The sequence below is a fragment of the Cryptomeria japonica genome, chromosome 5 (assembly GCF_030272615.1).
Source record: "Cryptomeria japonica chromosome 5, Sugi_1.0, whole genome shotgun sequence".
Lineage (NCBI taxonomy): Eukaryota > Viridiplantae > Streptophyta > Pinopsida > Cupressales > Cupressaceae > Cryptomeria > Cryptomeria japonica.
Window position 1 is genome coordinate 498,394,326 of NC_081409.1, and position 144,179 is coordinate 498,538,504.

Below are 144,179 nucleotides of genomic sequence, written 5' to 3' on the forward strand. Positions count from 1 at the left end.
AAAGACACAGAAGATTATTGTTGAAGATACTTAAATCCAGTTGCAAATATATGTTTAAATTTGTTATAGAAGTATGCCTCTTTCATAGAAAAGAGAAGCAAGTTGTAATTCTTGAAAATAGACTTGAGATTTAATGTCGTAGCTAAGCAAAGAAACATCCTGTAAATATGCAGAATATCTTAGAGTTGTAAAAGTTTATTTTATTTCTACTTCTATTTGTTTTTCAGAAAAAGAAAAGCTTCTTTGAGTTGCATGTAAAAGCTTCTTTTGTATTATGGAAAAATTAGTTTCAAATGAATTTTATCTATATTCTACTTGTTGAAAAGTATGGGTTATTTTGCTGAAGAATTCTAAGTATAAAAAAAAAATAAGAGGGTTTTAAGTAATTGTTTTATTAGTGGAAAAATCAATGAATGTGTTTTATTCATAATAGAATGATGTATTTTAAGAAAAAGAAAAAAGTGTTAGAATAAAAGTTTAGCAAAAGATCTACTTCTATTTCTTTTATCAGCAATTAGAATAAATAACTAAAAGAGCCTAAGTTATATATCAATTATATATATATATATATATATATATATATATATATATATATATATATATATATATATATACATATATATACTTAAATGTTTATTTGTGCACATGTAATTTTGGATTTACATAATGTGTTTCCCATTGTTATTTTGTTTAAAATTTGTATGTAAATCTTATTTTAAAAAAATATATATATTTTTATATATTTTCACCCTTAAAACTTTTATATATATAAATTTATATAAATATTAATATATATATATATATATATAAATATATATACATATATATATATATATTTATATATAATATATTTTAAAAAATAAAAATAAATTAAAAAAAAGGGGAAATTGGGTTCCACGCGGGCCCCACTGTGTGTACGCACAGTGAGGGCCATGCGGCGCCCACTGTGTGCACACACAGTGCGGGCCGCTCGGCTCCCACTGTGTGGAAACATAGTGGACGGCCGTGGCCGCGACTGTGTAGCCACACAGTGGTGTGAGCTGCTAGCAGCGCCCACTGTGTGGACACACAGTGGTGCCGCGGCACCCACTGTGTGCCCACACAGTGGCGCCTCGGCCCTTCCTGTCGCCTACTTCGAACCTACAATTAAAAATGGCCGCCGCCTTGGGGTTTCGGCCCTGTTAAAAAAATTCAGTGGTAAACAAAAAAAAAGAGATTAAACCCTAGCCCGGGTAGGGTTAGGGTTAAAGGAAATAAAATAATATGATAGTTTAAGAGTTGATAATATATTATAAAAAAAAGAACCCTAATTAGGGTTGGGAAAATATTGTTTATTATTTTGGAAATTTATTTTTGAAGAATTAAAGTTTATAAATATATGTAAATATATATATATCTATATATGGATATATGGATATATATATATATATAACTAACTCTGGTATATTTTGAAATAAGTATTTAATTATAAATATATATAATTCCGGTTATAATTTGGAGTAAGTAATTAACAGAAATTTAAATATGGTTGTTTAGACTTTATAGTCATTTTGGAGATTGAATTAATTTTCCTCTCCTATTCCTTTATCATGATGGATTTAATAAACTTAATGACTAGATATCTCGTGGAGATAAATTTTAAACCAGTTAGTTTTCCGCAAATAGAATTAAACAAATTATTGATGCTTGGTTCGTTTCAGAATTAGCTCGAATATAATTATGGGAATTTCATTAACGCTTGTCGTGTGAGCAAACTTGTCAATTAAATTAGTATTTTAAAAAAAAAAAAATCGTTCTATTTTTGCCCTAAATTTTGGGCATGACAAGAGACTTGGCACTCCCTTGATTGCACATATCATTATTTTGTTCACTGGTAGATGTTAGATACTTGATCAGTCCCAAAGACACTAAGGAGGGGGGGGGGGGGGTGAATCAGTGTCTAATTGGTAAATGAAATATTTAAACTTGTTTGCAACTTTACAACCCAACTTAATGTATCGATAAACAAGCAATAAAGAAATAAAGAGAAATAAGAGAGACATCATCAATGCACACCATAACTAGTTGCTTAAGCATAGTATCTCTATATATGTCACATCTTCCTAATGAAAATAATGCATACTAGGGGGAAAAATGACACGAATTATGCGATATGCCGTATTAATTCACTAATTAATTAAGAATTGTAGTTGATTGTTGTGGTTGGGCCCCTCCGGTCTTGTTTGCAACTTTACAACACAATTTAATGTACCGATAAACAAGCAATAAATCAATAAAGAGAAATAAGAGAGACATCATCAATGCACACCATAACACAAGATATTTTGGCAAGGAAACCCAGTAGGAGAAAAATCTTGATGGGATTTGTGATCCACAATATTTACTCACTAGCCAATATGAATAAATATTACTTATACAATAGGGGCCTGCACATTTAGAAAGGCCAATAGCCTAGATCTCACTACTCAATCACAAAAAGGAGTCACACTAACTACAAAATTAGATGATTAAATCCAATGACAATGTACTACTCAAAATAGCATCCGCAATGCTGGATTCAGTACCGGTTTAAGCTCTGTCAAATACCTTTATCATAAACCTTTCTTCACTCTTCTCTTCTCTTATTCACTCATCAAAATTATTACATTAAAATGCATTTACAGATATTTTCTCTCACATTCATTACCTAATTACATAATCTTCCTTCGCTTACATAACATACATATTTTCCATATTTTTTTCTCTTACAAAATGACCTATAAGATCTCATACATATATGAGTCTTTACAATACATCATGTCGGCTATACAATATAATTCCAATACAAAACAATATAATTTCAATGTCGGTTGGGGTCTCGGTATCTCGGTAAAATCTTTTGTTGGTTTATACTGGGTGTCGATGAGAATAATCTGGTTCTGCATGCAGGTGTTGATAGATGATGTTTGTTGTCGGTGTAAGCTGTGAACCATGTTACCAGTTGGTTGCCATCAATGACAACATCAACAATTCTCACCTGAGTGTGTAATGCCAACAATCTCCCCCTTTGGCATTGATGGCAACACTCATGAGAAAAATCCAAAAACTGCTATCCAAAAATGAAGTCCAAAACTAATCCAAAAATAGGAGTGCTCCCCCTGAGCAAATGATCTCTTTTGTACATTTTTCTCCATACTACTACTCCCTCTTTGATATCAATGAAAAATGATGTCAAAAAGAATCAAATAATTCAAAATTCTACCTCATAGCCTGTATCCGATTATGTACAATTTTAAAGATATCCGCCAAAATCAGATTAAGACTCTGCATGAATTTGGTGCTGTCAGAGATAATGGTTTCAGTCTACTGGATCATACTAGTCAGATAATGCATTTGTTGCTCCGGTGATCTTTCTCCTTGAATTGTTTCCTTAGACAGCTCAATCCACAGAGTTTTAAGGTTGTCCATTCTAGGACCAAGTTTGTTTTTTAGCTCACGTGCCTTGATTCTTATCCTTGCTTTTTCTTTTTCTAGTTTCTCAATCTTTTCCTCAAACACTGCCATTTCTTGATAAAAAACTGAGGTAAGTTCCAAAGAACCTATCATGTTGTCTGCTATATCATCAATCTCTTTTTGTGTTTTATTTATCTCTTCCTCAATGTCTTCTATCAAGTTGTGAGGCTTGCATGCTTCCGTATACAATTCTTTATATTCCAAAATAGTAGAATTAAGTACCGGTAATAAAGAATCAATATGCTCAGTACAATCCTTGATAGTCTTATCAAAGAATTCACTTTTCTCCTTGTTCATCCTTTCCTTAATAGTCTCTTCATTTATTTTATCTATAGTTAGCATATTTGAAGCAATGAATTTGGACAATGTGTCCAATTTACCTAAAGATCCATGATCTATCTTACAAGTCGATGCAATCATTTTCAATATAGGTAATGTATCATCAATGGCCTTAAATGATAAGGCATTGCAATCTGTGATCCTCTTTATTGAATCCAATAGTACCTTAGTTACATTTGTAGGCCTATAATCCATGGTGGAAGTGCTAGGCTCACCAATAACTTTCTTTTCTTCAGATACTTGTCCAATTGCCTTAACCGCTTCTTCCTTGTTTCCATCATTGACCTCTTCTTTATTCACTATTTCTGCCTTTTGCTCAATCTATGTTTCAACTTTGTTTTCAACCTTACTGTCATCCTTACTCTCTGTCTTGTTGACTGTCAGTTTAGCTATACTCCGTTCAGGTTCTTTCTCTTCCAGTTTCTCTACCTTCTGTTGAGTGTCAACATTTATAGGTTCACTTTGTATTTTTACCTCTGCTTCTTCTTGTGCTTCTGTCGGTTCATCAATGTTAGGCTGAGTAGCATCTGGGATGGTATCAGGTTTCTCAACTTTTGCTGGTATCTCAATGTTCTGAGAGTCAACAATGTTGACCGGTGACTTAGAGATTTCAATATTTATAGCATCAATTGCCTTAACCTCTGTAGTCTCTTTGTCCATGACAATGTTGAAGTCCTGTGTGTCCACATTCATGGTAAAAATAACTTTAGATTCCAAATTAGTGTCATCTCTTTTTATTTCCTCTGCCTTCTCTTTTGGTTGACTGTTAGTTTGTATCGATACCTCTACAATTATTGGTGGGGTGTCCTATGCCAGTGGATGAAGGTTATCCTTGACCGTTATATTAGGTACACTACCAATTTTACCTTTAAAATTTATCCTTCTGATATACCTTTGCAAAATACTTATCCATTTTCTATCTATCCTTTACTTCTTTCTTTTCTCTTTCCACAAAAAATATGTCCCACTTGTTTGCTATCTCATTTGCAATTTCTTTAACAAGGCCTTCTAGTGACCACTTACAAAAATTGTTCTATTTTCCTTTGAAATCAAGTCATCAATTTCCTGTTTGGATTTAACAGGATGCACAACAAGTAGAGCCTCTACTTTCAATTTCTTATCTAATTCCATTACCGACATCCTTTTAGCCTCTAACCTCAAATATAAATTATTAGGTAGATCATCTACAACCTCAATGAGAACTTTTTTGTAGATATCTAGGTGCAAAATAATGCTTTCCTATATAGTGTTTTTATCTAAATCTTTGAAAGAATGATAAAGTTTATTTACATTGCTAAGGTTACCTTCTTGTGTGATTTCATTTATCAACTCTTCCATTGTAAGAGTATCTGGTGCCTTAGGTTCTTGTTTCTTCTTAGGAGTTAGTTTCTTCTTCAGACCACTAGGCTCTGTTATAGCCTGTTGCTTCTTTCTTTGTGTCCTTGACTTCTTTGGAGATGGAGCAGGTGTCGGTGAAGTTTTTATTTTCTTCCTTTCAACTCTTTTAAATTTAGCTGCTTTATCACTTTCTATCTCAAAAGAAGTAATAATCGGGGAAATATGAGCTACCAGTGTCTACTCTGATTGACTAGCAGCAATACTGCCAAGACTCATCAACCCTTCTGTAACTTCTTTTACAATTTTAGAAGCATCTTTCATGAATTTGTCTCTTTTCTTTCTCTACGTCAACATGGCTACAACACTTTCAATTGTTTTAGCACTACCAAATATTTTCTCTGATGGTTTCGATGGAGCATCTAGGAGTTTTTTTGCATATGATTCCAAAATGTGAGAGTCCACCTCATATTCCATTTTAGTAATCCATACTATTCTAGGTCTAACTGCTTCCATCCAGATTTCATCTCTCTTTACTAAAAAGCATATTTGTTTATCATATTCATCTATGATGCTTTGGGAAATACTTTCTCTCTGTTTCATTCTGGTTTGAAAATTCTTAAAGTAATCTTTAACCAACTCATTACTGTTAGCTCTCATACTGGCAATTGCCTCCTTTATCTGTTTTCCAACAGAAATATCATAGGCAAAATCCTTATAACCTGTTACCTTGTCATTCATCCCTCATAACAAGAGTGAGTTGCCTTGCAAAAATTTTAGTTGAGTCTTTGTCTTGTTAAAAATTCGTTGGTTCAATCCCTAATCCCCCTGTAAATCGTTTCTAGATCCTTAACATTAATGTTCAATGGTCTGTTGAACCTCTTGAACCCCTTGAACCATCTTGAACAGAGTTTGTAGTGTTCATTTAGGTACCACAAGTTCTAAGTTGTGTCTAAGACATTTTGGGGCTAACATTCACTTAAGTGTCGTGCAAGTGATATGTCATATACTGTTCAAACAGTTCAGGGAAGTTCAAACAGTTCATTCAGTTCAAGCAGGTTCATTAAGTTCAAACAGTTCAGGGAAGTTCAAATAGTTCATTCAGTTCAAGCAGGTTCATTAAGTTCAAATAGTTCAGGGAAGTTCAAACACTTCACTCAGTTCAAGCAGGTTCATTAAGTTCAAACAGTTCAGGGAAGTTCAAATAGTTCATTTAGTTCAAGCAGGTTCATTAAGTTCAAATAGTTCAGGGAAGTTCAAACACTTCACTCAGTTCAAGCAGGTTCATTAAGTTCAAACAGTTCAGGGATGTTCAACATGTTCAATGAAGTTCAAAGGTTCAATGCAAAACCAAAATGGAGAGACAAAGCAATCAGTGGACAAATTTGGTCAACCAACAAAGGTTTGGAAGAGGAATTTGATTGACCATTTACTTAGGCAGTGATTGATTATTTTTCCTAGACGACTGTGAAATAATTAGCACGAAGAATGTTTATAAATTTCAATGCCGCCTGTAAATACAAATTTTCTGAGATAGCAAAATTAGTCTCTGTGCAGGGAGTATATCTCTCACTTGAATCATTGGATCAAGCTGGATTTTGGATATGTTTTATGAAACCTATTTTTATAAATTCTCACCAAAGGAATTGTGGAAATTCAATATCGTCTGCAAGATACATTTGACAGAATACAAGTGTAGAACAAAGATCATGTTCTGATTTTTGTGACAAAAAAACCGTCATGTTGCGAGGGGAATATCTTTTGATTCCACTATTGGATTTTTCTCATTTTTTGATATGTTGTGCATAGACAAGTTGCACACATTTTCACTAGAGTTATTAACATAACTATGTCTCCTTCAAAATATATGGTTGACTAAGTGCAGGTCTGTCCAAAGTGACCAACAACAACCGAGTTTGTTGTTTTTAAAATTTTTAACAAACTGCACGACTTATATTTGCAATGATGGAGCCCATAACTAATTCATAAAGCTTATGTATTTTAAGTTATAATATTTTCACATTAAAACATTATGATAAAATATTACATTGAAGCCAATAAATTATTGAAATAATGAAGACAGTTATTTGTATCCAGCTGTCAGCATATGATATGCCAAGATTCAGTTTTTTGAACTGAAAGTGTCTCACCGAGAGGAAAAGAAGGATAAATATGCAAAAGAAAGGGTAAAGTGGGGATTTTGGTGACTAATTCGGGGATTTTTTTGCTCCATTTTTGGTATTTTCTATTTTATCAAAGGGAGAATCAGACTGTTAAAACCTGGAATGGAAGAAGATTAGTAGATGTATTTTTGTGTCTTTGTCGCATAAGGATATATATATATGAAATCTAATCATATTGTTTTTGGGAGAAGGAAAATCTGTGTATTTTGAATCTGAATAGACACATGTCTTTGCATATGTTTATCTGATCAAATAACAGTAATGATCTTTCCATTATAGAAAATTATTATTCTTCTGACGTTCTTTCCTTTGAATGTTTGTTTACTTCTAACGAAGATTCATGTTCAGAGACAAATTTAGTTTCTTAAATCTGTTCATTCTTTATTGAACCTGTGGAAATAGTATACTGAACTTTGTTTCAGTTTCTGTCATCTCATATATTGAAAAGATAGGAAAAATTGCTTTCTTCTTTGTGAAACATGTGTCAGATATCGGCCTCTCATCCAAGAGTGAAGTAGGCGGCCTTACACGCTTTCGGGTTAAAAGCTTCTATCCAGAAATAAATAGTTTAGCACATTCCTTGTAAATCTGCTAAGAGGGAGCTGTACCTCTCAATTTAGAGGAAGATTATCAATCTCATGATAATCAATCCAACTGTTAGTGCTTTTTGTTTTTCATTATGGGCATTGGGAGTTAATTTGCATATTCATTTTTGAAGGACAAATCTGTTCACTAACATGACCTATGTCGGGGATCTCCTTTGAAAAGTAAAGCATTAAACATACTAGCAGATTTCCAAATTTGAATGTTCCTTTCTTCTCACCTTTTATCTTATCTGAATTTTCTAGCAATTCATCCTTCAACCATTCACAAACATCAATCTTTGCATTGTTTACAATCATCTCATGTGCACTATAAAAGCATGAACTTGACACGGAATTCTACCTGTTTGTGTGACCAACTTTATATCCAATTATCATACTAGCAAATTTAACATTTTTATCCTTTATGTCATTAACCCTAAGTGATCGATTGTCATATGTAGCTCTAGTTAAGCTCATAACTTCCTTGTTAGGGATTTTCTTCTTCTTGTCAAGTCTAGAACCAGTGGAGGGTAAACCAGTAACAACTTTTATAGCTTCCTTGGTAATCTTGAATACTGAGTCCAAGCACATAAATTCTCCATGAACCCTGCTAAGGACATAGCAGATGGCTTCATCTGAGAATTTTGGCATATGGAGGATGTTAATGAAACCTATATCCTCAACTACGTTATGTTCGGGTTTCACTATCCCATCCTTGTCAATAATTTCATTCATGTACATGTTCATCAAATCTTCAGATCCTAAACTTTGTATGTTGCAATGTATATATGCCCTAGGGTCTTTAGTGAACGTGACTCCCTTTGAGATTTTAGAAAATGCACTAGTAGAATCATCTTGTTTTTCTATCTTAGGAATGATCTTAAAAATGGGTCTAAGTCACTTAATGTTTTCCCCAATGGTAGGGTTTTCTATGAATTTAGGATTAGAAGGTGAAGATGCCATTGCGAAAGATAAATACCTTTTAACTGTGAAATCCTTGAATGATCTGAAAAGACCTTTTCTGCTTCACCTTTAGAATGCCTTTGCTCAATTTTTCTTTCTTTGAATTCTTGGATGCTTGGTGAATTGAAATGAGAGGTTACAATGCCTTTATAACCAAAATTTTGACTTACAACCGCAATAAATGCACGTCGGTGAAGTGAAAAACCCCACATATCTATCGGTAAAGAAGAAATATAACTTTTTACCATCAACCGAGGGTAAATGCATGATTTGAAATTTGTTGCCTTACCCCTAAGGATTATTCCTTAGTTCGATGAAGAATCTCCTACCAGTGCAGGATTACCCTATTCTACTAGTACAGTGATAGATTCATCACCTCTCTGATCTCTCTTCCTAATCCATTGTTTTGAAAATTCTTTCTTGATTTTAGTCACCTTTTCTTTGCCTTTATTATTGGATCCTTTACTGTTCGTCATTATAGTCTTGCTTCTACCAAATTTTGCAATATGCCCAATCTTGTTACATGCATAACAAGTTACATTATTTCTCTGAATAGCCTTTCCATAACCTTGATCTGTTTGAGTTCTACATTGATTAGATAAATGTCCAAATCTACCACAAACATAGCATTTCACATTCATTCTACAATTGTTAGAGTTATGACCATTTTTATTGCATTTGAAACATTGACCGATGGGTAAGTTTGTATTCTGATTATTCCTAAATCTGCACTAATTTGCTCTATGACCAAATTTGTTGCAATTAAAACATTTCCCATTAAATTTATAAGAATTAGGTTGCTTTACCACTTTGTTGTGTTCATAGTTATTTGCAGTCCCAAAACTTTCTCCATGTTCAAATCCAAGTCCAACTGTTTCTCCATCAGGTTTGTGACTTTTTAGCATATCATCAATATTATCTAAACTCTTCTTGAATTTTTCTTTGTATTCATTTGCAGTGACCAACTCACTTTCCAAAGTGCTAACTTGTCTTAAAAGTTCCTCTTTGTCATGTTGCATGTGAATCAAATCAGTTTTGAGCATATCATTTTCATAACTAAGCCTTTGAGATTCATCTGATCTTTCATTTACTCTTCTGGCCAAATCTTCTTCATTCCTCTTTCTATCTTCAATATCCTTGCATAGTCTCATGGTCAAATCTTGCATCTCATTCTTCATGTTACTGTTCTCTTGTCTTAATTTGTCTACAATATCTCTAAGAGTTTCTTTTTCTTCATCATCTTGATTTTGCAATTGCACATGTAATTCTTTTCTCTTATTCTTTGCTATAACCAGGTTATCTTGAAGTGCTTTGATAAATTCCCAAGCAGTTTTGAGTTCATCTTCCTGTTTGATATTCTTGAATTTTTCTGCATCAAAATCTTCAAGAGCTCCTTCCAACTATTGTCTCAAGCTTTTGATTGATACTAGTTTCAAAATCTTCCTCAAGTTGTTAGGCTTCTGTCAATAGTGGAATAGGCTCTGATACTAATTGTGAGATACTTGATCAGTCCCAAACACACTGAGAGGGGGGGGTGAATTAGTGTCTAACCGGTAATGAAATATTTAAACTTGTTTGCAACTTTACAACCCAATTTAATGTACTGGTAAAAAAGTAATAAAACAATAGAGAGAAATAAGAGAGACAACATCAATGCACACCATAACACAAGATATTTTGGTGAGGAAACCTCAGTGGGATTTGTGACCGATGATATTTACTCACTAGCCAGTATGATTAAATATTACTTATACAATAGGGGCCTGCACATGCAGGAAGGCCAATAGCCTAGAGCTCACTGCTCAATCACAAAAAGGAGTCACATTGACTACAAAATTGGATGATTAAATCCAATGACAATGTACTGCTCAAAATAGCATCTGCAATGCTGGATTCAGTACCAGTTTAAGCTCTATCAAATACCTTTGTCATAAACCTTTCTTCGCTCTGTTCTACTCTTATTCACTCATCAAAATTATTACATCAAAATGCATATACAGATATTCACTCTCATATTCATTACCTAATTACATATTCTTCCTTCGCTTACATACCATACATATTTTCCACATTTTTTTTCCCTTACAAAATTACCTATAAGGTCTCATACATATATGAGTCTTTACAATACATCATGTCGGCTATAGAATATAATTACAATACAAAACAATATAATTTTCATGTCGGTTGGTGTAGACTGGGTGCCGGTGAGAATAATCTGGTTGTGCTTGCCGGTGCCAGTAGATGATGTTTTTTGCCGATGTAAGTTGTGAACCATGTTACTAGTTGGTTGCCATCAATGACAACATCAACAATTCTCATCTGAGTGTGTAATGCCAATAGTAGAGCATGTTTCTAGGCTGACTGAACATAGATATTGGACAATGGATTCATTTTCTAGGAATATTGGTATATCATGATGTTCAAGTTCTTCCCAATCTATGAGATTGGGATATATGAGCGGTAAGGAGTCATTTGGTGGGTTAAGATTAGTCATAGTAAGTGTCATGATAGATTAATTGTTATAGTTGTTTGGTATATTGGTTAGGTCTATGATATTGTCAAGGTCTTTGATGGTATTATCTTCAATGTTGCCTTGTTCATATTTTTGCTGCTCATTCTCACTAGCCTCATTGATATGTCATGGTCCAAATTCAAGTAGTCGATATTCTGAACCTTGTCTCTCCTGAGAAAGGGATGTGTATGAGTGGATGGTATCTACCTCAATGTCCCCAGTAACATATGAATATCTACCCCACTCATATTCATTAGAATCGGTTTTAGAATTACTGTCCCAAGTTATCTCGCTGCTTCTGGCAGGTATGCTGTATGGTGAGAAAAGATCTCTAACAATTGACACTAGTTTTGTATCTTTTTTTGATTCAGAATCAGAGCTTTCTCGTACTCTTTGTACTTTTTCATACACTATTTCCCTTCGGTGAGTAGTAATTTCTTCAGGTGGTGGCTCCACCTTGGTTTGATCAGGTTCTTGCACATGATGCACTTTTTTATAAGAAGCTTCCTCCCTTTGAATGGCCAGTTCTTCTTGTCATTTCTCATTTTCTTGATGCTTTTTCTCTTTCCTTATTTATGCTACTTGGTGTAGTTCTTCTTGCCATGAGTCTTGATTATATTTTTTCTTTGCTCTCCATTGAGGTTTTTGATGGTTATTTTGTTTTTGCATAGGCGTAACATGTTGCCCATACCCAATTCTGGTTTTGTCTCTTGCAAATTATGATGGAGGTTGTAAGGGTTCTATAATGCCTTCTTGGTGCTTGCCAATAGGTCCTTTTCCATTGTATCCCATCTGTTGCATGATCTGGAACCCATTTCCATACTATTTTGTTGGTACGACCACTTCTATGGTAGCAGCTCTGACTTCTTCATCCTTGTTTAGCCAACTAAGGATGTCTTTCTCTTCTGATTCATCTACCAGTGTGCCCAGCTGGATAAATTTACCATCAAACTTGGTGATGGGTTGTGTTTCCTGATGTCTTGATGCAAAAGGTTATCCATAAAATTTTGGTGACGTTGGAAATTTTGATAGACATAGGGGTTCAAAAGAGTACTCCCCCATGCCTTGGTCCTTCATTTTCATTTTTTTCTTAAAGTATATGGATAGAGACTTGAGTTCTTCTTGATGATGATTGGATGTTGAGGAAGCTTGGGCCTCCCTATTGTGTCAAACTGGGCTACCTTGAGCTGCCCCCATAGCATTGAAATACTGAAAAAGGTTATTATCCACAAATATGGAAATTTATTGTCCATTGTAAGGGAACTTGATACATTGATGGTATGTGGAAGGCACCACTTGCATTTCATGGATCCATAAATGACCCAATAGTATATTTCATATCAAGTCTATGTCCAAGACTTGGCACATGGTGTCTTTTTGTACAAGACCTACCTGAATAGGAAGTATTACCATTCCTTCGGATGACCTCTCTTCATATCATCATAGGCTTTGATGGTGATCTTCTTTTTCAGATCAATAGACTGCTCAGAGAATCCCAATGCACAGATAAGCTTTAAAGTATAGATATAGAGACCAACTCCTCCATCTATTAACACTCTTTTTACTCGTTGTTTATAGACTAAGACTTTGATATGGCGTGGGGTGTTATGTAGATGATTCAAGGAGACATCATCATGTTCAGAAAAGGATATGTTATGTGGCCCTATCATATGAGCCACCATAGCTTGGAATCGATCAATGTCCAGATCATTTGGAACATTTGTTTCGATAAGTGCTTGTTCCAAAATATCTTTGTGTTTTGGTGAGATTTTGAGTAACTCAAGTATGGATATTTGAGCGGGATTTTTCCACAGTTGATCGACTAAATTATATTGAGTTTTGGGGAGAGTTGTGGATGCTAATGTGTTCCCCTTCAAGACATATTTTTTTGTTCTGGTTATCATGTATGTTCTTATTTTTCCTTGATTTTTATGATATTTACTTGATTGTCATATGTCGATATGTGATTGATGGTGTTCTCGTATAGATGATTAATATGAAATCCTTTGGTATTGTTTGATGTATAAGCTCCTCCCTTGTTGTAATTGGGAAGAGGGTTTTTTAAGGATTCATGGTCACCATTCATTTTGTGACCATCAACTGTTAAATCACCCTTGTCGATCATGTCCTGAACTATGTTCTTTAGCCCCATGTAATCATTTGTGCTATGTCCTTTGTTTCGATGAAACTCAAAAAAAATGTGAGTCATTCCACCAAGATGGTTTGACTTGGGGTTGAAAGTTTCTTGTGGCTGGCAATGTGATGATCTTATTGATCAAGACTTCTAAAAACATTGTTTCTAAGGTTTGTCCTAATGGTGTGTAGATGTGTTGATATGGGAAAGTATTGGTGTTGCCTCTCTAGTTTGTGTTGTTCCCTTGATTAATGTTGTTGCCTTGGTTAGTGTTGTTGCCTTGGTTAGTGGTGTTGCCTTGATGATTTTTGTTGGTATTTGAAGTTTAAGCTCCTTGATTGGTACTTCGTGGATAAGTGTTAGTGCCTTGATTAGCACTTTTTTTATCATTATGGGATGGTGGGTTGCCTTATAAAGTCAACACTAGTTGTTTAGACTTCACATTGTTAGCATCAACTACCCCATCATTAACAATGTTTTTGTTCCTGTCCAAAATCTGGATTTGTCCAAAGTATTGTTATTGTTTTGATTGTTAAAGGTGTTAGTATTTGACGGATTAACACCCTCTTTAAAGAACTTCAATGTTCCTTTCTTGATGCACACTTCCTCTACTTGGATTCTGTTTTCTATCAATTTGGCAAAAGATGGTATGAATTGGAGTTTGAGTTGATAACTCATCTCACTATTTAGATTATTGATGAATATTTTGATCTTTTCCTTTTCAGGCACGTCTCAAGGATATCTCAAAACCATGCATCTCTACCATTGTAGAAACACCATGAATATTTCACTCCTCTTTTGTTTTGTGTTACATACATCTAGCATGGTGATCTCATGTTGAATGTTATAGGATTATCATGTTATGAATTTGTTTACCAAATCATCAAATGATCTAATGGGAGGTGTAAGTTTAGACAACCACTCCATTGTTTGCCCTCCCAAACTTCTTGGGAATAATCTCATTAGGTAAGTGTCATCATGAGCAAACTCTAGGCTCATGGTACAAAATTCCCAAACATGATCATGGGGATCACTTTTACCATCGTATTTGTCATACTTTGGTATCTCTGAATTTGGGGAAAAAGGTACTGTGTTCAATATCCTATCAAAAGGATAAGGACAGATTTCATCCAAGGAGTATTGTACTGTAGTTCCTTGTTGCATGCCCTACATTTGTCTTTGCAGTATTTGAATTTGTTGTGCAAGAGCAGCCATGGGTGCATTTTTCCTCTAAGGGAGAGCTTCCCCTCATTCATTAAGATTATCCCGATTACAGGCATGGTCTTGTTCATGGGTGTTGTCATGTTCGCTGGTGTGATCTTGGTTGTGTATGTTTTCTGGATCATGTGTCTCTTCTTCTCTTCATTGTTCTTTACAGGCATAGTTTCTTGGCCTTGTTCTTGAAATTCTCTCATCTATATTCCTCAAGTTTTCTATATCAAAATCTTCAAGAATGTTGACTCCTTTGCTAGTTAGCATGAGTAGATATTTTTACTTGTCTTCTTCTATAAGTCTTTCTACAAGTTTTTGGAAAGCTGCGTTTTCTTGACATTCTTGGAGAAGTTCTTCAGTGATCTTTGTTTCTCCCATATTTGCATACTCATCAAAATAATTGGACAATCTATGATGCATACTCAATTCTAGTTGTGATTCCTTCTGTTTTCTTCTTTGAGATTGAGTGACAATGGGCATTAATATATTTCTACTGTGATGAATTCTTCTTCTTCTATTGGAGTTCTTGGTGGAGTTGGTGGTTCAGGTCGAGCTTCATTATAAGTGATAAGGAACTTTGGGAACAAAGTGGGGTTAATCCTTCCTCCATGATTTAGGCGTTGGTTGGATGCCACTTTTTGAATGTAAGCCCTACTTCTCAAAGGCTCTTTGTCAAATTCATTTGTTTTTCCTTTGATATACAATCACATATGACATAAGAATGCACAATGTGATGCAAAGAGTTGACGATTGATATAGAGAAATTTATTCCTTTTAACAAGTGTCTTAGAACTAGGTTGTCTCTTCTTCAACTTATTATTTTGATGAAGACTTGTTCTTCTCAAAATATGAGGAGTGGTCATACACAAATGATCAAAGGTTGATGTTGATGTTGATGTTTGATGTTGGATACTTTGTTTGAAAACTCAAGTTTACTTTATCAAGTAGAGGTTTAGTTCAATTCACCTCCATGACAAGGTGTGTCAAATGATATGGATAAAGGCTCCTGATATGGAAACTTGATTTGACAACTTAAGAACCAAACTAGGTATTGGCTTTGATAGGATCCACTGGATGGTGAAACTTTTATCACTATTCTGATACTCCTTAATTTTGTTGGATGAAGTTTGATCTCAAGCTAGTTAATGTTTTGAAAAACTCATTCTAAAAGTGCTTTGTTGGATTTGGAAATTTTCTCACTGATGATCTCTTTTGATGTTTTGTTGCTGGATTTGCTAGAGGACATGAAATGGTATTTGGAACTGTTGGTAAATTTTTTTCAAAGTGACTGGTTTTCTTTTTTTTTTTCACTAATAGATTGATCATGCGCTAAGACAGAGACTTGATGCACTAAAGGAAGTTCTCTAAGCACTATAGAATGTTCACTATGTACTATGCTGCCCTTCCCACATGCTACTTCAGACTATTTGATAATGAATTGGGTGGATAGGTTATGCACTACTATGTCCTGGTTACGTGCTAATTTTTTATATGAAAGTGCTATAATATGTCTTGAATGTGCTATAATGATGTTGATAAGTGCTACCTGAAATTTTACGAGTATAATACTGATTATGCGCTAGGTTGAGTGATGAAAGCACTAAGTTTTGGTGAAAATGCGCTATTGAATGTTCGTGACACACTAGGTTGTTGCTCCCATGTGCTAACTATCCTAATTTATTTGTTTGATGCTTTTGCTATGATGTTGAAATATAACACTTTGATTTGATGGATGATTTTTTGAAAATGACTTGAAAACATGGCATATAGAAGAGATAACACTTTTGTCTATGCCAAACAAGTAGTGTATGTTCTATTGAGGATGCTTTCAAATTCTCGATGTTTTCACTGCTTTGGATTACAAAAAGATAGATCAAGGAGACTCTTTATTCGAAGGTCATCAACAATATCATAGCCCAGTAGTCTCGATACTCCATCAGCTCAAACAACCTTGTCACCCCTAGTGGTACCCATTTTTTTGCCTTTTGATAGAAATTAACCCAAACTAAATTGCTTCATAGTTGATTATTTATTTTGGGAGATATATGGTGAGTGATCTTGGGGGTAGATTCTTCCCCACCCTTGCACTATGATATTGCCAATGTTTGGTGAATAACTCGGTTAAAAGTTTCTAATGCTAAGGTTTTTAATCAGGATTTCATTCGGTCTTCAGTGATAAACTCCCTCGAGAGGCTTCCCAACCTTTAGAACAAAGGCTTTACATATCTTAAAGATACCGAGGGAAGACTAATCACTGAGAAAAATAGTTAAAAGGGGACTTTTGTCAGCCTCCACATTTGATTACAGTGGGTTGGAACACATGCTGATAAAGTCATTTCCCACTTAGGTCCTTCCCCTCTAATTGGCCATTAATGGTGCCCTAAGGGAAACTCAGGAGGGTAGACCTTCTAAATGATTTAATTGCTTGAAGTAAAATAAAGCATAAGAGTGGTTTGGCTTTTTGGTCACCCAATTAAGGGGAGAGAATATACCTTCCACTTTTGAGACAAGGCAAATAATTTTATTTTTAACTTCCAAGGCAATGATTTTCTAAGCTCTATTTGGAGGTTTTGCTCCGACAAACATGGTGTTCTTTTTAGCCTTTCATAGAAAAAATGTGTGTTTCAAAACTTTGGAAAATAAACCTGGTCAACAAAATAAAATCGTGTATTGATCAACAAAATGAAAATTATGCACACAATCATCAATGAAGTTCCTTTTTTTTTGTATCAAAATGAAAGTGAGGTCCTTTTTAACTTTGCAAAAATAAAGGTTTGTTTCTAGTTCTTTTTAACCTTTTGCAAAAATAAAAAAGTAAGGTCTTGTTTTAAGAACTAAAGAAATGATGAGGTTCCTTTTAACTTTGCACCAAAAAAAAGTGAGATCCTTTTTAACTTTGCAAAAATAAAGGTTTGTTTGTAGTTATTTTTAACCTTTTGCAAAAATAAAAAGTAACGTCTTGTTTTAAGCACTAAAGAAATGTTGAGGTTCTTTTTAACCAATGGGAAATGAATTCTTTTAAACTAACTTGAAAAATATAGGAAAAAAGAACAATCAACTTCCTAAATCTAACTCCTCCAATCTGCAAGAAATGATTAGTAACCTGTAATAAAAGAAAGTTAGTGAAAAAAATTAAGATCTTAGGCAAGCTTATACAAGCCTAATTTTCTAACTCTGTTACAAATTATCCCTTCTTTCTGCTAGAGTCACGCACTGAACTTCTACATAGATGTGCTACAGAAAGGTACCAAAGCGCTAAATTATGACTCCTACATGCTACTCTAATTTCCTACTGTGCTATGTCGATACCTTGATGCATAAGAAAGAAAAAAGAAAGTGTTATGCACTAAAAGTAAGCTCCAAAGCACTACAAGGAGGCTCCTATGCAAAATTGTGATGAATGCGCTAAAGTATACTCTAGATGTGCTAAAAGGGTATTCTAGCATGCTTGTAATCCTTGTCCTACACAAAAAACAATGTTATTTATGGGGATGTGCCCCAAAGTGGGCACCAGAAATGTATGCGGGAAAATGTGGTGATGAAAATGAATGACTCAAATCCAAAATACCCACACACCAATGAGACTCTTGGTGCAAGTATATGAATTGATTCAATCAATTCAACTTCCCAAGGGGTGTTCCATTGTTCTCTATCTCATAGGATCCCTAAAGTAAATGTTTTTCTCTCACATCACCGAGAAAAGTGACTTAGGAATGACAACTCCAAGAACGAGTGATGTTTGATTTATATGCATGAATGCATTCTTAGATGTATGATATTGAAACTATTATGATTAAGCTAGCATAAATATGATGATATGATAAAATATTAGCAAATTTATTCTAGCAAATGATATACTATCCTAGCATGAATATTCTATGATATATTTAAAATGCTTCTAAATGCTATTATGATGATTTAAGAAAGAGAGACTAAATGTTTACTAATTTAGGCTATAATGTAGATGCATGAAAACTTGGAGATTATTAAAAATGAGGAATGAGAGATCTATTTATAGGGAAAATAGGGCAATGGATGGTCAAGATTGAATAATCTTAACAAAGGCCAAGATCAAAAGTTAATCATTAATCCATGTTTAAAATTCTCACCAATGAAATGGTGACAATTGTCAACAAGAGGTTTCTTGAGAGGAGATGTAAGAAGCATTAAATTTTTGAGAAGACATGAAGGTTACCCTAGGAGGTAAGGGTTAATATTAGGTTAGAGTTATACAATGGATAAAGATTTTACCCAAGGGGTAAACTCTTGTGCAAGGGTTAATAGGATAACCAAGGTTAAAGCCATGAATCCTTGATGAGACCCTTGGGTAAGATGAAGGTTAAGCTAGAGAAAAATTCTCTAACCATGCAAGAAGGTTGAGTTAACCATTAATGGTTAGAAATACTTCGAATTTTAACTTGTTAAAGACATAAAACCTTTAATGCATTTCAAAGACTTTGGAGGCTTTGAGAAGTGACCTCTTTTCTTAGGATTGTGAAAATAATTGTTAGATACTTGATCAGTCCCAAAGATATTGAGAGGGGGGGGTGAATCAGCCTCTAACTGATAAACAAAAGATTTAAACTTGTTTGCAACTTTGTAAACCAGATTAATATATCGGTAAACAAGTAATAATGCAATAAAGAGAAACAAAAGTATAACCATTAATGCACACCATAACACAAATATTTTTGGCGAGGAAACCCGGTAGGGGAAAAACCTCATGGAATTTGTGACCCACAATATTTACTCACTAACCAATATGAATAAATATTACTTATGCAATAGGGTCCTGCACATGCAGGAAGGCCAACAACCTAGAGCTCACTGCTCAACAACCAAAATGGAGTCCCACTGACTACAAAATTGAATGATTAAATTCAATGACAATGTACTGCTCAAAATAGCATCTGCAATGCTGGATTTAGTACAGGTTTAAGCTCTATCAGATACCTCTGCCATAAACCTTGCTTTTCTTTGCTTTGTTCTTATTTGCTCAAAAAATAATTACATCATAATGCATATACAATTATTCCCTCTCATCTACCGCTTGCATTCATTACCTAATTACATTTTCTTGCTTATAAAATGATCTACAAGATCTCATACATATATGAGTTTGTACAATACATCATGTTGGCTATACAAATAATATTACAATACAAAACAATATAATTTCCATGTCGGCTAGGAGTGCCGGTAAGATCTTCCATTTGTGTAGACTGGATGTCAGTGTGAAAAACCTTGTAGTGTCTGTCAGTGCCGGTAGATGATGTCTGATGCCAATGTAACCTGTAAAGCATGTTACCAGTTGGTTGCCATCAATGACAACAACAACTATTCTCATCTGAGTGTATAATGCCAATACTCTCCCCCTTTTGTATTGATGGAAACACTCATGAGAAAAATCAAAAAGCTGATATCCAAAAATGAAGTCCAAAATTGATCCAAAAATAAGTGTGCTCCCCCTGAGTAAATGATTCGTTCTATACATTTTTCTCCCACACTACTCCCCATTTGACATCAATGACAAAGGATGTCAAAAAGAATCAAATAAATCAAAATTGTATCTCAAATCCTGTAACCATTTATGTACAATTTGAAAGATATCCGCTAAAAATAGATTAAGACTTTGCATAAATTTAGTGTTGTCATAAATAATGATTTCAGTCAGTCCGATCATCCTAGTCAGATAATGCATCTGTTTCTCTGGTGATCTTTCTCCTTGAATGGTTTCTTTAGACAACTCAATCCATTGTGTTAGAAGGTTGTCCAATCTAGGACCAAGTTTATTTTTCAGCTCTTGGGCCTTCATTCTTATCCTTGCTTTTTCCTTTTCTAATTTTTCAATCTTTTCTTAAAAAACTACGATTTCTTGATCCAAAACTGAAGTAAGTTCCGAAGAACCTATCATGTTATTTTCTATATCATCAATCTCCTTTTGTGTTTTCCTTATCTCCTCATCAATATCCTTTGTAAGGTGGTGAGGCTTGCATGCTTCCTTATACAATTCTTTATATTCCAAAATAGTGGAATTAAGTACCGATAACAAAGAATCAATATGCTCTGTACAGTCCTTAATAGTCTTATCAAAGAATTCACCTTTCTCCTTATTCACCCTTTCCTTAATAGTCTCTTCATTAATTTTATCTATAGTTAAAATATTTGAAGCAATGAATTTGGACAATGTGTCCAATTTACCTAAAGATCCAGAAATATGATCTATCTTACAATCAGGTGCAATTAATTTCAAAATAGGTAAAGTATCATCAATGGCCTTAAATGCTAAGGCATTGCATTCAATAATCTTCTTTATGGAATCTAAAAGTACATCTGTCACATTAGTAGGTCTGTAATCCATGGTGGAGGTGCTAGGTGGAGTGTGAGGTTCTATAGTTGGTTTCTTCTTATCTCTGGATTCCTTAACCACTTCTGCTATCTTATTTCCATCATTAACCTCTTCTTTATTCACTGTTTCTTTCTTCTATGGTTTCCTTATTTGAATCCTTGAAAAAATGATAAAATTTATCCACATTACCAAGGTTACCATCTTGGGTGATTTCATTTATCAACTCTTTCGGAGTAAGAGTATCCGGTGCCTTAGGTTTTGGTTTCTTCTTTGGAGTCACTTTCTTCTTCGGACCACTAGGCTCTCTTACAACCTGTTGTTTCGTTATCTGTGTCCTTGACTTCTTGGGAGATGGAGTAGGTGTTAGTGAGGGTTTTCTTTTCTTCCTATCCACTCTCTTGAATTCAGCTCCCCTGTCACTATCATAATCAGATGAATTAGCCACATGGGAAATGTGAGCTACCTATTTCTGCTCTGATTGACTTACATTCACACTAGCTACAATACCACCAAGATTCATCAATCCTTTTCTAACATCCTTTACCATCTTAGAAGCATCTTTCATAAATTTATCTCTTTTCTTCCTCTTCTTCATCATAGCAACACCACTTTCAATGGTTTCAGCATTACCAAATATCTCCTTTGTTGGTTCAGGTGGAGCATCTAGGAGTATTTTAGCATATGAGTCTAAGATGTGAGAATCCACCTCATATCCCATTTCAGTAATCCAGACAGTTTTGGGTCTAAATGCCTCCATCCAAATTTCATCTCTTTTCACTACAAAGCATATCTGTTTATCAAATTTATCCATAATGCTTTGGGGAATCCTTTCCCTTTGTCTCATTTTATCTTGGAAATTCTTTCCCTTTGTCTTTCATCAACTTATCACTATCAGATCCCATACCAGTAATTGCCTCCTTTATCTATTTTCGAACAGAAATATTATAGGCAAAATCCTTGTGTCCTATACCAGGAATCTCTTTTGAAAAGTAAAGAATTAAACACACTATCAGACTTCCAAATTTGAAGGTTCCTTTCTTATCACCTTTGATTTTTTGCAAATTCTCTAACAGTTCATCCTTTAACCATTCACAAATATCAATTTTAGCATTGTTTAATATCATCTCATGTGCACTATGAATGCATGAACTAGATACAAAATTCAACCTATTAGTATGACCAACTTTATAGCCAATGACCATGCTAGCAAATTTTACATTTTTATCCTTTATATCATTGACCCTAAGTGATCGGTTACCAAATGTAGCTCTGGTTAAGCTCATAACCTCTTTGTTAGGGATTTTCTTCTTATTGTCAAGTCTAGAACTGATGGAGGGTAAACCAGTAATAGCCCTAATAGCTTCATTGGTAATCTTAAATACTATGTCCAACCACATGAATTCACTGTGAACCCTGCTAAGGACATAGCAGATGACTTCATCTAAGAATTTTGACATATGGAGGATATCTATGAAACCTAAATCCTCAACTACCTTGTGTTTCGGTTTCACTACCCCATTCTTATTAGTGATTACATTCATGTACATGTTCATCAAATCTTCAGATCCTAAACTTTCTATGTAACAATGTATGTATGCCCTACGGCCTTCAACAAATGCAACTCCCTTTGGGATTCTAGAAAATGCACCAATGGAGTCATCCAGTTTTTCTATCTTAGGAATGATCTTGAAAATGGGTCTAGGTCATTTTATGTTCTCCACAATGGTAGGGTTTGCTAGGAATTCGGGAATAGAAGATGAAGATGCCATTGTGAAAGATAAATACCTTTTAACTGAGAAATCCTTGAATGCTCTGAAAGACCTTTGCTGCTTCACCTTTAGAATGCCTTTGCTCAATTTCACTCTCTTTGAATGCTTGGATGCTTGGTGAATTAAAATGAGAAGTTACCAAACCTTTATAACCAAAAATTAACTTAAAACTGCAATAAATGCTTCGTCGGTGAAGTGAAAACTCCACATATCCACCAGTAAAGAAGAAATATAACTTCTTACCACCAACCGAGGGTAAATGCATGATTTTCAATTAGTTCCCTTACCCCTAAGGATTATTCCTCAGTTAGATGAAGAATCTCCTTCTAGTGCAGGATTAACCTATTCTGCCGATGTAGAGACAGATTTATCACCTCTCTAATCTCTCTTCCTAATCCATTGTTTTGAAAATTCTTGCTTGATTTCAGTTACCTTCTATTTGCCTTTGTTATTGGATCCTTTATTGTTTGTTGGTACAGTCTTACTTCTACAAAATTTTGCAATATGCCCAATCTTGTTACATGCATAACAAGTTACATTGTTTCTCTGAATAGCTTTTCCATAACCTTGACCAGTTTGAGTTCTGCATTGATTAGATAAATGTCCAAATCTACCACAAACATAGCATTTCACATTCATTCTGCAATTGTCTGGGTTATGACCATTTTGATTGCATTTGAAACATTGACCAGTGGGTAAGTTTATATTATGATTGAATTTATAAGCATTAGGTTGCCTTACCAGTTTGTTTTGATCATGGTTGTTTGTAGTCCCGAAACTTTCTCCATGTTCAAATCCAAGTCCAATTGTTTCTCCATCAAGTTTTTGACTTTTGAGCATATCATCAAGATTATATGAACTCTTCTTGAATTTGTCTTTGTATTCATTTGCAGTGACCAACTCACTTTCCAAAGTGCTAACTTGTCTTAAAAGTTCCTCTTTGTCATGTTGCATGTGAATCAAATTAGTTTTGAGAATATCATTTTCATAACTAAGCCTTTGAGATTCATTTGATCTTTCATTTAGTCTTCTGGCCAAATCTTCTTTATTCCTCTTTCTATCTTCAATATCCTTGCATAGTCTCATGGTCAAATCTTGCATCTCATTCTTCATGTTTATGTTCTCTTGTCTCAATTTCTTTGCAATATATGGAAGAGTTTCTTTTTCTTCATCATCTTGATTTTGCAATTTCACATTTAATTATTTTCTCTTATTCTTTTCTATAACCAGGTTATCTTGAAGTTCTTTGATGAATTCTCGAGTAGTTCTGAGTTTATCTTCCAATTTGATATTCTTCAATTTTTTTGCATCATGTTGGGACGTATAAAATTTTTGAGATTTTGAGTGGCTCATTTTAAAATTCTGCTCTAGACTTTCTAATGGCACTTGATGTATCTATTGTCACTATTTCAAATATATTGAAAATCTTGCCTTTTTGCTGTTGGAGTCTATCAAAATTCAGAATTTGACCTTTGCCTGCAAATTTGTGGTTCTAAGGGTTTAGGGTTTTTACTTTTTCATGAAAACATTTAGAAAATTAAACCTTTGTAGCGCTTTGTTGTAATTCATATTGAACTTGAACCTTTTTGGTTCAAAGTTCAAGGTTCAATTGTTTCTCTTGCGTGGGTCGTGGCTTTGTAATGTGAAGGTGTAAGAAATTAAAACCTGCAGGCAAATTCTTTTGGCAAGTGTATCGCCAAATCCCCTACATCACACATGGGAAGCAAAGAAACTTCAATGCAGATGCAACCAGCCTGTGTAAGGCATTTCTACTTGGGTGCCAAACTAGGTTTACAAAAGAAATGAACTTTCAGGCATAAAAATTTATCCCACATTGGCCGCACGGAGGAAATTTGTTGTATTTAAATACTTGGTCGTGCACATCTTTAGTGTCAAAGCTTTTAGGATTTTGGCAAGTGGCCTATCAAGCAGGTGGTGGGCCCCCCACGTGGTCAGGTGTCTCAAGGTGACCTAATTTTATAGCAAAAGGGGAAGTTAAAAAATGAGTAGGTTGAATACAGATCCATGCCTATCGCTATACCACCATGCGAAGGTGATCGACTGTTAATGGTCACGACTTGGTGACTGTTGAGGTGGTAGACACATGGTAACACCATGGCTTAGGATGTAGCCACTCAGAGGGGCTAAAGGTCAAGCAGATCAAGGCTGATCAATGGTGATCAAGATGGGTCCAAGGGCTGTTGCTATGTCGCGATGTAAAAATGCTCGCCAGACATTGCCTGCGACTTAGTGACAAACCACTAGCAGTGAACCATGGCCAACAGTTAGTGCATGCGGTTAAGGTAGGCAGTTCATTTTGGTGGCTAGTGGAGGCCGTGCTAAGGTGTCAAAGTGGAGAGCCCAAAATGAATACCCTCGTGATAGGTGGCGCCCAATTGTAAACTCCAGAGCCAATCAAAGGGTGTCACGTGGCATATCATCAAGGCGTACATCGAGTAGACCATGGTTTCGATGGATCATTGAAGGGACTCACCAAAGGCATCAGTTTCATTGACATAGAAGGTGTTGATGAAACTAAGGTTTTGATAAGACGTGAAAATAGTTCACCAAATGCTCGGATCCATCGACAAAGGCACATCAAAGAAGTATCAACTGGTTCCATCAAAAAGTGAAGGCATCGATGAAAATGAGGTTTCAATGAGACAAGAAAATGGCTAGCCGAAGAGGAAGTTTGGTCGAAAGGCTAATGCTGAACAAACCAAAAGAGGTGGTGAACCAGAGGTTGACAAGTGGTAGGCCTGACTGGATAGGTGGAGTCCAAGAGGATCTCAGAGTGAATCCAGAGATGCCATGCATTGATACCATGCAATAAGAGAGAGCCATTTAGAGAAGCTAAATCTCGTGTAGGTTAAGACGATCTAACGGTTGGGTGAGATGATCCAATGGTTATCACCATTTCACGATCTGAAGGTTCTCACCAGGTATCCCATGCAACTTGGCGATAAAGCATGTGTGCTGAAAGGAAAGCAGCCCAGGCATTAAGGATCGAGAATCTTGAGGGAAGATCTATGACTGTTGCTATACCGCCATGTGAAAGTGCCTAATGGTTATCACATGAAACATAGTGACTAATGAGGTGGTAGTTAAGGTGGCAATCCAGGTGGACTTGGGGCAAGTTAGGACATGCCATGTAGTAGGAGTATAAGAAAAATCAAGGTAGGCCCAAGTCTAGTGGCAAGTCCAAGGTGGTGGGTAGATGGATCCAAGGGCAAGTTAGAATGTGACACATATCGGGCCCGCTAGAAGAGAAAGTGATAATGGGATCCGCTCAGGCGAGGTAAAAGTTGGACAAGTTAGGGCAGATCAACGGTGATCCTAGGTAGATCAGCAACTGTCACCAAGTCACAATGAAAAGTTGCTCGATGGCTAAAAGCCGCAACTTGGTGACCAGGTAGTGGGGCCTGATGGAAAAAGAAAGTAGTCCAGAGGAATTAAAGAACGAGTGGGTTGGAAAGGATCCAATGGTGGTCATTGATCCACTATGTGGAGATGCATGATAGATATCCATCGTGGATCAGCGATAAAAAGAAACAAAGAGCTTCATTCTAGTGTTGAACCTAGGCAGTGCTGTGGTGGCAGGATAAGGGCCCTGGAATGAACCAGAAGATTCCACATGGTGGAAATGCATGGCAGAGATCTGCGCGGAAAAATTAAGAGGTTTAAAATATAATTTTTGATTGGTGAAAAGGCAAAAAACCGACATGCAAAGGGATTGATGACTAAAGGAATATTTTTTGCTTGATATATAAGTGTTATATATCATTGGAAAGCTTTTTATCCAAGGAATCTGATTTTGTAGTCAAGTGTAACCCACAACAAGTATTTTTGGGGAAGTTACCTGAGGATCTTAGATTGGATTTTTTAGTGAGAAAGATTGGATGTTTTGCAGGCCAAGTTGTGTGAAACAGTTATTGCTGAAGGATAGGGAAGTTTCTATTGTCAGAGAATGAAATCTTATTTTTTCCTCTCTTTCCTTCTTATTTGAGGGTCTTCTCATTTTGTAAGGGTTCCAATTTTTTTGTGAGCAAGGCTCCTGAATCTTGGTTTCCAATTCTGAGTTTTTTCCAAATTTGTATAGTGGATGTTCCTTTTCAAGTAATAGAGTATCTTCTTGCTATAGATTTTTTCTGTTGCAGATCACATATATGTAAGGCATATATATATTTTATTGGATTATCTCTAGGCCTCCTATTATTTTCAATGAATCCAGTCTTCAAGGGAGTTTGGGTTTGTCCTCTCAAAGTGAGAGTTTAATGAGTGTTCTTAGGTACTCTTTAAGGAAGAGTTTAAATTCTATGAATAATCATTTTGGATTCAGGATAATGTCTGAATATGTATGATCCTTTGTTTGAGTTTAGAATGTATTAATGTCAAGCATTAATACAAAGATATCTTTCTTAATAAATTGGATTTGCAATAGAATTTTTCATTTGCAGATTGATGTATGACTCCATGCCCTTTGATAAGGCACTGGTCCTGCAGATTCTAGGGATTCTTAGAGAGTTTTAATAATCATATCCATTTACTTTTATTCTGTAGGCTTAGTTTGTTCCACCTATCTCATGCTCCAATCTAGTTGAGATATCAATGTAGATCTAGCCCATCTACAGTAACCTCCTTGTTGTTGAGCCCTATGAGATTTATCTGCTTTCTATTGATGTTGTTATGTGTGTAAAGGGTTTGATTTAATGCATCAAAGGTACACCCACCTAGGTTTTGCAGAGCCTGAAGAGTAGAAGGATTGTTATCCTTGTTATGTTGTCCAAGCCTTGAAGCTTTTCATTGTTTGAGATTGGCTACTTGATCAGAAGCAAATCTAAAATAGTGGAAAAAAAAATTATATTTTTTTAAGTTTTTCTATACGTTAGTAATTGTCATTTTTGAAGGCCTTCGAGGCATTTTTAGCCCTTGAAAGTTTGGCCTATCCTTTAGAATGTTGTCATAGGCACATTCTTGTAGGAATTTTCTTCTAACTCTTGGAGACCTTTCCAACAAGTTAAACGACTCGTAATTTTGAGTCCCGAGTAGAAAGTTGTGCCTAGTTAAAGTTAGGATAAAATTTCATATAGATTTTTAAAAAATTTCATAGTTTTTAGATTTTATTATGTAATAAACAAATGTGACTATTGGGCTTTGATTCTCAAGGGGTTTGTGTGACCCTTGGAATCTCATGAACTACTATATGTTGGATTTTCAAATGACAACTCCATTCTGCTGAGGTGTCCGAGGAGCAAAAAATTGTCTTCTTATACCATGCTTCTCACAAAAGCTATTAAACTCACCGGATGTGAATTCTCCACCATGATCTGACCTCAGACATTTAATCTTCAATCCTATCTGAGTTTCCACTTTAGCCTTAAAGATTTTAAACTTTTTAAATGCTTCAACTTTTTCCTTTAGAAAAGTAACCCACATCATTCTAGAATAATCATCAAAGATTAGCATGAAATATCTATCACCTTGAAAAATTTTAACTATAGTAGGGCCACACAAATCAGTATGAATAAGATCAAGAACATCATTAGATTTGTCTTGTATACTTTTAAAAGAGGTTCTAACCTATTTCCCCATTTGATATTCTTTAAATACCGGATTATAGGGATTCATAATCTTAGGTATATCCCTAACTGCCTTTGTTGAACTGATCTTCACAATGCAATTAAAATTTACATGACACAACCTTTTATGCCATAGCCAACTCTCATCAATCTGTGTAATCAAGCATGTCTTCTCACCAAAGTTCAAATGAAATATATTACCTTTTGTCTATGTACTGGTTGCAATCTCCAAGCCAGATCTGTTAATGAATTTGCATTTCCCATCCTTGAACTGTAATTGAAATCCCATTGTCCTACACTCAAGAGATTATACCTCAAACCTTCAACATAATAAACATTGTCAGTATTGTTCTTACCATCCAATGATATAGTTCCTTTTCCTTTGATCATACATGCCTTGTCATCTCCAAATCTAACTAGACCACCATCAAATTCTTGCAAAGATCGAAACTTCCTTTTATCTCGAGTCATATGATGTGAACAACCATTGTCAATTACCCATTCATCCTTGTCTTCAATTTTAGCAGCAAGTTCCTTCTCTTTAGGTACATTCTCTTCTAGTGTCGGACCATCTTCCTTGATAGCTAAGAATACCCATTCCTTCCCATTGTTAGATCCAATAGCAGAGTCTTCTGTCAATTCATCTGAATCAGTAATGCCATCCTCGTCTGCTATGTAGCATGATTTGTCTCTATTCTTGTATTTATACTTGTTCTAATATCTAGGGTTAGGCTTAAATGATCTTCTAACTCTTTCTTCAAATCTTGAATTCCTTTCAGGAAATCTAGATGCAAAATGACCAATCTTATTATATGCAAAACTTTTAAAAGGTTCTTTTCCTTCATACTTACTTCCTAGTAGTCCTTTAGGTACTCTTTTAGCAAATAGTGCTTCAAGTTGCTCAAACTCATCATCTTCTCTTTTCATATCTTTCAATTCCTTTGCATATAAAGCTTTTAGTCTTGCTTACCGGTTGTAGATGTAGATGCATGAAAAGCAGGTTCAAACTTCACATCTCCAGAAGGTCCAAATTCTTCAAGCTCAAAAGAAGATAGTTTCCCAACCAAATTATCTATGTTAACAGATGTATTAGCCATTGTTCTCAACTCATTAATAGTAGTAGCCTTCATTTTGTAAGTCGGTGGTAGGGCTGTCAGGACTTTAGAAACAATTTCATCTTCGCTCACATTTCCACCACAACATTGAATTCCCATAACAATCTCATTTACCCTTTCCATGAATGCAATAATCCTTTCATCTTCTTCCATCTTCAGGTTTTCATATCTCACCCCGTAACCACCATGTTTAGAAATTTTCACTATAGGGTCACCTTCATTAAGAGTCTCCAACTTATCCCATATATCCTTTCTAGATGATTTGTCAGTTAATCCCATTATTTGTTGATTAGAAAGTGCATACAAGAGGTCTTCTCTTGATCTACAATCATTCTCAAGCTCCTTGTCCAGGTTTGTCAGAGGAGGATTGCCAGATCCTGGATTATAGGGTGTGATACCATTCTGTGTGATCTCCCAAATTTCATTTCCAAGACATCTCAGATGAGTCTGCATTTGAATCTTCCATACTGTGTAATTTGTTCCATCAAGCCTCAGAATATTCCTTCAAAAGAAAGGTCTAGAAGAACTAGATGAACTTGAATTGTTAGTTGCCATGGGATCTTCCTCAAGTGGTTAAGATTTCTGTAGAGAGGACCGAAGATCCAATACCAATTGTTAGACAATTCAAATAACCAGAAGACAACTGAGAGGGGGAGTGAATCAGTTTTCATAGATTACCAGAACCTTAAGCAATTAACACTTTAATAACGAAACCCAAAACATTAATAAAAAAATGCTTAAACCTGTAGTGTCGTAAATTGTACACCCTTGCTAGGGTGGTACAATTTCATACTTAGGCTAGTACTGGCCTTAGTGTGTCTTGCATCTTGCATTTCTAATTTACCTATAAGAATTTAATTAATTAATTTAATTAAATATAAAGTCCTATTTCATCACTTCACACATTATAAAATTGGACCCTTTACCCTAAGTGTGCCCCTTTTTATTTTATTCCTCCAATAAATCATTTAATGATAAACCCTAATTATGTCCTATTCCAACCTTTAAGGCCAAATTTTGCATATCAAAACACCTCAAAATCACCTGTAACTTTTGGATTCCCTCTAATATAATTATATCTAATGACCCTAAAAAATTGGTGAAAATTTGGTCGGACTGTGGCGGGAATGCACATGGTCCTCGACTTTTTTCCCGAAATTTTGAGAGCACAATTCTATGATATTATAATGCTTAATCCCAAAAGATTGGTGGTAAATTCAATTTCTAGGTCAGCCTAAAGGTGTAATTATGTTGAAATTAAGATTTGGGGTTTCATACATAAGATATCTCTTTCTTCATTTGAAGGCAATGAAGATCTATCTAGTTTAAGAAGCCATCTATGTAGTGAAAGAGAATCCTATGTGGAGTCTTCAATGACATTAAAAAAAATTCATTAGATCTATCCTAATATTCCTGGGATAGGGGCATGGTGATCTGGTCCTGCCCAGGACAGTGGCATGGCGCCATGGTCCCTCTGCTTTTCAATGAATTTTAGCATGTTGCAGCTTCAAGTCATTAGATTTGCAGTCTTTCAGTTGCAGCCTCCTATCTATAGAAACATGATAGTGGTGTGGCACCCTGGTCTAGGTCAGTTTGGCTCAATTTGAAGTGTCAGGTACACATTCAAAATCCTCTCCCTTTCATGCTTTCAGTATCTCAGTTTTAGATCTACCAGTTTGTTCAATTTCAAGTTCATTTATGCTTCATTCTTCACCTCCTAGCCTAGTTGATCATTCAAACCCTAGTTTTTATCATCATTTGCAACAAGAGGAATAGAAACCCTAAGAGGTAATCCTTGGCTCTCTCTTTCTCACAAGAAGTAGCCAAATTGAGTTATCTTCCTAGGCTCTTTTGTATTCCCAATGTGTTGGCAAAAGTAGGATTAGGTCCTAGTCACCCGATCTCGCTTTTCCCGCCCCCACATTTTGGTGAACCTAACATGAATACAACCTTATTTAATTTTGATTTATGTTCTCATATGTAAGTGTTTTTTCTATTTTAAATTTAAATTTACATTTACAAGTTTCAATTTCTTGCAAATTTCAAAATGTAGAGGTTAATTTTGTTAAAACCCTAATATTTCAATTGAAAATTGAGCTCGTTGATAGCTTAATTTGGATCATTAATTTCAGACCTGATTTTGGAACACATTTCAATCATAAATTTCATTTTCTAAATCAACATTTAGAGTGCTTACATTGGTTAAAATTGAACATTTTCTTCTATTTTGCCTATGTTATCATTTGAAAGAGGAATTTTTTTGTCATGATGCATTCATTTCCTAAATGTGATAATGGGTAGCTTCCCTTGTTTCAATTTTTCCATCTCTTATAAAACCTTCTCCTATCCATGAAAACATTTTAGTGCCTAAAATATTTGTTATCAGTCCCTTCAAAAATCTCTCATTCTCTAAGGATGAAGATTTGAAGAGTGATCTTGACAATTCTCCTAATATGTGCCCTTCTCATATAGCTATCTTAGAGGAAGATGATGATATCATAAAAACCTTTCTTAATGTTACCTTACCTTCCCTACATGATTCCTCTCTAAGTGAAAAGGTATTGATAGACATTGACTTATCTTCTCCTAAATTTGGTCTTACCAATGGGGGCATGTTCATACAACAAGAGGTTATGAGCACTTCTTCTAAAGATCTCCTTCCTAAGCATGAATCTTTAGGGAGAGATGTTCATCTCCTTCAAAAAGAATACTCCTCTCATGAGGTTTATTTTGTACAAAAAGATGTTATTGTCCCTACTTTTCCTAGTGATGGCATTTCCTCTATTGCTTTCAACAAAATTCCCACTAGAGATGATGCATTAATGAGAAATGATTGCCCTTCTCCTAAAGCTTGTCTTATCCCTAAAGATGCCTTAGAGAAATAAGATGAAACCATGACAAATTTACTTAATTCTCTCTCCAATAAAGATCCTATTAAACACATTTTGAGGAAAGAGGATGATTTAAATACATGTAGTGATTCTCTTCTTCCTAAGGATGAATAATTAATGAACAATGTTATCCTTTCTCCCAAAATTGGAAATAGCAATAAGTACATCTTTGTGCAACATATTTCTAATACTTTTTTTAATGACCTCACTATTTGGGATGAACCGTTCAAAGAAAGTGTTGATTATTCTCTCCCCCAAGAGATAACCCTAGCCAAAGGGGATTAAATCATGATTGATAACTTTCTTGATAGCATCTCACCTTCCATGAATCTCAATCATTCTCCCTCTCCTCAACTTGGTTCTACTCATAAGGATACCCTAGTTCAAGATAATATGGTTAAAATCTTTTTCAAAGATCTCCCTCTCAAAGGTGAGACTTTAAAGAGTAATGTTGATCCTTCTCCTGGAGAGTTTATTCCCCATGTAGATCCTTTGATGATAGAGGATGATATGACCTTTCCTAGTAATACTCTTTCTTCTAAAACATCAATTCCTACTTCTAGTCTCCCTCCTAAAATTGGTCTTATCCATGATAACACTTTAGTGCAAGGAGAGACTATCAACAATTCTTCCAACAATCTTGCTCATTCTTCTTCTAAGGACACCTTTGAAATTTCTAAACCATCCTCAATCAATTTGATACATGTGAATGAAACACCTAATAAACCACTCTTCACAGTTCAAGGTGCTTGTCCTTCTCAAAATTCCCCACATAAGCCTCTCTTAGTGGTTAAAGGTGGTTATGATAATGATTCTTTTTGCACTCCTAAGAAACCTATTATTACTGTGCAAGGAGGTTATCCTACTAAGAGCTCTTATGAGTATGCTAAGAAAATTACTGGAGAGATTTATCATATGGTTTCTCATACTTACAACACAAGAAACAATAGGCAACCTAGTCCTCCTCCAGTTATCCCAACTTCACTTCCTCTCTCTCAATCTATTCTTCCACAAGCACCTTGTATATCAAATATTAGTAAGGAGTATGATCTCATTGAACAAGATGTTACAAGATGCTTATCATGGGATTTGGTTCAAACTTCACCTACTTATCATGGGATGTTACAAGATGCTTTTAAAAACATAGATGTCCCATGTGCAATGACACCTAATAGCATGTCCGCTTTGATTGATCCTATAAAAAAATCCAAAGCTCAAATTGTATTCACACAAGATGACTTACCTTCTCTTGAAATCCAAAATCAATATGATCCTTTTATGATTGTGGCTATTATCCATGATAGTTCTATAAGATGAACCCTTGTGGACAATGGATCTAGCCTTAATGTTCGTGGTGTGGAATTATTGGATAATATTAAAGTGGATCGTTCTCTCATCGAATCTTCTTCTCTTACTATTCAAGGCTTTGATAATGTTTCTAAACAATGTCTAGGTATCATAACCTTGCCTGTTAAGGTAGGTCCTATTGTGTTACCTACACCTATTCATGTTATGCTTGGTAATTTAACATATAACCTTCTATTAGGGATTCCTTGGATTCATAGCATGCAAGCCATCCCCTCAACTTTGCATAGGCAAGTCAAATTCATTTATAACAATATGACATACACCTTATTAACTGATATCAAACTTCAAGAATAATTAAAATCTAGATCTTCTTGTTCAACTGCTTCCCATTCTTTTTCCAATACTTCTTCTTTTTCAAATACATCTATTTCCTTTAATGATTTTGTTTCTTCTAGTACTCTCAATTCTTCTACTCAATTGGAATCTACTCCAAAGGATATCTTTTCTCTTGAAGAAGTGCTTGCAAATGATGATTAGGGATCTCTAGACTTTACCCCTGCTTTTATAGGAGAATATATGGTACCTTGTAATGGATCTAAGACTAAGAAGGAGAAATCTAAGGATGAACCTAAAGAGAAACCTACTTTGTCTAAACAACTAAGTAACCAATTTTTGGCTGCTTCTAATTCAAATGATTCTTCAAATCCTTCATCTAATTCATATAGCACTGAGAACTATGAGGCATAACCATCTCCTTCTGATTTGGCATCCCTTTATGGTTCTTGTTTTCACATTTTAGATAAGAGTGGCTATGATGGAAATGGTTGCGGCATAAATGAACAAGGAATTAAAGTTCCTTTAGAACATGATACACATGAAGCTTCATTTGGACTTGGATATAGTCCTTCTAAGCCCACCAAAGTATCTAAAAGACCATCTCTCAATGTGAATGCTATATTTAGTAGTGATGATAACCTCACCTTGATTAAATCATCTTCTACTTCTTTCAACAATTATCCCCTCATAAGGACATCTTGGTGATGAACAAATCTCTTTATGAATCTCATTAAGAGATTTCTAATCCCACTTATTAGACTTTATCTTCTACTCATTTTAAAATTCCTTCTTCTAGGAATAAGGCTCTAATGAATTATACTTATCCCTCTCCTAATATTTCTTGTGTGCAAGAGAAGTATTACCTAGTGGCCTATTCTTCTCCTAGAAACTTCTCTCTTTCTAAAGACTTTTTAACATTCATCATTTTATACATGTTTTTAATCTCATTTATAGTAGAGAATTTAACATGTCATATTCAAATACCTCATTCAATCTATCATGTCTTTAAATAACATTAATGGCTATTATGTTGGTCATCATTATGTGACATTGGTAGCTCACTTACCAGGGGCTCATTGTCATTCATGATGGTAAAATTTCACATGTAATAATACTTTTGGAAGCAACATAATAGCCTATTTCTATCTCAACTCTTCTCCCTATATATGGGGGCAAGAGTGATTTCAAAAATCTCTCCTTCTTAAGATTAAAATTTCTCCTTTGTGAAGTAGTGTCTTCTATAAGGATTTCTTATTAATTGTAGAGGTGTATTCATACTTGAATTCCTTCTCTCATATTGGAACAAGCATCCCTAATGGGGATCTTAAGTACATATCCTTAATTGGGACCTCCTCCTTGGTGTTGGAAGTCTTTGATCATTCATCAATTTATTTTCTTCATTGAGTAGTATCTTTTATAATACACCCTTCTATTTTGTTCATGTGCATATCTTTAGAAGAGTGTTGTTATAAATAATCTCTTTGATGTCATCCCAATCCTTTGCTCTTTTCAAAGCTCTTGCATTCATTAGTTATAGAAGATGTTATATTTGTCTAAGACAACTCCTCTTGAAGGTAGATGTCTTTTGAACAAAGATCTCTTCTCGTCCAAGGATCTCCTTTACACTTATATAACAAGATATCTCTTTTCAACTATCTATCCTTGCTTGAAAAGTATTCCCTCTCTTGCTTGGATTTATGACATTGTTGCATGATGGATATCTTCTTGGTGTCTAAGGTAGGTATCCTTGTCCTACTTTCACACACATGCATGAGGTTGAGTGGAACTAATTGTGTTCTCACTCTCCTCCCTTACATGGATCACCCAAACAGACTCTGGGGGCTAGTTTTCCATGTCCTTTTCTCCATGGATCACCTAGTTTTAGGGGCAAGATTTCCATGGTTCCTTTTTTCCTCTCATGGATCACCAAAGTGTGTATTCATGCTTTTCAATCTCTTATTCCTTCTCTTTGCATTTTTTTCCATTTAAATCTTTCATCTTGTTTTAGAGAGCTCTCAAACCCTCACACTCTTTGTTGTGTTGGAATTGAGGCTTTTTTCTCTTTTTTGTCAAATGATACTACATTAATTTTTGATCTTGTATCAAATCTTCTTGTAAGCATTTGTCATCAATCTTATTTCAGAATTTAATGTGGTAAGCATGATACCCTGTTTCAACTCACTAAAATTAGCAAGCCAAAATAGGGGGGCATATACCTACCCTCAAATTTTCAGCACCTTCTTTAGTAAGAATTTAGGTGATTTTGTGATTTTATCTAACATGTGCTTTTGTAGGGTGCAGATCCTAACTATGTACTGTAGATACCATTGAGGGCTTCATCCGACAACTTGTGGATATATCCTTTTTCATGATGTTTACTTTTTTGTACTTTAGCTTACATATGCACGTAGTGGCATATGATGGCTAAAGTGGGGGCTAAATGTAGTGTCATAAATTGTACACCCTTGCTAGGGTGGTACAATTTCACACTTAGGTTAGCACCTGCCTTAGTGTGTCTTGCATCTTGCATTTCTAATTTCCCTTTAAGCATTTAATAAATTAATTTAATTAAATCTAAAGTCCTATTTCATCACTTCACACATTATAAAATTGGTCCCTTTACCCTAACTGTGCCCCTTTTTATTTTATTCCTCCAATAAACCATTTAATCATAAACCCTAATTATGTCCTATTTCAACCTTTAAAGCTCGATTTCGCATATCAAAACACCTTGAAATTAGTTGTAACTTTGGGATTTTCTCTAATATCATCATATCTAACTGTGCTTAAAATTTGGTGAAAAGTTGGTTAAACCATGGCCAGAATGCACATGGTCCTCGACTTTTTTCCCAAAATTTCAGGAAAACAATTCTATGATATTATAATGCTTAACCTCAAAAGATTGGCAGAAAATTTAATTCCTAGGTCGGCCTAAAGGCAGAATTAAGTTGAAATTAAGATCTATGGTTTCATACATAAGATCTCTTTTTCTTCATTTGAAGGCAATGAAGATCTATCTAGTCTAAGGAGTTTTCAGCAGACCAAGCATAAGGAGCCTTCTATGTAGTGAAAGAGAACCTATGTAGAGCCTTCAACAATATTCAACAACATTCATCTAGAATTTCATCAAGCATTCATCATCAATTAGGAGCCTTGAAGACATTGAAGAGTAATAGGAGATCTTGTGGCAATATCTCTCCCTTGGGGATCGGTAGCTACTATTTATCATTATATATTGTTAGGGGATTGGTAGCTACTATTTATCATTAGATATTGTTAAGGTATTGGTAGCTATTATTTAAATTTTTAAAATGATTGGTTGTTGGGGATTTATTAAAATTTTAAATCATTTAGTATGATAACTTACCCTAACAATATCTAATGATAATTTCTATGCATACTAAAATTAGTTCAATGAATGATTTTAGTAATAGAAACATCTATTAATGATGAGATATCTCCTAAAGAAGATAATTTTAACAAAATTTCTTCTAATTCAAATAAAACTTTACCCATGTTTTTTAAAATTGCTATTACATTATCATTTGTAATAATCCAAGCATCTAGTACAAAAAAATATTTAAAAAAACTAAGAATTTTGAAATACAAGATTTAAGTTAAGAAATGAAATCTTATATTTAAAATAATTAGTCGTTGAGTATCTATATAAACATTACAAATTTGAAAATAATAAGTCAGAAATGCTACTATTTTTAAAAAAATATAAATTTTTTTGTATGAAACTTCTCATAACAATATTTAATGATATTTTATAAGGATGAAAAAACATTTCAATCAATCATTTTGTTAATAAAAATATGTATGAAAGATGGGGTGTTTCCCAAGAAAATAATTTTAACAAGTTTAAATCAAATAAATCTTTACTCAAGTTTGCCTAAATCACTATTATGTTTTTTATAATAAAGTAACCAAAACAAGGGGGCTGACCTAGAATACACAGTAAGCCTTAGAGAGAGCATAACCAACACAAACATAGCTTCCAAATGATAGTCAACCAATCCCTATCTTAATCATCAAAACCAAAAACTGCCTACAGCTATAAGATAACCCAAGATTGATAACAATCTCATCCAAATAGAAATGTAAACAACAGATAATAAGAATATTGTTCATACTATAAAAACTAAGGAAAGTAGCAAGAGTCTTGGCAAGCCTCATATGACTAATAAGGAAATTAAACTTAACAAGGATCCAGCCGATCTTGAAATTAAAACTATAACAAAAAAGAAAAGCTTCCACCATTAATCATGTTTTATAGCTCCCATGTGCTGGGAGAGCAGAAGCCCAGTCCAATTTTGAGCTAGGAACTCAAATAGTTCCTTCGTGGTGTCGCCTTCCAGCCCACCCTGTTTCATTTTTTCCTGGTGCAACAAGCGCATTGAAGTGGCCGAGGAGTGCATGACTTTAATGGTAAATTTCCCAATTTTGTTGACATGGGAAGCTAGATAGTCAAACTTCTTCTTCACTCTATTCAAGTCCTTGGAGATAGAATTACAACCTGCACAATGCACCACCTCCTCCTTCTCTCCACCTTTAGCAGCAGTCTGCCTGCCCTCAGACTTTCTCCTGTCCTCCTCAGAGATATGCAGGGGGGAAGTGTTAGAATAAGGGGAGGCATTCTTATTATCATCCTTGATAGTCTCATATTTAGGGGCATTAGTATCCATCTTGGAGGATTTAGAGCCCTCTGTGGCCTCCATATCATCCTCAACCTTATCACTTTCTGCCTTCTCAGAATCTTCCTCACCCTCATTAACATAGTTCTTCCTCACAAAAAATTGTTTTATTCGAGGTTTTCTAGAAAATCTATGGGATCTTCATGGGGCCACAATGTCCTCCACATTAGACTCAACTAATAGGATCATAGGTTCTTTCTTGGGTTTCTTGGAGGTAGGTTTAGCAGAAGAAGGGTTGCTTTTGTTTTTCACCCCAATTTTGGGGGAAATGAGAGGGGCATGGTCAGGGGATTGACAAGGCATAATAGGATTTTTCGAGGTCTTTTTGTTACTTTTTTTAGTACAAGCAAGGGGGCCCTGGAGGGAGGGAGCAGGTTAAATAGAGATGGGTTTAGGAGGACATAGGGCCCTATGGAAATTCTAGAGCCGAAACATCAAACCTTGGTGGAGGATGGTATAATTGTTGTCTTGACTCATGCAATGGCAGAATTATTTAAAAGTAGACTCTAAGGCATGCAGTAAAAAGAATGGAAAAGAAATAGTATCATGGTTGCGAAAATTATTGAGCAACATGAAATGGTAATAATAGAAAACACCATACCTTCCCTCAAGGGTAAAGTATTTCATAATAATTTTGTACACTTGGTCCCATGGGTAAGGTAGGCATTCTTTGTTAAAACCCCACACATCTTAACAGGTTCCTCACCCTTTTTGTAGAAGCGGTTCATACTGGTCTCATCTGCGACCCTGCTGGTTTTCTTCCACTTCCTTCCCTTAGTTGAAAGACCTGTAGCTTGGGCAATGACGTCCTCATTGATTTCAAACAAAATGTCCCCCATAATAACTCTCCTGTCATTCCAGCTACTGACAAACTACATGGAGAGTTTTTTGTCAAACCCAGTCATGGCTTCCACGAATGGAATGATGCCCCCTTCCTTGGCATACATCCAAATGCATGGATCATTGCGGAAGCAGTCATCAATAATGTCTAGCTCAACTTGGACTAAATCCCCCCCCCCCCCCATAACAAATTCCTCCAGAGTGAAGTTGGTAATCTGTGCAAAACTAAAAATGGTTATGCAGAGGGAAAAACCAGAGTGGAAGATAAGAAAAATCGATAGAGATTTAGCCAAAGTTCAATGAGAGCTACAATAATTATCTTTTATGGTGTTTCCCAAGGCATGCGTCTGATAGCTCTGGTAAGCATGCAAAGGGACACCTCTTTATTCATCTGCCAACTTGTAAAGATCTTTATTATGGAGAAATCTTAAATTCTAGTTATAGTAATAAGTGATGTACTTGCTATGTTCTATCAAGTGAATGATTAAAAGTTGACACTTCAATCCTTTGGTAACACAATTATCAGTGGTCAGCCATGTCATCACTAGACCAGTGCGGTGGATAAAATGGGGACCACCGAAAGCCACCTTGGCATAGCCTACCCAATTTAAATTTGAATTTCCCTCTTGTAGCTTGACATTGTAGATGGCCAAAACATCCACCCATAAAAAAGGACATAGCACATCATTGGCAAGTAGAGAAATTTTGGTCTCTCCCGATTAGGGACTTTTGTCTATTAGAAAGTGAATCTAGGTGTCTCCAACACCTCATACCTTTTATCTCAAGGCTCGTTGTAGCTAGAGAGTCCACCATCGAGTTTCCCTCTCTATAAATGTGTCAAATTTGAAATTCCTCAAGCTAGGCTATCATAGACCATATGTCCTTGATTATGTTTCTAATCAGCCAGCTAACCCCTGAAACTCCTTTAGCCGCCTCAATAATCAGCTTAGAGTCCCTTTCAATGATCAGTCTTTTAGCACTTATATCAAGAGAAAATTTAAGCCCCCAAAAGAGTGCAAGGGCTTTAGCCATGTTACTAGAGACAGAGCCAAAATTCCCTGTATAGGCTAGAATCCAGTTGCCCAAGCTATCCCTAATAATTCCACCTCCTACCGTAACTCCACTATTAGCGGCGCCATCAAAGTTAAGTTTGACCCATGAGGGGGGTGGGGTTGACCATCTAGTGTTAAGCCTCTCCAATTTTTTTGAGTTGTCATATTAGAGGAAGTTGTCTGGCACATTCCATGTCCTAATCCAATTGCAATCCATCACCAGAGGGGTAGATTTTAGTGTTTTCCATTTGCAGACCAAAGCATTCTCCCTGAGGAGCTTTTCTGTTATGTCAACCACCATGTCAACAGAGTTATTAGTTTCATGGAATATCTAGTTGTTCCTTTCCTTCCAAATATGTCAACAGATATGGGGATGGATGAGGCTCCAAAATTGTCTAATCGGAGGGTGGGTGGAGGGGCACTTCTAGTTGCTGATAAATTGTTACAAGTCTTCCAAGAAGGTCCGTGCAATATTATTTTTTTGTAAAACTTTGTGCCAGACCATAGAAGTGAAGAGGCAATGGATAAAAAGATGATTTATGCTTTCCTCAACACAATTACACATGAAACACTAATTAGCTAATAGGAAGCCTCTCCTTTTAAGGTTATCAATAGTAAGGATCTTCCCATGTGGAGTTGTTCACCAGAAGAAGTTTATTTTAGGGATAAGTTGAGAATTCCAAACTTCTCTCCAGTTGTAGCAATCGTTCACAGGGGCAAACAAGAGATTGTAGGATGACTTAACACTGAAAGACCCTGATGGATTCATAGCCCAAACAAACTTATTAGTATAAGTGAATCGAGGGATCCTGACCTCCTCAAGAAGAGATTGTAACTCTCCTACCAAATGGTCCCAATGAGTATTATCTCCAAGACCATCAACAAGCCTCAACCAGCAGTGAGAGGGAGAAACATAATTCATCACAAGAGGACCCAACGAGTCCTTGAGAGTTCCCATGAGGCAACTAAAATGGGAAGAGGCTAGGGGTCTATCGCCAATCCAGTTGTCCTCCTAGAATATGATTTTCTCACCATTTCCCACTTGCCATTTTAGGCTCTATTTAAGTATCTTTACGGTGTTGTTCCATATCTTAGAACCAAGGGAATGCTCATTAGAAGAAAGAAGGGAAGAGAAGGGGGTGTGATTAAAATACTTTTCCCTCATAATCTTTCTCCAGTCAGCTTTGTCCTTCATAAGATTCCAACCAATTTTAGTCAGCAAAGCCTTGTTCAGGTCTGAAATTTTTATGATCCCTAGGCCTCCCATGTACTTAGGTTTGCACACCACCTCCCTATTGACTAAGCTGAGTCTGGAATTTTCCTCCATCCCCGTCCATAGAAAACTTATTTGGATTTTCTCAAGTTTCTTAGCCATAGCAATGGATATCTTGAATGTCAATAGAAAATAGATTGGGACACCTTGAAGAGAGACCGACAGAAGCTAGAGTTTACCAACACTTATTAGAGTTTTTCCAATCCAGCCAGCAAGTTTCTTATGCATTCTTTCTAAGATAGACTCCTAGAATTGGGGAGTGCAGTAGATATTTTATCTGGTCTGCTATTGGAAACATCTACAACACATCTACCTACACCTATTAGCAAACTTGGTCAGTTAGTTGCAGATGCATCTGATCAAATCAAGTCACTAGAAGATGCTGCTCAACTCTATGCTGAAAAGAGTCACAAGAAGTATGGAGAAAAACTGGCAAAGGATATTGATAGTGGAAAAATGGCTCTGTCACACAACAAATATTTGTTGAGAAATGTTATTGAAATGGGAGGAAAGTATCTTGCTTCCACCTCTAATGTTTCTTTCTTTTATTCTGACAGCTTGAATTGTTTCAGCTTCAACCTTTGCTCTTTCAGTCTCTTCTTATGCGCTCTAGATTGCATGACACTTGCAATCTTCATCATTTCTGATGTGCTCATGTTGGTCATATCAATAGGTCCTGAAATACTTAAAGAATCATCATCATCCTCATCAAGTTGTTTTTTCTTTGCTAGTTCATAGGATACAACCTTAATGATTGCTTTCTATTGATTCTTCTCTGTTTCTTTTTTAGAGGACTGAGTGACAAATTTTTCAGTAGACTCCTTTTGAATATCTTCAATGACCAATGGAGATTGGGGTTTCTCTAGTTGTGATGTTTCCAGTGGATTGTCCACTTTTAGTTGAGTTGTCGATTGCTCAACTATGGTAACCTATACATTAGTGATTGCAAGAGGCTCCATATATGGTGCATTGTTGTCTCCAAATAGATCAACTATGTCCTAAACATCATCAACAACATGAATAATGGAGTCATCCTTTTTATTGAGAGGATAGACCTCGTCATCTTGAATAATCTCTTCTTCATCCATTTCCGGTCGATTAACATCATCTACAATATTATCCTCATTCATAGAGGATTGGATGAGTTCTTCCATTCGTTTGATTTCACATGCTATTTGATGGGTCTCAGTTTCAATAAATGTCTTCTTTCCACTAAGTAACTCCAGTCTTCTTGCTTTGAATGTAAACTGAGATTTGTATCAAGCAACTAAGGCACTAATATCATCTTTAGAAAGTTTAGAAAAATATTGTACAAATATTTCATCAATGATTTCTCTTTCTAATTTTATAGCTTCCTCCCATTTACCCAAAAGAATAGCGTACAAAGAATTTGAGATATCCTTTTCTAGTTCATGTGGATATCTACTGTAATGACACAAATGAGTGATTACCTGTTGAATGACTTGCTCTTTCTCATTTTCAGTGAAGGAAACAAAATGCTCTTTGACATTGTCAAATCTATTCCTCCCTAGTGTCTTCATTGTTCTTTCAAAATGGGTTCCAGTCTTGAAAGATGCTATATCAATAGGCACACTTGCCTTTGGTACTTCCTTAACTATTTTTTCTACTCTACCGGTATCCTTCATCTTCTTAGGTTCTTCTTCAGTATCTGAACCTTCAGATTTTGGTTGGAGAATAAATTTTTGATTTATCTTCTTTGGTGCATTCTCCTTCTTTGTATATACTTTAGGTGTCGGTTCCTTTTTGGTTAGGACACTTCAAGTCACCCTTGTAGTCTTTATCACTGGAGGTGAGTCAATTTTCTTTTTCTTTCCTTTCACATTAGTAACAGGAAAGTATTGGTTTCTGATAGTGCATCTTGGATTGCCATAATGTCCAATTTTGCCTTCTTTTTGTCTTTGGGAGATGCTAATAGGATATTAGGATAACCAACCAGTAGATCATAGTTCACCTCATAACTCATGTCTTCCATCTCTTCTTCTCTTGGCTCAATTGCTTGTATCAAGAAAAAGTCAGTGGTAATAGTAAAGACTATGTCTTTTACAAAGTGCCTTACCACATCTTCTCGTAATCTCATTCACATGCTTGTGTTTTTCTGAAATTCATTAAAATACTTATTCATGGCTGCAGGGAAAGTATTGTTTATGGCCTTAATGTTGTTCTTGATTTGTGTAGAGACTAGTAGGTCTTTTGACCATTCAATGTCTCCAATTGCTAGTAGAAAGTTTTGAAAATGAAGAATAACCCTACCAATAGCTGACCATATGTGAACTTTTGACTATTGTCCTTTTTAATAGATTGCAGATTTTGAAATAATTGCCTTCTGATAGCTTCACAAAGATCATAATTTTCATTATCAACAATCATTCTATGAGCTGTATGAATTGCTGCAGATGGAACACTATTAAGAAAACTAGAGTAAAATGCTCAGTAGCCTATCACCATTGTTGCTAGTTTCACTGTAGGGTCTCTAATATTGTTGATAGAAAAGGCACGCTTATCAAAAGTAGAATTGGTTAAAGAGAATACCGTATCTTTTGAAATTCATCTTAGAACAAGTACTTCACTAGTTGAGAAATAACTAGTTACAGCTTGAATGGCTTCCTTAGTTATTGTGTGAGTTCTCTCTAAATTCATGTTTTCTCTATGAACTCGACTCAAAATGATTCTAATATGTTCATCCTCAAAATCTTCAAGAAAGTAAGCAGCATTATGAAAACCCTTTTCAAAACCCCTAGCATACTTTGTTTCAATCTCTCTGTTCTCATCACAAAGTGACTTCAACTATGTATAAATGTACAAAGATCCTAGATCTTCTATCTTGCAGTCAATATAACTAGATAAAACACCTTTGATAAAAAATCCACTCAAAACTTGTGACAATGCATTATACGACACAATGTGTTCTACCTCTACAACTTCCATAGGCTCAGAAGTAATCATTAACCTCTCTACAGTATTTGAAGATGATGCCATTCCAGATGAACAAGATCTGAAGTAGGATGTTTAAAGAATTACCTTGTTTTGCACACATTGTCCCATTTACCGGTTGAAATGCCCAAGTGCACACCAGTTCAACCTTCTACACCCTTCAATTCAACTTGATTACACAAATCACAAAGCAATTTGGCAATGGACAGCAAATAATCTTTCTCAACTCAGCAAGCGCTCCAAATTTCTTTCTCGAATGCATTAGGGTAAAAATGACAAAGTAAAAACTCACTTTTATCCTTTTTACCTACTGCATTAAATACTCACCCGTTAGGGTTACAAACCCTAATTTCACTGCTCAAGGAGAAAACTAGTTGATAACATATTGACAAAAAGTTACCAAAATTTCATGTTTCAAAATTCTTTTACCGCTCATTTTTCTCAAGGGGTCCGAAGGCAATTTGACCATTAAGCTCCCCTTAGCTATATTAAAAAGGCTTAAGTCAGCAGTGTAGGGTTCTCTTCACTGGGTGAAGGAACATTTTCTTCTCTAGGTGAGTCATCACTTTTCTTCTTCCAAATCAAATTCATTTCTTCTCTAGTTTCTTCAACATTAAATTTTTGCTTTCCTTTCTGAACCTTAGAATAATTGACCGGTTTGCTATTTTTGGATCTACATAATTTTTCTAAGTGCACTAGTTTGTTACAGTGATAACAGGCCATACCAGATGATCTCCAAGGTCATGCATTTCCTCTTCCTATTCTTCTTCTACAGTTCATAGCCACATGACCAAATTTATTTTAGATAGCGCAAATAACATTTGTTACCTTTTCCATCTCAAATGGACTAAACTGGTTTTTGTAGGGTCTTTTCCAGTTCAGGTTTACCCGGTTGTCAAAATTCCTTATCCGGTCACCATTTGGTCTTGGATGCATGTGTGGTACAAGATAGTTTGCTCCATATCTGCACTCAACAGATCTATATCCATACATTCCACATGTGAAGCAATGACCTTCAAATTTCTTGGACACATACCTAGCATTAGTGTTGTAACTTGGATTTCTGTTAGGTTTGTCTCTACAAACATTTGTAGTGTGACCAAGTTAATGGAAAACAAAACAAACAAGTTTAAAGACCTTCTTATCGGTAGGCTTATTGATCTTAGGAGAAAATTTGTTCTTAGGAATGTTGCTCTTTGTACCAGAGGATTCACCTTTTTTACATGTGTGAAAACCAAGTCCAAAGATATCACCCTTCATCCTTTGTGATTGAATTTGTTCTTCCAGCATGGTAGAACTTCTGTTGAACTTCTCAAATTTCTCATTGGCTTTAGTAAGTTGTTTGGTGATATCTTCATTATGCTTTGATAGATTCTCTCTTAGAGATGATGCAAGTTCAATATCTAGTTGTAGGTTCTCCTTTTCTTCTCTTTCAGCAACCAAATGCTCATGCATAGTGAAATTTTCCCGTTTGATCTTTGCAATCTCTTGATGCAACAAAGTTTGACATATCAACCGACAATGCAATCACAATTCTATTCAACCCAAAAACAAAGCAACATTGGTCAAACTTATCATGATGATTTAAATGTCCAAATACAAAAACTAGAGGATTCATCATATAGTGTCCTCCAGTACAGTCTCTCCTCGCCGGTCTCTACTAGCATCTGTGCCATCTCCCGTGCACTGGCATCCCTGATCGACCCAATGAACTCAGTGACTCTCTGTCCCTCTCGCTGTGCCTGAACTATGGCTGTATCCCGAGCCTCTGTGAGTCTGGCTATCTCCGCTCTGAACTGCTCATGCTGTCTCTCCAATGTTGCAATATAATCCTGCTGGCTCGCTATGGTAGCCCGGTACATGTCTATCTCCTCTGTCCTAGCTATCTCTGGCTCTATGGGAATATCCTGCAAAGTCTCCTGATCCGCTATGTCTGGCTCCTCATCATCCTCCCCACCATCATCTCCCTCATCCTCCCCATCCCCTCCATCAGCTCCGTCCTCATCTCCATCACCCTCATCCTCATCATCCTCGTCATCCTCCTCATCCTCATCATCTCCCTCCTCTCCTGTGAGTGGGAAGTCCTCCTGTCTCCTCGGTACTGGAATATCCGGATCGGTCAAAGGCACTGGCCGTTGCTGTGCGAACCATGTCTCATACTCCTCTGTAGTCCCAGCATCTACCACATCTGACATCCAATCCCACTGTCTCTGCTGTAACTGTGCAAAGTCGGCATATGCTATACGTGGCTGAATCATACTACCCCACTGACTCGTCTCTCGGTGAGATCGGGCAAAGCATGCAGTCCTCCAAGGAACATCCTGTGTCTCTCCAAACTGTCGTCTGACCCTCTCTGGCAGGTATAACTCAATCACTCTCTAACGGTTTACTGGTCGCCCAATCAAGTACCTCTCCTGTCTGCAGTATGGTAACTCATCATGATCATCTGACCATCCGGGGCAATCTAGATATGGCCTCCATATGAACTCTCTCAGTCTGTCTAGCTCATGTCGCCAGTATAATATGTATCCAAATGGACCCTGTCTCAGTGCTCCACCATAGCTGTACACATATGGTTGGTGTGGTACAACCTGTCTATCTGTGATCGGCCGACATATGGCAATATGCTCAAATGCCCATACCTGAAGCAATGTCACTCCACAACTCAGCGTCTGCACTCCCTGATATGCTATCTGATGTAGCTGGAAATACAGCATAGCCAGTACACATGGTCCCCATGCATACACTGTCCCCTCTGTCACCATCTGCTCTAATACTCTTCCCCAACCAATAGGGAATCCATGTCCTCGTCTATCACCTACTAGAAGACATGCTATCACCACACATCGCTTCTCATACTCAGCTGCCATCGTCTCCCAGCGAATCTCCCTCTCGACAATGTCTAGATCCTCTGCGTCACACTCAAACAGTCTGCATAACGCGTCTCTCCCTATCACTGGGTCGTACTCTATCATCTCCCCATGTATAGGAATGCGGAGGATGCACCATACATCCTCTAATGTCACTGTCGCCTCACCAGTCGCCAAATGGAATGAGGAAGTCTCTGAATGCCATCGCTCTGCCAATGCGGTAAGCAATCCTATGTTTGCCCTAATCTCAGGCATATATGTGATATAATACAATCCCAGTCCAGCTAATGTGTCTCTTTCTGTACTCCTGAGTCTATGTCGAAGCATGAAACAGTCCGGTCGATTCTCCCGTGCGATCAATGGATATTGTCGACTCTGCATCACAATCGGGGCATCATTTTGTCAGTTTTAGGGTTTGTTCCTACGGGTTGCATGTCTTCATTTTCATGATCAAATCAGGGTGTTTTTCATCCACATTACCCTATCCTACCCTTCCCCCCCCCTGTTAGGTCATTTGCATGCAATTTCACCTCAAAACTAGGGTTTTTTTGACAACTTGCGCCTGTGTTGGAAAAACTTGCGCCTGTGTTAGATGAATTGCGCTTGTGTATTCATACACAAGCGCAAAACTCCTTACACAAGCGCAGGTTTAGACCACACAAGCGCAGGAGTTCATTTTGGTGTCCCCTGTGGGTCCCGCAATGTCCCGTAAGCCATCAAAATTCATGAAATCAAAAACATGGGTTTTCGCGATACATACCGCTTCTTCTGCGTCCTCCGGTCGTCTGAATGTGCGTACACGTTCTCCAAGGTGACCCGCCGTTGGAATGTTCGCCATCTATCTGCAAGTGTTCTTGTCCAGAGCAACAAATCCTCCTCTTTAGCTAGTGCAAATGAGTCATTTTCACCCTCTTGGTCCCATTTATAGCTCTTTGTCATTGCATAGATGGACGTGCATCCTCTCCATCTTATGTTGGTCGCGGTCTTGTGCACATTAAATTGATTGTCTGTCATGCATCCGATCTCCGATTGTCGGTCCGTTCGATCCTATCATTTTTATCGATCAATTGGCCTCTTTTCCGCATGTTCCACCAGAGCGGAGAGCACCTTCATATTGGGCACGATCGAGGACAGAGAGCAGGTCACGCTCTCGGAGGTCATTGAACAGCATAGGAGGGAGTGGACCGATGAGACCACTGCAGCCAGGACCAGGACCAGGTACATCATCTGCGAGACATGGCAGGGATGAGGAGGACAGAGGGAGCACCCAGTGACAGAGGCACGTGCTCCATATGACAGACAGTGGACATTATGTAGTTTGACATTATGTAGTCAGCCTGCGGGCCATACTTAGGACAGACAGTCCGATTTTGTACTCCGACATTATTATGATATGTGATATGATATGCATCGATATGATGGATGCAATATGTTATGACTGATGTAGTGATTTTGCTATGTATGGATGACTTATGTACTGGTTTATGAACATGTATGAATGCATTGTATGTACTTTGGATGTATTTATAATATGAAATGTATAAAATGCGGAATGCAAATGTATTGACCAAATGTATGCAGGACACAATATAGTTTTGGATATCGGAGCACTAGACCGAACTGACTATCCGACCGGACGGAAGAAGTGTTAATAAGAAGAAATAAGACAGAGGACAATTAGAGATGATGAAAATTTGCTTTCAGTAATGCACTTTGTAGGTGAGAACCTTTATTTTTATTTAGCAAAATGGATGCGTAGCATCATGGCATTGAAGGCCAGAGCTGAAATGCAACCCGATTTGCATAAGACAGACACAACATAGACAAACGAAAATCACAATCAAAGAAAGAGACCATGAGCCATCCCAGTCACTCTAAATCACTTAGTGACATCATCGAGCAACATAGGGACATGATCGAAGCCAAAGATAAATCAATAAAAAGATAAGACTCACAAATTCAAGCAAATCAAACAAACATCTTGATCTTCATTGTCAAAAGTTGAATGTGCTGATAGGATGATCATGTTGTCTGGTTTCAGGATATGCAGTACCCCGTCTAAGACAGGACACAGTCTGGTTTCGAGTATACCACCCCTGTATAAGACCCATGATAATGTGACAAGGACAAATGATTTTTGATGCTGATATTCAATTGATAAGACAATTTGGATCAGTTTGAATGCTTGGTTTGAGTTGAAAAAGTTCATCTGTTAATGCGTGATTTCATTAAAGCACAATGTTTTGATTGCGAGCCGTTGGATGTATACTCAGTGATCTGTCGATGCACAAAGGGAATACCTTATTGCAAAAATGCATGTTTTTGTTTTTTTGGAATTTTACAATTTTTTTGTGTTCATTCTTTTTTCAGGACTTTATTTGATTTTTATGGATTTTTTCAGGACATTATTTGATTTTTTTATGGATTATTTCAGGACATTATTTGATTTTTTTGAATTTTTTCAGGACTTTTTTCAATTTTTAAGACTTTTTTTTCAGGACTTTTTTCAATTTTTATGAATTTTTTTCAGGACTTTATTCGATTTTTTTTTTGGGGGGGATTATTTCAGGACATTTTTTGATTGTTTTGAATTTTTTCAGGACATTATTTGATTTTTTTTTTGGAAATTTTTCAATTTTTTTGCCCCTAGTGTCTAGCAAGGCAAGGAATATGACAGGTGAATAAATAGGCTTGCTGAAATGATGGTGGATAGAGGGAAGACAAAGGCCTTTTATTATGGAGACAATATGGATGCAATTTTCAAGGGCTATTGCGTGATGGGACAAGAGACTGGATATGACAATGTAAAGCAGGAACATGGCATGAGGGACATGTCAAGAGGTTTTTGAAAAACATGTTTAAATTTTTGTGTCCTTATGTCAAATCAAGATCGAGGAATGAAACAGAGTGTATGGATAGCAATAAGATATGGATAGGATAAGCAAGACCAAGAATGGATAAGGGACATGGACTGAAGGTCAGGATTGGCTAAGGGATAGTGGCAGAAAGTTGCAATAAGCTAGGGAATATGGATGAAAGGTTATAATAAGCAAATGGATAAATGACCAAAAGCTATGATGGACTAAAAGCTGCAAGCATGATGCTCATGAAGATCCTCAGCCTTGTCAAGATCAAAGGTGGAAAGGGAAACTGGACATGAGGGACAATAGGATAATGGAGGGTAATGACAGGGGTATGATAGGATAATGGAACAATGAAGGACAAAAGGATATGAAGGAGGAAACCTGCCCCCAAGTGTGGTGTGCAAGAAGTTCATGGATTACGCATGACGCCTGTTTGCCAGGTTTTCATCATGGTACTTGCCCAAGGCGCCTGTTTGCCAGGTTTTCACCAGTGGACGAATTATTTTTCTTTATTTTTTTTTTTTTCTTTTGTCTTTTTTCACTTTTTTCACTTTTTTTCGTATTTTGACTTTTTGACTTTTTCAGAAGAAGATGGACACGTGATAGGGGATGGAAGAAGGACTCAAGCGTCTTATTGTTTGGATAGTAGCCTGGAAATAAATGGACCATGACCTTTACAAGTATGCTCAAAGACGTTGGTAGGATAAGGACATGGACAATGAGATGAAACTAAGGCAATGATTTATGCAAAGGATTGGACGAGAGGGATGGAAGGATAGAAAATATGCATTGGATAATGGATAGGGTATTGGAAGAATTGGCCTTGAGTGGATGGAAATGAAGGCAAGATCAACATTGGCACACACCTTGAGGGGTGATGGACTGATGGAGGAAAGATGGATCTCAGATTGTGAGATTTTGATGAAGGAATAGCTAGGGATTTTGGGACATAAGGGCCCAAAACGGATGAAGAAGGTGGTGGAGAAATAGACTTGGAAGGTTTGGATGGAGGAACAACAATTTTAGATGCCAAGTTGGATGTTTCCTTTTGTGCTTCAAGGAGCTTCTTGGGGATCCACATGGTTTTTGATTTTTCATGCTTTTGTGGTTCCTTGGAGTGCATTGCTTGCACAAGGGATTTAGGAACCCATATATATTTTGACTTTGCTTTATTTTGCTCAGCGGGCCTTTGTGGCCTTTTGGATATTTCTTTTTCTTTATAGATCATATTGTTCTTTGTTTTGACATGTCGATTAGATTGGACATGTTGATCCTTGAATACATGTGGATTGCTAGACTTATGATGCTTATACTTGGCATCCAAATTTCTTGGAAGAGGGAATGAATGTTGGTGTGTATGGGAATGATATGGAGGCCTGTGGGATGGATGGAAGGTTCTCCAAGATGTGTGCCTTTGCTGACGTTGCATAGGAGATGGAGGGATATAGGGACCTAGAATGGATGGAAGCGATGATGGGGAAGCTGGACATTTGGATTTTGACTTTGAAGGGATACCAACGCCTTGAGTGTGAGCTTTGTAGCCATGACCATTAGTATATTCTTTGATATGGAAGGGTTCTTGCTTGTGAAGGTCTACTCTTTTGCCTTTATGAATATCTTGACTTGTAGGATACTCTTTTCTTTGGGAAGAAGACGCGAGTCCATTATGAGGTGGATGTGATATGAGAGAAATAATTAGATCTTGAAGTGGATCAGTTTGCACCAAAGTGGAAGAACCCATTATGCATGTAGGGGGTTCATGAACATCTTGCACTGCCACGTTAGAATCATGAGGGGGATTAGGATCATGAGGGGGACTAGGATTGTGTAGTAGACATGGTTCAATGATAGGCTCTTCAAGAGATGGAATGGGAGAAACAATGGGATCACCAAAAGAAATGCACTCTTGGAGTGGATATGCTGGATTAGGACATGGAGATGGAGGAACAAGTGGATCTTGTGGAGGATCTGAAGGAATAATTTGATCTTGACAAGGAGGAAGATCATTGGATTCCTCTTTAAAGGTGCTTTTCTCTTGACTTTCAATAGGATCATCGGAAAGGATGGAGGGGATATCTGGAATGTCAATGGGATTTGAAAGGACATTGTGTTCATGAAATGGAAGGGGATCATTTGGGATTGGATGGACTGGGATATCTTGATCTTGCTCGGGGAATCGTGTGTCAATAGGACTTGAAAAGGTGTTGTTCTCTTGGATAGAATGGATAGTGATAGGAGGATCATTATGAATGTGTGGGAAGATGGGGTTTTGGTCAACAATTGGATGGGGTGATAAGGTTTCAGGATCTTGATCTTGATTTGCTTTAGGACTCATTTCTTTGTACTCTAAATTATCCTCTTGACATGAGGTTGGACTTTGGATATGCATGGAGGATTCTGACAAGGAATCAATGCTTTGGCATGAAGGGGATGCACTTTGAACATTTGTGATGGGTTCTGGCAAGGAATCAATGCTTGAACATGAGGAAGAGGGACTTTGAATGGGGTCCTCTAAAACAGGTAATGGCAATAAAGTGTATGGTGGCATTGGGTCTTGTATCTCTGAAACATGGCAAGGATGTGCATCATGAATTGGATTATCTTGGCAATCAATTATGGATAGCTCTTGGATAATTGCAGCCTTGGGTGTATTGTTTGATGAGGACAATATGGAAGGTTCTTGTGAAACTTTTAAAGGTGTAGGGATAGATGCCACTGGAGAGTCAATTTTCTTGCGGGGGGATGAGGCATTGCTAGACATAAGTGTATTATCTTTATCTTCCTCAAAAGACTCACTTAGTCATTTCCTTAAGAGCATTGCAATAAGGCCACCCTTCTTTTTAGGTTTTGACATGATTGGACTTGGAATTTGAACTTGTTTTTGATTTGATGTCATGTTGTGATATTGGACTTGATGTTGATCAGATTGGTTTGACATGTTTGAAACTTGGGTTGGTGTGTGTTGCAACCTTTGTTTTTGAATGTTTTGTGGCAGTTGTTGACATTGATATGTTGATTGAACTTGAACTTGTTTTTGATTTGATGTCATTTTCTGATATTGAACTAGATGTTGATCATTTTGGTTTGACATGTTCAAAATTCGGCTTGGTGCATGTTGCAAGTTTTGTTTTTGAATTGGTGATTGTGGTTGTTGACATTGATATTCCACCATTGGTTGAACCATTTGTTGACATTGTATAGTTGGTTGGACATATTGTTGAAATTGGACCATTGGTTGTGTCATTGGTTGTGATGGTTGAAAATATGATTGATAGTAAACACCTTCTTGTTCTTGTTGTGGAGGCACATAATGTTGAAATTGATGTTGTCTCCTTTCTTGTAATTGTTTCATCATCTCTATTTGGGAGAGGAGAGCTGGTATGTCTGATCGTTCAAGAAGAGATCTTACATTAATTGGCTCAAAATTTTGACCTGGAAATTTTCGAAACATTTTGGACATTTGAGATCTTATCTTCTCACTGTTTATCACTTTTTGCTCCAATATCTCCTTTTCTTGAGCTAGTTTCTCCTCTAGTTTTTGTATTTGGACATTTAAATCATCATGATAAGTTTGACCAATGTTGCTTTGTTTTTGGGTTGAATAGAATTGTGATTGCATTGTCGGTTGATATGTCAAACTTTGTTGCATCATTGGTGCTTGGAACCTTGTTTCAATAGACATGTCACTATGCAAATGCAATAATTTTGGAATTTTTCAAAGACAATATATGATATGCAACTAAATGCAAACTAAATAGATGAAGATGCAATCTATGGCAAGAATGCAACCTATGTTTTTGGTGTTTTCGAAGATTTTGACAAACTTTTGAAATGCAAATCTAAAAGAGACCCTTAGGATATTGGAATGATGTCTAGACCTCAAAGGACAAAAGGACTTAAATGGCAAAGGACAAGATGACAATGTCTCCCCTATATGCTTGGATACTAAGCTAGGTTTGACGAAATGATATTGATGACAAAAGGACAAAAGATTTGATAAGGTCTAGACTTCTTAACAATGACTTAGGGTTTATCAAAGATTTGGATTACTCAAGTATGACAAAACCTGGGTTTGACACTATATGCAAAAGGACAATTAATATGCAAATGATCTTAATATGATATGACAATGACTTAGGTTTAATGAAGAGACTTGGGCTATGCAAATGCAAATGTATGACAATGTCAACCTAAGATGAAACCTAAGGTTTAATTATGAAATGATATTGCTCTTATGCAAGAGGACTCATGTAAATGGATGACTTTTATTGATATGCAAAAGAAGTATGACTTAGGTGAATCCTAACTTTGATACTTGATAATGAACTTGCAAAATGCAAACTAGAATGAACCTAAATGCAAGTGACATAAGAGTTGAGACAAGTTTTTGACCAATGTTGGACAACCATGCTTGAAGTATGATCTTTGAATCTTGTTGAATTTTTTGTTGGATGAATATCTTTTGTGTTTAATCTTGTTTTGATCAATGTGTTTTGCTTTTGAAATGGGATAACATTCAACTTTTGACAATCAAAGAATACAAGATGTTATAACTTAGACTCAAGACAATCATGCTCATTTCCACATTCCCTAGGGTAGGCAAAGACATTAGGTACTTGAGAGGTAGACTCATTATGGGATTCAAGGAGAATACATAGATGCTTGACCCCACGGGCTCCCCTCCACGGCACTCACTTCTCAGGGCAGCCAAGCATCAGTCCCCATGGAATCTCCCCATGGCGAACTTAGTATCTCTTCCAAGTATCCGAATTTGTCCTTCTCAAGCAACTAGAAGGGTTTTTGGCCTCTAAAAACAAGGTGTTTAGTAAGGATTTCTGTTAAGCATTACTCCTTGATGTCATGAAAACATGATTGAGACATTAAGCCCATCAAGATACCAAACAAATGTAGTCGCGCAAGCACGATTTAGACCAAAAGGCCCTACTTAGATGTTGATATGAGAAAGAGTCCAAGGGTCATCACTTCCCAAGTAACTACAATTCCCACGTAACACTTCCTTCAAAGCTTTCGCTCATCGGGTATTTTTTTATAGTGAGTTAGAATGCCAAGGAATTCTAGCCGTACTCACTTTGGGTCGTTCCCTTCTCACGATTATCACTCGCTTGCTAAAGCAAAGTGGTCGGGAAGGCAGGCCCTCTAATGGAGACAAACAATCAACAACACAAGCATGGTATTGAAGATCTGGATTTTTGATCACCCTATAAAGGATGAGAGCATACTCTCCTACTCCAATGTCATACTTAGAAAACAAAGCAAACAAGGGTTCATTTCCAACCTATTTAAAAAAATCACTAAGTGCCTAATTAGAAATCAAACACACGATTTGGTTGTTTCTCCAAGGCAACCTACAAAACACATGTCAGAAGTTTGATTTGTAGTCTTTGACCATCGAATCTGCATAACACACGTTAGTAATTTGATTTTTAGTCTTTGTCATGCGTACGCCAAGATCCTGCACCAACAATTAGTACCAAAATCCAAAACACAGATGATCTGATTTATAAAAACTATCAAAATTTCAGTCCACTTTGAGAAGGCATAACTTTCTCATCCTAGCTCCAAATTACAAACCGTTTAATGCGTTAGAAAGGTATTCAAATAATCTAGAACCAAATTTCGGAAACATAGAAAATTTTTCAAGTAAAAACTGCATTTTTTACCTCTGTTCTGGACTTTACACAGGCGCAAAAGTCATGACACAGGCGCAAGATGTCTGACACAAGCGCAGAATGTCTTGACATAGGTGCAAGACTCTTCAACACAGGCGCAAGATGCTTCACACAAGCGCAGAAGTGTCCAGAATGCACTGCACGGCCCTGTTTTTGAGTTTTTGACCTGCAAATCAGCTTAGAAGCACTCCAAAACACAGTAAGATGGTTAGAAGGTTAGTTTTCACATTGGGTTCACCATTTAATGTGGCGTAGAAATTAGGATTCATCACAAGATAAGTATATCAATCACAACACAAGATATGATAGCTTAATCAAAGGAATACTCATGGAAATGAACCTAATTCTAAAGCACATTCAATGAAGGTATGAAAATGAAGCATTCAAAAGAAAACATTATGCAAACCATATTCAAGATTGAATACTCCTTCCATGCGGCTCCATTGTTGTTCTTTCCTCTTCAATAGTTTTGTGGATCTCACCTACAAGTGCTCTCACAATTGAAAGCAAAAAGCTCAAGAGTACTAGAACGAAAATTCAGTAGTTTGTTAGCAATTTAGAATTCATGAAGTGATTGAAGGGGTTGATTGAAGAAAAATTATCCAATTTATAGAGAAATTGGAGAAGTGACAAGATTGGCATGATGCAATTCAAATGGAAATTGCAAATCAATATGTTAATTATGACAAATTATGCAAATTATGCACTTTCCATGCACAATTTTGATTGATTGATTATGACACATTTTATGTCAAAATTGATTGATTAATCAATTATGACAATTTCATGACAAATTAAAATGCCACTCCCATAAAATTAGGAGATGAAATAGGAGGGAAAAAAAAAAGAATTAGAAATTTGAAAATTAGGAAATTGAAATTGATGACCAATTAGGAAATTGGAATTAGAAATTGATGAAAAATAGGATTTAGAAATTAGTGAATTAATTAATAATTTTTCATTTATTAATCAATTCACAAAGAGGAATAATTAGCCAATTAAATAAAGATTTAATTGTAATAAGAAGACTTAGGATTAATAAATAATTTAGTAATCCTAGAGGAAGAAATGGCGAATTAGGTTAAATGACCAAATCATAAAACCCTAGAAGACGAATTAGAAATGCGAAGATGACAATTAGGTCTTGATTAAAGATAATTAATGTCATGATTTGATTTTGATAAATGACCAATACGACAAAATGATTTGATTGAGAAATACGCCAATTGACATGATTTGATCCAAATTGACACAATTGAGACAGATAATGATTGATAGTGAAATGATCGCAAAATGACAAGATTGACAAGAGGACGAGGATCGATGATAAAATAGATTGCAAGATGACAAGATTGATAACGACCATGATCAATGACAAATTGATCGCAAGATGACAAGATTGAACATGACAACGATCGATGACAAATCGATCGTTAAAATGACAAGATTGAAGGATTGATGATAAATCAACAAGATTGATAAGAGGACAAAACCCTAATCAGGATTAACGATGTCCAAAATGATAAGATTGATGATAAGATTGATAAGATTGATAGGGGGACAAAACCCTAATTAGGATTGACGATGTCCAAAATGATGACAAATGAATACGCATATTGATGTGATAGAGTAAAATCGATCAAAATCATGACTGGATAATGTTGTCGACAAGACCAAATTCGAGGACGAGATGATTGATGAATGTAGAAGAATGACTCAATGTTCGCAAATGATAAAGACCAAGTGCGTGACATAGGAGAAATGTTAATGCGACGCAAAAACCTAAAATGAGGCAATGCGCAAATGTTAAAGTATGACCTCGCAAGCGTTGACCATTTTTGGGTGTCTACAGTTACCTTTTCCATCTCAAATGGACTAAACTGGTTTTTGTAGGGTCTTTTCCAGTTCAGGTTTACCCGGTTGTCAAAATTCCTTATCCGGTCACCATTTGGTCTTGGATGCATGTGTGGTACAAGATAGTTTGCTCCATATCTGCACTCAACAGATCTATATCCATACATTCCACATGTGAAGCAATGACCTTCAAATTTCTTGGACACATACCTAGCATTAGTGTTGTAACTTGGATTTCTGTTAGGTTTGTCTCTACAAACATTTGTAGTGTGACCAAGTTAATGGAAAACAAAACAAACAAGTTTAAAGACCTTCTTATCGGTAGGCTTATTGATCTTAGGAGAAAATTTGTTCTTAGGAATGTTGCTCTTTGTACCAGAGGATTCACCTTTTTTACATGTGTGAAAACCAAGTCCAAAGATATCACCCTTCATCCTTTGTGATTGAATTTGTTCTTCCAGCATGGTAGAACTTCTGTTGAACTTCTCAAATTTCTCATTGGCTTTAGTAAGTTGTTTGGTGATATCTTCATTATGCTTTGATAGATTCTCTCTTAGAGATGATGCAAGTTCAATATCTAGTTGTAGGTTCTCCTTTTCTTCTCTTTCAGCAACCAAATGCTCATGCATAGTGAAATTTTCCCGTTTGATCTTTGCAATCTCTTGATCTCTTTCCTTGATAAGATATTCAATAGCTCTTCTAGCTTCCAGTTCCTGACTCATGCAGATAGTGAGACCTTCTTGTTATCTCAGATTTAGTTTCTCACCATTTAACTTTTCAACTTCCTCTGCTAAAGCATCAATATTGGCTTCATCTGAAGAACTATTATCAAATATTTCTAATAGTTGTTCAGTTAGCTCTCTCCTTTTGACTTGTGAAGCTTTCAGTTTGACTTGAAGGGTTTCAAACTCATTTTTGCTAGCTTATAGCTCTGTAACCATCTCTAAGTATCTAATGTCCCCCATGGTGGTTTCAAGGCTCCCTTCTAAGTGATTAGGCTTCAAATAAGTTAGGCTCTGATACCAATTGATGGGCTTGAAAAGAACTGAGAGGGGGGCTGAATCAGTGACACCAAAAATAAAACTACTTCAAACACGAACCGGTAGATGAACTTAACAAAGCTTTTAAACACAATGCATGCAATCCAAAATGATATAACAACATCCACAAAAAATAAAGCATCCACCATAACACAAGTGTTTGTACATGGAAAACCCAAATAGGTAAAAACCATGGTGAGATGGAACTCACAAGCTAACTATCTACAGTAATAGATAACTGACCAGTTAAGGTCTACAAAGTGCTCTGCTAGGAGCGAATCTTGTTAGAGATCCCAAAGCTTGATTATAAGCTTATACCCTGTTAAAGGTAGTACCCTGTTAGGAGTAACCTTGGTGGAGTATTTCTGAATCCAAACTAATGGATCACCATGTTAAAGGATTTATATATTGAAGCTTATTAGAGCTTACCCGATTAGGGGATTTGATTCTGCTATAATTGTTAGAAAACAACAGGATTGGTTTGATCTATTCTAAGTAGCACAATACTTGTTTGATTAGATCCTTCTAAACATATCAACACTACTCTTATGCATACTCTGCAACTTAAATCTTTTTTATCTTTACACACAACATAACACTTTTCACTTATATCAAATAATTCATTGCGATGCCAATATATAGACCTTATGATTTCATGTCGGCCTTAGAAATCATAACACAATTTCCTAGGTGCAATGTATCTAGACAAGTGATCATAACTCATCACAAAAATTATCACCAAGAATTTGGTGCTAGTAACTCATCACGATCTGTGGTAACTCATCACAAAATTACCAAATATCAGTTGGATTAGTCAAATACTGGTTTGAGTAAAACATATGAATCGTTGTCCTTGGATCTCTGCTTGATCTCCATCTTGATCTTCATCTTGATGCTGACTTAGTATAACCACAGGTTGTCTCTTATGCACATACTAGTTATCACAAGGTACTAGTTAGGTTTAAACCTCTTAGTATAACCTCTAACATACCAGTTGTAGTATAAAAAATTGAAGTTACACTGATAGTTAATATAATCATGTGTGTGTGAGTGTTTCATCAATAACAACATATGATGAATACATTACAATAATCATCATGCCAACAGAGAAATATAAACAAATCCATAAGAATCTATCAAGAGTCTCATTAAAGAGTGTTTCATGGGAGGATCTCTCTCATCTGCATTACACCCTTCCATGTCACCGAAGACATCATTTTGGTCCCATTGGACTATTATCTACTCTATATCACAACCCTTGAGGTTCAACCCCCAATGTTGTAGAATGCGCATGGGCTCGAAAGAAGGTTGCTCATATTCTACCTACAAGGCATTCCAATATAAAACATGGTCACATCAAGGAAATGGGGCTTCAAAAATACAACATGGAATACATCCTAGATGTGTGAGAAGTTGGGTACAGGAAAGGTAAGATGATAAGCTATACGACCAATCCTCTCTAACACCTCAAATGGACCACAAAAGTGAGACACCAATTTAGAGCCTTTTCCATAATAGATAAGACTTTTTCAAGGGAAAACTCTCAACAACACCTTATCTCCCACAAATAACTATTGATGCACATGATGAGCATCTGCATATTTCTTCTACCTATCCTATGTTGCCACCAAATGCTCCCAAATACGAGCCACCCACTGCTCCATCTCCCAAAGCATCTTTGTCCCCAAAAGAACCCAATCCTCTAATAGATCCCAACTCAGAGGAATATGACAAGTTCAACCATACAAAGCCTGAAAAGGAGGAATACCAATAGAATTATGGTATCCATTATTGTAAGAAAACTCCACCAAATATAGGTAATCATCCCACTGTGACTATTGGTAAATGACATGCATCTAAATCATATCCTCAAGAATTTGATTAACCCTCTATACCTGCCCATTTGTCTTTGGATGATATGTTGAACTAAAGTGCAGCTAAGCCCCTAAGGCATGCTAAAGATAAGTCCATAACACTTAAGTGAATATAGGATCTTGGTCTGATATAATTTGGCAGGGAATCACATGCAACCTCATGAAGTTCTCCATGAAAAATCGAGCCATTGTCATTGTTGTTTAAGTAGATCAAATTGGTGAAAAGTGTGACACCGTGGTCAACCTATCAATGGTGACCATGATAGTATCATGTCAGCGAGAAGAGATTGACAAACCAAGAATAAATTCCATCGAAATGATATCCAATTTCCACTCCGGAACCAGGTTCGAAAGCAACAACCCGACGAGATGTTGATGCTCGACCTTCACTCTCTATCATTCCAAATATCAAGAAATAAAATCTTCTACATCATGTCTCATGTTAGACCAATGGTACAAATGTCGAAGGTTTGTGTGCATCTTCTTGACACCTAGATGTGCTGAGTAAGGTGTATGATGCACTTCTATCAGGATCAAAGTGTGAAGCCCCTCTAATGGTAGAGCATAAATACAATCTAAATGAAAAAGATCATCTGAATCCATTGAATAACCTGCATATATCCCCTCTAAACCTCTCCTAGAGTCAATATCCACTCTCACCTCATGGTACCAAGAATTTGAAGGAAGTTCTCTAAGTATCTGGCTCCTTAGATCCACACTGAGAGTCACCTTTGACAACTCATGTCTCTTGCGACTCAACACATACAACACAACATTCTCCTTCCCTTGAATGTACTTAACCTCAAAATCATACTTGGAGAGGAATTCCATCTTTCATTGATGTATAGCATTCAGGTTTGGCTACATAAAGATAAACTACAAAGGTCACTATGCAACTTGAATCGATGCCCAAGCAGAAAATGTCTCCATCTCACCAAAGCATGAACAACTGTTACCAACTCCAAGTTGTGAGTGGGATAATTCAGCTCATGATCCTTGAGTTTGGGAGACTCATAGGTAATCACTTGTTTGTCTGGCATAAAAATTTCTCCCAAACCTTCCAAAAAAGCATCAGTACACACAACAAAATCTCTTGTTGGGTTTGGCACTGCTAAGATAGGTGCACTAGTCAGATGCTCCTTAAGGGATTGGAAATTTTCCTCACACTGCTCCATCCATACAAACTTATTCCCTTTCCTCTAAAGAGAAATAATGGGATGAGATACTTTGAAAACCCTTGCACAAATTAATGATAGTATTCTACAAGGCCCATAAAACTGTTAACATTTGCCACATTTGTAGGTGCTATCCAATCTAGGATCACCTAAATCTTAGAGGGATCTACAACTATACCCTCTCTATAAATAACATGACCCTGGAGATACTTCACCTTCATCTAGAAGAACTCACAATTAGCCATATTGGCATACAAATGATTATCTTTGAGACACTGCAGTACCTATCTCAAATGCTCCTTTATGGTCCTCAAATAAACCAATATGTCATATGGGAACACAAGGACAAATCTATGAAGGTAGTTCTTGAACACCCCATTCATCAGACTCATGAAAACTAAGGGTTCATTATGTAAGCCCAAATGGAACCACTGTAAACTCATAGTGCCCATAGAAAGTATGAAAGGTTGTCCAATGAATATCTGCCTCATGAATCTAAAATAGATGATACACTAACTTAAGGTCTATCTTAGAAAATACCTTAGTACCCTTAATCTGATAAAAAATATCATTGATCCTAGGAAAAGGGTAATGGAACTCTTCACTGTCACATTATTCAACTCTTTGTATTCTATGCACAAGCGAAGAGATTCATCCTTATTCTTAACAAATAGAACCGTTTCTCCCCACAAAGAAACACTAGGATGAATAAACCCCTTAACTAGCAAATCCTCCAGCTGCAACTGAAGCTCACCCAATTTCTGAGTAGTCATCGGGTAAGGCAGTCTAGAGATAGGATCTACTCCAAGGACAAGGTCAATCCGAAAGTCAATATTACACCTAGGTGGTATACATAAAATCTCACTAGGAAAAACATTTGGAAAATCCTAAAGGATAGGATGATGGAGAAGGGGGTCATCTTGACTCTCTCCCTCATCCAAGTCATTCACTGTCACTACAAACAACTGACACCCTTGCAGCATACACCAATTCAAATGCATAGTGGATATCATATGAAGAGAAATAGGTCATTGCACACCCACAACTCTCACTGTAGTTACCAAGACACTGCACCATCTTCCGATGGCAATCTATACTAGACTGGTGTGCCTCAAGCCAATCCATACCCAACACAACACTATTAAATCTTGATGAAAGAACACAAAGATCTATAATGATGGTAAATATGTTGGCATATCATTAAGTGGTGATGAAGTATGTTGTCATTGATGTCAATATGTGCTTAAGCAGGTACACCGGTATGCACTGGTATGAAGATTGGAAGTAGTTTTGCTCAACCGAGATGGAGTGGACCAATGTTAGGGTTCACTAAGTGTTACTACCGGTTGGTAGTCTGTTTAGTTTTAGGGTTTCCGGTATAATTTGTGCAGTGCAACTGATGGTGTTTTGTGAACGTTAAGAATAAGGATCAGGATGCCATGTCAGCTATGTGCACGTGAAGGATTTCCTTGAGGATTTTGTGCGTGGAGATCAAATGCATTGAATGCCTACCTCAGGAATGTGCAATTTTTTGAGCGGTGTATGAAGAGTGCATAATGGGTTACCGTTCTCTAGATGCGGTGAATATCGAATGATGCAGACTTGTGATCTGTTTAAGATTGATTTATTCTATGCAAAGTGTTTGGATGGTCAGGATTGGATCACTAGTAATTGTAAACCTAAAATACTTAGGGTTTAGGGTTTATGTTACCGACCTAATTCTTGTCTATAAGTTTGATGAGTTTTGATATTATTATTGTTGGAAAATGTTGTGTTTGTGTCTATATGTTGAGATTCTTGCCAAACCAGAGTGTGAAACCTACAAAGTGTGATTGTAGAGGAGAGGAGCTAAAAAGGATCTACCTTAGCAAGTAGTATTGTTATCAAATCAAAGCTTTACTTGTTAACTTCTAATCATTTCAATAGAAGGAAAATCCCTTGACCGGGTAGCTTTAATAGGCTTGTTGTAAATCCTCTAACCAGGTGACTCAAGTTCATTGAGCTCTTTAAATCCTCTAGCAAGGTAACCTTTAACAGGGTTTCAGCCTTTAACAGGGTATATAGCCATCCCTTAACCAAGTAATCTTTAACAAGATCGGTTCCTAGCATAACCTTATTGTAAAGTCTTTAACTGGAATAGGATCCTAATAGAGCGAGCTTCAAAAGAGTTCAAAACAAGCTTGTGGGTATTCATCCCCACCGTGGTTTTCCCATTTGGGTTTCCACGTGAAAAATCTGTGTGTCATGAGTTGTGCATTTTTCATGTGATGATTGAGTATTATTTGTTTAAGTGATTATGCATGCAGAGCTAATGGTTATGGTATTACTGATACACCACATGCATATGTATATGGGTGAAGTAGTTATCAAGTGTTGAATGATATTTGAAGTATTCAATTTTACCAGTTTAAGTTTTCTGAAGTCTTACTATGTTTAAATGGTATTGCCATGGTTAAGTTCAGTAATGAAGACAATCAGTTGGCATTGTTTTAACTTGATAAGTTGTGGAGAAGTTTTTTTATGTACTGATGCACCCCCCCTCTCAGTACTAGTTAGGGTATTTGTTGTTCATCATTATTCATCAAAATACTCCTAAATCTAATACACATCCTCGAACAAGAGAGTCCACAACTACCCTAGAACTAATAGCTAGATCAACCTGCCACTTATCATCTTGCTTTTCCATCGAGAGTTCGCATCGATCCACTAAAGCAGCAGAAATAAAGGAATTTGAAGCTCCAAAATCAAACAACATAGAGAAATAAATACCACCTATCCCACATGTAGTCTCCATGACTATACTTTGGTGCTCATCCTAATGGTTATCAACTACCGCAAGAACTTGGTGAGATATCCCTACATCTCCCATAGTAGGCTCCAAAGTTGTATGTCTCTACCTAGACATCTGTGTTGATCTTTGAGGGAAATGTACTAAAATATGACCATGTTTCCCACAAGTGAAGCAAGCTTCCCTACTAAAATCTCTGCCTGTCGAAAGTGTACCAGACTACTAGAAGATGCCTTTGCCAGATTTTTGTTGAGAACTTTGTGTTGACTAAGTAGTATGAAAGTGCTTGATGTGCTACCAGCTACGATCCCTCTCTACATCAGAACCACCACCATGAGAATAGTTCTAACCTTGAAAATTCTTCTTTGGCTGATGTTGTCCACCCTTGAAGAATGGAGGGTGACTCATAGCAGAACCTACTACCTATGACTAAGTGCCCTTTGCACCAAAACTTGAAGTTGGAGCACTGCCAATTGCACTCCTAATTGTCCACCTAGAGCCATATACAAGTTTTCCTCAACTAATTGGGCCTTCTCCACGACTACTTCCATAGTCTTGGGTTCAAATACCCAAACTCCCCCGCTAATATGGGTATTAAATTCCCTAGCAAAGTGTTGTATGAGCATGGCCTTGTCATCCTCTATCTCTACATATTGCTTAATTTCAAAGAACTTATGCTCATACTAAACTAACATGGTTAACTGACATAGGTCATGGAACTCATCTACTTTCCTCTATCTCTAGTGATCTGATAGGAACTGAGCACAAAACCTCTCTAGAAAAATATCTGATGATATTGATGCAATGTCCATAAGAATTTCCTGCTCCTCTAGATGCCACCAAGTGGAAGTAAACCCACAAAGATGCATGATAGCACACCTATTTTTAGTGTTATTGCTATACAGATGCATAGAAAAATACCTACCAAAATCAAAAAGCCACTTCTCTACCTCTATCCCACTACTAGATCCATCAAAATTAGGAGGTCAGGACCTAATAAGGTCCCTCATATATCTAATTTAGAACTACAATATCTCTCCTTCAATGTTATCTCTCTATCTATCTATCTTGATACACAACTCTCTCTATGATCAACTCTATCTTGATGATCATGATGATGTGACTCTCCATGCTGATTATCCTCATGCATCGGTCCCAAATCAGTAAGAAACACCTGAAGATCATTAATCAGCTAAGAACCACATAATTACCCTGCTAGTTCTCATCCTAGGCTTCCTCCTCCTGACGATCATGTTATTGATCCTCCTGACGATCATCTTCAAAAACCTCAGGATAAGGGTTCCATCGAGTAACCATATGGTTACCTCACCCACAAAATCTACCCCTACGAGGAATCTTATCTACACAAGGCACATAACAACTATAAGATAAAATCTAAGGCAAACTACAACAAGGGGTAAACTTGAAAAGAGGACTTCAAAGGTTTAACCCAAGTTACTCTACTATTATGCATAATGGGCTCATATTAAACTAGAGTACCTAGTGTATGAACATGGGCTTTGATACCAGATGTAATGCCTACCAAGAATACCCTAGAGAAACTAACTGACTATCTAGAAAACAAAAGATAATATTTATTCAAAAGAGTTATAACAACACATAAAACTTAAGAGAAACACATACATTAAAATAATATGGTTACATAATCCTAAATGCACAAGTGGAAAATTATTTATAATATTTAATTTCATTCCCTAGGGCTTGCACTCAATGACATTAGTTACATAAAACAATAGTACACCAATAGTAAAGATATGTGCAATATTAACTAGCAATGATAAATGGTTTTCCCCTACTTACACTAATGTTAATTTCATTACATAAAACATAGGAAAGTAACCATTTAACCAATTGAATACTTCATCTTGAATTATATCATATTTAACACTTCTAACACATTACGTCAATTTTAATACTCAATTATCAAATTTTCCTAAGTTAATAATCCTAATATATCATATATTCCACACTTCCCTAGAATATAGCCATGGCCATTTTTAAATAAAAGGAATCACATAAGTCATCATTACATTACATATTGCATCTCATACAAGGTAATCATTACAAATATACATTATCTACTTCAAATGGGAGATCATGATATACTAACTGTATGAATAATATCCAACATACATATTACAATGATATTCCTTGAACATATACAATAGATCACAACTACTCCATGAATCCATAGCATAGGAACTGAAGAGAAGTGGAATCCTGAATCATGCACATGAAAATCCAACAATAAATCCCAATGGAAGAAGGCATCAAACCACCTCACCATGTGGAACTAAAAAGCTTTATCCCCCATGCTCCAAAAAAAGACATAAGGCCCCACACACATTCTAGGCCTAGGCTGATACCTAACATCCAAGGAAACATAAAATATAGGCAAGATATCAACAAACTAAAGGCTAACAACATAAGACATAGGCATAACCATAATGCATAGACTTACTAGAGGCTTCCACAAAACATAGGACCTAAGGTTGGATGACACACATAAGGAAGGGTGTCATCACATACCATCAACAAGGGTTATCTTGCCAACCTCTCACTAGACCCCGACACCCAAGTGACACCCATGTGGAGCCAACTCAACCTTTCATGAAGACAAGGGAGTACAATCATGCCAACAAGGCCTTTCCAATCTCGTCTTGATCCTAAACTAGAACTCTAGGCCATGAGTGGGACATCATGGTTATCTTGTTAATGTGAAAACTACCCAACCCCTAAATTAATTCAATATGATTATCACTTAATTAAAACAACTTCCAATGAGATCTCTTTGCAACCACTTCCCCTATCACGTTCCTAGAACTTAGGGTGTAAACATAAACCAAAATCATAAAGAAATATCATAAAACCACATAATGGATAAACATTCTATTCGAAATTAAAATTTGAACCACAACAATAAATTTGATCCATACACATCTCTAGAACCATATAGGTCTCATGCAACATCAAATGCAAGATCGATAATCCAAGGTACGTGCATATATAAGAAAGATAAAATAGCACAAAACTCTCTCAAATTCAATTAATCAACACTGGAAAACCACCACAAAAAATACAAACTCCAAGATAGCCTCTGGTTTGACTCAAACCTGCACGGACTTCGAAAATCAACCAGAAATGGAAAACTAGGAAATAGAGCCTTTGATATTTCTTTTAGTACAATTATAACTTATTCTAGTGCATTTTCAAATTCTTTTAGAACTTATACAATATCTTCTGACCCATATATGATAAATAATGGTGCATTAAAAAAAGAAACTAGTGCATTTAGGGAATGACACTTTCATTGTGAGAGTTGAGAAATACAACACCATAGGAGCCCAAATGATCTATGCAAGCTGAATAAAACTGTTACAAGGAGAAGCAAGGAAGCAACAGAGCAAAACCAAAATACACAGGAAATGTTCAAAAAGATGAGAGCTCTGTATTCCCAAAAATGTGTAATAGAATAATGATACAAAAGAAATGATTCAACCTCTAATAGGTCAAGAAACCTCAAAAGGGAAAACCATAGGCTTGTACATAATAATTAATAAAAGAATTAATTATTATGCACCTAATGTTAGCTTAAGTGTAAAAGAGATAAAGGGGAACTTAATTAATTAAACAAATGTCATTTAATTATCCAAGTAAAGACCTGATTACTCTAACACCCCCCCTTAAGCTAGACTTAGGGAGAAGCTAAAACCTAGAATAGCTAGTGAAAGCAAGGAAGATGGGTCCTGGCAACAAGGCCTGATCAGGTACCCAAATACAATGAAATCTCTATGAAATGGAGAAAAAGGAGAAAACCTAGTGGGAAAAAAATCCTCTCCAAATAGAGATAAAAGAACATGCTAAAAGAAACAAGAAGGAAGGAAGGCCTCATAAAGACCCCCCAAGGAAAACTTACTTCACCCCAAGCATAGAGCACAACTGAAGATAGCACGGCGATGCAAAAGGTTTCGTGAAGATGTCTACAACCTGCTCAGTAGTGGGAATGTACTCCAAAATGAGAGAACCATCTTGAATCAACTGGTGGATGAAATACATGTGAAGCTGAATGTGCTTCATCTGCTGATGCTCTATCAGGTTGCGAGAAATGTGAATAGCACTCTGATTGTCACACCAAAGAATAGTGGGACTTTTTAGGAGGAAAACCAAACTCAGTCACCAACTGTCGAAGCCATAAGATCTCCTGATTGGCGAGCACAGTAGCTCGATACTCAACCTCTATAGATGATAATGCAAGAGAGTTTACTTCTTGCAAGACCATGAGATAGTACCAGAGAAATGACAGAAAACAAAGCCAGAAGTAGACTTTTGATCATTGACATCACTAGTCCAATCTGAGCCAATGTAGCCAACAATGTGAGGTTCCCCTGATGTATAGTGAATGCCATAAGAAATAGAGCCCTGAATGTACCACAAAATATGTTTGGAAGCTTGCCAATGAATCTCATGAGGATCATGGGAGAATCAAGAGACAAGGCCAACTACAAAGGAAAGAACAAGACGAGTGTGTGTCAGGTACAACAAACTACCAACCAACTGCCTGTAAAGTGTAGAATCTACTGAAATAGTGGAGCACATAGTAATCAAAACAACCCCTGACTAAAAAGGAGTGGGAGCAGGCTTGCAATCAAGAATGCCAAAGCACTGAAGCATGTCAATAGCATACTTCTGCTAGTAAATGTAGATCCCATCAAAAGACTGAATCACCTAAAGACCAAGAAAATAATGCAGAAGACCAAGATCTATCATCTCAAACTGGTTCATCAAAGGTCATTGAACATGCTGAATCATAGAGGATGAGCTACCTATGATGAGGAGATCATCAACATATAGCACAAGAATTAGGATCTCACCCTCAAGAAGCTAAATGTACACTATATGATCAGAATGACAGTGGGTGAAACCAGTGGAGAGCAAGAAAGAGTCCATCTTCTCATACCAAGCCCGAGGGCCCTGTTTGAGACCATACAATGAACGCCGAAGTCTGCAAACCAAAGAACTATCCCACACAAATCCCTAAGGTTGTTCCATATATATTTCCTCTTGTAGGTCTCCATGCAAGAAAGCACTCTTCACATCCATCTAAAAAAACCGGCCATCCCCTAGAAGTAGCAAGGGATAGTACAAAGTGAATAGAGTTCATCTTGGTGACAGGGGAAAATGTCTCAAAGTAATCAATACCCTCAACCTATGAGAAACCCTTCACAACAAGACATGATTTGTACTTATCAATCGAACCATCAACAACATACTTAGTATGATACAACCAGCGGCACCAAACCATCTTTCTGCCCTTAGGAAGAGGACAAAGATCCTAAGTATTATTCCTCATCAAAGAAGAATACTCCTCATCCATAGCACAATCCCACTCAAGGTGTCTAATTGCCTCTGAAAACTTCTAAGGACTATCTGAAATGGCATGACTCAAAAGACTAGAACCCATAGTATGAGAACGGGTACGATGAGTATCTGAAGGATCACTGACCATAGATCCTGTCACCTCAATAGTAAAGTGAGCCCACTTGGGAATTTGAGGTGGAGTAGGTGGAGGTGGGGATGGTGGATCATCAACAACATCATCAAAATCATCCTTAAAATAATCCTGAAGAGATGCAGTGGGAGGAGTAGGTAGAGGGGTAGACAATGGAGACAAGGTATCCACCGTGGGAAGGCACTCATAAAACTAAACATCCTTTTGAAATAGGATCTCTTTGGAATCAAGATCAAACAACGTATACACCTTAACATCCTCACAGTAGCCAACAAAAATGAGGGGTTGGCTCTTACACTCCATTTCTTTCCTCTAAGCATTAGGAATAAATGTCTATGCCTCACTGCCAAATATTCAAAAAAAAGAAACATCAGGCTTGTCATGAGACCAAGCCTCCTCAGGAGTCATATGTTGAATCTCCCTGTGAGGCATCTGATTCTGAATGTAGTTGTTACAATTGACTACCTCAGCCCAAAAAGACAAATCCATGGACCAAGACTGAATCATACAATTCACCATCTCCCGTATAGTTCTATTCTTTCTCTCAGTGACATGATTCTATTGAGGGGTGTAGGGAAGAGTAAATTGATGTTGTAAGCCATGCTCATTGCAAAAATCTCTGAAAGCTTTATTCACATACTCCCCCCATTATCTGTACGTATCCACTGAATAGAACAACCAGACTGCTTCTCTACAAAAATCTTGAAGATTCAAAATGAATCAAAGACATCAAACTTGTACCTCAGAAAGTACACCCATGTGCATCTGGAGAAGTCATCAAAAAATTTGAGTACATACTTGGCCCCAGAAAAAGGAGTAGGGAATGACATGAGGTCATTGTGAATCAACTCCAAAGGTACCAAAGCACGAGGGGCTCTTCCCTTTAGAAAGGGATCCCTGTGATGCTTTCCAAGCACACCACCATGACAAACATCGTCAGTGCAGGAAATCTTTGGAAGCCCAAGAACAAGTGCCTATGTACTCATCTACCAAAGATATCTATAATTGAAATGGCCCAAGCGGTCATGCCAAAGATTAGTCACTAAATTTGTACCTGCAAAGGGCTCAAATCCATCAAATTTGTAAAGATGAGATGCAGTATCAACACTCCCAATAGCCACAACCAAATCAGAGTCATGGAGGTCCCAAATAACCACCTCATGTGGTGAGAACCCAACTATCTTACTAGAGCCAAAATGACAAATATGATAAATGGACAGGAGGTTCATTGAGATGTTAGGAACAACCAAAACATCCTATAGAGTACCCCCATCCAAAGAGACAAAACCTGAACCCAAGACTGAAAGCTAAACTAAGTCACCCACTACAATCCGTGAAGTACCACAAGAGGCAAGAGAAGTAACCAACTGCTGAGTGTGAGTCATATGGTGAGAAGCACCAGAATCTAAAATCCAAGTGGATGCATAGGTTGAAGCTCGAGCAGTGAGAGCATGACCTTTCCATGTGGAAGGAGAAGATTCTTGAGGTGAGGAGATGTGATGTTGTTGCATGGCTTCCTCTAAAGCCTCTAAGCATTTCCAACACCTGGAAAATAGATGTCCTTCCTTGCCATAAAAATTGCAAGTGTCTCCTGATTTCTTCTTAGTCTTGGAGGAAGACTCACCAGACTGTGAATATTTTCCATGTTTCGAAGGAAATGGTGGTTTAGAATCAGACTTAGGAGGTGGCTTGGAGGAATGCTCACTGCTTGCAGAATTCTTCTTTGGCTTCGGTTTCTACTTTTTCTTCTCCTTAGAGGACTGAGCAACCAATGCTTTGTTCTTGGACCTTAAGAGCATGTCCAACTAAGAAAGGTGAGACTGCTCATGAGACAAATTCTCACAAAATACATCAAAGGTAGGCATGGTGAAACAAGTACCCAAGCCATCCATGGTGGGGTAGAAAGCAAAGGCAAAAGACTAAAAGGGACCCTGAAGCTTTGAAACGATCAAGTGAATGCACTCTGGGTCTGTCTTGATCTTTCCACACCCCTAGAGAATAGATCTGGTAGTCTTCAATTTGTTCAAAAAATCCTCAATGGTGGGAAAGGAATTAGGTGACAAGGAAACCAACTCTGCCTCAATTTGTAATGCCTAGATCTCATTAACTCTCCCAAAGAGAGTCTCAAACTTCAACCACATAGCTCAAGGAGTGAGCAAAGCATCAATGTGAAATAGAAGACCGTCAAAAACATGTAATGAGAGAAAACCCATGGCCTCATCCATCTTGATTCTATGTTCAAGAAGCTCATAAGGACGCTGCAATAGAGGCTGAACCTCATCCAAACAAGACCAAAACCCTTGTGCCCTAAGAAGCCTCATGATGTGAGGCTTCCAAGTGTGATAGTTGTGTGATTTCAACGACTCAACTGAAGAATCTGCCATGAAACTCTGCACTTGTACCTGCTTGTGTTTTTTTTATTATGTGATCTTTTAGAATAGATAGAAGATGCAAAAGGGTTTGTTTGTTTGGAGAGTTTTGGTGTCTAGATTTCTGATATAAATGACATAAAGCGAGAAAAAACACCCCCCCTCAAAAGATAAACCCAAACCCTAGTACATACTAATGAGAAGGAAGTAGTGCATAAGAAAAACAACTTCAAATTGAAATCTCATGTACCTGATGAAATATCTAATAAACAAGATCACATATCTAAATAGAGCATGATGAGAGCTTTCCAACACCTATTCATTTTCAAAAAACGGAGTCTGTTTGCCCATTCTATGGCCCCAGAAGTGCAGAAAAGAGACTCCACTTTGACTGGAAAAAAGTACAGTCAAACAAAAAAATTGGAAAAAATTCCAATACCATGAGGTCCGACTTAGAACTGGCTTTCCGACACCTATGCGTTTTCGAAAAAACAACTTTGTATGCTCAAGTTATGAAGAAAAAACCAACCACCCCTAAAAAAGGCAAGAGGGAGGCGGTTTGGTGGCAGGTCTGGGTGGAGGTGGTCCATGGGCAACACTTCGGTGGTGGAGTAGTGGAGCTGGCCAGTGGGCAGAGGCCGGCAAGGGCTAGGGGCCGAGGGTCGGAGACAAGTGGGGCCCGCTCTGACAAGTCCAGCAGCCGACAGGGGAACCAAAAACCCCCCAAAAAATTTTGATTTTTTGTAAAAAACTTTGTCGATTTGTTTGGAAAGAGGTTTTTTTTTTCAAAAAATCAAATTTTTCCCTCCATGCCGTAAAATTGCAAAAAATAAAATAATAAAAAAAAAAATTCTCGAACTGTGTGGCAAGGTCGTACGCCCTAGTACAAAACAAAAAAATACCCCCAAAGGCTCAAGAGTCAAAAGTGGTCAAGTTTTATATGACCATAAGGGTTTTTGGGCCTTTTGAGCATGATGGTGAGGTTTGTTTAGGCCCAAAGTGCTCAGAAAAAAAGCCTATCCCTAGGTGCACAAACAAACTTCTGAAAAACCCCAAATCTACTTCCAATGCAAAACACTCAAAACAAGAACAGGTAGCTGCAAATCTGAAGCTCTAATACCATGTGAGAGTTGAGAAATACAACACCACAAGAGCCCAAATTATCTCTACAAGATGAATAAACCTGTTACAAGGAGAAGCAAGGAAGCAACAGAGAAAAATCAAAATACACAGGAAATGCTCAAAAAGATGAGAGCTCCATATTCACAAAAATGTCTAATAGATACAAAAGAAAAGATTCATCCTCTAATAGGTCAAGAAACCCTAAAAGGGAAAACCCTAGGCTTGCACATAATAATTAATAAAATAATTAATTATTATGCACCTAATGTTAGCTTAAGTGTAAAATAGATAAAGGGGAACTTAATTAATTAAACAAATGTCATTTAATTAATCAAGTAAAGACCTGATTACTCTAACATTCACAATATAGAACAAAGCATATGCAGTAGACAATAGCACATATGCACTTTGTCCAAGTGTATACATGACATAGACCAAAAGAGATTAAAATTTATCGACTAACATTGGAAGAACTCAAGACTCAAAATCCGACTCAACCTATTAACATAAAAGGGGGTTTCTCACCCAGAAACATAACTTCACAATCATGAAATGAGAAAAACAATCCACATGAATTCAATCACAAATTTATCCTCCAAAGGAAATGAAACCCAAACACTCTTATATAGAGTAAACAAAATATGGAAATAAAGACAAAAATTTTTCTAGAATTATAAAGACATCATTTAAATACACAACAACTATCTCTTCCCTTTTGATACAAAGATACATAAAATGAGATTGAGAAAACCACTAACCTAGAATAAAAATGAGTGGACAATAAGTTGAAAGCAAGAAGATCCACACAAACAATCTTGACTAGTAAATCAATCCACAACCCACTCAAGCTACTCCAACGCATGCACAACAACCATGAAAAATTCAAGAAGCAATCCACAATCGCTCCCAAACATGCACTGAAAAATCCTTCAAGATCCAAGATCCAAACTCTTTTTTTTGTAAACCCAAAATCCAAACTCTCCAAATTTGTATAGCCTTCTCATTTTCTAGAAATTGAACACAAAAACCACCCTCTTCTCAAAGATCCTCCAAATCACCAAGAAATACATGCAAAATCTTTAAAACACCATTTTCCTCTTGCATGAGACCTCAATTAGCAACTTCCCATGCGAACACAAAAATCACTCCACATCATCATTTGAAAGAAAAGGGAAATAAATAATAATTACTAAATTCAATTCCAAATAACCAATAAAATAAAAATAAATAGTTAAATTCATAAATAAACATAAATGCTCTAATAATATGATACCATAAAATAACCATTAATATTTTATTATAAGCTCATAATAAATATATATTTATATATCTATACATAACATTATTTATTAAATATACAAAATAGCTATGTATAATAATTAATTAATTAGTCGCCACAATTCTATAAAATCAACCCAACACAAAGATTAAATTCAATACCACATAACACCTAATAAGACGACTCTATCCAAAAAACACTAGAATTGACAAGAAACCAACTTAGCTTAGAGTGTGATAAGACCTTATATCACCTCTGATCAACTACCATTGAGATTAGAGGCACACTCAAAACCTATGAAACCAGGCGGAGTTGATGCCTAGTACCTGCATCTTGGATAACACCAAATGTCTATATACATCAAATATATAAACATAAAGTAAACAAACAGGTGAAAGAGAATTGCAACATCACACCCTGCTCATAAATGAGTGATGTGACATCTTCCCTTTCATGTCCACAATAACAATGCAATCATGGAAAACACATAGCATCATCAATAACATCATCATATCTAATATAAACATAAATTAGGGCTATCACATGGCATGGCATCATAATAAATAAATATAAGTCACAACATGCATATAATGGTTTCACATAAATAACCAAACATGAATCCCAACATCCTCATATTCTTGAGTATATCATCATCCACATAGAAACATAATATATCAACTACCAACATGTAGTGTCTAACATCAAAGTAAAAGAATCAAAAACATAAATAGAGACATAAGCATCTATCAAGAGTATCATAAAAGAGTGTGTCATGGAAGTGCACTACAAAGAAGAATAATGAAATGTTCTTAAAGTAAATAGAAGGATTGTTATAATTAGGTGGATTTGTTACTCAACAAAGGTTTACTAAGAGTGAAAAAAAATTTGGTCAAGTTTTCCATCAATGTTGAAAAGGGGGAGATTGTTATAAATATATGCTTTGTTTCCATTTATGTCAAATAGTGTGGTCCAGATGGGTCTTGGTCTGAACATTAGTAGAGTTATCTATAGTGATGAAGTGTTTACTATTATACTTTTGGACCAGAGGTCACTATTGTCATGAGTGTGAAGTAGGGTACCTGCAACTGCAACACAAACACTCAATAGATCATTGTACACATGGTTATCAAATTGAAATCAAATGAAAGATAAACCATGGCAAAGTGACCTATTGCCTCCTAAGAGATTTGAGTGTGGATTTTCTCTTAGATCTAGATGAGCAATCCCAGTGACTTGACTATACCAAGATGGAGGATTTAAAATGATACAATGTGCAAGCTAGATGAATGCATGATTATGCTATATTCATCCAAGAAGCTAATTATGCTAATGATATGCATTGATTATGCTAAATGATGATGCAATTAAGCTAGATGAGAGATTGATTATGTTATATGATTAAGAAATTATGCTAGAAGATGATCAAATTAAGCTAGATCTAAGATGCAATAAATGATAACAATGCTAAGCTAGAATGATAGAAATGATATACCTATAATAATAATGCTTGAGATGGGATACATTTTACTCCAAAATGGGGGATATTTATAGGATTTCCAAGGCCAGGGGTGAGGTGGTAGGAATCAATGGTCAAGATTGAATCTGAAGATATCAAAGGGTCAAATTGGAGGAGGTTGGAGAAGAGGTTGGAGGGAGGGACACTTGTCATCTCTATGGTGACAAGTGTCAAGGAATCTTGCTCACAAGAGGGTAAGTGTCCAAGGGAAGAGACATGTGGCAAAAGTTCCATGTGTCTCAAGGGAAGAATATCCAACCCATAAGAGGTTAGGATAAAAGAGGTTAGGATGTGCAAGAGGATAGGGTTAGTTAAACCAAAGATTAGGTGGAATGGGTTAGGTTAGGGGGTGGTTTAGGTTAGGTGTTTAGAAGTTAGGAGGTATGTGGGAAATTTGAATTTAAAAATTCAAATAATAGGAAAAGGCAACAAACTCATAAATTGATTTGTTTTAATTAATTAGGGGATTAGAATATATGAATTTAATTGGGGCGATTAATCAATTTGGATTAATTAATCAAAGGGGACTATTGAAATGAACTTATTAAATAAATCCTTAGATTTATTAATAAGCAGGTGAATGGGAAATTTAATCAAGTTTCTAATGAATTCAATTAAATTGGGAAGGCAGATTAATTAAATAATTGCTTATTTTATTAATTATCTTCAGACTATTTTTAGGTGTATACATTTTGCCCCTTTTTGAAGCGAGGTGTGAAGATGCGTTGATTTAAAGAATTCTCAATTTGAGGATGTTGATGTGATATTGGTTCGATAGGATGCCCCAGACATTGATTGATAAATTGTGATACGATGATGCCCCCTCGGGAGATAAATTGAGATAATTGACCTTTGGAGTGTTTGGATCTTTGTGAAATTGATTTCCCAATTAGAAATGATTTGATTTCTATAATTTTGATTGATGAAAGTACGTGTTCTTTGATCACTATGATGTGGTTCTTGATTTTATGATTGATAGAGTTTGAATGAATTTATAAGATTGCTTAGATTGATAAGATTGATAAAAAACTGATAAGATTGAGAGCAAGTCTGGTTTCAGGAATGACACCTCCTATATAAGACAAAGATGATCAAAGTGTCTGGTTTCAGGAACAATATATCCTGTATAAGACTTGATCAAAACATCTAGTTCTAAGAAAGATACATCCTATATAAGACATGATAGAATGGATCAGATGAGATGGATTGATAAGATTGATTGGATAAAGACCTGACATTTTGTTGATATCCTATTGCAGAAAGATTTAGATGTGTTGATGTTGGTGGATTCAAGGGAATAGCATAAAATTTGTTTGGGCTAACAAAATTTGGAGAGAGATGAGTCATTGTTCTAATTGTGTATACACCTATAATAATACATTGATGATTCCTGCGATAGATTTGGCCTTGGATAAGATGAGCTTATGTGATCCTATGCATGAATTAAATTCAAGCTAAATGCAAATGTGATGTTGCAATTGGACCAATCACTAGGTTATTACTTTCTGTCATCATTGAGATTTTTAAAATGTGGGAAGTGAGTGAAAACATCGATGGTATAATTGAACCATGATGACCTAAGCACTACTTTCCTAGATTTTGATATTGCAAGTTAGCACAAGCATCAAGGTATAATTGAACCAAGATGACCTGAGTGTTGCTTGCATAAAATAGGCAGTATTAACCATTTCTATATGCAAATAGGAAATGTCTTTGATGCTACTCCAATGATCATGTCCTCAGACAAATTTGCACATATTAATGATTAATTTATAGACAGCAAACAAGAAAAATATCATGTTCCTTCCTTGTTTCTCTAGTCAGAGACATCTTGGAGTCACTCAAAAATCATGATAACGAAAACCAAGATAGATAAGTTGAACCAAAGTGTTAAAATCATTAGTCAAAAGATATCATCCATTGATGTGTACTTGCCATGCTTAGACTGATAGTTGATAGTTGATGGTTGATAATTTCATCTTGTATTCAATGTTGGATGTGTCTCAGTTTTAGCTTGACAAGAGTTGTCTAACTATTGTTCTACCTATTTGATTAAGCTCAAAACAATGGAAAATTTTGCCCCTAGCTATGTGCAGGATTTTACCCCAAGATTAGGAACAAGTTTATTATGATAAATACAATGATCCAAACCATGGTGAGAAATCACCCGCGATGCATGCATATGTACAAAGGTTTTTATTATGGATATGAACAACATTGATGGAAATAAAATGCAAGTGGAAGGATGCATGAACTAATAGATGGAAGAGCTAGTTGATAGATAGCGCCTATTGCCAGGTTTTCACCATCTGTTTTTATTGCACTTTTCTCATATTTGATTTTTTTTCTCTGTTTTCGCTATTTTCACTATTTTTGTATTTTCTGATTTTCCCCTATTTTTTATTTTCCTTCTTTTCACTGTTTTTTGATTTTCTATTTTTCACTATTTTTTATTTTTCTACTTTTCCACTATTTTTTATTTTTTTGCTTTTTCACTATTTTTTTTATTTTTCTGCTTTTTCAAACATAAAACTTCTTCAGATTCATGCTATTGATGGGCTCTTCAAGCTGATCCTTGTCTCGCATTGATAGGTGATAGGCTCCTAACCTAAATACTATTGTGACCATAAATAGACCCAACTAGTTTGGTTTAAACTTCCCTTTCTTTTCTCGATCTACCTGGTTTCGTGGATTTTCCTTTAGTACTAGTTCTCCAACTTGAAAAGCTCTTGGTTTGACCTTGTGATTATAAATTTGGCACATTCTTTGCTGACACACCTTTAAATGATCAAAGGCATTTTGTCTTTATTCATGGATCAATTTCTAGCTCTTGTAGTCTAGATACTCGTTGTTCTTCATCTAGGATAAGGCATTTTAATGATACTTGTAGAGAAGGTATCTTTACTTCTATTGGCAGTATTGCTTCTGATCCATAGACAAGAGAGAAAGGTGTGTCCCCTATTGGTGTGCGGATACTGGTATGGTAGGCCCATAGAGCAGGGTTCAATTTAATATGCCAATCTCTGCCAACATCATTTACTCTCTTCTTGAGGATTTTCAAAAAAAAATAGTTCGATGCTTCTGCTTGCCCAGTCCCTTGTGGATAGTTGATAACTCAATGATGATCCACTAGTACCAAACCGGTACTAAGAGGGGGGGGTGAATCAGTACAAACACAAATACTGATCAAGTTCCTCTTCCATTGCCTTGATCCAGTCTTCATCTTTATGAGCCTCTTTGAATGATTTAGGCTCAAATTCAGAGATCATACATGAGTTTTCTCTGATCTTTCTTCTTGTAAGGATTCCTCCATCTTTCTCACCTATGATTTTCTTAGGATCGTGATTCAACTTGACATACCAAGGAATGGTCTTAACTAGCTCTTCTTGCTTTTCTTCTTCATCCTCATCTTCATCAGTATCAACATTCACCGGTTCGGGGACACTGTTACTAGTACTTGGTTGGCTAACAACCGGTTCCCAGAAGGTTGCAACCGGTTCATTTACAGCTTCCTCATTGTCAGTTTCCTTAGTATTCTTAGAGGATTCATCAACTCTTACATTGATGCTTTCCATAATTCTCTGAGTCCTATTGTCATAGCACTTGAAAGCTTTACTCTTGGTGGAATATCCTAGAAATATTCCCTCATCACATTTAGCTTCAAATTTGCCCTGATGTTCACTCCTCTTGATGTAACATTTGCTACCAAATACCTTAAAGTAGTTAACCACAGGTGTCTTACCAATCCAATACTCATAAAGAGTTTTGTCCTTACCCTTTTTTATGAGTACCTGGTTCATAGTGTAGACTGTAGTGCTCACCGCTTCTCTCCAAAAGGTGTGAGCTACCTTTCCTTGAATCAACATGGTTCTAGCTGCTTCAACCATAGTTTAGTTATTCCTCTCTGCTAGGCCATTCTACTATATAGTCCGGGGGGCAGACAGTTGTCTCTTGATGCCAAATTCTTCACAATACTTGTTGAATTCATTGGAAGTGAATTCCCCTCCTTGATCAGTTCTGAGACATTTGATCCTTTTACCACTTTCCTTCTCCACTAATGCTCTGAAAGCTTTCAATTTCCCAAAAGCTTCAGACTTTTCTTTCAAGAATGTGACCCACATCATTCTTGAGCAGTCATCAGTGAGGATCATGAAGTACCTATTACCCTGCACACTTCTAGTTTTCATAGGACCACACAAATTAGTATGTACAAGATCAAGCAAGTTGTTAGCAATGAAATATTTACCTTTAAAAGTTGAGGAAGACATTTTCCCGAGTTGACATTCTCTACACAAGGTATTATCCAATTTGTTTAGCACCGACAACCCTCTAACTGCCTTGATCTTACTAGCCTTTACAATGTTATCAAAGTTTACATGGCAGAGTCTCCTATGCCATATCTAGCTATCATCAAGCTTAGCCATAAGACATGTACTTATATTTGCATTTAGATGAAATAGGTTACCTTTGGTCTGCATGCTGGTGGCCACCAATTTACCATCTTTTCCTTTGATTCTGCAAGCTCCATTCTTGAATTGCAGAGTGAGGCCACTACCATTTAGCTGGGCAACACTTAGAAGGTTGTGTCTGAGACCATCAACCCAATGCACATTGTTAGCACTACTCTTTCCACTCAAAGAGATGGACCCTCTACCTTTGACCATGCATGGTGTATCATTGCCAAAGCGAACCACACCACCATCATACTCCTCTAAGGATAGAAATTTGCTCCGGTCACCAGTCATATGGTGAGAACAGCCACTGTCAATGATCCACTCATTGGAATTATCAAACCGGGAGACAAGAGCCTTCTTGTCTGCCACATCTTCCTTTACAACAACAAACACAATGTCTTCATTCTCTTCATCTTCTGATTCCTCATCTGTGACACCTTCATTGATTACCACAAAATAGTTTCTCTAGTTTCGTCCTTTGAATTTCTTGAACCTTTCTGGTTTATCCTTGTTGTCACTATTAGGACAATTCATAGCAATATGTCCTATTTGGTTACAGGAGAAACATTTCAAAGGGATCTTACCTTTGTATTTACCAGTTCCTTTTGGAAATCTCTTGGCAAGAAGAGCTTCAAATTCCATCAAAAACTTTTCATCATTCATTTCTCTATTCTGATTAGGTTCCCCACTAGTGCTAGCCTCTTTTCCTTTTCTGGATGGTATAGCAGAGGCTCTAAATGTTGATTCTATCTTTTGAACACTACCAGCAAAACTATTCAGCTCATAGGCTATCAACTTGGCTATGATAGAGTCCAAGGACAACTTAGACTTGTTTATTGATCTCAGCTCCTGAATAGCAGCAACCCTTATTGCATAGACCAGCAACAAGGATCTCAGGACTTTACTTACTATAGTGGAATCTTCTATTTTTCCACCTACACTCTTGATTTCTCCAACAACCATTTTGATTCTTATTCCATACTACTGAATGGTATCTCCTTCAACCATCCGCATGTCTTCAAACTTCCCTCTCAAGCTTTCTTCCTTAGCCTGTTTTACATGCTCATCACCACCATAGATATTTTCAAGAGCATCTCATACCTCTTTGGGATTTGCCTTATCCTGAACATCAATAAATTCAATGTCAGATAAACTACTGATGAGGGCTTCCATGACTTGCCCATTTTCTTGTATCTCTCTCTTTTGGTCATCGGTGAGAGTACCGGTAGGAACAACATATACATTTTCAACATAACTCCAGTGTTGAACACCCATGCTTTTGATGAATATCTTCATCCTATCTTTCAATATACCGAAGTTTTCCCTGTTAAACTTTGGACCTTCCCTCTTCATCATTTGACTAGGATATTTTCCTCAAGCGGTTAAGCTTACAACACAGAGGACCTGGAGGCACTCTGATACCAATTGATAACTCAATGATGAACCACTAGTACCAAACTGGTACTGAGAGGGGGGGGTGAATCAGTACAAGCACAAATACAATCCAAAATTGGTTTGACAACAAATACTCCAAATGACTGTCAAACAGGAATACCTTTTCAACACAGACTGCAACCGGTAAAGCCAAGAGTGCCTAAAACAAGCATTGACCAGTTGAACACTTAGCTTTTCATTTAACTCAAAACAACACTACCATTTCACCCTCATGCATGAACAGGTTAACTATCCTCTGATCGTCACAACAGTAAGTTCAGTATGCTTTATAGACAGGCATAAAACATAGAGCTATTATATGCCCAATAGGTAGTAACAAAGCATCACAAAAAGAATCACACATAACACACATATTTTTCACATGGAAACCCAACTAGGAAAAACCATGGTGGGGATGAATACCCACAAGTTTCTTTTGAACTCTTTTGAAGTCCGCTCTATTAGGAGCCTTGTCCGGTTAAAGACATTATAATAGGTTCTGCTAGGAACCGATCCTGTTAGGGATCACCCGGTTAAGGGATAGCAACAATACTCGGTTAAGGGTTAAACCCGGTAGGGTCTCCTTGTTAGAGGATTTCAAGAACTCAATAGCTAAAGGATCTCCAGAGCTCTATAGCTTCTCAGAACTCATTAACCTTGAGTTACCCGGTTAAGGGATTTGAATCAAGCCTGTTAAGACCACCCTGTTAGGGGATTTTGCAACAAGCCGGTTAAGGCTACCTTGTTAGGAGATTTTTCAACTATTGAAGTGGTTAGAGATCAATAGGAATCACAATGATCTGGTAACAACACTTAATGCCAATGCAGATCCGTTTAGGCTCCTCTTCTCCTTCTGCACATTTAGTTTGTAGGTATCTCTTCTCTCCTTTGGTTTGGCAAGAATCACGTATCACTTCCCTTGGATACACATTCACAACTTTTTCCAACCACCCTAGAAAGAAATACAACATCGACCTTATAGGAAATAGACAGGTCAATAGTAAAAACCCTAAACCCTAAACCTGTAAGATTAAGCAATTCAAGTGGTTCAATCCTGATCATTGAATCATACTATATTAAATGCAATAGTCTTGAATCAATCTCAAGACATTCTTCATCGTCCATTATCCACTTATTTAATGGTAGCTAATAAACCATCACGCGTTATCACCATTTGACAGACTTTGCACATTCCCGAGGTAGATAGGAATAGTCTTCTTTATGCAAGATCCTTCATGCGCACAGAGCTTATGTGGCAACACGATGTGTCCTCCATTATACTACTAACTCATCACATGAAGATTACTAATTGAATCACACAGACTTGAGGTACTCCAACCGGAAATCCTGAAGTGGAAGCTGCCTACCAACCGGTAGTCATACAATGCTTCCATGTGCCGGTTCCCATAACTACATGCCAGTTCACCTTGAACAAATATACCACTTCACTTTGGCATATAAACCGGTCCATACATATGCCGGTTCCTCTCTCTTTTCACCTATCACATGTGCCAGTTCACACCATGTCTCATATTGACATCAATGACAACATTCAATATCATTATGTCTTCATGTCGGTTCACATAATGCCAACAATAGTAGGGTGTGGAGAATATGTATTAGATCTTGAATTTATCACATAGCTCTTGTACATCTTGATTCTTGAACGGTCGCCCATTATCAGTGATAATGGTCATGGGTATGCCATAGCGACATATGATGTAGTTCAAGATAAATGCAGCAATTTGTTTTCTTATGATATTTGTGAGAGGTACTGCTTCAATCCATTTTGTAAAATAGTTTGTAGCTACAAGGATGAATTTTTGACCATTGGATGAAGGAGGATTTATCTTTCCTACTAGATCAAGACCCCATTTGCAGAAAGACCAAGATGTTGCCAAAGCATGAAGTTCTTGTGCTGGTGCATGAATTAAATTTCCATGGATCTGATATTGTTTGCTTGTTTTAGCTATCTAAAAATAATCGTGTTCCATAATTGGCCAATAAAATCCCAAGCGTATGATTTTTTTCAAATGGGTAACACCACTTGAATGAGTGCCACAAATATTGTTATGGACTTCATTTAAGGCCTTCTCATATTCTTCTTGCTCGAGACGTCTTAAAAGAGGACCGTCTAGACCTTGTTTAAAAAGGGTATCCATGACAAGAGTATAATGGGAGGATTGGCAAATAAAGTTTCTCTTTTGGTTATTTGACAAGTCAAGAGGGAGTATATGATCTTTCGGGTATATATAAGTTTGGCCATAGTGAAGGAATCATGCCCAACAAGGTGACAGATAATTTGGGAATTGGGACAAATATGAGCAGGGTAAAACAACTCTTCCACCATGAATTCGTAACGCTCTTAATTTTTCTATTTCTGAATTAGAGAAGAAAGTGTTTCCATGGCATCTACTACTTTGTTGCCATTCCTTAGAATCTGCTCAAAAGTTATTTTGACAAAGTACTTCTTGACATCATCAATCATCTTCTTATAAGGCATTATCTTTTCATCCTTTGTTTGATAATCATCATTGATTTGATTGATTACGAGCTGAGAGTCTTCAAAAACTTGAAGTTGTGTAATTTCCATTCTATAGCCATTTGATTCTTGTGACCAAAGCTTCATATTCCACTATGTTATTGGTACATGGAAAGTTTAATTTGCATACCTTTGGAGTTGTATGACCTTGTGGCGTGATGAATAGAATTCTTGCTCCTGATGCATGTTGTGTATATGAACTATCAAAGTACAATTCCCATGTCTTTGTGGTGACCATTAGGATATCAACATCTCAAAATTCAATGTGTAAAGGATGATCATCTTGAAGCAGTGCCTCTGCTAGTTGGTCTGCAATGACTTGCCCCTTGATAGCTTTTCTATCCACATACTCAATATCAAACTCGCTTAGGATCATGATCCATTTTGCTAATCTTCCTGTTAATGTCACCTTGCTGAGAAAATACTTCAATGGATCAATTTTAGCAATCAACTTGATAGAGTGAGATAGTAGATAGTGTCTCAATTTTTGAGAAGAAAACACTACCGCCAAGCATGCTGTTTTGGTTGATGAATAGTTGAGCTCATATCCCACTAATGTTCTGTTGATGTGGTAGATAGCTCATTCTTTCCTTCGTTATCTTGTTGTGTGAACAAAACTCCTAATGATACTTTTGTGGTTGATACATATAGTAACTGTATACACCTAAAAATGGTCTGAAGATAATTAATTAAATAAGCAATTATTTAATTAATCCCCTTTCCCAATTTAATTGAATTCACTAAGTAATTTGATTAAACTCCCCCTTTCATCTACTTATTAATAAATCTAAGTATTTATTTAATAGGTTCATTTTCATAATCCCCTTTGATTAATTAATTCTAATTAATTAATTCTCCCCCCATCTTCAATTAATTCTTCTAATCTTCTAATTAATTAAAACAAATCAATTTATGAGTTGTTGAGAATTAATTAGTCTTATTTTAATTTTAAATTCAATTTACCCACATGCCTCCTAACTTCTAACCACCTAACCTAACCCCTTTCTAAACCTAACCCCTTCCATCTAACCCTGGGTTTAATTAAACCTACTCTTCCCTTGAGACACATGGCATTCTTGGGCCACATGTCCCCTTTCCTTAGACACTTGCTCTCTCATGAGAAAAGCTTCTTGACACTTGTCACCATAGAGATGACAAATGCTCCCTTTCATCCAACCTCTTTAGAAGCTTCTTGACACTTGTCACCATAGAGATGGCAAATGTTCCCTTTCATCCAACCTCCTCCAATTTCACCATTGATATCTTCAGACTTAATCTTGACCGTTGATTCCTACCACCTCACCCCTGGCCTTGGAAATCCTATAAATAGACCCTATTTTGGAGCAATAATCATCCCATCTCAGTTTCATTTTAGGCATTTTTACTATAGGCATATCTCTTAGCATATCATTTGAGCATTGTTATTATAGGCTATTGCATTCTTAGATCTAGCTTATTCTCTAGCATAATTATTTAATCATGTAGCGTAATCATTATCTTTTCTAGCTTAAATGCATCATTATCATTTCAAATCCTCCATCTAGATGTAGTCAAGTCACTAGAATTTGCTTATCTAGATTTGAGAGCAAATCTACACTCGCATTTATTAGGAGGCGGTAGATCGATTAGCCATGGTTTTATCTTTATTTGTTCTAAATTTTCTAACCATTCTTGTAATGATCTATTGAGTGTTTTGTGTTGCAGCTGCAGGTATACACTTCACAGGCACAACATTTTGGCACCCACCATGGGGCCGAAATTATCATTTTTGGCCTCTTAAGCTTCATCAACATTCATCTCTGCCTAGGTCTAGTTCAGAAACTCGTACGAGCTCCTTTGTTGGCTCATACAAAATTCTTTGTGAGTTGCCACGATAATCATTCTTTACTCATATAAGCTCATTTCTGTATCGTACGAACCTATTTCTGCTTTCGCACAAGATCTAAAGTTTTGTTGTACGAGCTAGTAAATCATGTCGTAAGATTTTCTGCTTCTATTTTTCTTAAAAAGACTACATTTTAGGGTTTTTCAGGTTTTAATCCGATCATTATTAATGCTAACCCTAGTTTGTTTATGAGCTTTTTGGAAGCCTAACCAGTTTTGCAGGATGATTGTCAAAGATACGCTAGCCAGAGACTTATTTCAACCAAACACATCATGATTACTAATGGATCTATTTTGCAGGTTGCCTAAAAGAATTCAACAAAACTTTGTTTATTTCTTAAATATTTCTAGGCACACTTATCTTTTGCTAGAAGAATGAACAATCATGTATTTTGTGTTTGTGATGATAGGCAAGTATGCTCTCACCTTTCTTAGGTGACTAGAAAGCTAGACTCATATTTTACTTTCATCATTGCATATCTTTAGCGGGCCTGCCCTCCCGAGGAGCTAATAACTCTTAGCCATTAAGGTCGGTGAGAGGGGAATGACCTAAGTGGGAATGGCTAACGCCAAGTAATCCAACCCACTATAAAATAAATGTGATTTGATGAAAATCAAGTCAATGACAGTGCTCAAGAATAGTTCTCCTTCGTACCTTCGGGTATAGAAAACCTTGGTTTTCAAGGCTGGGAGACCTCTTAATTGAGTATTATACCCTAATGCATTGAATAGATCCCTTACTAGTGTCAGTTAAATTAGAAGCTACTCGATTCACCTCCAAAAGGGTGATAACTTTGTGCAAGAGAGATAGTAATTCTCCCAAGATACTTTCCATATCGTGCCCCCATTAGCATTTGGAATCGGATAATTCGATGTTGAGAATCCATTGCGTGAGACTCAGCGACCGTATTCTGATTAGCTATTTGGTGTGTACCTAAGTTTTCAAGCAAAGATTTTCTCTCCTCAGCCAACTTCCTTAGGGTTTAGCATGCTTGAGGTCACTTAACATATCACGTGTTTGTTGTGTATTCATCCCTAAATTAAAAAATTAGACATTTAAAACTGGAAAACATAAGCAAAACATCAGAATTCATTGATCAAAATTTGACCAAACAAACACACTTACCTTTGTTCTACTCTCAATCGTATGAGTCATTTATCTTGTCGTATGGTTTAGGAAATTTTGTCATATGGGCTGGTCATTTGCCGTATGAGATTCATCTTTAGTCGTATGGCTTAGTAGGAATTGTCGTACAAGCCTTTGCTTTTTCATATGAAAATCCTAGTTTGTCGTATGGCCTAGTATCTTTTGTCATTTTGGCCTGTATAGTCTGTTGTACGAGCCTGTTCTTGTTGACATGAAAATCCTAGTTTGTCGTATGGGCTTGTATCTTTTGTCATTTGGGGATGTATAGTCTGTCGTACGAGTCTCTATTTCTGCCAGTCCAGAGTTGTGTCCTGCATGCCTTTTTCGAATCTATCATTTTTGCTTGATCAATTAGCAGTGATGATAAACACCTGTTCTCTGTCATTCTATTCTTGGATTGTCTCCTTTGTTCTCTTGATTAAGTTATCATCCATCAAAATCAGACTTTAGAACATAAACACCCCAAGATTTTCAAGTTCTCACCCTTAACAAGTTCAAGATCTAAACATCTCAAAGTGCATTATCACCCTCTTTGGTAAACTAATCACTCAAACATAGTTTTTCATCAGGATCTATCATCCTTTATCATGAAACTAGAACATTTGGTCAGGATAATCTTGTCCCACATCATAAAACAAAGGAAACATAATGCATAATGTTGTTGTTATTGTTCTTGTTATTATCAAAGTTTCATGATAAAGGATGATAAAGAAAGGTGAGTTGAAAATATACAAAATGGAGTTCATCCTAACAATAACAACAATCACAATGATAAGTCAAAGTTTTGGAATAGAAATCAAAATGTCATCAATGATGGAATAGTGGATAACAACAATGTGAAACCAAAGCAACCAATTTTTAATTTATCCACTCACTCATCAGTGGCTTAGGAAAACAACCATCACCAAAAAGAAACTATTTAAATTTATTTCGAAGATAATTTACAAACATTGGTGAACCCCTTGGGTCAGCATTAAAGACACTTCTCACAAACAAATTGATTACTTCTCTAGAAGATAAAAACTATGAACCTTAATTAAAACCACCTTGGTGGAATGATAACCATTATTGCAATTTCCATTGAAACAAAGGACATCACACAGATAGTTGTCAGAAGTTGAAACATGTCATCCAAGATTTGATTGATAATGGAGTAATAATTGTGGATGGACATACAACGAATGAATCTCATACAACTTTTAAAACTCCACTTACAAACTATGAGAAAGGTGAATAATCAACAACAAACAATGGTAATGGTAAAGCGAAGGTAAAATACGCTCATACATATGATAATGTGGTAAACTTGATTGTAGTTAAAGTAAAGAAAAATCAAGAACCTGCTCATGCTATCACAAGAAGTAAAGCCAAATTTGTTTTTCCGGTTCCTACAACAAACACATCATCCACTACAAAACAATACAATCTAGTAGAGAAATTGTAGAAAACACCCACACAAATATCCATCTTAGAACTATTAAATCTTTCACCTGCACACAAAAAAATTCTTGAGAGAGCATTAGTAGATACAACAGTTCCCGAAGATCTTAATATCAATCAATTCCAAACCATGGTGGGACACCTCACAACCCCTCACTATTTATCATTCACTAAAGAAGACGACATGTCCTTGCAACATCCCCATAACACTCCCTTGCATATCAAAGTCATCATTCATAAGATGCGAGTTAAACGTGTCCTAATAGATGGAGGAGCTGGCTTAAACATCTGCTCTTTGAGTCTTGTCTGTGCTCTAGGTTATTCAGAAGATGTAGTTAATCCCCTAAAAAAGATCACCATTAAAGCCTATGCTGAAGAAGAAAGTTCCTCTAAAGGAACTATGATGTCTCATCAGAGTGGGACCTTTGCAGAAAGACACAACATGCCAAGTTCTAGATTTAGATATATCATGCAACATACTCTTGGGAAGACCCTAGATACATGACATACAAGTTGTTCCATCAACATACCATCAATGCTTAAAGTTTCCCTATAGTGGGCAAGAAATCATGATCTCAGCAGATTCAAATCCATTTCAGTATTGTAGTAATCTTAAACCAATTCAAGAAGTCACTGTTCCTCATAATAGGAAGCATCATCTTTGAACACACAATCCAAGGAACAATCATTTGCCTCTATCTTGTCAAGTATGGAAAAACAAATGCAGCTAAGATATCAAGGGAATGGAGAATATTCAATATCACAAGTACCACTTTCTCCTAAATCCTTTGGAAAACCATCAAACTCTAAACAAAAACAAATTGTAAAACATCTTTTGATATTTGATAGTGCATTTGTTAGAGTTGGAACCTTATCAAAGGAAACATAAGACAAATATGTGCTATAGTTGCTATACAAGGATGAAGAATTTCAACAAAAGATCAACAATATCTGCATACCTATAGAAAAGTATGGAAAAGGATTTAACATTCTTAGAAAAATGGGATACACTAGAATAGGTCCTATAGGAAAAAAAAAAAAAAGTATCTCAGAACCTATCCAACCTTACACTCAACAGACTACAGAAGAAATAGGTTTAGGGTATGTGTTAGCACCCAGAGGCAATTGAGAGGGGGGGGTGAATCAGTTGTCTATTAATTTCAACCAAAATATACTTTAACCAAACTTGATACTTAATATCGGTAAACCAAACTTAATGCTGGTAAACAGATTAATAGTTAATAACAGTACCAGTGAAACTTAATGCATGAAATAGAAAGAGAAACAATGTCCACAACACATAACACAGAGATTTGTACGTGGAAACCCTGTAAGGGGAAAAACCACAGTGGGAAACCTTACCCACAATCAAATGATACTACTGCAGATAGGCTAGCTCCCTAGAGCTCACTGCTCAATCACAAAATGAGAGTCACACTGACTACAATTGGATGATTAAATCCAATGATAATGTACTACTCAAAGTAGCATCTCCAATACTGGATTCGTTACCGGTTAAGCTCTGATTGTCTCCTTCAAACCTTCCTTGAATCTTCAAATGATGTCTACATGAGTAGCTATGCTTATATTTGCATATACCAAATATCACAACCTTATAATACCTTATATCATCTCCTATATCAATCTCACAATTGAGATCTTACATATATACCAAATCCTAAGACCAAATGTGTAGGTCGGCTTACTAAGAATAATATAATAAAACCTATTACAAGTAAGTCAAGATGTGATGCATCATGTCAGCTCAACAATAATATTAATTTATTAAACCATCTCCATAACGTGTCACGCTAATATGGAGTAGATAACGCTTGCGGGTCCATAACCTAGACCCATTTGCCGATAAACAACAAATATGTCAACCCGATTAGACCAATAACCAAATCATCAAAACCAAGTGTCCAAACCATGTTTTCAACATAACCAAGTGATCTTCAGATGATAACAAGTCATCCTCAGTGCTGGTGAACAATATAACTTGTCGGTGAACCAGATACCGGTGACTATGCATATGTCACTGAGTCTTGCCAGTGAACATAACCAAAGATCTCTAGAAGGATAAGTGTTGATAAGTGTTGACATCAATGACAAAATCAATGCAACATATCCATAATACCAACAATCTCCCCCTTTGGCATTGATGGCAACACAAGATGGAAAAACCATCAAAGTGCCAAAGCAAAAATGCCAAAAACCAACAATATCCAGAATAGATCAATACCAAAAATCAAAATACAGAATATCTCTCCCCTTAGGATAATGATTCCTAAATACAAAGTTTTTCCATAGATATCTCTCCCCCTTTGACATCAAATGCCAAAGCAATACAAATACCAAATACAACCAGTTCATAGAACCAATTACAAATACCAACTTATCCAACTACTCCCCCTGAGAAGTAGCTCTCCTCCATCAAAGCTGGAAGAACATTTCTCTGTAAATTCTTTCAGTTTGATGCCAAGCATCAACTGTCTAAGTCTCTATTGGTGAGGGTATGACCCCAAGCTGCTCTCTGAGATATTCAAATGTTTCCTTAGGCAAAGGCTTATTAAAGATGTATGCAATCTACTCTTTAGTATTCACATAAACCAATCTTACTTCTTTTGCTTCTACATTCTCTTTCAGAAAATTGTATTTGATAGAAACATGTTTAGTTTTAGAGTGAAATATCGGATTCTTAGATATACCAATTGCTATTGAATTATCACAATAGATGATTATAGGTTCTTTGCATTTTACCTTTATGTCCTTCAACGTTTGTTTAATCCATAATACATGAGTACAATTGGTTGTTGCTGCAACATATTCTTATTTTGCTATTGATAATGATGTACAACTCTATTTCTTGCTCAACCATGAAATCAATTTGCTACCAAGAAAGAATGCCCTGCTAGTGGTGCTCTTTTTTTCATCTACATCTCCTACCCAATTAGCATCGATGTAAATGCCAATTGTTAGGACCTGGAGGCAACTTAGAAAGGGGGGGGTGAATCAGTTGTCTATTTAGCATCGATGTAAATACCAATTGTTAGGACCCGGAGGCAACTTAGAAAGGGGGGGGGTGAATCAGTTGTCTATTAATTTCAACCCAGATATACTTTCTCCAAACTTGATACTTAATACCAATAAAGCAAACTTAATGCCGATAAACAGATTAACAGTTAATAACAGTTTCAGTGAAACTTAATGCATGAAACATAAAGAGAAACAATGTCCACAACACATAACATAGAGATTTGTACGTGGAAACCCTATAAGGGGAAAAACCATGGTGGGAAACTTTACCCACAATCAAATGATACTACTGCAGATAGTATGTGTATACAAATGGGGTCTACACATGCAAAAAGGCCAGCTACCTAGAGCTCACTTCTCAATCACAAAATGAGAGTCACATTGACTACAATTGGATGATTAAATCCAATGATAATGTACTGCTCAAAGTAGCATCTCCAATGCTTGATTTAGTACTTGTTAAGCTCTGATTGTCTCCTTCAAACCTTCCTTAAATCTTCAAATGATGTTTGCATGAGTAGCTCTGCTTATATTCACATATACTGAATATCACAACCTTATAATACCTTATCTCATCTCCAATATCAATCTCACAATTGAGATCTTACATATATACCAAAACCTAAGACCAAATGTGTAGGTCGGCTTACTAAGAATAATATAATAAAATATATTACAAGTAAGTCAAGATGTGATGCATCATGTCAGTTCAACAATAATATTAATTGATTAAACCATCTCCATAATGTGTCATGCTGATCTGGAGTAGATAACGCTTGCGGGTCCATAACCTAGACCCATTTGTCGATAAACAACAAATATGTCAATCCAATTAGACCAATAGCCAAATCATCAAAACCAAATGTCCAAACCATGTTTTCGACATAACCAAGTGATCTTCAAATGATAACAAGTCATCCTCAGTGTCGGTGAACAATATAACCTATTGATGAACCAGATATCGGTGACTGTGCATAATTCACTGAGTCTTGCTAGTGAACATAACCAAAGATGTCTAGAAGGATAAGTGTTGATAAGTGTTGACATCAATGACAAAATCAATGCAGCATATCCATAGTACCAATAGTATGGACAAGTCACTTTACCTAAAGACATATTTTAGTCAACAACAAGAGGAATATGAAAACAGACAAGAACAACTAGCAATTGAAAGAGAAGAAACTTCAGCTAAGCAACAAACACCATCAAACATGAAATGGGAAAAGAAGCAAGATTAAAATTGACAAGAGAAAAAAACTAAAAGAACCTCTCAAGAAACATTAAATCTCAATCAAAACAAGAACGAAGCTAATATAAGTCAAGAAGAGCTCATAGCAAAATTGACAAAACTCAATCTCAGTCCCGAAGAAGCTGAATATGAAAGAAGAAAAGATATAGCTAGAAAAGAAGAAGAAATGCTATATGAACAAATCTGTAGGTTGCAGGTTGCAAGTGATATAGATTCTAATGAATGGGAATGGGATTCCTATCACTCTGAAGAATCAGCTAAATAAAATTGCTTTGAAGAAGATGTAGGAATCGATGTAGTTCACATGTACACAGGACAAACATCAGGAAATAGTTCACTTGAATTAGAATCACATTCGGCTGACTTGGACCTAACCGAGGATGATCGGGAGTTTCTTATGCAAGGTCATTCTAATGGGAGTACCATTCTAGATATTGACATACATATTGAAAACTTTGATACATCTATCATGACCCTCAATACCTCAAAACATCCCAACCTGAAGACCTCTTACCTCTAATCCACCCTGAGCTTATTGATTGAGAAAATGAAGGACATACCGCCATTGATACCTTTCTAAATGACCATGCCATATCTGTATATCTTAATGCAATCAAACCTATAACAACTCTCACTAGGAATTTCAGCAACGCATCTTCCAGTCAAGTGGGTACCAAATCTCCTAGTCTCAAAAGTGAAAATAACAAAAATAATATCAGGTCTAATACTGAAAACCATTTATTGGCAAAATTAGATTGGAAAAAGGTAAAAAGAAAGGATGCACCTAACAGTGAAAACCTCCTCAAGGCGCCGAAAGATGGGAGATTTGTCATTTTACCTGAGCATTATCAAGAAAGGTCATCCATTTTGATCGAACCAATATAGGCAGTTAACATTGGGACAACAGAGCAACCAAAGATTCTTCATCTAGCGACTTCTCTTTCTGAGCAAGAAATGCAACAATATGTGGAATTCTTCAAACAAAGACAAATCAATTTTTTCTGGTCCTATGCAGACATGCCAAGGTTGGTTCCAAAGCTTATTATGCATCACTTAAATGTTAGTCCAGAAGCCAAACCAGTCAAACGGAAGTTAAGGAAAATGCATCCTCATATTGCCCTTCTAGTCAAGGTAGAACTAAAGAAATTATTGGATGTTGGATTCATCAGATCTATAGCTTATCCTCAATGGGTATCCAACATCGTTCCTATTTCAAAACTAGATAAAAGCATCAAAATATGCACAGACTTCAAAAATCTTAATAACGCATGTCCAAAGGATGACTTTCATTTGCCTAACATTGACATCATTGTAGATTTAACTATTGGACACTTCATGTTTTCTTTAATGGATGGTTTCTTCAGATATAATCAAATCAAAATAGCACCCGAAGATCAAGAAAAGATAGCTTTCACATTTTTGTGGGGTACTTTCTACTGGAACGTCATGCCTTTTGGATTAAAGAACATAGGTGCTACATATCAGAGAGATATGACCACATTATTTCATGACATGATGCATACATTCATGGAAGACTATGTGGATGACATATTGGCTAAATCATATAACAAAGAAGAACATATAGGGATACTGGAAACGATCTTTGACTAGTTAGAACAATACAACCTATGGCTAAACCCTAAGAAATGTGCCTTTGGTGTTACTTCGGGAAAGCTATTGGGATACATTGTTTCAGCTAAAAGTATTGAAGTAGATCTAGCTAAGGTCAAAGAAATCATGGAAATGGCAACTCCCAAGAATATAAGTCAACTAAGATCACTCCAAGGAAGACTCCAGTCAATCAGAAGATTTGTTGCTCAATTAGCAAATAAATGTGAACCATTTACTCATCTATTGCACAAAAATGTTCATTTCAAGTGGGACCATCAATGTGAGGACGCATTCAACAAGATCAAGGCATATCTCATACAACCACCCATCCTAATGTCACCAATTCTAGGAAAACCATTTTTACTTTATGTATCAACCACCGAAGCATCATTAGGAGTTTTGCTTGCACAATAGGATAATGAAGGAAAAGAACGAGTTATCTACTACATCAACAGAACACTAGTAGGATAGGAGATCAACTATTCACCAACAGAAAATGCATTCTTGGTAGTAGTTTTTGCTTCTCAAAAATTATGACACTATCTACTATCTCACTCCATCAAGTTGATTGCTAAAATCGATCCTCTGAAATATTTACTCAACAAGGCAATATTAACAGGATGACTAGCAAAATGGATCATGATCCTAAGCGAGTTTGATATTGAGTATGTTGATAGAAAAGATATAAAAGGACAAGTCATTGTAGACCAACTAGCTGAGGCACCACTTTAAGATGATCATCCTCTACAGATTGAATTTCTTGATGTTGATATCCTAATAGTCACCACAAAAACATGGAAATTATACTTTGATGGTTCATATACACAACATGGATCAGGAGCAGGTATTCTATTCATCACACCACAAGGTCATACAATTCCAAAAATATACAAATTAAGCTTTCCATGCACCAACAACACAATAGAATATGAAGCCTTGGTAACAGGTATCAAAATAGCTATAGAATGGAACATTACATAAATTCAACTCTTTGGAGATTCTCAGCTTGTAATTAATCAAATTAATGATGACTATCAAACAAAGGATGAAAAGTTAATGCCTTATAAAAAGATGGTTGATGATATCAAGAAATACTTTGTAGAAATAACTTTTCAGCATATTCCAAGAAATGACAACAAAGTAGCAGATGCCATGGCTACACTTGCTTCTCTACTTCAGACACAAGAAAATCAATAGCATTATGAATTCTTGGTGGAAGAGTTGTTTTACCCTGCTCATAATTGTCTTGATTCCCAAACTATCTGTCACCTTGTTAGGCATGATTCCTCCTGCTATGGACAAAATTACACATACCTGAAAGATAACACCTTACCTCCTGACTTATCAAAAAACCAAAAGAGAAACTTTATTCGCCAATTCTCACATTTTACTCTCATTGCGGATACCTTGTTTAAACGAGGTCTAGACGATACTCTTTTAAGATGTCTCAAACAAGAAGAATCTGAGAAGGCCTTACATGAAGTCCATAATGGCATTTGTGGCACTCATTCAAGTGGTCTTACCCTTTCGAAAAAACTCATACGCTTGGGCTATTATTGGCCGACTATGGAACAAGATTCTTTTCAGATAACTTGAACATGCAAACAATGTCGGATCCATGGAAATTTGATTCATGCACCAACACAAGAACTTCATGCTTTGGCAAAATCTTGGCCTTTTTTCCAATGGGGTCTTGATCTACTAGGAAAGATAAATCCTTTTTCATCTAATGGTCACAAATTCATACTTGTTGCTATAGAATATTTCACAAAATGGATTGAGGCAGTACCTCTCATAAATATCATAGGAAAACAAATTGTTGCATTTATCTTAAACTATATCATCTATCACTATGGAATACCAATTACCATTATCACTGATAATGGGTGACTGTTCAAGAATCGGGATGTACAAGAGCTATGTGAGAAATTCAAGATCCAACATAGATTCTCCACACCCTACTATCCACAGGGAAATGGGCAAGCAGAAGCATCAAACAAAACTATTCTGAAAATCCTCAAAAAGATAGTGAATGATGCTAGAAAAGATTGGCATATTCAATTAAACCTTGCTCTATGGGCATACAGTACTAGTATCCAAACACCAACAGGTGCCACACCTTTCTCTCTTGTTTATGGATGAGAAGCAATACTGCCAATAGAAGTAGAGATGCCCTCTCTACGAGTATCATTAAAAGGTCTCATCCTAGATGAAGAACAATGAGTATCTAGATTACAAGAGTTAGAACTGATCCATGAATGAAGACAAAATGTCTTTGATCATTTAAAGGTATATCAACAAAGAATGTGGTGGAGCTATAATCACAGGGTCAAACCACAAATATTTCAAGTAGGGGAACTAGTACTAAAAAAAAAATCATGCAACCAGGTAGATCGAGAAAAGAAAGGAAAATTTGAACCAAACAGGTCCGTTTGTGGTCACAACAGTATTTGGATTAGGAGCATATCAACTATCAACATAGGACAAAGATCAACTCGAAGAACCCATCAATAGAATGCATCTAAAGAAGTGTTATGTTTGAAAAAGTGGAAAAATAAAAAGAAGTGAAAAATAAAAAAATAAAATAAAAAGTGAAAAAGCAGAAAAATCAAAAACAGTGAAAAAGCAGAAAATAAAAAAAAATCAAATATGAGAAAAAATGCAATAAAAACAGATGATGAAAACCTGGCAAACATGTGTTATCTATCCGCTATCTCTTCCATATATTAGTTCATGCATCTTTCCGCTTGCATTCATTTTCCATCAGCGCTATCCTTATCCATCATGAAGCCTTTGTACATACGCAAGCATCGCAGCTAATCTCTCGCCATGGTTTGGATTATTGAGTATATCATAACAACTTTGTTTCTAGGCTTGGGGCAAAATCCTACACCTAGTTGAGGGCAAAACCTCTTGATCATTTTGAGTTTAATCAAACAAGTCGAACAAACAGTTAGACAACTCTTATCAAGCAAAAACTAAAACACATCCAACATTGAACATGAGATCAAATTATCAACCATCAAACTATCACAAAGTCAGTCTACACACATTCACACACCTTTTCAATGGATGATATCTTTTGGATAATGCTTCTAGCATGATTGTACAAATTTTTTCTATATTGATTTTTGCTATCATGATTTTTTGAGTGACTCCAGGATGTCTTTGACTAGAGGAACAAGGAAGGAACATGATATTTTTATTCTCTGTTGTCTGTAAATTAATCATTAATATGTGCAAATTTGTCTCAGGACATGATCATTGGAGTATCATTAAAGACATTTCCAATTTGCGTATTGAAATGATTAATACTATCTATTTTATGCAAGCAACACTTAGGTCATCTTGGTTCAATTATACCTCGATGCTTGTGCTAACTTGCCATATCAAAATATAGGAAATAAGTGCTCAGGTCATCATGGTTTAATTATACCATTGATGTTTGCACTCACTTCCCACATTTCAGAAAACTCAATGATAACAAAAATGCAATAATCCAATGACTGGTCCGATCGTAGCTTTGCATTTTCATTTGCATTTTAGCTTGCATTTCATTCTTGCATGGGATCCTGCATGCTCATTTTATCTAAGGTTAAATCTATCACAAGAATCATCAAGGTATCATCCCAAGTGTATATGCAATCAGACTAAATACTCATATCTCTCCAAATATTGTTGACCCAGCAAAAATCTTATGCTACCCTCTCAACAAAATCAACATCAACAGATCCAAATCTTTCTGCAACTTGATATCAACAAACTGTCAGTTCTTTATCTAATCAATCTTATGAATTCAATCAATCACCTCTCATTGATTCTATCATGTCTTATACAGGATGTATCTTTCCTGAAACTAGACATTCTGATATTTGTCTTATACAGGAGGTGTCATTCCTGAAACCAGACTTAATCTCAATCTTATCAATCTAACCAATCAATCTTTATCAATAATCAAGAACCACATCACCATGATTGTAGAACTCGCATTTACATCAACCACAGTTGCAGAAATCACATCATTTCTAAACGGGATATCAATTTCACAAAGATCCAAAAAACTCCATAGATCAATTATCTCAATTGATCTCCCGATGGGGCATCATCGTATCACAATCTATCAATCAAGAGTTGGGGCATCCTATCGAACCAATATCATCATCAAAATGAGATTATTCTTTGAATCAATATGTCATCACACCTCACTTTCAAAGAGGGGAAAAATGTATACACCTAAAAATGGTCTGAAGATAATTAATTAAATAAGCAATTATTTAATTAATCCCCTTTCCCAATTTAATTGATTTCACTAAGTAATTTGATTAAATTCCCCCTTTCATCTACTTATTAATAAGTCTAATGATTTATTTAATAGGTTCATTTTCATAATCCCCTTTGATTAATTAATTCAAATTAATTAATTCTCCCCCCATCCTCAATTAATTATTTTAATCTTTTAATTAATCAAAACAAATCAATTTCTGAGTTGTTGAGAATTAATTAGTCTTATTTGAATTTTAAATTCAAATTACCCACATGCCTTCTAACTTCTAACCACCTAACCTAACCCCTTCCATCTAACCCTGGGTTTAATTGAACCTACTCTTCCCTTGAGACACATGGCATTCTTGGGACACATGTCCCCTTTCCTTAGACACTTGCTCTCTCAAGAGCAAAGCTTCTTGACACTTGTCACCATAGAGATGGCAAATGTTCCCTTTCATCCAACCTCTTTAGAAGCTTCTTGACACTTGTCACCATAGAGATGGCAAATGTTCCCTTTCATCCAACCTCTTTTCCAACCTCCTCCAATTTCACCATTGATATCTTCAGACTTAATGTTGACCGTTAAATCCCTGTCACCTCACCCCTAGCCTTGGAAATCCTATAAATAGACCCCATTTTGGAGAAATAATTATCCCATCTCATTTGCATTTTAGGCATTGTTACTATAGGCATATCTCTTAGCATTGTTATTATAGGCTATTGCATTATTAAATATAGCTTATTCTCTAGCATAATTATTGATTAATTTAGCTTAATCATTATCTTTTCTAGCTTAAACGCATCATTATCATTTCAAATCCTCCATCTAGATGTAGTCAAGTCACTGAAATTTTCTTATCCAGATCTGAGAGCAAATCTACACTCACATTTGTTAGGAGGTGGTAGATCGATTAGCCATGGTTTTATCTTTATTTGTTCTAAATTTTCTAACCATGCTTGTAATGATCTATTAAGTGTTTTGTGTTGCAACTGCAGGTATACACTTCACAGGCACGATAGTAACAATGACTTTCCTTGAATTGGTGACGTTAGGACTTGTGGTTGCATGATATATTCCTTGATTTTGTTGAATGCTTCTTCACATTGATTATCCCATTTGAAATTAACATTCTTGTGCAATAGATGTGTAAATGGTTGACATTTATCTGCTAGCTGAGCAACAAATCTTCTGATTGGCTGCAAACTTCCTTGGAGTGATCTCAATTGACTGATATTCTTGGGAGATTCCATTTCTATGATTGCTTTGACCTTGGCTGGTTCTACCTTGATACCCCTAGCTGAAACAATGTATCCCAATAGCTTACCTGAAGTGACACCAAATGCACATTTCTTGGGATTGAGTCGTAGCTTGTATTGTTCTAACTGGTCAAAGATATTTTCCAATATTTTTAAATGTTCTTTTTTTTTATATGATTTTGCCAATATGTCATCCATATAGTCTTCCATGAATGTATGCATCATGTCATGGAATATCATTGTCATGGATCTCTGATATGTAGCACCTGCATTCTTTAATTCAAATGGCATGACGCTCCAGTAGAAAGTACCCCATGGACATGTGAAAGTTGTCTTTTCTTGATCTTCTAGAGCTATTTTAATTTGATTATATCCTGAGAAACCATCCATTAGAGAAAACATGGAATGTCCAACAGTTAAATCCACAATGATGTCAATATTAGGCAAAGGAAAGTCATCCTTTGGACATGCATTGTTGAGATCTCTAAATTATGTGCATACTCTGATACTTTTATCTAGTTTAGAAATAGGAACTATGTTTGATATCCATTAAGGATATGCTACTGGTCTTATGAATCCCACGTCAAGTAATTTCTTCAGTTCTGCTTTGACAAGAAGAGCGATATGAGGATGCATCTTCCTTAATTTTTGTTTAGCTAGTTTGGCTCCTGGACTGATATTTAAGTGATGCATAATAAGATTTGGATCCATTCCTAGCATGTCTGCATATGACCAGGCAAAATTGATTTGTTGTCTTTTGAAGAATTCCATATATTGTTGCATTTCTTTTCCTGATAGAGAGGTTGTTCAATGTAGAATCTTTGGTTGCTCTGTTGTCCCAATGTTAAATGCCTCTGTTGGTTTGATCAATATGGATGACCTTTCTTGATAGTATTCAAGTAAGGTGTCAAATCTCCCATCTTCTAGTGCCTCAAGGAGGTTTTCACCATTAAATGTGTCCTTTCTTTTTACTTTTCCTTGGTCTAATGTTGCCAATAAATGGTTTTTCAGCATTGTACCTGGTATTGTTTTCTTTATTTTCACTTTTGCGACTAGAAGATTTGACACCCACTTGACTGGAAGATGCGTTGTTGAAATCCTTGGTGAAAGTTATTGTGGGTTCGATTGCATTAAGATATAAGGATATGGAATGGTCATTAGAAAAGGTATCAATGACAGTATGTCTTTCATTTTCCTAGTCAATAAGTTTAGGATGGATTAGAGGTAAGGGGTCCTCAGGTTGAGATGTTGCAAAGGTATTAAGAGTCATGATAGATATTTCAAAGTTTTTGATATGTATTTCAATATCTTGAATGATACTCTCATCAGAATGACCTCTTGCAAGTAGCTCTTGATTATCCTCGATAAGTCCAAGTCAACTGAATGTGATTCTAATTCAAGTGGGATAGTTCCTAATGTTTTTCTTGCATACACATGAACTACATCGACACCTACATCTTCTTTAAAGAAATTTTCTTCAGCTGATTGTTCAGAATGATAGGATTCCCATTCCCATTCATTAGAATTTGTCTCACTTGTAGCTTGAAATCTATAGATTTGTTCATATAGTGTTTGATTTGTTTCTTCTATTTTTCTTGGTATATCTTTTCTTCTCTCATATTCAGCTTCCTTTAGGCTGATATTGAGTTCTTTCAACCTTGCTATCACCTCTCCTTGATTTTTACTAGCTTCTTATCTGTTTTGATTAGGAGTTAACTCTGCTTGGGAAGTGCCTTTAGTTTGTTTTCCTGTTGATTAGAAGATTTCCTCTTTTGCAATTTATGTTTTCTTATTTTCATTATTTGGTAGATGTTTCTTCCTTTTCAATTGGAATTTTCTCTTGTTTGTTATCATGTTCATCTTTTTGTTGCCTAGATGATGTGTCCTCTTGTAGAGTAACTTGTCCATGCCCTAAGCCTAATTTGTTTGTAGCCTGCTGAGTATGAGGTTGTATAGGTTCTGAGATACCTTCTTTGTAAAGTTATGATGCCAATAGCTAACAAGATGAGAGGGGGGGGGGTGAATCATACAAACTTAATCTTCCATAAAATCAACAGATTCAACCTCGGTAACTTATACTTCAGCAACATAACCAAAAACTGCTAAACATGCTAACTCATAAACACATAATCATCATAACACATATAACACCAGATTTAACGTGGAAACCCAAATAGGGAAAAAACACTGTGGGATTTCGGACCCACTAAGAAATATACTCTTCTAGAGTATGCTCGGTTAAAAGAAAATCTTGTTAAAGATTACAAACACATTGCTAGATGTGACCCGGTTAAGGGATTTCCCTCAGATCTGTTAGGATCTTCACTTTGTTAGAAGTGACCTTGTCAAAGGATTTCAAACACTCATTTAGAATTTTACCTTGCTAGAGGGTTTACAAATAAGACTGTTAAGTCCACTCAATTAAGAGATTTTCTGTCGCTTACAAAATAATAGTAATAAAAATATATCCGCAAGTTCACATCTAAAATGCTAAAGCAGATTCTACTTGCTCAAAACAATCTTGTCATAGGACTTATGTTGTCCCTCTGCTGGGCTCCCTACTTTGTTATTCAAATAGGTCTTCAAGCTTCTATGCTTGGTAATCACTATGTAGCATCCCTATGCTTACACTTTCCTGCATACATTGTTTATCAACAATTCCTTATTTATAAACAATTTGCTAACTGCTTAATCTCCTTGATCACATTTCCCATGATCAATCTTAGCCATCAAATCTTCAATCTTGACTAGGTTCAATGTATCCTTTGATTTGAAAACGTGTTACCTCACCTTGGAACTTGCAATCCTTCCTAGGAACTTGTGCTAGGTTATTGCAGTTCAATAGGTGTTGTAGATCTTCCTCCTGATTTTCCATTGCCGTAGATTCTTAACAAACTTCTGCATGGCATACCAATCATTTATTCATCTCTAGCTCATCAACATCCTTCATTAAATAATTCTTTTATCCATCCAATGCAATCTATCATAATTTGGTTGCAACTCGGTAAATACTAAACTTCACTTGGTAGACATTCCACCTTCATTAACCGATATCGATAACCTTAGGGTTTACCGACTAGGTTCCTTGCTCGGTGACATAGTATAGTATTAACCATTCAATCAACAACATATGTAGGATATCAAAAGAATCTAAACATCATGATCTCATCATTATCTGACTTGGTAATAGTTGCCCATTGAATAACTTATTTCTCCCCTTTATTATCACATTCTTTTTGTGTCTTACTGACCTCTTAATTCTCTTCAAATCAATCTTATCAAGATATGGCAACATCATACTGAATCAGAAAATCAATTTCTTGACATCAATGACAAAATAATGTTATAAAGATAGTTATCATCCTTCTTTAGTTATATCAAATAATCTCCAACAACCTTCTCAATATCCTTATTGAAATACTAACAATCTCCTTCTATTGAAATGCCAACATTCTTTTCTTTTTCCTACAGGACCTGTTCTAGTGTATCCCATTTTCTGAAGGATGTTAAATCCTTTTCCATATTTTTCTATAGGTATTCTAACATTATTGATCTTTTGTCAGACTTCTTCATCCTTGTATAGCCATTGTAGCACCTCTTTGTCCTTTGTTTCCTCATATAAGGTCCCAACACTAACAAATGCTCCATCAAATATTGGAAGATGTTTCATAATTGGTTGTTCTTTAGAGTTTGATGGTTTTCCATAGGATTTAGGAGAAAGTGGTAACCGTGATAGTGAATATTCTTCGTTCCCTTGATCTCTTAGTTGCATTTGTTTTTCCATACTTGACAAAATTGAGGCAAATGATTTTTCCTTGGATTGTGTGTTTGAAGATGATGCCTCCCTATTATGAGGAACAATGACCTCTTGAGCCGGTTTTAGATTACTACAGTATTGGAATGGATTAGAGTCTACTGATATCGTGATTTCCTACCCATTATATGGAAAAGTTAGGCACTGATGATATGTTGATGGAATAGCTTGTATGTCATGTATCCATGGTTTTCCCAAGAGTATGTTGTATGATAAATCCAAGTCTAGAACTTGGCATGTTGTGTCTTTCTGCAAAGGTCCCACTCTGATGGGTAACACCAAAATTCCTTTGGAGGAATTCTTTTCTTCATCATATGCTTTGATTGTGATCTTTTTTTGAGGATCAACTGCATCTTCAAAATAACCTAGAGCATGAACAAGACTTGATGAGAAAATGTTTAAGCCAGCTCCCCCATCTATTAGGACATGTTTAATGTGTGTCTTATGAATGCAGACTTCAATATGCAAGGGAGCATTATGTAGATGTTGCAAGGGCATGTCATCTTCTTTGGTGAATGATAAGAAGTGAGGGGTTGTGAGGTGTCCCGCCATGGTTTGGAATTGATCTACATCAAGATCTTTGGACACTATCATATCTATTAATGCTCTTTCAAGAATTTCTTTGTGTGCAGGTGAAACCCTTAAAATTTCTATGATGGATATTTGTGTGGGAGTTTTTTGTAGTTGATCCACTAGACTGTATTGTTTTGAAGTGGATGACATGTTAGTTGTAGGACCTGGAAATTTTTTTTTGGATTTTCTTCTTGTGATAGCATGAGCAGGTTCTTGATTTTGTTTGTCTTTGATGACAATCATATTTACCATATTATCATATGTGTGAGCATAGTTCACCTTTGCTTTACCCTTACCATTATGGGTTGCTAATGATTCACCTTTCTCATAGTTAGGAAGCAGAGTTTTGAAGGTTGTGTGGGATTCATTTGTCGTATGTCCAATCATGGTTATTACACCATTATCAATCAAATCTTGGATGACATGTTTCAACTGCTGACAATTATCCATTTAGTGTCCCTTGTTTTTATGAAAATCGCAATAATGGTTGTTGTTCCACCAAGAGGGTTTTATCTAAGGTTCAAAGTTTCTTCCTTCTAGAAAAGTAATCAACTTGTTTGCGAGAAGCGTCTTTAATGCTGACCCTAGTGGTTCACCAATGTTTGTAAATTTCCTTCGAAAGAAATTGTTGAAAGTTGTTTTTTGGTGAGTGTTGTTTTGTTGAGCCACTGCTGAATGATTGGATAAATTGAAAACTAGTTTCTTTGGTTTCACATTATCGTTTTCAACTATCCCATCATTGACGATATTTTGATTTCTATTCCAGAATTTGGGCTTATCATTGTTGTTGTTGCTAGTATTATTGTTAGAAGGATTAACTCCTTCTTTGCATAGCTTCAACTTGCCCTTCTTTAGCATGGCTTCCTCCATCCCGATTCCATTATCAATCATCTTTTTCAAACTTTGATGACATTGCATTTTTTGATGATAACTCATTTGTTCATTTAGGCTGTCGATGAATATGTCCATTTTCTCATATTCTGGTACTGTACGAGGATATCATGAAGCTAACCGTCTTCATATTTGTAGAAAAGTCATGAAAGGTTCTCCACTCTTTTGTTTAGTACTACATAGGTCTAGCATTGTGACCTCATGTTGTATGTTGTAAGAGTATTGTGAAACAAACTTATCCACTAATTTTGTGAATGATCTAATTCCAAGTCAAAGTTTAGAGAACCATTCCATAGCTAGTCTACTTAAGCTCTTTGGAAATAACCTCATGACGTATGTATCCTCATGTGAAAACTCCATACTCATTTTGCAAAATTCTTGTATATGATCTTGGGGATCAGTATTTACATTATATTTATCATATCTAGGAGTTTCACAACCTATATGAAATGGTATCATCTTTAGATTTCTATCAAATTGTAAGGACAAATTTCTTGAAGTGAGTACCTTCTAACAGTTCCTCTCTGCATATCTTGAATCTGTGTTTGCAGTGTTTGTGTATGTTGTGTAAGAGTTGTGAGAGGATTATCCACATGATTTATTCTTGCATAACCATGAGTTTGTATTCTTGTATGATCTTGATCTCTTCTTATATCATCCCGACTCTTTCTTGTGTCATCATTAGATTTGTCATTGTTGAGAATTTCTACATCATCCTTTTTGGGAATGGAAGCTTCCTCATTAGTTCTTGTGTTATCAGGAATTGATGTGTCATCCTTTTTGTGACCGTAAATCTCTTGATGTCATTCGTTATCATGGAAAGGGTCACTTCTCCTTTGTCCTAAATTTCTCACATCAAAATCTTGGGGGAGTGTACCACCAGATTTTGCTAACATTAAGAAGTATTTATAAGTTTGTAAGTTTTTTTTATCTTAGGTTGGAGTGTAATGATGATGATTTTGATAAGACCGAGTCCAATAGGAATGATATATCCTATGATATGGGATGAGGTTATCTTGATCAAATGTTGTAGTTTCATGATAGAGGATGATAGATTCTAATGAGAAACTATGTTATGAGTGATCAATTTATCAAAGAAGGTGATGATGCACTTTGAGATGTTAGATCTTGAACTTGTTAAAGATGAATACTTGGAAATCTTGATGTGTCTAGTTCTAGAATCTATTTTGATAGAAGATTACTTAACCAAGCGAACCAAGAAAACAACCTAAGCACAAAATGACATATATCAGGTGTATACGCTCACTGTGAATTGACCAAGCAATTATGACAAATCTAAAAAAGATGTGCAAGAAGACAACTCTGGACTAATAGAAATAGAACCTCGTACGATAGTTTAGTAAGTTCTAGATGACAATTTAAACAGTCCCATATGATAAAGATAGAACCTCGTATGACAATTTAGAAGCAACCATACGACAAACCGATAACAAAGAACCTCTATTGATCTGACTCGTACAACAATTTAGATAGAACATAACGATGAACTAGCTTTCTCGTATGACAAACTAGGAAACTTGTACAACTTATGACAGAGTAGAGACAAATTTTTGACTTTGACAAATTTTTCACCAATGATGTTTAATGTTTTGATTATGTTTCTAGTTTTAGATGTTTCAGTTTCAGTGCCAAGGATGAAAATACAACAAAAATGCGATATGATAAGTGATCTCAAGCACAACATGCTAAATCCTAATGAAGTTGGTTGAGAGAGAAAACTTTTGCTTGCAAACTTAGGTACACACCCAATAGCTAATTAGAATATGATCGTTGAGTCTCACACAATGGATTCTCAATGCTATATTATCCAACTCCAAATGCTAATGGGGGCATGATATGGCAAATGTCTTCGGAGAGTTACTATCTCTCTTGCACAAAGATTATCCCCCTTTTAAAGGTGAACTGAGTAGCTTCTATCTTAGGGTTAATAGTAAAGATTTTTTTTTGGAATTACCCTTTGCAGTTGTGCAAGCACAATTCAGACACATAGCCCAACAAGGTACCGAAATAAGAAGTAGTCACACAAGCGTGATTGAGACCGTGAGGCCCTACAAAATGTTCAATATGAGAGATCTCAAAAGAGAAAACTCAAATAATCCCATCCTCCGATACTTTAATCCCAAGAGGCCTATTTTTTAGAGTGAGTCAAAAAGATTAGGTCTAGCTATACTCACTTGGGTCGTTCTCACAGGGTTATTACTTTTTCCCACTGTGACAAGCCCGCTAAAGGTATTCAAATCTCAAACATAGAAGCGCTTCAAGGGTCAGGATTTTTAATTGTCCATAGGGACAAGAGCATACTCTCCTACCTTTTAGACAACATCTCAAGCATAAACAACAAGATTGTTCATTTACCAATAGCAACATTAAGTGTGCCTAGAAAACTTTAAGAAGACACAAAGTTTGGTTGAGTTTCCTTAGGCAACCTACAAAACCATTACATTAGTAATCACATTTGTTAGGCTGCTAGAAAACACATAAACAAACTAGGGTTAGCATTAGTAATAGCCAATTTTAAGCATAAAAACCCTAAAATGAACTCTGTTTATGAAAAGACAGAAACAAAAACTCATATGAGTTTTCTCACCTAGCAGTACAAGTATTCCCACATACCCATATGAGTGCACAAAGAAACTCATATGATATTGCAAAGGTACTCGTATGAGATTTTGAAGATAGTACGGCTAGTGATCCATGAGATTGAAGATTTGAAGATGCAAGAGGCCAAGAAATGAGATTTCCTACCCCATGGTGGGCACCAAAATGTCGTGAGTGTGAAGTAGGGTACCTGCATCTGCAACACAAACACTCAATAGATCATTACAAGCAAGGTTAGAAAATTGAAATGAAATGAAAGATAAACCATGGCAAAGTGACCTATCGCCTCCTAAGAGATGCAAGTGTGAATTTTCTCTTAGATCTAGATGAGCAATCCCAGTGACTTGACTACACCAAGACAAAGGATTTAAAATGATATGATATGCAAGCTAGATGAATGCATGATTAAGCTAGATTGATCCAAGAAGTTAATTATGCTAATGATATGCATTGATTATACTAAATGATGATGCAATTAAGCTAGATGAGAGATTGATTATGATATATGATTAAGCAAGTATGCTAGAAGATGATCAAATTAAGTTAGATCTAAGATGCAATAAATGATAACAGTTCTAAACTAGAATGCTAGAAATGATATGCCTATAATAATAATGCATGAGATGGGATCCATTGTGCTCCAAAATGGGGGATATTTATAGGATTTCCAAGGCCAAGAGTGAGGTGGTAGGAATCAATGGTCAAGATAGAATCTAAAGATATCAAGGGTCGAATTGGAGGAGGTTGGAGGAAGAGACACTCCTCATCTCTGTGGTGACAAGTGTCAAGGAATATTTCTCACAAGAGAGCAAGTGTCCAAGGGAAGAGACATGTGGAAAAAGTGCCATGTGTCTCAAGGGGAGAATATCCAACCCATAAGAGGTTAGGATAAAAGAGGTTGGGATGTGCAAGAGGATAGAGTTAGTTAAACCCAGGATTAGGTGGAATGGGTTAGGTTAGGGGGTGGTTTATGTTAGGTGATTAGAATTTAGGAGGCGTGTGGGAAATTTGAATTTAAAAATTCAAATAATAGGAAAAGGCTAATTAACTTTCAACAAACTCATAAATTGATTTGTTTTAATTAATTAGGGGATTAGAAGAAATGAATTTAATGGGGGCAGATTAATCAATTTGGATTAATTAATCAAACGGGACTATTGAAATGAACTTATTAAATAAATCCTTAGATTTATTAATAAGCAGATGAATGGTGAATTTAATCAAATTTCTAATGAATTCAATTAAATTGGGAAGGGAGATTAATTAAATAATTGCTTATTTAATTAATTATCTTCAGACCTTTTTTAGGTGTATACAACTATCGATTGGTACTACGGTTTCGACTTTGAGAGGTTGCATTATCAGTTAATCCGATTGATATTAGCTTGTCTGAATGTTATTGATGATGAGGACAATTAAAAGTCTGATCTTTTTGTGGTCGGGATGTTGCTTTTTTTGTCCCGAACTTATGCTATTGTGAATTTATTTAATTGGTACATGTGTTTGGGCTATGCTATCAAATGTAGATGCAACATATATTTTTTGAATTGATGATGATGTATGAAGTATTCTTTTGATCTTGAGTTGTTCATTTGGTTTCGATTTTGGTTCGGATTAAGTTTTATGTGTTGGAATCCAAGAAAACTGAGGGGGGGGGGGTGAATTAGTGTTCTCCCAGAAAGATTAATTTTAACCTTATTAGCACAATAACTTAGCAACTGGTATGCATAAAAGAAGATAACAACAATTGACAATGCAACCACAAAGATGAACACCATAACACGAAGATTTGTACGTGGAAAAACCATGGTGGGATTGGAGACCAACAATATCTAACCATTGATCAGATGAATAAATATTACATATAAGGGGCTTGCACATGCAGGAAGGCTAACAACCTAGAGCACACTATTCATCACAAAAGGAGTCTCACTGACTACAAGAAATCTTCAGACTACAATCTGGAAAGAAGATTGAACTGCAAGAATAACATCTCTTATGCTTGAGTACAGTTCCGGTTAAGCTCAATATAGGAGGTCTTAAACCTCTTACACAGACCCAATTCAATTACCTACGATAGACCAAAACATCTGTATATGATTATAATTTTATTCATACACAGATAATCTCATAACCCATCTGTGACCATGATCTACAAAAGAGATATTACATCATATTTATACCAACCTGGGACCTAAACAATTAGGTTGTCCACCTAAAAGATAATACAATAAATCCATTACATAAACTCACAAACCAATGATAATCCAAGTCGGTCTAAGAATGAAACAACATTAGCCAAATAATAAATCTAATCGGTAATACATTAGGAGCATCCACCAACATGTTACATAAATCAGTCCATAACCTAGCAGAATAACATAGAATAGCATAGAATAGCACCAAACCTAAAATAGGTCATCATAAGACAAATGTAACACAATCGATCAACTGGAACATGAACATGATAACCATCAACATCCTGAGAACCTTCTAGAATCCACACCAACACCACATATAGAATCCATCAAAAGATCTTCAACAAAGCCCTATTGGTAAAACCCTTATCGGTAACCAAAAGGGTTACCAGAACATATGATAGCTTCCGGATCACCAAATACCAAACCAACTGAATGTGATATACACATGAATGACCGGACCAAACCAATTCCACAAAACTGAACATACTGGAGAATACCAGAGATAGTCTCCATATCAACATCACAATCCAACCACTCTACCGGAACCCGATAGATAGCCAAACAAGCTAGGGTTGACATCAATGAAAAATATCAATGCAACAAATAATTAATTCCTCTAAATTGCCAACAATCTCTCCTTTGGCATTAATGGCAATACTAGATGTGAAAAACATCCATGTGCCAAGAAATACCAAACAAGTATCCCCCAATGGAAGACATCCAACAAATGATATATCAATGAAGTTTTGAACCAATTATCTCTGTACCAATTAACCATCCATATACCTGAACCAAACTCCCCTAGTGGGATACAACCAATCTGAAATTTTGTTCCTTCCCCTTTGACTGATATCTCTGTTAAGCTTTGTTTTTAACATGTATATCTCTCCCCCTTTGACATTAATGTCATAAATCTGACATAAACATCAAAGAAAAACCATAGATCCTCTGAACCACACAACTGAATACTCCCCCTAAGTAGTAGCATGAACTCATCAATCCAGAATGAATGATAATTCTGATAATGAATATCGGACTAATGCCAATTAGAATCACTTAAGTCTCTACTGAAGGGGCAGAGACCTCCAATCTATCTCTAAAGTACTCAAATGATTCCTTGGGCAGAGGTTTAGTGATGATATCTTCAATTTATGCTTTAGATTTCACATAAACCAATCCAACTTCATTTTCTTCTACCTTTTCCTTCAAAAAGTTATACTTGATTGATATGTTCTTTGACTTTGAATGAAATACCAAATTCTTTGATATGTCAAAAGTAGCAGAGTTATCATAGTGAATAACTACTGGTTCATCACAATCTACCCTTATATCTTTCAACATTTGCTTCATCCATAGAACTTGTGTACAACTAGTAGCAGCAACAACATACTCAGCTTCAATGGTAGATAAAGAAGTACATGACTGTTTATTTCTAATCCATGAAACAAGTTTTTTTCCACGAAAGAAAACTCCATCAGATGTGCCTTTTTGGTCATCTATATCTCTAGCTCCCAATCTGCATCTATATATGCACATAGTGTAAAGTCATCATCTTTAGGATACCACAAACCATATTCCATTGTTCCTTGAAAATATCTGAAAATCCTAGCTACCAGAGAAAAAGGGTTTCATCATAATCAATTCCTTCCTTCTAAAAATTTCCTTTACAGACCAATCTCACAACTTGTCCATGTCCTCAAAACCCATTTAGTTCCAATAACATTCTTATTTTTAGGGTGGTGAACTAAAGTCCATGTATTGTTCTTTTCTATCTGATCCAATTCCTCTTCCATAGCTTTCATCCAACACATCCTTACATACTTCAACTATTGATGCCAATTTAATTTGAGAGATTAATCATACCTCTTTAGCTACCAACCTTCTTCTTGCAGTGATCACTCCTTTGGTTTTATCTCCAATGGTCTGATCTTCTGAATGATTCAACCTTACATACCTAGGAGTCTTCTGACTTTCTATTTCTCTCCTCTGATATTCAATTACTATTGAATTTTCTAATACTGTTGGGGTAACTAGTTCAATATTATGTTTCAGTGTAGGTACTACTAGATCAGTTATGATCACTTCCACTTCCGATTCTCTTTCATAAGTTCTTATTTGACCTATGTACTACTCATCTACCTTGACATTAGCACTCTCCACAATTCTCTGCAATATTTTTTTATAACATCTATATGCTTGCTTTCATTTGAATAACTAACAAATATCCCTTCATCACATCTAGGATCAAACTTTCCAATTCACTACCAAGGATTCTGAAAAACTTAATTGTAGATGTATGACCAAACCATAACTCATTAACTTTCTTACTGATAAACCAAACTAGGTCTAAGATCCAACAAATCTTCGTTGGTTAACCTTCAAACTAACTTATTCATAGTTTGAAACAAGCTTTCAAACTACTACTGGGGGCAATGCAAGATTTGTCATCAATTTGCCTCCCCCAAGGCTAATGCCTTAGTTACCGGATGAGTTTCTTATAGGTGTAGGAACACCTTGTTTTGTTGGATGAACATTTGAGGTATTTGATTTTGCTGGTTGATCCTCGGACTTTCTAATCTACTTCTTCTCATGCTCCTTCTAAATATCATCAACTTTTTGCTTTCCCTTCTCATTGGATTTGTCATTTCCTACTAGTAGGTTCTTGATTATGCAAAATTTAGCAATATGTCCTACTTTGCTCCATGCATAACAAGTGAAATTGTTCTTTTGAATTGCCTTGTTGTAACCTTGATTATTTCTTGAACTACATTGATTAGCCATATGTCCAAACTTTCCACATGCATGACATCTCACATTCATTCTACAATTTGTTGTCCTATGACCATAATTTTTGCAATTGAAACACTGACCGGTAAATGAATTGTTGTTCTAATTGACTCTATTTCTACATTGACTTTCCATATGAAAAAACTTATTGCAAACAAAGAATCTACTGTTAAAATTATGTGTATTGGGTTGCCTTACGGATGACCTTTGATTCCAGTTGATTGGTGGATTCTCCTGATTGTTCTTCTGACCGGATGTATCATCCTGATTTATAGTACCAGAGCTTTCTCCATGCTCAAATCCAAGACCTTTAGTGTTTCCACTGTCCCTTTGATTCTTCAATAACTTATCAAGCTTTGTAGATTTGGCCTTTAACTTATCTTTGTACTCATTTGCAGCATCTAGATCACTTCGTAGGACTGTCATCATTCTTTCCAACTCTTGCTCATTGTTTTGAGATTGCACCAATTCAGTTCTCAATATTATCATTCTCATGTGCTAACCTAATGCATTCTTTAGATTTTTCTTTCAATGATTTCACAAGATTTTCTTCATTATTCTTTTGGTCTTCAATCTCCTTGGACATCCTCATGGTTAGGTCTTGCATTTCATTCTTCATGACACCATTTTCCTGACTCAACTTCTGACATAGATCCTTAAGAGCATTCTTCTCTTCATCATCATGATTTTGTAAGTTATTTCCTTTTGGCTTGTGCAGATGACAACCTCTCTTGCAAATTAAAGATGAATTCCTTCATAGATCTCAGCTCATCTTGCAGCTTCATGTTCCTTAATCTTTCAACATCATATTCTTCAAGTGTTACTTGAAGCTCTTTCCTCAAACTCATCTCCATAGATTTTGGATACAGGTTCTTCCTCAAGTTGTTAGACTTATTCTGAGGCACCAGGCTCTGATACCAATTGTTGGAATCCAAGAACACTAAGAGGGGGGGTGAATTAGTGTTCTCCTGAAAAGATTAATTTTAACCTTATTAGCACAACAACTTAGAAACTGGTATGCATAAAAGTAGATAACAACAAGTAATAATGCAACCACAAAGATGAACACCATAACATAGAGATTTATATGTGGAAAACCTTAAGGAGGAAAAACCACGATGAGATTGGAAACCCACAATATCTATCCACTGATCACATGAATAAATATTACATATAAGGGGTCTGCACATGCAGGAAGGACAATAGCCTAGAGTGCACTACTCATCACAAAAGGAGCCTCACTGACTACAAGAAATCTTCGGACTACAATCCAGAAAGAAGATTGAACTGCAAGAATAACATCTCTTATGCCTGAGTACAATTTTGGTTAAGCTCAATATCGGAGGTCATAAACCTCTTACACAAACCCAATTTGATCACCTATGATCGACCAAAACCTCTGCATATGATTACAATTTTATTTGCACATAGATAATCCCATAACCCATTTGTGACCATGATCTACAAAAGAGATCTTACATCATATTTATACCAACCCAGGACCTAAATAATTAGGTCGGCCACCTAAAAGATAATACAATAAATCCATTGCATAAACCCACAAACCAATGATAATCCAAGTCAGCCTAAGACTGAAACAACATTAACCAAACAAAAAATCCAACCAGTAATGCATCGGGAGAATCCACCAACACATTACATAAACCTATCCATAACCTAACATAATAACACAGAATAGGACCAAACCTAAAATAGGTCACCATAAGCCAAATGCAACACCATCGATCAACTGGAACATGAACATGATAACCATCAACATGGTGAGAACCTTCTAGAAGCCACACCAACACCACTTATCGAATCCATCAAAAGATCTTCAACAAATATTTGTTGGTAAAACCCTTACCGGTAATCAAAAGGCTTACTAGAACATATGATAGCTTCCAGATACCAAATACCAAAGCAATTGAATGTGATACGGACATGAATGACTGAACCAAACCAATTCTACCAAATTGAACATACTGGAGAATACTAGAGATAGTCTCGAGATAAACATCACAATCCAACCACTCTACCGAAATCCAATAGACAACCAAACAATCTAGTGTTGACGTCAATGACAAACATCAATGCAACACATAATTAATTCCTCCAAATTGCCAACACTATGTGTTTCATATTTTGGTCTGGTTGTATAGTTTGGGTCAAAGATGTGAATATACATTACAACCATTCTTTTGGACGACTTGATGAAGATTTTTTTGTTCCAAATTGGTACATATATACCTAGGATATATAGTGAGATATACATGATGTGTGGAATACAATGGTGAATGTGTGTGTGACTTGATGTAAGGATGATGATGTGAGTGAAGTTGCTACATTAGAAGGTATTACAATACATAGGTGGTCATTGTTATAAGAGTAGTGATCTGAAGACTTGGAGATCTGGATATTTATTTTTAGAGAGGTCAGAATTTATGCCATAATAGAGACAGTAATCAACATACTAAGATGCATTTATTCATTCACTTCCTTTTCTATAAGTTGTAATATTGTATCTTTCCCTATTGTAGTTAGCACAAGGTTTGCAAGTCATTTTTGTATCTTGCCCCAAGTACAGTTAACCTTGGTCTACAAGTCCAGAGCAGTTAGTTCCCTTTTTGTAAAATATTTCTATATAGTGATTCATTTCTATGAGTTGGCAATCAACGTGATTTTTCCAAATTTGGGTTTTCCACATATGAAATATTGGTGTTCTTGTTGGCATTTTTGATGTTTATGTTGTGATTGTCATTGATGGACACACACTTGTATTGAGATCCCCTTTATATGTATGAGCTCATGCTCAACCGGTATTTGTTCCAACCGGTATGTTGTACTCTAGTCTTTAGACTAGTAGTGATTTTGCAGAATGTGTTTTCCCGGACTAAAGCGACATGTTGACCCCAAGTGGTTCGCAGATCATAAGCGGTACAAGGAAGCAAAGCAGCACAACACACTCTTACCAGTCTTCACTTTTGTCAAACCGGCAACCAACATTTTTGTCAAACTGGCAATCAGCATTTTTGTCAAACCGGCAACCGGCATTTTGTATGAACCGGTAACACTCTGTGATGAGTTACCAACCAGTATTTTGTGATGAGTTACCAATCCACCGATTGTTTGATGGTGCCGACACATTGACGGTGATTCTTGTGTCGTGTTACTGAGTATGTCTAGATTCACTGAACCTAGGAAATTGTAATGTAATCCTATTGGACCGACATGAAATCAGATTCCTTTAAAAGGATATCATGTCTCGGGTTTTAAAAGTTGTTGAAAGAGCTACGAAAAGGGTTTATGTTGAGCTAGGGTTTAAGGTGAAAGAGTAGAGAGATCTTATGAGAGGAGATCGAGTTGTAACTCAGAGTGAGATAGAGAAGACTGAAGTAATGCTGGAATGCATTAGCTATGAGCATACAAGATCTAACCAAGCAGTTTGTGCTAGTAGATAGATCAAACACTTGTTGATTACTCACATCTTTGACAAGTTTGTAGCCCTTAACTGGGTAGGCCTCAAAGCCTTTGTAAAATCCTCTAACAAGGTGGTTCGCACATGTGAATCTAAAATCCTCTAACAAGGTAGTCTTTAATCGGACTTATCTCCTAACAGAGATTGAGATTCTTAACAGGATCTGTTCTGGTGAAGAACATTGTAAGACCTTAACCGGTCTGGTTTCTATTCTGCAAATAGTGACTTGTGAGTTCCATCTCACTGTGGTTTTTCCCAGTTGGGTTTCCACGTCAAATATCTTGTGTTATGGTTGTATTGCTTTTGTGGGTGAATGGTTTATTTGCATTTTGGTTTGTATGTGTGATAACTGGTTTGATTGTCAGAGTACTTTACCGGTTTATCTCTAGACTGTGTAAGTGTTTTAGTGCAAAGATTTTTGGCATACTAATTCACCCCCCCTCTTAGTATTCATCAATTGGTATCAGAGCCAACCTTTCTATAAGTTTAACCACTTGGAAAGAGATATGGGAGAATACACATTGAGGGAACTTACTCAATGGCTCACTAAGTCTAAGCAAGTCTATGATGATCTTATGGTCAAATACAAGGCATCTCAAGCAAAAAGAAGAGAACATGCAGAGAGGCTGATGGAACTATCTGAAAGTAGTTCTGAAGATGAAGCTAACATGGAAGCTATGATTGTTGAAGTGAATAAGATGAATGATTCAAACTCTAATCTGAGAAAGGAGTTGGAAGGGCTGACTATTCGGTTTAGTCAAGAACTTGAGAACCAGAGAAAGGCTAAAGATCTGGTAAAAGACAGAGATCATGAGATCTCCAAGTTGAAATAAGAGATTAGTGCACTAACTGCTCACCTTCATGAGAGCAGAATGGAGAAAGAAGACATGCAAGGAGAACTGAACATTGCCATCTCAGAAAATACAGGTCTTATGGAGACAAACACTGCTATTTCCAAAGAACTCTTTAAATCAAAGGAAATACTAGCTAAGTTTGGCAAAAGTAGAGCCAGGCTAGAGCAAAAACTTGAATCATCTAGACCGGCAAAGAATACCAATGGTCTTGGTTTTTCTGAACATGAAGAAGGAGAATCCTCAAGGACAAATGTTGAAGCATCAAAGAAGCAACCGACACTCAAAGGAAAAGGTAAGCAAAAATTCAAACCTATTTGCTTTAACTGTCTTAAAGAAGGACACATTGCCAATGTGTGTAAGAGCAAAGCCTACAATAATTTTCCTTATTTTATCAACAATATACCTAGATCCAATAATTTCAATGGTCATTGTTATGCATGCAACAAGTTTGGGCATAGAGCATTTGAATGCAGGTCTATAATGGATAACACCAGAAGATATCCTCAGAGGACCAAAGGAACTGGTCCTGAATCTTTTATGAACCGGAACCACAATCGGTTTAATGTCCTCAACCATCAGTCAAGAAGCGGTGGTCATCAAGCGGCAACTGGATGGAGAGAAAGTTGTATGATCTGTCATGGTCATGGTCGCACTACTGCAACATGCAGAAGGAAGAATGGAAACATGTACAATGGACCTTGGAGAACACCTAGACTTGTTTGCTATCACTGCAACAAACTGGGTCACATTGCAAGATTCTGCAGAATCAGAAAAAGTATATCTGATGATATACTGGTCACTCGGGAAGGAGAAATAGATGTTGAAATAGTTCAAGAAGACATGAAGAAAGTATGGAAGAAGAAACCAGTATTATTGGAGGAGGAACCGATTTCTGCACCCAGTGTGGAAATATCTGAACTGGCAAACTAAGCCTCAAAGGCTTAGGGGGAGAAAATGGCAAAATGCTTTCGAACCCCCAGTTAACACCAGTAAAATACCTTAACCGGTATGCTACACCTGTCGCTTGGCAGAAGACCGAAAACGGTAAAGAGGCAAATTAGGGTTTATTCCCTAATACAGGAGCATTAATGATGGTAGGTGAGAGACATGTATAAATGCAATTTTCAAATCATTTCTCACTATCTGTTTTTTGAGCGAAGAAAATTTTTCAAGTACAGAGCAAAGAGAAGGTGATTTGAGCTTAGATTTTCAGGAATTGGAGAGATTTGAAGGAGATTCAAATATAGTTTGCAATCAACAGTGGAGAACTCAAAGCGGTGATTTGGAATCCAACGGAGAGCGAAGCAAAGCAGAATCAGGAAACCCTAAATTCGTGTTTGAAAGGTATTTTTCGTATTCTTGAAATACTCTTCAATGGCTTCCGCATCTCATACCAGTTCAAGCAATCCATTGAGTAAGAAAATTTCATTCAGAGGAAGTCCAAGTATAATGCTTTGTCACAAGTCCCAGCTGGAGTCATAGTCGAAGAAGGAATTTATGACTATATTGATTGCCAGATAGAAGACATAGGGTCCTTGGCCATTCATACTCAATTAGGTCTATTTTGTGGAAAGGATAAAAGGATCAAACCAGAGTTCAGTATCTTAGAGAAGAAGAAACTCCATAATGCGGTGTATTTTCTAGAAGATTTCACAGAGGATCACATCAAAATCATCCTGAGCAGAGTCCATTGTGACAAGATGTACCTGGAGAGAATGCATGATATCACGCCTGAGGCAATTCATGTAGTCATCGATTTCTGCAACACAGGGGAAGTATCAGCCCTAAGAACGGTAAGCAAAATGGAAATGACCAAGCTCACCGGTTCGATAAGTGATTCACGACGTATGAAAGTTAATTCTATCAAGGATGAACTAGTAAAATACGCCTGCATGGTGGTAGGCTACAGGACATTCTCAGCCAGCAGGATTAATTTTGTATCTACTGCAGCAGTAAATGCCACTTACCAGATGATTATAGAGGATAAATCATTTGACTTATGCACCGGTATGCAAAGGCAACTCCTGTCTAATCTCAAGGCAATCAAAAAGGACAATTCACTGAGATTTAAATTTGGACAACTACTGGTAGGACTGTTTTTCTATTTCCAAGGCTACTTTCTAGGTGTAGGAGATGTCCAGTGGTCCCTTGACCAACTAGTAACTAAGCAGATAAAGGAAAGTGTGCAAGCTATTGGAACCGGCTACCCTAAGATCCTGAACAAATACTTTGATGAGTTCAGAAGAAAAATGAGTCAAAGGATGTGAATCTCAGGTGACATAGTGAAGAAGTATGAAGACGACATCTGTTTCACTATTCAGGTGGACAAATGTCTAATGGAGGCTGTTGAGCCTAGAATGGAGGAAGTGGAGCCTATGGGCTATGAAGTCATGTATGACATGCTGGAAGGGTATGCTTCAACCCTTATTGCCTCGCCTCTTGATCCAAAGGTGAAGCGAATCGAAACCTACTTGGAGAGGATCGCACCAGTTGAAGAACCATCGGTGAAGAAGGGAAAAGATCCAACAGCCAAGAAAGCTAAGGCAGTGCCTGCAGCATCAGCACCAGCTACCACTGAGACTCCAAAAGTGACCAAGCGGTCACCGGCAAAGAAGAAATCGGAGACAACACTGGCAAAAGTCTTCGAAAGAAAGAGGAACACTAAGGCAAATGAACTGGACTTCGAAGAAACTGAGTTTGATGAATAGCCAAAGAAGGCTAGACAGACCAAGAAGGTGAAGAAGAATGAACTGACAACATCCACACTAGTAAATATAGATATCTCCTCTTACAAACCTTTGACACATTGTCAAAGAACAGTAAAGAATATTAGGAGAAAGTTACTTCATGATTTAATTGATTATTATGATGATTTCAATAGTGAGGAAAAAGATGAAGTACTACAGGAGATTATTCTTTATTTATGTAGAAATGACCTGTCACCATCAGAGATTAAATCTCAGACACCGGATTCATTGTATAAAGCATTGGATAACAGATGGCGCATTGCCATTGAAAAGGAACAAGAGATTAGGGAGAAAGTTTTTGCACATTACTTCCCTGAACTCTTAAACTCAGAATTATTTGATGTATTAGATCAAAATAAAGGTCTCTTCTTCACAAGGAGAAGAAGACTCTAGTTGTTGGAAGGGAGAGTTGATGATGTAGAAAAGGATACACATCAACACATGGCCCATGCTATCAATTCACACAAAGCTCGAATGGCCAACCTCCAAGAGGAAAAGGAACCGGTTATTTCCAAACCGGATGAAGTTTTTGATGAGGAAGGAAACCTGGTGGAGGAACCAATCGACACCATAGATGTTGATGCCCTGGATACAGAAGATGTCACTGAGGGAACTGAACAAGGGCAACAAGCCGATCAGGGTGGTGAACAAGCTATGGACACACAGCAAGAGGCAAAAGACAAAGACGAAGAGAAAAAGAAGAAGGATGAAGATGAGAAACAGAGAAAGGAGGAAGAGAAAAAGAAAGAGGAAGAGGAGAAAAGAAAAGATGAAGAGAAAAAGAAGTAAGAAGAAGAAAGGAAAAAGAAAGAAGAAGAGGACAAGGAAGAAAAGAGGAAGAAGGAAGAAGAAGAAAAGAAGAAGAAAGAAGAGGAGAAGAGGAAGAAGGAAGAGGAAGAAAAGAAGAAGGAAGAGGAAGAAAAGAAGAAAAAGGAAGAGGAAGAGAAGAAGAAGAGGGAAGAAGAAGAAAAGGAAGAGCAGAAGAGGAGAGTAGAGGAGAAGAAAAAGGTAGAAGAAGACAAGGAAGAAGAGAAGAGAAGAGAAGCGGAAAAGAAGAAAGTTGAAGAAGCCAAGGAATGTGAAGCGACAAAAAGCTCTCAGGTGGAGACTCCGAAGGCAACCGGAAGTCAACCCTCACCAGTTGATCTCTCTAGTCCTATCGATCTCCAATCTGCAAGCGAGTCAGAACTTATGTAGAGCATTAAGGTTGCTCAAGAGCGCCTTGAGATCATCCACAGGAAAAAGGAACAAGACATCATTCAGGCAGTTGTAGACATGCTCACCAGTTTAATCCCCAGTACTAATCTTCCTGACACTGATTCATCACTAGCACAACTCAAACTTTTGTGTACTGTAATGGATGATCAGGTGCAGATCCTAGAAGAAGCAGCTAAGGCCAATGTAAAGAAAGAGCACCAAAAGGCTCTTAATGTTGCTCTGGTGAAGAAACTGAATGAGCTTAGGACTGAACTGTCAAAGGATCAAAAGGACATAAGGAGTGCTTTGGATGAGGGAAACTTGCTACTCAGCAAAATCTGTCAACCTCATCTATTTTGTGATGATGTTCTAGCTAAGAAGCAACAGCTTCAAACGGACTTACAGTCCTACTTAAGCACATTCAAGACTCCTTACGACTCCTTTGCGGCATATGGGCAAACTGTTCACCGGTTCCAGATCCAGTCAGCCAAGATAGAGCAAGAGATCAGCACAAGATCTAGGGATTTGCAGGAACTACAACTGGTATTACTTCCATGACTGCAAATTCTTCAGAAATGCTATCTGAACATGGAAGCACTGACAGTCACCCAAGAACTGAGCACAATAGAGGTCATGGAGGAACAGGTATCACAAATGCAGATAGAGAAGGAAGTGGCGACCTCCCTACTTGAGTCCTGGTCTCTCTCCATGAAACAATTTTTGCAGGACTACAAAGCGGTTTTTGACAAGTATTATTCATTATTGTCATAAACTCTTTTATATATATGGAAACAGGTTTTTGCAGTGGTACTTTGTCATTGTTGGCAAAGGGGGAGAAGTACATGGTTTTAATTAAAATTTTGATGGTCTTAAATTTTGAAATTTTGATATATCAGGGGGAGAAGTATATTAGAGGGAGAAGTATCTTTTTTTTGAAATTTTGATATATGCTATGATATATGCTATATGCTCTAATGATTATGCTCTGAATGCAAAATTGCTATACACTCTGTTGATTAAGGGATAGTGTATATGCTTAGGGGGAGCAATTTTGTTAGTGGCAAGTTTTTGTTGTAAAACACTTAGATGTCAAAAATTTATTTTCCTAAGTGTTGCCATCAATGCCAAAGGGGGAGATTGTTGGCATTTTTTATGTTTATGTTGTGATTGTCATTGATGGACAGACACTTGTATTGAGATCCCCTTTATATGTATGAGCTCATGCTCAACCAGTATTTGTTCCAACCAGTATGTTGTACTCTAGTCTTTAGACTAGTAGTGATTTTGCAGAATGTGTTTTCCCGGTCTAAAGCGGCATGTCAACCCCAAGCGGTTGGCAGATCACAAGCAGTACAAGGAAGCAAAGCGGCACAACACATTCTTACCAGTCTTTATTTTTGTCAAACCGGCAACCAGCATTTTTGTCAAACTAGCAACCGGCATTTTTGTCAAACCGGCAACCGGCATTTTCTATGAACCGGTAACACTCTGTGATGAGTTACCAACTGGCATTTTGTGATGAGTTACCAATCCACCGATTGTTTGACGGTGCCGACACATTGACGGTGATTCTTGTGCCGTGTTACTGAGTATGTCTAGATTCACTGAACCTAGGAAATTGTAATGTAATCCTATTGGACTGACATGAAATCAGATTCCTTTAAAAGGACATCATGTCTAGGGTTTTAAAAGTTGTTGAAAGAGCTGCAAATAGGGTTTATGTTGAGCTAGTGTTTAAGGTGAAAGAGTAGAGCGATCTTATGAGAGGAGATCGAGTTGTAACTCAGAGTGAGATAGAGAAGACTGAAGTAATGTTGGAATGCATTAGTTGTGAGCATACTGGATCTAACCAAGTAGTTTGTGCTAGTAGATAGATCAAACACTTGTTGATTACTCACATCTTTGACAAGTTTGTAGCCCTTAACCGGGTAGGCCTCAAAGCCTTTGTAAAATCCTCTGACAAGGTGGTTCACACATGTGAATCTAAAATCCTCTAACAAGGTAGTCTTTAATCAGACTTATCTCCTAACAGAGATTGAGATTCTTAACAGGATCTGTTCTGGTGAAGAACATTGTAAGACCGTAACCAGTCTGGTTTCTATTCTGCAGATAGTGACTTGTGAGTTCCATCTCACCGTGGTTTTTCCCAGTTGGGTTTCCACGTCAAATATCTTGTGTTATGGTTGTATTGCTTTTGTGGGTGAATGGTTTATTTGCATTTTGGTTTGTATGTGTGATAACCGGTTTGATTGTCAGACTGCTTTACCGGTTTATCTCTAGACTGTGTAAGTGTTTTAGTGCAAAGATTTTTGGCATACTAATTCACCCCCGCCTCTTAGTATTCATCAGTTCTTATGTAAATGGTTTTATGATGTTATCTTTTAATACTCTTTGAAGTGGATGTTCTAAATAAACTTGTTTGAAGCATGATTGTAAATTGAAATTTTAGTTAATGGTGATTCACCCCCCCTCTCAGTGTGTGAAACATCCCCCCCCCCCCCCCCTCAAAAAAAAAAAATACACATTTTATGCACATGTCAACGATGTCAAATCATGTTTTCAATGTACTATTTTCTTCAAACAAAATACTCTATTTGCATTATATTTTATTTTGTCTATCCCTTCACACATCCAATGCAAAATGACTTATTTGAGATTTACATTGTGACTTTCAAATATTGCAATTCATGCTCCCAAAGTCAATTTAAATATGATATTACATTATTTGAATACTTCTATCTAATAGAAAACAAGAAATAAGCTTTTTCTTATTGAATGGAGAACAAGAAGTAGTTATGAAATTACATGCACATGATCTTATATTTTATTCATAAAATCTAAGTGGGGCTCTTTAAGGGTTGGCCATTTAATTCCTTGGAATTTAATCCTAATGGTGAAGATATTTGATCCAACCTCAAATTAAAATAAATATAACTTACAATGCTTTTTAACTATATTTTTTAATGTTTTTCTTTAAATAATAAGTTGGTTTGTAAAATATTGTAAAGAGAAAGTGTATTTTTTATTTGTTATTAATATTAGGTTTAAAAAAATTTCCTTTTAATTATGTTTTAGTCATAACTAAGAGTTTGTGTAAATATAAGAAAATTTAGTTGATATTTTATGAATGAAAGGCTTTCTATTATTTTTTGCATGGTCTATTAAAGTGTTATATTTAAATTAATATTAAAATAATTTCAAAGAACATTTGTTTCATCTAATTATGATCAATAATTAAGTGCGAGCAATGCTAGATTTTTTACTATATTTATCATTGTTTATTAGGTAAGTAGTAATAATATTATAATGTGTAACTACACAACAAAACAAAGATCCTACATGATCTTTAGGGCTTACATGCAAGTGACTCTTGCTTGTTTATTTAAATTTTAATAAAATATAAGTGCAAAGGGGAAATTAGAATATTTATTCATTAATTTTTATTTAATTTTGTGAATATTTCTTTGAAGATTTCTTATTATATGTGATATTTTAGGTTTTTTTTTTTTTTTCAATAAAAATGGATGATATTTCAAGTTAACATAATATAAATTATTAAATATATTTTAAAAATATTATACTATTATGTTATATTTTAATGATTGTAGGGCAATGTTGACTTTCTCTAGCACTTTAACTATATATTTGTATTTATTGACAGGAATTTGGTGCACTGCATCTCTTGTTAAATATGTTAATATATTAGATAGTATTAAAAGTAAGAAACTTTCTTAATGATATGAGTAAAAATATTGATTTTTTATGCTAATATGTTAGATAATACTAAAAGTAAGAAACTTCCATAATGATAAGATTAAAAAACAAAAATTATACAAAGTAATTTTCTAGTTGAAAATATTGAAGTGTGAAACATCAACATCAAAACAAGAAGACTACTTTAAGTCCCAAATCTTGAACATACAATTTTATAGTTCTCTTCTTAAATCTTATATTTTAATTGTTGTGCTTGATTTTTACATGAGAATATTTGAAAAATGCCACAAACCCAACACAATAATGATTTTTTTTTTTTTATGTAGTGACACACCCTCTAAACTTTTGAATAGTACACATGTTCATATATTAATCAATGTTAGCACTACTATATTACATAGTACTAAATTTAAGACGATAAGATTAAAAAACAAAGGCTATATAAAATAATTTTTATAAATGAAAACATATAAGTATAAATAGTTGATCTTTTATATCATAATCTAAATAATGCTAACACTAATATGAACTAGTGCTAAATGTAAGAAGATAAGATTAAACAATAAAAGCTAGAGAAATTATTTATCATTTATATCACAATAGAAAAGGAAGTTTATATCAACATCATCAAAACAAGAAGACTATATCAAGTGAAGAAAAACATAGAAAATTGTGAAATTGATGATCATTTATATCAACATCATCAAAACAAGAAGACTACAACAAGTCCCAAAAAACATGTCTATGTGTACAATTGATGATCAGTTTTTATATAAACATCATCAAAACAAGAAGACTACAACAAGTCCCAAAAAACATGTCTATGTGTAGAATTGATGATCAGTTTTTATATCAACATCATCAAAACAAGAAGACTACATGGAATCTCCAAAAAACATAGAAACCTACAGAATTGATGATCAAAAACAAGAAGACTACATCAAGTCCCAAGTCCAGTTATGTTTGTGTAAAAAGCCACAACATTTACCTTCTTGGGAGAAATGTGTTTGTTTGAAAGAAGAAAACGTGTAGAGGGAAAGAGAAAGAAGCGGCTTTAGGAGAGGAGAGTGGAGTAGGGGAGATGAGTAAATTATTTAAGAGAAGGAATACAACTTGCAGTACGAGAGAGATTGGGGGTGGGGGAGGAGGTGGGGGTGGGCATACTCTTCTTTCGGAGAAGCTGACGCATGGCATGGGCGACATGCACGGCAGGATTGGTTCGAGTATTACGGTTGAAGTTGAGGCAGAGAGAGATATGGGCATGCAAGGCGTCGGCAATAGGCGTGTGGGGTCCCATGCGGTGGCGCTCCTCCTTCACTGCCTCAGCGCACAACCCACAAACCCATCGCCCGCAGAAGATATTCCTGACTTTACTCACATATGCTGCAGTGCATTCTTCAGCAAGGCCGCAGCACTCACAACGCATCATCTCCTCCTCCCCTCCTTCCTTCTCCGACGCTGCTCGTTGCAGTTGGGAGTTGCTAAGCCTGCGGGGCCTCGAACCCATCTTGCTATTATTGCCATTCATATTCACACCATAGTTCGTCGCCTTGCTTTCTGCAGGAGCCTCATGGTTCGAGTTGGCTGCGGGGGCCATCTTTCTGTTTCTTCTTTTCTTGTTGTTCTTGATTGTGGGGAATGAATATATATAGATGGAGTAGTAGTTGTGGTGTGCATCTGACAGCCACACAAATTTGGAGGGCCATGGTTGGCGCTGCTTTTGTTTTGCAATTTGCACCAGTACTCTATAAAGGAGGAGTCACGAGAGTTTCTGGAAAATGGGTAAGACCGGCTGTGGATGGAGGGCTCATGAATGCACAAAATATCTTGGATTTGTTTGTGGCTCTGCTACCATCAAAGATCACCTCCCTGTGTTCACGTGAGAGTAAAGCTTGTTTCTCCCGCAATTTCAGGGCTAGGGTGATAGCTTTCAACTTTCACGAGCCAAACTATAGATATATCTCCAATCTTTCACCATCAAAGACAACTAGGACAAAGACACACCAAGCTTTCTCTATATTGAAAACAAATAAAAACACCCTTTACATAAATATTCAATGGGTGAGTTAATATATATGGAATGGAGTGTAGACCTTTTTTTTGTTAGAAGATTCTAGAAGTAAGCTGTGAAATGTGGATTTTTTTCTATTCTATTGTTTTTTTTTTCAATATTTGAGGGATAATATTATTTAGAAATGTTCTTAAAGGATTGTTGTTATGTTGTAGGGGCAGGTCCTCATGCGGCTGCTTAGTTTATTTGCATAATTTTTAATAATAATGCATTTTCACCTAAATTTTAGAGAAAAAAATGGAAACATAAAATGAGGGAAAAAAAATTGTGGAACCACTTGTCATTTTTCTCAATAAGCAGTTACTGCTTATTTTTAAGTTTTAAGCACTGCTACACGAAAATAGGAAAAGATTCTAATTAAAAATTTCCATGGGAACACTCCAATTGCTTAATTTTAAGCAGATTTTACATTTAAGCAGCAGCATGGGGACATGAGGTGAAGTGGTTTCTTAGATCAAGCTTGACAAAAGCTTGACAAAAAATGTGAGAAGGTTAAAAAACAATTAGCAAGGGCATTCTATTGATGTAACCTTGATGCTCTAGGATGAGACAATATGCTTCAAATATAAGAGATGTCATATAAATGCAATTAAATATCTTTAAATACTAGCTCACAATATCAGAATCTGTAAAACATGTATTTAGTAGGTTTAGGGTGGAGAAATAAAAAAAGTTAATCAACCTAATTTCAAATTTGAATTTTAAAAAGGCAAGAGTAAAATTCACAACCATATAAATTATATATACAAATGCATAAAAATTAACAAAATAAGACAACTCTTAGAGAAGGTTGCATCATTTATCAATTTATAAATATATCAAAATATTTATACAAAATAAACTAAAAACAAAATAGAATATAATAATATGAATGTGCAGAATTTCATCTTTATAAAAACATACATCTCATATTTAAAATGTGTTTACCTGATTATTACTCCTTTAGATGTGCTTTATTGCATATATCTTTTATCATTCACATCCATCTTCATCTAATATCACACTTTTGTGAATAAGAATGAGAGCATTACATTTTAAAAAGTAACTCTAAATTATTACCTTAAGAAATACTAGGACATGTATCCTATTAGATACACCCTCAAGCTTTTTTTACAAATGTAGTTAGCCAGAAACTATCCTCTCTACAAAATGACATGCTAAGTCATAATAAGACATCATGGCTCATCTCTCATATGGTGGCATGATGATGGTAGAATTAGATAGAAGAATAGATGGAAAAATGTTGCAACTTATGTCATTTTCAACCATGGCCATGTCATGTTTATGTGGGCTTGTACATCGAGATTTTTTAAAAATGATGGACGGTAAAATGTTGCCCAAACTGACACTTTTTCATTTGCAAAGTGGATGTTTGGCATATGACAAGGAAAGGGACCTTAGGGCATTCAATGAAATAAATGAAATCAGTAGTGTTGTTGAAAATCTATGTGTTTTAATTTGTAAGTTTGACATTTGGCATGGTAAGACAACCTAGTCTGACAAGGAAAGAGGCATCATTGACATACCATGTTGTAGATATGCAACCATTAAATAAAATGTAGCACAAATTAGATATTCTCAACATGTAAGCTTTTTTGTGGGAGAATTTGTATTATTGTCTTGCAAAATCCCTTCCTTTCGAATTTGTAGAGGGTATGTGCATGATCATGGTGTACCAAATTAGGCCCTTAAGCGGCAATGAAATTTCAGAAAATCAGAGTTATGCAACTTGACATGAAAATTTGAATAAGTTATGAATATTATTTTTAAAATATGTAAGAAGAGAATCTATAGAAAATTGAATGTAGTTTCTAAGATACTAGTTGTTTTTTGGAAAAAAAAAATCCTATTTGATGAAAATTTCAAACTTCAATTTAGTGGTACTTAAATTTCAGGAAAATGATAAGAAGTAGGCATATGTCTGACCACCCTAGTCACAATAAAATCATAATTATTTTTTATAATATTTATAATATAAGTATTAGACTCATGTCTAGATGTGACACATATTTTTTTATAATTTTATATAGAGTAAATAATTATTTATGAATTGTTTACTACAGCTTTTTCAAAAATTCAGAAACTCTTACATCTGACCACCTTAACTTGGTCAAAACCTTATGAAATTCAATTTTTTTTTAATTTTTCTCTATAGTACACAAAGCATAGGATGTGACGCATGTTTCAGATTCAAAAAATGTTATACCATTTGAAAGTTATGAGTGTTTTTCAATCAGTCTATCAATCAGGACTTTTGTCAGAATTCAATTAGAAAATAAATGATAATTATTTACTAAAGTCAAAATAAGACAAACCTTATATTGTTGGAAAGCTGAGAACGTCCTTAAAAAACCCTTTTCGTTTTATCAATTTTGGCTATAAAAAGTTGTCAACCACTAGTGTAAAGTTTGGAAAATCAAGGAATACTAAAAAACACATTTTTTTAGTTGACTTTCTAGGCTTGTCACTTCCAAGCCAAATCCCAAAGCAAACCCAAGCCAAAATTTCAGATTTAAAATTTGTACAATAGAAATCGGATATCCGAGTTTAATAAGTAAATTCAATAGCTAAATTTGCACATAATTAATCTATTATTTATTAATATATTAATATATAATATATTGATATATAATATATAAATATATAATATATTAATATACAATACATTAATTTATAAATATATTAGTATATGACATTAGGGAGAGGGAGAGGGGGGAGTGGGGGAGAGAGAGAGAGAGAGAGAGAGAGAGAGAGAGAGAGCAGGGGGGAAGGGAGAGAGAGAGAGATTAGGGGAGAGGGAGGGAGAGGGAGGGGGAAGGGGTCATATTGTGTCCTATGACCCCTTAGGACACCATATGACCCCTTAGGTGTCAAAGTTTTGTAAGCAGTATTGGTACTATTTTTTACATTGTAATAATGGTTCATCTTGCCACCTTATGACACACTATGTCCCATTAGGACACTATATGGTGTTGTTAGGGGTCATATGGTGTCCTAAGGGGTCATGGGATACCATATGACCCCTAAGGGCAACATATGACCCCTTATGAGACCATATTGGGTCGTTATGGGTCCTATGGTGTCCTAAGGGGTCATATTATGTCCTATTACCCTTTGGGACACCATATGACCCCTTACAACACCAAATTGTGTCGTTATGGGTCATATTGTGTCCTAAGGGGTCATATTGTGTCATATGACCCCTTAAGACACTATATGACCCCTTAAGACACAATATAACCCTTTATGACACTATACGGTGTCATTATGGGTCATATTGTGTCCTACAAGGTTATATTGGGTCCTATGTCCCCTTAAGATAACATATGACCCCTTACGACACCAAATTATGTTGTTATGGGTCATATTATGTCCTAAGGGGTTATATTGTGTCATATGACCCCTTAAGACACCATATGACCCCTTAGGACACAATATGGCCCCTTATGATACCATATTGGGTCGTTATGGGTCCTAAGGGGTCATATGACCCCCTCTCCCCTAATCTCTCTCTCTCTCTCTCCCTCCCTCCCTCCCCTAATCTCTCTCTCCCTCTCCCCTAGTCTCTCCCTCCCTCCCTCTCTCCTAATTTCTCTCTCCCCCCCTCTCCCCTAATATTTCTCTCTCTTTCTCTCTCTCTCTCTCTCTCTCTCTCTCCCCCCCTTTCCTCTAATCTCCTTCTCCCTCTCCCATAATCTCTCTCCCCCTCCCCCCTCCCCCTCTCTCCCCTAATCTCTCTCTCTCTCTCCCCCTACCCCTCCCCCCTCTCTCCCTCCCCCTACCCCTCCCCCCTCTCTCCCCTAATCTCTCTCTCTCTAAAATATGAGTACTCAAATCGGATATCCGATATAATTGAATATCTGATTTCTGCCACTTCCATTAATGTGGCAATGGTAAAAAAAAAGGCAGCAACGGGAATTATTTTTGGGACCCCAAATTTATGCATTAAAATCAGATAAAAAAAGTGTTGGGATCCAAGAACACTGAGAGGGGGGTGAATCAGTTTTTTTCCGGTATGAACAGTTTTTATCCTTTTACACCATGCATATATAAACTAATAAAACAATAAACATGTAGCAAGAAGTAAATAAACCATCCACATAAATGAACACCATAACACACATAATTTATGTGTGGAAAACCTCAATGAGGAAAAACCACGGTGGGATTTGTGACCCACAATATCAGTTCACTGGCTAGATGAAAAGATATTACATATAATAGGGTCCTGCACTTGCAGGAAGGTACACTTCCTAGAGCATACTGCTCATCACTAAAGAGCCTCACTGACTACAAGCTTTCTGCTAAAGTAAATTACTGAAAATGAACTCAAGAATGCATCTGCTATGCCAAATAGAGTTCTATTTCTGGCTCTGCTATGTATCGGTTCATAAACCCTTTACTGACATTACTTCTCCTCCAAGAATGCTTTCCGAGCTATCTACAGATCATTGCATGATATAACATTCGCATACAAAATGATCTTCGTACATATATTTCACATCATACAGTTCTCCTATATTCTCCTATATCCACACATTTCATATGTCTCATGTCTTCCAAAATAACTTAGCAGACTGACCTATATACCTATTACAAATAATATGCCTTATGTCGTCTTACAATACATTTACAAAAAATATTCAATGTCAGCCTTGACAATAATTATTAAATGATTTATTAAGTAAATCCTCCTTGATGTTGGCCTCCAATGAAGTATTGATGTCGGTGTAGCCCAGAATGCTCCAAAGCCGGTATCTGCTAGTATATGCTTCCTAGTGCCAGTTTATGACTTCCATTAGATCTTTTTTCCATCAATGACAACAAAATGAATCCAATGTGTGCCAATTGTCAACAATCTCCCCCTTTGGCATTGATGGCAACACTCATGTGAAAAATGGATTCCCTAGTGGTATGCTCCCCCTAAGCAATACACTCCATCTGATATCCTTCTCATGTGTTTCTCTAATATTTTTCTTTGATATTTTTCACATATGTGCATAGTCCCCCTTTGACATTAATGCCAAAGACCGGTGAAAGAATTGAAAGAATAAAAGAACAAAAGAATACTGTCAGTTTCACTGGAGCTTAGTCATCTTCAAAAATTTTGGGTATGCCTTTTGTAATAACTGAAGATATGTATCCCAACCGGATTTGAAAGAATCATAAATAGATGCAAGTCCACTTAGTAAGTGGGCAAGTGTTTCCTTCTCTTGGATATCTATTGGTGTGGGTTTAGCTATCATGTCCATGCACTCTTTCTTATGAACACCCAATGAATCTAGTCTAGGACTTACCAATCCTTTTAGATTTCTTGCTCTTTGCATGATTTTATCTCTCTCCTTCTCAAAAGAAAAAAAATTGGCTCTCTAAGGACCAAATTTGTCCATCAACAGATGTGGTTAGTGTAGTCAATCCATCAAAAGAATTGGCAATTTTAGCCATCTTATCATATAACTCCTTCAATCTACTATCTACATTAGTCGTAAGACTTTCTATGTTACAACACACTCTGTAGATATTTGTACATTGTTTTAAATAAACCTCAATAGGAATAATTTTTTCCTCAATTTTATTCTTCTATGTTTCTATAATCTTATCAAAAAAATTTATTTTTGCTGCTGTGAAATTATCCAAAGCCTTTCGGTCTGCAATCTACCTCAGAGATTGAAAATTGTTAGAAATATGCTCTATTAGAGTCTTGAGCTTACCAGAAGGGCTTGCTCCATCTTCAATCTGACAATTAGGTATTAGTTTGTGCAATACTGAGACCGATTGATCTATTAATCCTTTATCTGTAGTACCTTCCTTCAGTAATTTCTGAGTAGCCATCATCATTAATTCAGTTGGACTCAACTTAGAGACTGATTTCTTCTCAACCTGAGAAGTGTCAATTGCTAAAACCTTTGTCGGGGAACCAGTTGTACCTATCGGTATGGACTCAGTTGTTTTTACCTTGTCCATCTCAACCTCTTTTGCATCAGTGGCTTCACCACTTGGTGTAGTGTTGGTTACTGTCGGTGGAGTATTATCCACAATATTTCCAGTGTCCTGTACATTGCCTTTCTCAAAAATGGTCTGTGTCGGTATAGACTATACACTCTCCTTAGTTGCCGATTGTGTCAAAATAGGAGTTGAACTGCCCAAAATACCTTTCCCTTTTGATTTGTCAGGAATGGTGGAAGATGTTTCCCTTGCAAATTCTTCTTGAGATGTGAGAAAGTCTAGGTTTTTATGAAAGAATTTGGTCCATCCCTTATCTCATTTATCACCTCATTTACTCTACCCATCATAAGGCTTATCTGTCATGATTCACTACTAAAAACTGCCCTATTTGCAGTGTCTATACATCTTTTCATTTTTTCATTATTTACAGCACCACACAATTCCAAAAGTGCAACTTCTTTGATCTCCCTATCTCTCTTGACATCGTCAAGTCTCCTAGCCTCAAGTTTATTATACAAGGATAAAGGTATCTCCTTCATTATTTCAACTAAGGATTTCTTATAAATGTCTATATACAAAAAAATAGCCTCTTCTAATTCATTTTCCTCATTCACTTCTAAATCTTCATAATACTTTGATACATTTTTCAATATTCCATCTTTTATGACTTCATCAATAAGCTCAGCACAGGTCATTGTGGTCTTACCAGTTCCAGTATCTGTTGGGACTGATTAAAATTGAATCAAGTTTAGAGGCCCATTTCAAAATTTTGCCCTGCATGTCAGAAAAGTACCCGAATGAGTCAGTTTGAATGGCCTAGCTAGCAAGGGGGTAAAATGGAGCCGGTTGATTTTCAGAGGGTAAGGCTCAGGATTCATGTCCCACACCTTTCATTTGGCCTATTTAGTGTGTTGCAACTCTCAGAATTCAGTTTGGAGAAGTTTATCAAGTACCCATTTCGAGGGGTGAGCTGAAAGTGCATTCTAGGCACAAGTGCAAATTTTATTAAGTAGCCTACTTTGAGTGATTATATCTTTTGCCCTGTTGATCATCATGAAGAAATTAAAAGTGTATTCAATTCTATGCATAAATGTGAGTCAGCCTACAAAATTTCAAGTCCTAACGAATCCGTTTGCTCCGTTTTCATAGCCAAATCCGTTTGTAGTTTGTGAGGTTTGCACAAGTGTAAAAATGTCCCGGTAAATGTCATGTCAGAATGTTTGTTCCGGGCTAATTTTGGTATAAATGGTGAGCTAAATTTCAAATTTCAAGCTTTTATCAATCCGTTTGATCGGTTTTCAAAAGGATTCATTTTGCCATCAAATTCAGTTATCCGCACTTCCAGTGTTAGATCAATTAATGTAGCCGTTTTGGTGAGCGCACCGTTTGCATCCTGTCAGTCTGGTGATCGAACTGAGAATTCAAAGATTTAACATGTACTTAAAGGTACCTATGTTCCGAATTTGAGAGCCTACGGAGGTCGTTTGATATTTTTGAGAAAGGCATCATGTGTTGCTAGAACATTGACTTCATCAGGTCCGCAGTGTCGACAAAGCCAGTTGGCCGTTTTCGGAAATTAATATCTCTTCACTCGGGACTCATCTTGAGAAACCATTTGGTAGATGTCATCCTTGTATATCAAAGTACACGCTTGTCAGATGGCGAGCTCCAGAAAGGTGTTTTGACAGGTTTGAAAATTACGTCTTCGCGATTAAATGCGAAAATTGTGGCGTAATTGCCTGAAGGATGTAAAATGCAATTTTATGATCCAAAAGTGGTGTCGATTGATTCCAGAGGTTTGTTTGAGGTTCCTAAGATATTCCAGAGGCCAGTAGCCTGAAAACAAAAATTTGTTTAGTCGGACCCACTTTGGGGCCCGACCTGGCTCTTGCCTGTGCATTGTTATTTTATTGGCGACTTTGTTTATTGAGGAATTTTAGAATATTTAAATGTGGATTGTGATGCAATTGCATGTGAGTACAAAGTAAATGGGATGTGTTTTGAGAAGGTTTTTTGAAACATTCAGCCAACTGTGTTTTGGCGACTGGTGTAGCGTTTAAAAGAGCAAATGAAATCCAAGCAAATGTAATTCAGCTGGTGGAGGATAATTAAAATGGAGCTCTAAAGAAAAATCTCATTGGTGTAAATTTAATTCCACAACCTTTGCCAGTTCCCAGCCATGAAATGGAGGGTGATGGTTTAAAGAAAACTTTCAGCGAAGTGCACAATGTAAAATTGTTAATAATGCATTTAGAAACCCTCAGGAAAATGCCAATTGATATGTGTATTGCACCAATCCTCCCAGTGGCAGATGGAGTGATAATTGAAAGAGAATAAGAGTTTAAACTATGCAATTTGGTGCCTATAAAAACAAATATAAAAATAAAATACAACAGGCAGCATGGAGTGTAGAAGAGTGCTGGTTGGGAGGTAGCAGCTACAGCAGCAACAAGAAACTCCAATCAATGCACATTGGCAGGTTGAAGGCACATCTCCAGTGCTCACATGGTGCGTTGGAAAGTTTGAAGCAGCAAAGTATAATTTCAAACAGCAAAATCCAAACATTTGCACCCTCCCCTTCCATTCTCTCCTTGCTGTGCATGGCATGGTGAAAAGCCACAGGGAAACATTCAAACAAATTTAAATGCTGGCAATGTTTTGTGCCATTCTCCTCCCCATGTGAAGTCTCTGGTAGCAGCTACAGCAGTTAAAGGATTTCTCAAACAAATGCAATGATCAACAAATCCATTATTCCCTCTCACGTGGTAGGGTAAAGGATTAAAACATTTGCATCAGATGTTTCAAGCAAAAGAAAAATGATAAAAATGCCATTAAGTTGCAGAGAAAGCTTCAAAAATACATTCCCAGGTATAATGGATTATCCCACATTCACTGTGGAGGGTAACTTTGTGATATTTAAATGCAAAACCTTACTGTAGTAATATGTCTAAGCCATAAAGGCTTTTGACACAAGGTGCCCATGGGCGCTCAAGGCGGGCCCACATGCGTGAGCACGCTTCCCGAGGCAAAGGAAGAATTGACTGGATGAAGACAAAGTGGACCCCACGCAGGCACGCTTCCTGAGGCAAAGAGGCAAAATTTTGCAGACGAAGGTCGGGTTAACAAGCGAGCATGTTCGAGAGAGATCAACGGCTCGCGCTATTTCGCGAAGGAAGATGCACGAAGTTTAAACCCCGCAAAATAGCAAGAGTGAACGAGAGCCGTCCACATGGCACGTAGGTGGCGGGTACAGTCAGCGGTCCAGCAGGCGGGTCCTGGTGAGGTGGCACACAGTTGGCACACAGGTGGCAGGCAAGTGGCGGTGACGAAGTAGATGACGTGGCGATGATGAGGTGTCATCTCAGGTGGCGTCCGGTCAACCCCATCGACCAATCAGATCTTGCCACGTGGCAAGGCGTCAAAGCACAAATGGAGGCAAAAAATTAAATTTTAAATGAATAAATGATATAGTTCTGACTATATTAAATTTCGAAATATTTAAATGACTGAGCACAAATGAGAATTAATTCACCTAGGGTCTAAATTTTGGCCAAAATATAAAGTGTTATATGTTTTCGGAAAGCTCTCAAAGCGAGGAATCCGATTATGAAGTTAATTTGGACAAATGTGAGATATTTTAGAAGCAGTTTCCATGGGAACAAAATTCAGTTAGAGAGGAGAGACACTTGGCAGTTTTCAGTTGTGGATTTGTTTTTCTTCCTTCCTCTTTTTATTCCCCATTCTTCTCAGTTGTAAGGGTTCCAGAATTCTGTGAGGAAGTGCTCCAGTTTTCATGGCTTCCATTTTCTGAAATTCTTGACCCAAACTTGTAAAGTTCTATGGATCTATTCAGGGTATAGAGGCTACATTGCAGGATGACAGATTGTTTTCTAGTTGCAGGTCTTACTTGTGTCAGGCATGAGTAAATTTCCCATGATATTGTCTCTGTGATATGTTTTTTCATTATTATGAATTCAATCCTCAAGGAGGATGAAATTTGTCATCTCAAGGAGATTGTGTGACTGTTGTAGGTATCCTTCAAGGAAGGTTTTAAATTCTATAGTCAGTCATAAATGATGAAATATATTTCCAGATCTGATAAAATTGTGAATGAATCAAATAGTGCATTAATATAAGGTATTGATGCATGAATATCTTGTTTAAGGAAAATAAGCTTGCATCTATGATTCATATTTGTAGTTATGTCTGTGACTCTGTTGTCCAATGAACAAGGCACTGGTCTTGCAAGTTTGGGGATGTTTTCAGATATACATTTTAAAAGATAAATCTATTTTCCCTTCATGTTTAGGGGTGTTTGTGTTCCATTCTTTCCAAGCTCTGTTTCATCCTATTGTTTATACAGATCTAGCCAATCTGTAATGTTTCCTAACCTGTTGAGCTTGTGAAATGATCTATCTGCTTAATGTTGATGCAGTTACGTGTCTGTAATTGTTGTATTTAGTGCATCAAGAGGGTGTCCCCCCCTAGGTCTAGCAGAACCTGAAGTGCAGGAGGATCAATTAGGATCCTATGTTATGTTGTCCAAGCCCTGATGTGTTTTGTAGACTGAAATTGGCCATTTCATAGAAAGATTTGCAGGTGTTCTTGGGTTATCACTTTTGGTGAACAACAAAAATGGCGACTCTGCTGGGGAAGTGTTGTAATAATTCATGTTGAATCGAATCCCATGAGTCTAGCCAAAATTCATTCGGGGAAGAGTCTTAGAAGTTTAAAGATCTGAGAGTCATTTTCAGATTTGGAAGTGTATACCTTGCAAATTTTTGTTGCTAAGAAATTTGAAAATATTGTGTGGCTCTGCTGTGTGGTGATACCCAGAAATCTGAAAGTGTTCAGAGTGAAGATTAGTGGTTAAGTATTATTCCTCTTTAGGGAGGTGGCGACTCTGTAAGAACGAACCTGAGATTTGGAGGAGTTCTTCAAATTTCCAGTCAGAAGTGCAGTGAAGAGCAACAAATTTACTTCAGGTATTCCCCAAGGTTTTTATGAAATTATATGTTCCTTATAAGGTGAATCAGTCACCATAGAAAGGAAAAGAAATTTGCAGTATGCATACTTCATGTTTTTGAAACAAATTTCAGTTATATGATCAAAGAAGTATGTAGTTCTGAAATTAGTGACTGTTTGTATTTTGAAAAGAATTTGTAAAATAGTGAGATGCATGGTCAAAAAATAATGGTTCAGTGACTATTATAAAACCTGATGGATCTAGATATAGTTCCTAGATCCATGAATCCTTTGTCAAATTTGAAAGAGATCAATATAGAAATTGAAAAATGTCTTCAAATGATCCAAGAGAGATTTGTCTGGTTGTTAAAAGGGAAAGTAGGGGTAAGAAGTAAAGGAGAATCATCATATGTCTTCTATGAAAGATTTTTAGCTGCATTGAATGAGCTTTCAACTGATAATAGACCCCCTAAGTCTATTTTAATTGAGATATTCTTAGAGCTTTATGAGCCTAACTCAGTTAATTGGTCTACTGCCTTCAGAGAAGAATGTGTTGAATCTATTAAAGAATGGATAGATATGATTGAAAGTAACCAATCTAAAAATATACACAAGATTAAAAATAATGAGGGAGATGAATCCGTGAGTGGATATACCTCCTATGATGCTGAATGTGATTATTCTCAGCATGAAAGTTCAGATGTGTATTCAGAGCGAGAAGAAATTTGTGAGAACAGTGATTGTTCAACTAATCATGAACCCGTTGAGGTTTCAGATGCTAATGATGTAGATCACCTTGTTGTTGATTTCAATCCACAAGATGTTTGCAACCCCAGTTATGAAACTATGTTGCAACATGTAGCAACACATTATGAGCAGCGTGATAAAGGATATGATGCAGATGCAAGTTGTTGTGATGATGAAATAAATGTGCATAGAGACATGAGCACTGTTGATTTAATACCTTTGTCAGATTGGGACAATGTTTACAGCTCAGAGGATGAAGCCAAGAAAAATGGAAGTGAAGAAGGTTCACTAAGTAGTGAACAAATTTCAGAGCTCTTAGCTGCTGATTTTCAGAGGTATGCATCCAAAAATGTGCCCAATCTCTCACGCCCAACCAGTACTTGTTTAGATATTGATGATATTTTTGAGGGTGTGAAGTATGATACATATGATGTTGATTCTCTTCCTATGTTTGATAGACAAAATGACAATGCATATATGGTTGATAGGTATGATAATGAAGGTTCATATGTTGATATGAATTCTGGCTTTGATATGCATTATGAGGATCTACCTTTTAGAAGACATGACAGATCTAGGGTGTTTTTCTCAGATTTGCAAGGAGGAAATGAACCATTGGCAAGTAAAAATCATGTACTTTCATGTGTGCAAAATGCTGATAGTTTTTGTGATCAGCAAGTGGAAGTGCAGTCATGTTATGAGGAAGTTTTCCTCTCTAGTTTGCAAGCTGTCATTGTGGAGGAGTGTTCATCATTTGAGCAAACTAGTAATATAGATGTGCCTGATGTTTTCAACTTTCAGAATGAGTTAGACTACTTTCCATTTCAGTTAAAAAAAAATGGTAAAGAGTATGGCACTCTTATGTCACCTGGTGATCAGCATGTTCAACATTCATTTGGTTTCCAAAGATTGATTGATTATGAACATGCTACTGATTATGTTTTATGTGACCAGCTGATTAGAAGTGGAAGTGTCTTTGATCAGGCAGATTGGAATGATGATCTCAACTTACCTCCAATTAATGGAAATGAAAATCAAGTGTTTGACAGAGGTAAGAATTGATTTCAGTTTTGATGGCCTGGGGCCATTGATAAGTTGTATATTTTGTACAGTTGCTTTGCTTTCAGTTGTGTGGTTTTCAATAAAGTGCCCTGCTGTTTGGGTAGAATAAGGAAGCCTTGTTTTGAGAAGAGAAGAATGACCCGTCTTTTGGGTGGTCTGCTTAACCAAAGATATCTGGATTCTTGTGTTGATCTCGCAATCAACCATCCCCAGTCAAAGCCACTGTTGGGACTGATTAAAATTGAATCAAGTTTAGAGGCCCATTTCAAAATTTTGCCCTGCATGTCAGAAAAGTACCCAAATGAGTCAGTTTGAATGGCCTAGCTAGCAAGGGGGTAAAATGGAGCTGGTTGATTTTCAGAGGGTAAGGCTCAGGATTCATGTCCCACACCTTTCATTTGGCCTATTTAGTGTGTTGCAACTCTCATAATTCAGTTTGGAGAAGTTTATCAAGTACCCATTTCGAGGGGTGAGCTGAAAGTGCATTCTAGGCACAAGTGCAAATTTTATTAAGTAGCCTACTTTGAGCGATTATATCTTTTGCCCTGTTGATCATCATGAAGAAATTCAAAGTGTATTCAATTCTATGCATAAATGTGAGTCAGCCTACAAAATTTCAAGTCCTAACGAATCCGTTTGCTCCGTTTTCATAGCCAAATCAGTTTGTAGTTTGTGAGGTTTGCACAAGTGTAAAATGTCCCGGTAAATGTCATGTCAGAATGTTTGTTCCGGGATAATTTTGGTATAAATGGTGAGCTACATTTCAAATTTCAAGCTTTTATCAATCCGTTTGATCGGTTTTCAAAAGGATTCATTTTGCCATCAAATTCAGTTATCCGCACTTCCAGTGTTAGATCAGTTAATGTAGCCATTTTGGTGAGCGCACCATTTGCATCTTGTCCGTCTGGTGATCAAATTGAGAATTCAAAGATTTAACATGTACTTAAAGGTACCTATGTTCTGAATTTGAGAGCCTACGGAGGTCGTTTGATATTTTTGAGAAAGGCATCATGTGTTGCTAGAACATTGACTTCATCAGGTCCGCAGTGTCGACAAAGCCAGTTGGCCGTTTTCGGAAATTAATATCTCTTCACTCGAGACTCATCTTGAGAAACCATTTGGTAGATGTCATCCTTGTATATCAAAGTACACGCTTGTCAGATGGCGAGCTCCAGAAAGGTGTTTTGACAGGTTTGAAAATTACGTCTTCGCGATTAAATGCGAAAATTGTGGCGTAATTGCCTGAAGGATGTAAAATGCAATTTTATGATCCAAAAGTGGTGCCAATTGATTCTAGAGGTTTGTTTGAGGTTCCTAAGATATTCCAGAGGCCAGTAGCCTGAAAACGAAAATTTGTTTAGTCGGACCCACTTTGGGGCCCGACCTGGCTCTTGCCTGTGCATTGTTATTTTATTGGCGACTTTGTTTATTGAGGAATTTTAGAATATTTAAATGTGGATTGTGATGCAATTGGCATGTGAGTACAAAGTAAATGGGATGTGTTTTGAGAAGGTTTTTTGAAACATTCAGCCAACTGTGTTTTGGCGACTGGTGTAGCGTTTAAAAGAGCAAATGAAATCCAAGCAAATGTAATTCAGCTGGTGGAGGATAATTAAAATGGAGCTCTAACAAAAAATCTCATTGGTGTAAATTTAATTCCACAACCTTTGCCAGTTCCCAGCCATGAAATGGAGGGTGATGGTTTAAAGAAAACTTTCAGCGAAGTGCACAATGTAAAATTGTTAATAATGCATTTAGAAACCCTCAGGAAAATGCCAATTGATATGTGTATTGCACCAATCCTCCCAGTGGCAGATGGAGTGATAATTGAAAGAGAATAAGAGTTTAAACTATGCAATTTGGTGCCTATAAAAACAAATATAAAAATAAAATACAACAGGCAGCATGGAGTGTAGAAGAGTGCTGGTTGGGAGGTAGCAGCTACAGCAGCAACAAGAAACTCCAATCAATGCACATTGGCAGGTTGAAGGCACATCTCCAGTGCTCACATGGTGCGTTGGAAAGTTTGAAGCAGCAAAGTATAATTTCAAACAGCAAAATCCAAACATTTGCACCCTCCCCTTCCATTCTCTCCTTGCTGTGCATGGTATGGTGAAAAGCCACAGGGAAACATTCAAACAAATTTAAATGCTGGCAATGTTTTGTGCCATTCTCCTCCCCATGTGAAGTCTCTGGTAGCAGCTACAACAGTTAAAGGATTTCTCAAACAAATGCAATGATCAACAAATCCATTATTCCCTCTCACGTGGTAGGGTAAAGGATTAAAACTCTTGCATCAGATGTTTCAAGCAAAAGAAAAATGATAAAAACGCCATTAAGTTGCAGAGAAAGCTTCAAAAATACATTCCCAGGTATAATGCATTATCCCACATTCACTGTGGAGGGTAACTTTGTGATATTTAAATGCAAAACCTTACTGTAGTAATATGTCTAAGCCATAAAGGCTTTTGACACAAGGTGCCCATGGGCGCTCAAGGCGGGCCCACATGCGTGAGCATGCTTCCCGAGGCGAAGGAAGAATTGACTGGATGAAGACAAAGTGGACCCCACGTAGGCACGCTTCCTGAGGCAAAGAGGCAAAATTTTGCAGACGAAGGCTGGGTTAACAAGCGAGCATGTTCGAGAGAGAACAACGGCTCGCGCTATTTCGCGAAGGAAGATGCACGAAGTTTAAACCCTGCGAAATAGCGAGAGTTAACGAGAGCCGTCCACGTGGCACGTAGGTGGCGGGTACAGTCAGCGGTCTAGCAGGCGAGTCCCGGTGAGGTGGCACACAGTTGGCACACAGGTGGCAGGCAAGTGGCGGTGACGAAGTAGATGACGTGGCGATGATGAGGTGTCATCTCAGGTGGCGTCCGGTCAACCCCATCGACCAATCAGATCTTGCCACGTGGCAAGGCGTCAGAGCACAAATGGAGGCAAAAAATTAAATTTTAAATGAATAAATGATATAGTTCTGACTATATTAAATTTCGAAATATTTAAATGACTGAGCACAAATGAGAATTAATTCACCCAGGGTCTAAATTTTGGCCAAAATATAAAGTGTTATATGTTTTCGGAAAGCTCTCGGAGCGAGGAATCCGATTATGAAGTTAATTTGGACAAATGTGAGATATTTTAGAAGCAGTTTCCATGGGAACAAAATTCAGTTAGAGAGGAGAGACACTTGGCAGTTTTCAGTTGTGGATTTGTTTTTCTTCCTTCCTCTTTTTATTCCCCATTGTAAGGGTTCCAGAATTCTGTGAGGAAGTGCTCCAGTTTTCATGGCTTCCATTTTCTG

At 36.4% G+C, this 144,179-nt stretch overlaps 2 protein-coding genes across 2 annotated transcripts; both read right to left on the reverse strand.

The window, feature by feature from the left end:
• Positions 1-38,366: 38,366 nt before the first annotated feature.
• On the reverse strand, positions 38,367-114,523 carry LOC131875952 (uncharacterized). Its single transcript, XM_059220693.1, has 2 exons — positions 114,293-114,523; positions 38,367-38,888 (listed from the first exon to the last, which is right to left on the reverse strand). The coding sequence occupies exons 1-2, from the start codon at positions 114,521-114,523 to the stop codon at positions 38,367-38,369; spliced, it is 753 nt and encodes a 250-aa protein (XP_059076676.1).
• A 12,387-nt stretch (positions 114,524-126,910) lies between these two features.
• On the reverse strand, positions 126,911-127,717 carry LOC131064889 (uncharacterized). Its single transcript, XM_057999217.2, has one exon. The coding sequence runs from the start codon at positions 127,679-127,681 to the stop codon at positions 127,175-127,177; it is 507 nt and encodes a 168-aa protein (XP_057855200.1). The 5' UTR covers positions 127,682-127,717; the 3' UTR covers positions 126,911-127,174.
• Between the last annotated feature and the right edge of the window lie 16,462 nt (positions 127,718-144,179).

Excerpts from the sequence above, each read along its gene's own strand:
- LOC131875952 (XM_059220693.1), bottom strand. The coding sequence starts at position 114,523 with ATGATGACAGTCCTACGAAGTGATCTAGATGCTGCAAATGAGTACAAA. Across the intron at positions 38,889-114,292 it reads ACTGGAATCAAAGGTCATCC|AACTATGTTAATGAGGGTGA; the intron begins GTAAGGCAACCC and ends TTTGTGAGGAAG.
- LOC131064889 (XM_057999217.2), bottom strand. The coding sequence starts at position 127,681 with ATGGCCCCCGCAGCCAACTCGAACCATGAGGCTCCTGCAGAAAGCAAG.